This window comes from Pristiophorus japonicus, chromosome 12 (assembly GCF_044704955.1).
Source record: "Pristiophorus japonicus isolate sPriJap1 chromosome 12, sPriJap1.hap1, whole genome shotgun sequence".
Classification (NCBI taxonomy): Eukaryota; Metazoa; Chordata; class Chondrichthyes; family Pristiophoridae; genus Pristiophorus; species Pristiophorus japonicus.
This window is the reverse complement of record NC_091988.1, coordinates 183,019,203-183,163,381: the sequence shown is the minus strand read 5'-3', so window position 1 is coordinate 183,163,381 and position 144,179 is coordinate 183,019,203.

The following is a 144,179-nucleotide window of genomic DNA, read 5'->3' as shown; positions in this document are numbered from 1 at the left end:
CACAGGTTAAAAAAATCCACGCACAGGCGTCTTCCACTCCTTTGATCGGAGTTCAGGACTGGGATATCGGGTCCTTCATTGAAAATTCTGTGAACTCGTCCCTTTTGGCGTGGAAGCAAGTCATCCTCGTTCGAGGGACCGCCTATGATGATGATGATGATTACTTTCAAAGAAAAACCTCAGTGTTTCATCTATCGTCAGAGAAACTCAAAGATAGCAGAAAAACAGAATAGATAAAATGATGCACATCAGCAGACATATGAAATTCTGGACTATGTTTTCTTTGCCTTCACTCAATAGCATTCCATAGTGAGATGGGAAATGGACGCTGTTAGCTGCATCAATTGTTTGAATAGAAATGTGTCTGCTAGCAGAAAGGCATGAAGCTGTTAAAAGAAAAACATACTTAAAGAGAGCAAATAATGCAGAAGGAATCAGTGTTAGTCCTATGAATTACAGATTGAGACCTGAAGCAAGAGACAGTCCTGTCTCACTTCGCCATTATGGAGTGTTTGCAAGCACTGTAGCTTTTCAATCATGCCTTCAAAATATTGAAGGAAATTATTCATTTTGATGGAGCAACTAATCACTTGAACTTTTGTTATCGAAAAGTTAATTTTTATACATTTTTACCATTCCTTTCTTAAGAATTCACATTTTAATGTATTACTTCCTGGCTGAGAAGGTAGGTAATTTGACCCAGGCTCTGTAAACCCTTTGCTATAGCTGACTGAAAGGGACTCAACAGTGGCCCAGAGAACATGATCTCTGATAGTTTTTCTCCTCCCATTGTGTTGGGAATGCCTGACCTCTGCTTAGGGTCCATTGCAAGACGGCTGGGATTGGAAACTCTTCACATGGAGAATTACAGGGATAAATTCATCCTTGCACTTGGCGTCACACTTTAGTGGAGCTCCAACTGGCTCTATTTTTGTTTTCAAGTACTGTGAACTTCCAACCATTTCAGTGCAAGATGTGGGGCAGGGGGGCCGAGGGGAGGGAATTTCCCCTTTTAACAGGTAACTTGAGAATGCCCGTTAGTATTTGCAAACAAAATCAGATTCTCAGAATTACGCATTTCAAAGTCATCCATCCCCATAATTTCATTACTGAATCAATAATTATGGAGAAAAACGGAATTCTCCCAGTTTTTGATGAGGAATTTAATCTTGTCTTAGAAGGGTGTCTTCAGTCAAGGTTGAAAGGTCAGTCAAAAGCCAATGGGCGTGTAAGAATGTCCACAAGTACAATCAAATCATGATCGATTGAAGACCTTCCCAATCACTAGGATATAAATCTCCAATAGTAAGTTCACTTTACCTTTTTGAGCATTATTTTGGTGTTTTTCCCTCGTATAGTAAATTGATCTCTTTCCCAGCTTAGATTTTCCATTTTCATTATCCCTTCTGTCAAATGGATAAGAAATTCCTAATCTTCAAGCATCTCCATGGATATCATCAATCCTGCCAGGAGTTATTTTGGGATAACGCAGTTCCTAACCACTATTCCATTTCTTCTTCAAAACTCTAGCCAAGAAAGTCCCCTCCAAAGGAAGGTTGAAAGTAAAAGTGAATCAAGATTCAAATTCAAAACAAGAGCTCCCAGTTGTGCTGCCTCATTCTCCATTTACATAGCTTAAGCAAAACTGAGCATATTCATAATGATGGGGATAATCTTAAATGCAATGTCAAATATTTTTATCTTGCATTGTAGAACAAATAGGAAGTCCCATCCTTTTGAGGAAACATGACAGCATCTCAAGATGAAAGCTGCTAAGTATACTTGAGTAGGAACCATGTATATTTTCCAATAATAATTACTATTCCTCAGTCAGAGTAATTACACATGATAGGCCACTGTAACCAAGGAAAAATGGCGTATTGCGTCAGAAATATGGGAGTAGAACGTCCGCTTTGGGTACATTCGGCAATCTGAGTGCAAATTGCGCTCAGAATTGTGCAGGTTTTCCAAAGTGAAGCTATGGTTCAAGTTTCCGCTCAAACTCATTTGCAGAATCGCAAATGTAAAATCTTCCATGTACCAGAATAATTGGGCCGTGTTTTAGAATGTTGTTTATTTTTTTCCCCTTACATTAAAAAATATACCTCGATGTATTTAACAATAACTTACATTTATATAGCGTCTTTAACATAGTTAAATGTCCCAAGGTGCTTCACGGGAGCATTATCAAACAAAATTTGACACCAAGCCACATGAGACATTAGGGCAGATGACCAAATACTTGGTCAAAAAGGTAAGTTTTAAGGAGCGTTTTAAAGGGGGAAAGAGAGGTAGAGAGGCGGTGGTGTTTAGGAAGGGAATTCCAGAGCATAGGGCCTTGGCAGCTGAAGGCACGCCCGTTAATGGTGGAGCAATTAAAATTGGGGTGTGCAAGAGGCCAGAATTTGAGGAGCGCAGATATCTCGGAGGGTTGTAAGGCTGAAGGAGGTTACAGAGATAGGGAGCGACAAGACCATGGAGGGATTTGAAAACAAGGATGAGAAATTTAAAATTGAGGTGTTGCTTAACTGAGAGCCAATGGTAACCTGCTGTAGTTTCATTAATACACTTGAAAATGGGTTTATCACATAAAATAAGCATTTTTAATAAGCTGTGCCAAACCTAAAATTACTGAAAATAACTTTAAAAAAACTATACGGAACCATTTACTGGTTTCATTCGTGTTTCTCCAGTAATTTTTTTTAATATTTAAAAACTTTTAAAAGGTGCCTATTAATGCACTTATGCCTTAAAAAAAGCTTCATTTTAAGAGTTTCCTTGAACAGCCACAACTGGAGGAAATTTTCCATGTTCATTAATTCAATCTGGGGACATGACCAGTTTCGTGGGCGGGGCAGGCTTCCAGCGCATTGTTTTATAAACCAGTGTGAAATATCGCGAAAACACGATTTGCGCTGGACAAAACTTACATTTGAAATTCCTCGAACATTTGGCCTAATTGCCATTACAACCTAACGGAAACTCTAACCAATGATATTTAAGGAAATAGCTGATGTTTAGATTCAAGGACATTGAAATTAAATGGGTTTATTGTTCTGACGGTATATTGAGAGGTTTCACCGATATTTATAGTGGGTAACAACACACCAGTCATCTGTTTCTTTTTAACATCTGTCTAAGTATTGTAAATATACTGAAAGTCATCTAGTCATATCAGCAGCTGACAGAAAATATTCAATCATGGTAATAGAAGTCATACTAACCGGACTCAGAAGTACTTAGCTGAGCTATAAATTTCTGAAAAGTACTCCACTTTCCACTAGAAAAAAAAATCAGTGGGGAAAAACAAACTTGGCAGTTACACAATAAAATCAGTAGTATTTTACAGCCACATTTCCGCCAACAAAACTCATTGCCAAACCGTTGGGAAAATTTTAAGTATCACCTACAACCTACACAGCACGCATACTGTCTGCATTTCAACATTCTTTCACTGAAAACATTGGCTCTTGTTTTAACAGGAACTGACATTTGCAATTTTCTCTTAATTTTTAAACTACCTCATTTTTACAAAATACAAAGCAGAATGCTGAAAGTTGCAGCAGCAGAGCTTCTGGGAAACAGTGATCACAATGCCATCAAGTTTAGAGAAGTTATAGAAAAGGACAAGGAACACTCAAAGGTGAAGATACTCAACCGGAGGAGAGCTAGTTTCAGTGAGTTGAAAAGGGATCTGGCCCAGGTGGATTGGAAACAAAAATTGACAGGTGAATCAGCAAATGAGTGATGGAAGGCCATCAAGGAGGAGATAGTTTGGGCACAGAATAAACATATTCTCATCAGAAGGAGCGGAAATGTGTCAAAAGCAAGAGTTTTCTGGATGACTTAAAAAAAATGAGATTAAAATGAAACAGAAAAAGGAGGCTTATGTTAAATATTAAGATCATAATACAGTAGAAAATCGAGCAGAGTGCGTAAAGTGCAGAGGAGAAATGAAAAAGTAAATAAGAGGCGCAAAGAGTGTATGAGAAAAGTTTAGCGTGTAATAAAAGGGAACACTAACATCTTTTCTAAACATATAAAGAGTAAAATGATAGTCAAAGGAAGTCCGAAATGGCTGAAGCCTTATCCTGAGACTATGGCCCCTATTTTCCCCAATGAAGATTTCTGGTGTCCACTTACCTGTACGCACGATTTTCTCACCACAGTCAGCGGCAAAACAAAACCCGCTAGCCTACCCAAAACGAAAGCTATTTGTAGCACCGCGCTACTCGAGTCCATCTTGGGGGGCCAGAGCTAACAGTGTGCGCCAAAAATTCACTGGGTATGTGCTCAAATAAAAAAACTTTTAAAAAGAACCACTCATGCACAGAAAAAAAAAGAAAAAAAAACTCTGCGCATGCACAGTCAAATAAAATCAGCACTTGTAGGGTCTGTCTCATCCATCATAGGCAGTCCCTTGGAATCGAGGAAGACTTGCTTCCACTCTTAAAATGAGTCCTTAGGTGGCTGAACAGTCTAATATGAGAGCCACACTCCCTGTCACAGGTGGGACAGATAGTCGTTGAGGGTAAGGGAGGGTGGGACAGATTTGCCGCACGCTCCTTCCGCTGCCTACGCTTGAGTTCTGCATGCTCTCAGCGACGAGACTCAAGGTGCTCAGCGCCCTCCCGGATGCACTTCCTCCATTTAGGGCGGTCTTTGACCAGGGACTCCCAGGTGTCAGTGGGGATGTTGCACTTTATCAGGAAGGCTTTGAGGGTGTCCTTGTAACCTTGTGGATCACCAGTGAGAATCCATTGGTGGCAGTGGTGGATTTTCAGGTAGGAAATACAGCTTCAATCAAAAGATGGATGCAAGGGAAGGGTCAGAGACAGAGACGGAGAAGGGGAAGCTGTAAGGGCCAAAAAATGTTGTGCAGAAGAAATTGAGTCCCTGGTAGACATAATTGAGAGTAGATGGGAAGTTCTTAAAAACAAAGGGAGCTTCGGTAAAAAGAAGCTTAAAACCTCTGTACTCGCAAAAGTTTAGGAAAAGGTCGCAGCAGAGTTTAATGCAATGTCCATTAGCCCGAGAAGCGGTGCACAGCTCAAAAAGAAGTGGCAAGACCTTGGACAAGCAGTGACTGTAAATAATATTTTTATTTACATTTATTTACATTTTTATTTATATTTATAATTATGCACTGCAATTACATCTTTAAATGTGATTTGTGTGTTTGTGTTCAGAAGGATCCTCTCTTAAAAAGTTCAATTTTCATCTTTGCAGAAGATGGTGTCACAGATCAACCGAGAACGGTCACAAACTGGAGGAAGTCCGGCAAGTAGGCTGCAACTAACAGCCGTGGAGCGAGGATAGCTTATATGATTAAATCTTACAGGAGAAGACCAACCATCAGTGCGGAAGCTGGGCCCAGTTTCCCAAGAGAGGGTAAGCCCTGTAAATTGCACACAGTCTGGGTTGGCTAAATGTTACGTACTGCTTGTGCTGCCTGCGCTTCTCCTTCCTCAATACTGCTAACCAAGCATCCCTCTTATGTTTTGCAGATGTTGCGCATCAGGAGGAGACAGAAGGTGCCCTGAAGTAGAAGAAGAGCATGTTCAGGAAATCGTCATTGCAGATATTCTACATCAGGAGAATGAAGAGCAGCAGGAAGACTTCGACAATGAGATGGTTACACTGGATTTGGAGATGGTGAACCCCTTGAGGAGTCCAAGCCCTTTCCTGAGCAAATCAACCAACAGGACATTTCTAGGTGTGCCTTCTGAGGCTGCAGATCCCAGTCCCTGCAAGCCACACCTGCGAGACGTCAGAGGAGGGTGGAAGGGAGAGCTGAAGCAGAAACACAGGATGCAGAGAGCATAGGGTATCTCGTGGGGATGAGTGGGGAGAACATCCAACAATCGAGATTTCTCCTAAAAATCTTCGGTAGAATGAGGGTAGAATTAGTGGGACTGAGAGATGAAGTAGCAACACTGGCTGGAGGAATGGGTGAGGTGAGGGGAGAAATTGCGGGATTGTCATTAGAGGTGGCAAGACTTTCGGGACAGATGACAGAGGTAGTAGCAGCAAGAAGGGGACATACCCAGGCTGTCATTGCTGCCGGGAACGTTCGTTCCCCCAGACCAAAGTCAGGGGTTGATCCACAGGCTGAGGATGATTACGAAGAGAAACCCGGGCCTTCCACAATGGCACATGCTAGCTCTGTCCCTGTCGTAACCCAACAACAAGATATGCCATGTCAGAAAAAAAACAGAATAAACCTTGGTGTAGGGAGGGTGAGGAAGCAGAAGCCTGCAACAACGGGCAACGGGTAACGGCATCAACTGGGGCAGGAGTGGCGCACAGCGCTAAGGAGGAGGATAGATGGCTTGTCTGTTTGTTTGTTTGTTCATTTAAAAGTTTGGCATGAAATTTATTAAAGTTATTAAAATTAAAAGATAAGTTATGTTAAGCCAAGTACAAATGTGCTGTACAAATGTTTAATAAACATATCTATTTTGGACTTTTAACCTGACTCCTGCACATTATTTTTTTAATCCAGTACTATAAAATCTTTTCGGATTATGTCACGGACTCAACATGTCAAATGGCCTCATTCCTTGTAACCTATAAGTTTAAATGATACAGGGGCAGGTTCCAGTACTACCATGTTCATGGATTCTGACTTGTTCTGGGTCATTGATACATGCAACGCAGGACCATGGTACATGTATCAGTGACCCTGAACAAGTCTAGATCCATGAACACCTTGGTACGAGTATGTCCTCTTGTATAGCCAGGATTTTCAAATGCAACCCGATTTGAGGCAGTTAATGAATGGTAGGAGCCTGGTGGCAAGGTACTAAACATACTTACGAGGTTGAGCACACCTTATTCTAGTGGATAAAAACATTTTTACACTAACTAAATAACTATTAAAATATATTATTGTTTATTCAGGTCCACCTAAGCATAGCAACACTGTATTAAAACATTGAAAATTTAAGGGAGACTATTTAAAAACAAAATTCAATGTCCAGGCTTGAATATAATTCACTGATACTTTCCAATGTGCATGGAGTGTGTTGCACTGTCTTGCATGGAGGACCTTTGGCCTTGGATAGCAGCGGGTCGAGTCGGCTGCATTGAAACCTTTATCTGCGAAGGAAAAGACTGCCCTGGATGTCTGCTGAAGCAAGGCTAATCTTGGTGAGGTGATTTTGCCTGCCGTTTTGGGAGAAGAGGCTACTCTACATTTTTGGCAATGTTTCTTGGACTATCTTTTGCAATTCGGATCCAGTTGGAACTTCGAGGGAACAGGCGAGTGGGGAAGATTTGTTTTACATTTGCCTGCAGTTTCCTCAACCAAGGAAGAGCCTTAAAAGTAAGTTTATTTCAGCTAAATTACTTTTAAACTAGTTATTTGCTACAAAAAGGCATGGAGGATCTTCGACCAGGGATAGGAGCGGGCCAGCGGTGATTTCTTTAAGTGAAGGTAGGGTTTTTTCAAACTGTCTTCAATGTGTCTCTGCGCGGTTTTAAAAAGGATCAGTGGTGGGGAAAGTGACCTTTATGGCCAGAAACGGCGCGTAAACAGCTCTTTACTGTACACCAGCTCCAGAATATATGCCGCCAAAAATTCTGGCGCTGTTAGTCGGTGCCGGCGCCCAAACATCGGGGAAACTTTGAAATGCTCATCCACGCTAGAAAAATCGCTGGGCGCCAAAAAATCGGTACCCAATGCTGGGGAAAATAGGGGTCATTGACCCTTAGTTCTGGACTCTCCAGCCAGGGGAAACAGCCTCTCAGCATCTAACCCCCGTCAATCCCCCTCAGGATCTTATCTGTTTCATGAGATCACCTCTCATTCTTCTAAACTCCAGAGAATATAGCGATATTCCTTATTGAATGGCGGTGCAGGCTCGAAGGGCCGAATGGCCTACCCCTGCACCTATTTTCTATGTTTCTATTCTACTCAATCTCTCCTCATAGGACAGCCCTCTCATCCCAGGAATGAATGTGGTGAATCTTTGTTGCACCCCCTCTAAGGCAAATCTATCCTTAAGAAGGAGACCAAAACTGCATACAGTACTCCGAGGGCACGAAATTGGTCAACATACCGCCGCACACCGCCCACGGACCGCCGACATACCGCCCAAAATTGGGAAATTCATCAAAAAATACCTGCATACCACCCGGCGGGAAATTTATCAGTGACGGTATGCACTTATCAGTATGCATACCGTCCGCCCATGCACACCACCGACATACCACCCAAAATTGCAAAATTCATCACTTACCACCGACATGCCGTCGACCCTGAAGACCACCCTGGAAAAGATGGTTTTAAGTCGATCTTCAGTTGGCGGCATGCATCTTTAGCTATAAAATAAAAATTGTGTCTCTCACCCCCAGTCTCTTCCTTTCCCCATAGCAGCAATCTCCCCCACAGCAGCAATCTCCCCCCTCAAGCAGCGATCCCCCGCCCCAAGCAGTAATCTCCCCCGCAAGCAGCGATCCCCCTCCAAGCAGTGATTCCCCCCCCCTGCCACCAAGCAGCGATCCCCCTCCAAGCAGAGATTCCCCCCCCTGCCACCAAGCAGCGATCCCCCTCCAAGCAGCGATTCCCCCCCCTGCCACCAAACAGCGAGCCCCCTCCAAGCAGCGATTCCCCCCCCCCACAGCGATCCCCTTCCTGCACCGATCTGCCTCCCCCATTAAGTTCCCCGCTAGATATATATATATCTTGAAAAAAACATCTGAAGAAAAAAACTAAACCTCATTTAAAAGTACAAGTAAATAAAACCTCCAATCAAAATAAATAAGTGCTATTTTGCACAAAGGAATAGTGTACATACCTCCACAGCGATCTCAGGCCGGCAGTCTCTGTGGACGCTCGTTCGTGCCTCTCGGGTGGGTGGAGCTTTGCAGCAGCATGTGCATGCATACAACATGGGAGCCGAAGATTCCCGAGTGAAAAGGACTCACCACCCGTATACCGCCGGCTGCACGCCGATCGGTATACCGCGGAAAAAAAACTCACGAAAATCGCGCACACTCCACCCCAGCAGTACCTAGCGGTATGAAACGACATACCGCAGAGAAATGGGCGGACCGTCTGTTTCGACCAATTTCGGTCCCCGTGTGTGGTCTCATCAAAGCCTATATAATTGCAGCGACTTATTTACTCTTATACTCCAACATCCTTGCAATAATTTGGATTCCAAATTGCTAGCTGCACCTTCATGTTAACTTTCTGTGCTTCGTGTACAAGGACACCCAAGTCCCTCTGCATACCAACATTTATTAGCCTTGGTGTCCTGAAATTGGCACATAAGCAAAGTTGGTTTCCTCAATGCTCGTCTTCCTTTCTTTTTTCTGCATTGATACTGGTATAAAGCCAAGGGCTAAGGGGATACATATATACACTAGTTTTCTTGTGAAATTTAAGTTCTGCTGGGTTTACTCTGGCAGTTTTATGTTGTTATTGCTTTATTGGTATAACAGCTTGATACTTAAATAAATCTGCCCATGTAAACTGGTACTTGCAAGGGCCGCGTTTTCCTTTCGAAAGCCAACAGTCTTCAGATGGCTTTGAGGCGGACTGGGGCAGTACGGCTTACCGCTGCAATTCTGCCTCAAGAAATGATCGGCAAAATTTAACGTGCTGGAGATCATCAGTCCCAATGATGGCTCCCTTGTGCCCACTCTGACCCATTTAAATGAGGGCGGGTGGTCATTGCCAAACTAGCCCCCGAATTTCTCCCAATTAGTGCTCCAAACACAACTGCAGGAAACAGCAGCACTTTCAAAGTGTTGGTAGGAACAGCACAGCAGTTTCCAAGAAGTTGAGGAGTCAACTTTGTTGAAATTACTGCAGCTTTCTAAAACTTTCCCAAGGCCAATATTTTTTTGCTTTTTGTTCTGGAGCTTCACAAATCTCCGGCCATTTAAAGTGAGGAGCTGGATTTCCGGCGGTAAGTTTTCTTTCTGCATTATGAAGAGAGAAGCCTCACAGAAAACAATTGGGGCTCCATTTTGCCCAAAGCCATTTTTTGCCGTATTGCCAGAGTTCCGCCCGTTTTTCTAGGCCAAAACTACTCCAAAAATAAATGTGCCAAGTTTCCCCGCTCTATTTTTCAAAATTGTCGCTGTGCAACCTGACCTGCAGCCTCGGGGGGGGGGGAGGGGCGTGGAGCCTACAATCTGTGCTGAAAAAACAATGCTGATCCTTCTGCGCATGCGCAAAAAAAATGAAGTTTTTGACGTAATTCTTATGGGCGCGCATGTGCAGTACAGCTCCCGGACTGCAATCGGCCATTCTTAAACAGTCAGTTGTGTGTGAGAGAACTTTAATTCTCATTGGAAAAATCAGAGCTGCAATACTAGATGCAACGCGGTGCAAGGACCAAGAATTTCTTATAAGATGAAATGGAGGCACTGGTTACTATGATTGAAGACAGATGGCAGGATATGTAGGTACAGCAAGTCATCAGGAAGGCCAATAGAATTTTGGCCTTTATTGCAAAGGAGATAGAGCATAAAAGCAGGGACGTCTTGCTACAGTTATGCAGGGTATTGGTGAGCCCACACCTGGAATACTGCGTACAGTTTTGGGTTCCATATTTAAAAAAGGATATATTTGCTTTGGAGGCAGTTCGGAGAAGGTTCACTAGGTTGATTCTGGATATGAGGGGGTTGACTTATGAGGAAAGGTTGAGTAGGTTGGGCCTCTACTCATTTGAATTCAGAAGATTTAGAGGTGATATTGAAATGTATAAGATGATGAGGAGCTTGACAAGGTGCATGCAGAGAGGATGTTTCCACTGATGAGGGAGACTAGAACTAGGGGGCATAATCTTAGAATTAGGGGTCGCCCATTTAAAACTGAGATGGGGAGGAATTTCTTCTCTCAGTGGGTTGTAAATCTGTGGAATTCGCTGCCTCATAGAGGTGTGGAAGCTGGGTCATTGAATAAATTTAAGACAGAGATAGACAGTTTCTTAACTGATAAGGGAATAAGGGGTTATGGGGACCGGACAGGGGAATTGAACTTAGTCCATGATCGGATCAGCCATGATCATATTAAATGGTTCAGCAGGCTCAAGGGGTCGTATGGCCTACTCCTGCTCCTATTTCTTATGTTCTTATGTAAGAGTTGGACACCAGCAGAGGTCACATAAAAATTTCACCTTAAGAAATTAAGAAATGCCGGACCCAACTTGCAGAAGATTACAGTGCAATGGTGACCACCCCGAGGTCTGGAGGCCAGTGCAAAAAGAAGTAGCAGAACCTTGGTCAAGTAGTTAGTGTAAGTAATATTTTAATTTTTCAATGGAATTGCAATTGTAAATGTGACCATCTGTATATGTCCCACCCAACCGAAAGACACCCTCTCTAAAAAGTTTTATTTTCATCTTTGCAGAGGAAACGAGAACAAACTAGAAAGACCTCGAATAGGAGGGGGCCCAGCAAATCTGCACCCACTGACACCCTTTGAAGGGAGGGTCACTGCTTTGATGGGTCCTGCTTGGAGAAAAGCAACCACCACTGCACAAGCTGGGCCCACACTCGAGAGAGTGGGTAAGTCCTGCAAATTCCACAGTCTGGCTTTCCTAAATGTTAAGTACTGTGTGGGCTAGCCATGCTTCAGTTCATGGGAATGTCTCCATCAGCTACGCTTCGGTTGATGCAATGTGCTATCATTCATCATGGTCCTTCAAATCAGCCTGCTACCTGCGCTGTGTAAGCCTACTCATGCCACCCACCCTGCCCCCTTTTCTGTTGCTAACCATTTGCCTGTTCTGTTATATTTTGCGGAACTTGAGGCTGACCCTGATGATGCAGAAGAGGTTTAAGATGAGAATGAGCCTGAAGAGGAGAACATCTTCCAATCCCACCTTCCAGACCAAGAGCATAGGGGTGAAGGTGAGGAGGAGGGGGAGGGGATGGATGAAGCCCCCACTGTTGTACTCATTTTGGAGGAGGTGCAGGTGCTAGCCCCTTCCCTGAGTAGTGGTTTGAGTGTTGCTGGGACATTCCATGGTTCCCCACCGTCCGAGGCTGGGGATTCCAGTGGGGTGCAGCGAGGCACACCCAGGGTCCCAGCGTCCGAGGCTGCAGGTCCCAGTGGGATTTAGCAAGGCACACCCAGGGCCCCACCATCCCAGTCTGCTGCATGCTAAACACAGGATGAGGAGGGGAAGGAGAGCTCGACAGCGCTCTCCTGAGGTGCAGGTTCTAACAGGTGTAGTTCAGATGATGGCAATGAGTGCGGAGAGCATTGACCTTACATGATCACTCCTGGACACCATCAGTGGTGTGGGTAGTGAGGTATGGGGACTGTCGGGAGAAGTAGCAACACGCTCACAAGAAATGGGAACACTGTCCGGGCACATTAAGGAGGGAATGTCTCAGGTAGCTAATGTGCTGTCAGTGAACATGAGGGAGGGAATATCGCAGGTAGTTCAAACACTCTCAGTGAACATGAGGGAGAGAATGTTGCAGCTGGTTGACACACTGTTGCTCAACATGAGGGAGGGCATGTCACAGGTAGCTGAGACACAGTCGGCGAACATGAGGGAGGGAATGTTGGAGGTAGTTGAGACACTGTCAGAGCACATGAGAGGGAATTTTGGAGTTAGCTGCTGCAATAAGGGAACACACCCAGACTCCACGCCCATTGACAGATCAACTGCCACTCCCACTCCAATCTCCAGTCCAGCCTCTGAAAAGCCCCAAGCCGGGCCTTCCACATTACCGTCTGCCGCCCACCCCATCAAGAAGTGCGCATTACCTGAGATTTTCGAAAGAATAAGCTTGGTACCAACCCTAGAAATGCTGCACCACCGCCTGCGGGCAGGGGTGGAGTCATCAAGACCAAACGCAGCGGGCGGTCTTAGAATAAGGTGGAGGAGAGATGGGTTTTTGCTGCTGTTGTTGTTATTATTATTGTTGTTACTGTTGTAACTGTTCTCAAATTAAAAGTTTTTTTTAAGTTATATAAATTTACAAGTTTAAAAGTTAGTAAGTGATCTTAAAGTTTTTAAGTGATCTTAGAGTTTGTAAGTGATCTTAAGTGAAAACTTTAAAGTTTGATACAAAAATAGGTTTATTAAAGTTAAGTTAAGTACAAACAAATATTTGTTAAACTTTTGAATAAAATATATTTTAAATTAGAACTGAATAATTTACATTATTTGTTCCATTATTAACACAATTTTGGAACTCGAGAAGAACCATTTCCATTATTTGTTCCATTATTAACACAACTTTTGAAGTAAACAAGAATAATTTCCATCATTTGTTTCATTAACACAACACAACATTATGGAACAGGTCCAAACAGTAAAAATGGTCCATGTGGAATAGTTGTTGCTGAGCCTTCAGGCAGCAAAGCGTTCATGGATGAGCTGCTGGTGCAAGGCTCGAGCAATCGTTAAAGGGGCATGACGCCATCGTGCTCCAGGTTCAGGTAGTTGCATGGCTTCCTCGTCCTCGTCCTCGTCCTCCTCCTCGTCATCTGCATCTTCCTCATCATAATCATCAGCCAGTCTCACCGCAGGTGGGTCTTCCACTACCAGCTGCTGCTGCCTCATGATGGCTAAGTTATGCAGCATGCAGCACACAACAGTGAACTGACCAACAATCTCAGGAGAGTATAGCAAGTAGCCTTCAGAATGGTCCAGGCATCGGAAACACTGTTTCAAAATGCCAATGGTCCTTCCTATTATGCCGTGCGTCGCAATGTGCGACATGTTGTATTCCCGGTCAGCTTCCATCTGGGTTACGTGTAGGGGCATCATGAGCCAGTTGGTAAGGCCGTACCCTTTGTCTCCCAGTAGCCAGCTCTGCCCTTCTGGCTCCTGCTGAAACATGGCAGATAGAACACTCTCGCATAGGATGAGTGCATCAAGGGTGCTCCCAGGGTATCTTGCATCAACTGACATGATGCAACACATGTCATCACACACGAGCTGCACATTAACGGAGTGGAAGCCTTTTCTGTTCCTGTATATCTCCGAATCCTCCAAATGGTGCTCGCAAGGCGATGTGGGTACAATCGATGCAGGCCTGTACCTTTGGGAGCCAGCAATCCTGGAGCAGCCCACAGCCCTGTCACGCATTGGCTGGGCGTTCATGGGGAACTTTACGTAGTCATTCCTCCGGGTATATGGTGCAGCAGTTACCTGTTGAATGCAGACATGTGTTGCTTGTTGAGAAATGCCGCACACATCCCCAGTTGGAACGATCCAGGTGCATAGAATGAAAGTGCAGCTGTCACCTTCACTTCACCTGACAAAGCAGTCCTCCTGATGCTTCGAGGTTGCTGGTCTGCTTTTACCAACTCACAGATCTCACTTACAACTTTTTTGCGAAAACGCAGCCTTCTGACACAGTCTGCATCACTTAGGTGCAGGTACGAATGCCTGTCTCGATATACCCGACATGGGTAAGGCCTCCTGCGCATCACCCTAAGGGCTCTGTGGTTCCTCACTGATGACGTCAAATCAATTGTTTCCTCCGCAGCACGATCATGCAAAAGGTTTGCATAAAGTATGGCATTGTCAGTGTTATGTATGCATGCCAATGATGTACTGATGTACTGTAATACTAGACCTTCACCCTGTATATACCTTACCTGTACACCAGAGGGTGCTGCTGCTGGAGACCTAAGGGTCACCTATACATTGCAGGCAACCCAGTATAAAAGGGGGCTCACCTCTTGGTGTCCTCACTCTAGGAGCTGCAATAAAGAACTACAGTCTGTACAATTCAAATGCCATACCCCTGCCTCGTGGAGTTATTAACAGAGTGCCTACATACACAATAACTGGCGACAAGGTTACAAATTCCATGCACAACATATCTAATCTCAGCAACTTCCAACAATTCACCGATGGGGAAGATTGGGATGCCTTCGTGGAAAGGTTAGAACACTTCTTCATCGCGAACGACCTGGATGGGGACTCATCGGCCACGCTGGCGAACAAGCGCAGGGCCATCCTGCTCAGCAGTTGTGGGCCCACTATCCATGGCCTCATCAGGGACCTGCTAGCCCCAGTGAAGACCACAACCAAGAGCTATACAGAGCTCGTAACTTTAATACAAGAATAACTGAAACCCAAAGGGAGCATCCTCACAGCCAGGCACTGGTTTTACACTCACCGGCAGCCCGAAGGCCAAAAAATTGCCAAGTATGCTGCAGATCTAAGAAGGTTGGCTGCACCGTGTGATTTTGGCGACCACCTCACCGAAGCACTAAGGGACATATTCATTATTGGAATCGGCCACAAGGGTCGCCTCCATAAATTGCTCTGTGCGGACACTACGGTCACCCTGCAGAAGGCAATCAAAGTGAGCCAGGCCTTCATGATTTCAGTCTGCGACTCCAAACGAATGATGACCCACACCCAGGACTCTAAACTGACGAGCGCAGTGAACAGAATGGCGACTTTCAAAGGCAGAAATGCTGCCCCGAGTCCTGCAACTCTGAGTCCGCCACATGGGGCCAACTGGCTAGCCCCGTGCTGGCGCTGTGGAGGAAACCACAGGGCCCACCAGTGCTGATACAAAGAGTACACCTGCAAAGGCTGCAACGCGAAAGATCACCTTCAGCGAATGTGTAGAAAAAGTTTTACTCACCGTGTCGCTGAAGAGTTGGCCGATCACCTGGGCTCCGACACTGATGAAGACGAAGCTGCTCAACCCCTGGAAGAAGAGTACAGAATTTATACCTGCTCCACCGAGAGTTCCCCGTGGAAGATGGAAGTGGACATCAACGGGGTTCCAGTTTTGATGGAGATCGGCACAGGGGCGAGCCAGTCATTGATGAGCCAGATGACCTTCGAAAAACTTTGGAACAATCCCGCTGAACGACCAAAACTGTCTCCAATCCAGGCAAAGTTGCTCACCTATACAAAAGGCACCATTCCAGTCGTTTGCAGCATGGGCGTCCAGGTGTCCCAGGGCGGCGCGATGTACAAGCTCCCCTTGTGGATCATTGCTGCCGATAGTTCAACGCTGCTGGGAAGAAGTTGAATGAAGCAGGTCCAAATCGGTCGGAGCGATGATGGCCTTCGGGCCCCATTGATCGACATCCTACGCGGCCCCGAACTTGGATCCATCGCGGCACCTAGAAATCCTACCGTCCAGCTCGACTGCGTGGCGACGACTGCACAACACCGTGGCGAGATCATCCAACCCGAACGTCCAGACCTCACCTTCCGGGCCGTGGCAGGACTCCAAGGGAAGAAGATCAGTGAAAAAGGTGGATTCGCGATGTCCGTGGCCGAACCTGGGGAGAAAAGGATCACCACAGCCTATCTCGAGGAGAGCGAGAAGATGGCGGCTGCACCACGAGGCGGAAGAACCTAGAATCAAAATGGCCACGGCCAGACCAATGGGGGGCAGCGTTGGAAGAGCGACACGTGGCACCGAGCGGCGAACCGGATCGGAAGGCCCTCTTAAAGAAGACTGGAAACCCAAGGCAATTAAAGGGACAGTCTCTCTCGGCACAGCGATGCCAAGGACATTAAAGTTAAAAGTGCACTAAGTGAATGCAGGTATGCAAATGTAACGTTGAATTGTGATGCCGGATTAACTAATGGAAAAAATTTAATGAATGCTTGTAAAAGTGATGTAAGCAACAAGTTTGTACCATTAAATGATGATGCTAGAAATGCTAATATGGAGACAGCAATACACAAGAAAGTGTTGTAAGTGCTAAATGTGATAATGTGAAGAGAGATAACAGTGTAGAATCGACTATTTGTGATCGGAGCCAAAATGTCATACATGTAAAAAGTAGACTGTTAAAGGACACCGGGTTCTACAGGTACAATGTCAATGCCAGAGGAAACCCCCCGTGGGAGACCCCCAGGTCCAGCGGGCTACCTGACCACGTAGCCTGGGCTTTTGGGACAAGTGTGATGCCCCAGGAAGGGCTCACACATACCCAGTGGGAGCAGACCCACTGCAAGGACAGCAGTCAATGGACAGCACAGCCACCACCATTGGCAACCTGCCCCAGATCAGCCCGACACCCCCTGGCCACCAGGGCCAGCACCGAGAGCGAGAGGCCAGTACCCTCCAGCTTTCCCGGTGGACCCTGGGATGACCAGACTTCCACCGCCAATGGAGGACAAGGAGCCCACACAGTCCTGTGGCCCTGCCCACCACCACCACTTAGCCACTCTACAGGGTATGTACCTTACCCATTGCACTGTCTCCACTACTGAGGAATCCTCCAACAGTGACACCCACATGGTCTGTGTGTGAGGGGGGGGGGCGAATGGATGAGGGTAGCCTCAAGCACAGGGATCACACCTGGCACCCACACAACCCTCACCACGATCTCCCACAGCACACTATTGATCACCTCCCCATGTCATGGCAATAAGGACTTGGGAAAGGTTTAGGGGTGAGTGTTGTTATATATGCATGCCAATGATGTACTGATGTACTGTAACACTAGACCTGAATGTACCTTGACCCTGTATATACCTTACCTGTACACCAGAGGGTCCTGCTGCTGGAGACCTAAGGGTCACGTATACACTGCAGTAACCCAGTATAAAAGGGAGCTCACTTCTTGGTGTCCTCACTCTAGGAGCTGCAATAAAAGACTACAGTCTGTAAAGTTCAAGTGCCATACCCCTGCCTCGTGGAGTCACTAACAGAGTGCCTACATACACAATAGTGAGTATTGCCCCAATGCTTGAATTTTACCTTTGCAAGAAGCTCAAAACGGAAGGAGGCAGGACGAGGTCATTTGTGCTTTCTCCCCATTAGATCTGTATGGACCACACCCAGGTTTGAGCAGGTGCAGTGATCGGGAACCCCCCCCAGCATTCCCCCCACCCCCCCAAAACCCCCCCCGGGCTACATTTGATGTTTAGTGCAGTCTTGTGATGCCTTCTGATCACCTTCCACAGCCCCCCACCCACCCGGGCTTGATTTGATGGGCAGTGCAAGCTTCTAATGCCTTCCAATCGCCTTGCACAGTCCCCCACCTCACCACCCCCCACCCCGGCTTGTTTTACAGCCGAGCCCCAAGCCCCTGTGTCCGGGCGCGGGACCGATTCTGCCAGCTGATGCTCCGACCCTCAAGCCCTGTTTGCAGACGTTTGGTGGTGGCGTGCCAGTTGAAAAAATATGAAAACTTACAGAATTCCATCAAACTTCCATTTATTGCATTATAAGATAAAAAATGTAATCTTTATTATTCATATTTAAGTGTTCTTGACTCCCTCCAAAACTTCACTGGCTGAAAAACAACGGTGTCTTTCTGTGCTGATTTTTCAATGTGTGCTGCTTTTTCTTAACTCACCAGAAGGTTTTTCAGGAGTGGTCAGAGACGCCGACCTAGGAGAACTTTTTAAGGGGCAAACTTCCATAATTGACAAAAACTGGCGCAGACATCGGGTTACACCCCATGACGCAAAAAAAAAAACGAACCTAAAAAAGTCATAATTAACGAGTTATGCTGGCACACATTCTTTGGGGAAACTTCAATTTTTTAACTTATGGCAAAAAAAGCGGCGTGCGCCAAAAAAACGGCACAAATCACTGGGGAAAATTAAGCCCTTGGTTCCAACACATCAATGCCCATGCTGACCTAAAAGGTCCGGCTCGGATTTCTCTGCTCTCAGTGGGGGCGATTTTAACCCGTACTTCAAGGGTTAAGTTACGAGGAGAGACTACACAAATTAGGGTTGCGTTCCGTAGAATTTCGAAGGTTAAGGGGTGATCTGATTGAAATTTTCAGGATATTGGGCCCAAGTTTCCACATGATTCGCGCCTGATTTTTAGGAGCAACTGGTGGAGAACGGACTATTTTAGAAATCGCAATTCTCCACATTTTTTTTTCTGCAGTTCTAGTCAGGTAGAACAGTTCTAGTTTAGAACAGAATTTTTTCTTCAAAAGGGGGCGTGTCCGGCCACTGACGCCTGATTTGAAAGTTTCCACAGTGAAAATGTACTCCAAACTAAAGTAGAATGGAGCCAGTGAAGATTTTTGTAGAACTGAAAAAACCTGTTCTACACATTAAAAAATCAGGCGCAGGTTACAAATTAGGCGTCCAGAACGAGGTGGGGGGGAGGGGGGGGGGGGAAGGGAACTCATTAAATTTGACAATAAATCCTTATTTATACTTCTACAAATATTATACAAATAAATCCAACCTGAATAAACATTTATAAGCCAAGAAAAGATTAAATAAACCATCTTCCTACCTGTGTGAAAGTGCTTCAGCCAGGGAGAATTCTGCAGCCGTTCGTGCCGCTGAGCGGGAGGGGGAGAGAGAGAGAGAGAGAGAGGGAGGGAGAGAGAAAGAGGTGGGGGAGGGAGGGAGAGAGAGAGAGGGGAGGGAGGGAGAGAGAGGGGAGGGAGGGAGAGAGAGGGGGAGAGAGAGAGAGAGAGAGAGAGAGAGAGAGAGAGGGAGGGAGAGAGGGAGGGAGGGAGAGGGAGGGAGGGAGGGAGGAGAGAGAGAGAGGGGGAGGGAGGGAGAGAGAGAGTGAGGGGGGGAGAGAGGGGGGGAAGAGAGAGGGGGGGTGGGAAGAGAGAGGGGGAGTGGGGGGGTGGGAAGAGGTAGGGGGGGGAAGAGGGAGGGGGGGAAGAGGGTGTGGGAAGAGAGAGGGGGGGAAGAGAGAGTGGGGGGTCGGGTCGGGGAACAGGAGCGCGGGTCGGGGAGCAGGAGCGCGGGTCGGGTCGGGTCAGTCGGGGGGGGGGAGCGGGTGTCGGGTCTCAGGTCGGGTCGGGGCGGGGCGGGGGGGGGAGCGGGTGTCGGGTGTCGGGTCGGGGGAGCGGGTGTCGGGTCTCGGGTCGGGGCGGGGAGCGGGTGTCGGATCTCGGGTCGGGGCGGGGAGCGGGTGTCGGGTCTCGGGGCGGGGGGGATCGGGTGTCGGGTCTCAGGTCGGGTCGGGGCGGGGCGGGGGGGTGGAGCGGGTGTCGGGTCTCGGGTCGGGGCGGGGAGCGGGTGTCGGGTCTCGGGGCGGGGGGGATCGGGTGTCGGGTCTCAGGTCGGGTCGGGGCGGGGCGGGGGGGTGGAGCGGGTGTCGGGTGTCGGGTCGGGGGAGCGGGTGTCGGTTCTCGGGTCGGGGCGGGGAGCGGGTGTCGGGTCTCGGGTCGGGGCGGGGAGCGGGTGTCGGGTCTCGGCGCGGGGGGGGGAGCGGGTGTTGGGTCTCGGGTCGGGGCAGGGGGGGAGGAGCGGGTGTCGGGTCTCGGGTCGGGGGAGCGGGTGTCGGGTCTCGGGTCGGGGCGGGGAGCGGGTGTCGGGTGTCGGGTGTCGGGTCGGGGCGGGGAGAGCGGGTGTCAGGTCGGGTCTGGTCGGCGGGGGGGGGGGAGCGGGTGTCGGGTCTCGGGGCGGGGCGGGGGGAGGGAGCGGGTGTCGGGTCTCGGGGCGGGGCGGGGGCGGGGGAGCGGGTGTCGGGTCGGGTCTGGTCGGCGGGGGGGGCAGGAGCGAGTGTTGGGTCTGGTCGGGGGCGGGGAGCAGGAGCTGGCCGTGGGAGGAGCCTCATTCACGCAGCCCCAGTGAGGCCATTGGGCCAGGGCTAGGGGCTGCGTGCTTCGGGCCCCTCCCACACAGTTCGGCGCCTGGAGCTACTGCACTTGCGTGCCGACTGTAGCGCGCATGTGCAGAGGTCCCGGCACTGTTTTCAGCGCCGGGACCTGGCTCCGCCCCCCCCACAGCTCGTGCTGACTGCGCCGAGGGCCAGAGGACCTACAGGTAGGTGGAGAATACCGAGGATTTTTTTAGGCGCCGTTTTAGGCGCGAAAAACGGGCGCCCAGCTCGGAGGGGCGCCAGTTTTTTTTCTTGTGGAAACTTGGGCCCATTAAGTGGAACAGATAGGGTAGATGGAGAGAAACAATTTCTTCTGGTTGGGGATTCTAGGACTAGGGGGCATAGTTTAAAAATTAGAGCCCATATTTCAGCAGTGAAATTAGGAAACACTTCTACACACAGAGGTGATGAAAGTTTGGAACTCTCTTCCACATCGGCAATTGATACCTGATCTATTGTTAATTTTAAATGGGAGATTACTAACTTTTTGTTAATCAAAGATTTAGGGCCTGAAATTCCGGGCTTGACAGGTCCGTACGGAGTGTGTACGGACCCGGTGAGGCCCCGCAAAAGCCGGTTTTCGGCTCGCAATGTGCATGCACCGAAAACCGTTTTTTCCAATCTGTCAAGTTTTAGCTTGACAGATCTACCGCATCCCCACAGCCCGGGCATCTCGTGCCCAGCGAATGTCCTTAAAACTCTTACGCCTGGTAAAAATTTTAAAACATAAAAAACATGTAAAAATAAAATTTAAAACACATTTTTATGTTAAAAATCCTGTCCACTAAGGTAAGTTTATTTTAAATCCTAATTACAACACTTAAAAAAAAACATATATTATTTTTTTCTAAAACATTTCATTAACTTTAATTTTAATTAACGTTAAATATTTGAGGTGTTTTTTAAATGTTTGATGTTGTGTTTGGATGGGGTTTCTCATTGATAGTGACAGGAACTCAGAGTGATGGAACTCTTATTACTATGAATGAGAATACTTTACCTTGATTGGATGTCCAGGCCCACATGACTCCAGCTCCAGCTCCAGTCTCAGTTACGTACCTACAAGACGTGAGCGCATTCCGATGCGCACGAAGAAGAGGCCTAAAACCGGAATCGCTAATGGGCGCCCGAGCAAAAGGTAGGTGCACATCAATTTTCTTCTTTTCAGACATCCGCCCGTGGGAAGCCCAGAACCGGGATTTCAGGCCCGTTAAGCGATATGGGGCAAAGGCGGGTATAGAGAGATGGGTCGCAAATAGGCCATGACCTCATTGAATGGCAGAACAAGTTCATGGGACTGAATGGCCTACTCCTGTTCCTATGTTCTTACTCACTCAGCAGAAATGTGGTAGATGGGCAGTTTAAAATCGCCCTGGCTCCTTCCTGTCCGAAAGCTGCCATAATCGCAACATCTGCAATTTTAACCTGGTCTCCTGAGCAGGCAACAAGGACACGTGCCCAGAGCCAACAGGGTCCTTCTTTATATATGCATGTTGCGGCCAATGACATAATTGAGACCCGACTGTTATTTTAACTCAGACCTGAGTAGGGAATCCATCTGGAGTTAAAATTCCCACTGGTAGCTATTGAGGAGTTCTGCTAACTACTGGATAGAGGCCTACAGCCAGCTACACCAGTATCTGTAGCAGTGAAAGTAACTGCATCTTCGAATTGTGTTTGTCACTGGATCATTCCAGGTGGGCACTGGTGACGTTTGCCCCATTGGTCAAGCAGCAGCTCACTGCTGTATGAAGGTCACTGATGCTCTGCTCAGGTTTGCCTTAAAGTTTGTTATTCAGACAGAAACCTGTCTCAAGGGTTAGGACAATTTGTCCCACAGCAAAGCCTTCCCCACCTGGTTATACTTTCCACCACCATCCCCGGCCAAACTGCTGCAGTGGTGGTATGGCCCCTAACACCAAGACACAATTTTATCTCTTCCCTTACTTCATTGATAACATCTCCCCCTTCACACACCTCATCTTCTTCCACCCTCTTGCTCCTCCTTTGAACTCTTTATTCATGACCTACTGAAAGCCCCATTCTGTGTTTCCCCCCCCTCCTTTCAGCCCCAAGCCTCTGCACTGAGTGATTCCTCATCCATGGTGATTTCAAACTCAATCTCAGTTTGCCTCATCCCCTCTTCTCTAAATTCACTCCCCTCCTGTCCTCCTTCAACCTCTCTCTTCATATAAATTCTTCTACCCATATTCAAGGCCGCCCCCTCGACCGTGCTATCTCCCGTGGTCGATGTTACACCTGTACTTCCTCCTCCTCATGCTGCTTTTCCTCTTCCTGGACTTCTTGCTGGCCATGTGGTAATAATGGCTGCTCCTTCATTATGGCAAAGTTATCCAAAACGCAGCAGATGACCACAAATCTGGATAAATGGTCAGGGCTGTACTGCAAAGCTCCTCCTGAGCGATCCAGGCAGCAGAAGCGTTGCTTAAGCATGGCGACTGTCTGCTTGACGATGTGTCTGATGGCGACATGATTCTCATTATAGGCCAGCTCTGCAGTTGTGCCTGGTCATGACCCATGTCTGAAAGGGATAGCCCTTGTCGCCCTGTAGCCAGTCCATGACCTAATGTTGTGGTTGGAATAAAGATGGCACAGAGGTCTGGTGCAGGATGAATGAATCACTAATGAATTTTGAGCTATATTTCAAAGTTAACAGGAGTTCAAATTCCATCATGGCAGCTGTGATATTTAAATTCAATTCATTAAATAAATCTGGAATAAAAAAGCTAGTTTCAGTAATGGTGACCACGAATCTTGTCATAAAAACCCATTTGGTTCACTACTGTCCTTTATGGAAGGAAATCTGCCGTCCTTACCCGGTCTGGCCTATATGTGACTCCAGATCCACAGCAATGTGGTTGAGTATTAATTGTCCTCTGCGATTCAAGAAGGTGGCTCTCCACCACCTTCTCAAGGGAAAATAGGGATGGGCAATAAATGCCGGCCTTGCCAGCAACGCCCACATCCCATGAACGCATAAAAAAACCCCCGTGCTCTTCTGTTTCTGCTGAAGCAGCAGTCATCAATATAATAAATTCCTTCCATTCAGTTGCAAAGGCCAAGTAATAACCCTTGGTCTTAATGTATGTGTTTAACTCCAGAGTACGCAAAGCTTTACAGAATAGTGTCCATCTCAAAGCAGATTTAGAGCTGAATCCCTTTGCAATGTGGAATTCTGTCAGTATCCAGAGCTGATCATTATTTAGGATCATTAGTCACGAGCTATAATTGAGAGTTTCTGTACCTTTACACATTAAAACCAAGTGTTGTATGTGGGCAACAAATGAAATGGCTTGAATGACGTGTTCTCAGATGAATCGCTTTAAATGCTCGGTTTTAAATTCACGGTGAACTCAGTGGTCGGAAACCTGACTCTTTAAAAGTTGCAGGATCACTTTCACAAGATCATTTTGCAGACGTCTATTGAAGGGGCCAAGTCATCTTGAACAGGACTGCGTGGATAATTTGTTTGTTAAAGCACTTTAAGCTGTAGTGCCAGGAACACCTGGAAACTTAAAACATTAAGCACAAAACCTCTTTAAATTGAAGCCAAATTTCTCGATGATTCCAACCAGATAGTCTCCGTGAAGAAAAATTACAGGATTTGAAATGAATTACTGGAATCATTTCATCATTTCAGTGCTATCCCGTCTATGCAGAGACCACTGGTTGGTTGAGATCAAACTGAAAAAAAACACGCTTAAAATGGTGATGTATAATATCCCTGTGCTCTGTGGGATTATACATTAGTGCTCAATCTCCCAACACTGGTGAGTTCCTAATCTCAGGTACAAGATTATGGAGAGGGAGCAAAAATGGCCTGTTGTTTCCTCATAGGGAAGAGCATCAGAACAACAGTTGTCATTGTGCAGCCCCGAACAGGGAGCAAAGAGTGGCCATGACAGAAGCCTGGGACTAGACTGTCTGCCTACCCTCTCAACTGCAATTGGCACACGGCCTGTACAAACCAAAAGAATAGTGGGTGTTTATCTACAAATAATTATTTTTAAAAAGACCAATTTATAACGAATAACAGAGGATCTTGATGTGAAACTGTAGTTATTGTAAAAATGACACTGGACTCGTATATAGCTGCTGCTTATTTCAACGTCCCTGAAATGGCCGTTGCTTGCATATATGATGGACGCCATTGCAAGTTAAAATATCAAATCAAGTCTCTGAATGGCCTCCTTCGGTGCGGTAAGATTCTATGATTCTATGATTCAATGAAGAGCAATTACACAATCTCAAAAAAGTTATACTGTGAGAAATCTCTTGCCAGATATCCCTGTAAGTAAATATTGATTAGTTTTGGGGCTCAAACAGACATTAGGCCCCTGATTTACATTTGCAAAGGTCTGAAGCTTGTTTCTGCCATGGGCACTGCAGTATGATTTTTTTACCTTGCTCAATATGCCGGCCAGTGCACCTCTAGCCAGTAAAGCGCCATATAGGGGGCTCAGTAGGCCTGATAGCGCCCAAAGAACGGTCGCTGTGTGGCTGCATTGCATGGCCATGATCTTATACATTTGATTTAATGTGAATGCAATGTTATATAATCAGAACAAAATCATATATTCACAATTAACACAACAATATCGGCAGTGCAGATTTTTTACCCGAAATGGGATGATTGAATCACCAATTTTCCAGTTAGGAACAGTCACCATGTGAGCCTCCAGGCAGCAGATTGTGCACCTATTTAAACTCAGGAATCTCTTCAACATCAGTGGGGCAAATGCCCTACGACAGCAAGTGACCTTGTTAGGTTCGATGGAGGCCTGAAAACCTCTTTCAAATGCAACGCAAATAGAGACCATGGGAGAGAACATCCACAGGGATTCTCTCATTCGTCTGTCGAAACTTCAGTGGAGGAGCCGTGGAGAGCACAGATGCTTTCACCGTTCTTCTGCCAAAGTTATAGCAGACAAGCAGGAGAACCCTTGAGAAAATTCAGCCCTTGTGTCCACACTGGGCACCTAATCTCAATCCCAACATTGAACAAACAAAAACCTCAGAGATGGCATGTAGGCTATCAAAGGTTTGACTCAATTCTTCCATCATAACTGAATTGATAGGTTAAGTGAAGTGTTACATTTTTGAGTTCACCGTGGTTTGAAGTATAAATGTTACTCTTTTAGGGATCTGCTTTTAAAATATTTCTGTTCAAATGATCTCAGAACATACTTGAAGAATCCTCTCAATAAACAGGATGATCAAAATCATTGTGGAAATATTGAACATAATTCACTTTAAGGACTTTTGACATGTCAATGGGTAACACTTAGTTCTCAGTCAGCAAAGAGGAAATGGTATGTTCGGATTTACTCCAAGATTTATGGGGATTTCTTAAATCAGCCCCGACATAAGAATATAAATAAGGTGTCCCAGAAAGCTGGTGATGAGGCTTGCACTGGAGGACTCCGAAGTCTGGGCGGGTCTGAGGAGAACCGCGAAGATCCAAAGAGCTGCAAGGCAGTCAGTTTTTTCTCCCACGACCTTTGGGCCTTGGAGCCTTCTGGATGTTGCAAGGGAGTGGCAGCCAGCAGGCTCTGATGACATTGGCCAGAAGCACAGCTGTTTCCAGCCCCAGATCCCAGAGCAAGGCCCTGCCAGGGGGTGGGCCCGTGCCGAGGGAGCATGGTCTGGGCCAGCACATCATGTCTCCAGTACGCTGTGCCCTTTGCAAACCTGAGAAGACACTTAGTTCTTTATCTCAAATAAGATCCACCCTTATTATTGTGTCCCCCACTCCCCCACACACACTTTAAAAAAAATACTGAATGAATAGTTTGTACACAAGCAATTGTTCCTAAAATGGTCAGGTAAAAACTGTCACTACTTTCTGTCCATTTAAAGGTGAAAGAAAAACTAGATATCGTTCTAAAATACTACTGCTATGTTATAATTTTGTCAGGTGGTTCTGATCTCCACCTGCTGTTTACCATCATTTGAGGAGATGGAAATTCTGATGACCATACTACAAAGGAGCTTTTTTTTAATGGTAATATGATCTTACCTCCGGTTTCAAATGAAAAGAAGAAAATAATTCCAATTGTTTACCCATCCATACACCTCCTATTCCAAATAAAAGTCGATGGCTACATCGGGAGCCTGGAGCATTCTCAAATATAACTGGCAGGATTTCCTTCATCTCAACAAGCTCTGTTTGAGAGAGATCTATAATAACAAACACACTCTTGGTCTTGAAGGGTAAGCTTAATTATCATTAGAACAGGAGTCCAAAACTTAATAAGATGAATCCATCTGAAGAACTACTTTAGTGTTCCCCAAAAGTTCGTAGCGAGGTAGTAACTCAAAGCTATGTTCCTTCCAATATAATTATATGCAAGTGTTGGACGCTGCTTACGAATCACTGTTACACTTCTTTTTCTGCTTTACGCAGACTTCATTGTGATGTTAAATGCAAACAAAGGAGAAAGATTGCATGACATTTTCATTTTGTTAAAAAGACATAAAAATGAACGAATTTAAGATTTTAGTGAAAATTTTTATTTTATACTCAACTTAAGATTTTAGTGGAAAAGATTATTTTATATGAAAGCAGCAGTGTGCCTCTGGTCAAATCAGAGGTTCAGCTAGAAAAACGAACGCTGTACACCATTGCCTGCTGTTATCTCTCTTCCTCAAACTTGTTACTGTTTCAATAAGAAGAATTTATTCAGTAAACTTCATCGTATTGCAGGTGCAGCGTCCAAAATCCGGAGTTCTGGAATCCGGAATGTTCCAGAATCCGGGCCGATTGGTGGCAGGGTCGTCCGTAATCCGTAAAATGTTCCGGAATCCGGTCCCACCGACCCAGCCGACCTTGAGGTCCCGCCGCTGCATGATCTCGGGCCACGCCACATCGCCGCTGCCCTTACCTCGGGGCCTCCTCCCTGGCTTGCCCGACTAGCTCCTCTTCGGCGGGGCCCGCCTGAACACTTCCTCGGCGGCGGGACCTGCCCGACTAGCTCCTCTTCGGCGGGGCCCGCCTGAACACTTCCTCGGCGGCGGGACCTGCCGGAATAGCTCCTCCTCGGCGGGGCCCTGTCCGAACAGCTCCTTAGCGGCGGGGCCCCACCCAACAACCTCATCGACGGGGCCGGCAGCCCACACAGCTCCTCGGCGAGAACCCGCCCCTCACTTTCCGATGTTCCGAAAAACGTTCCAATGTCCGTAAAAACGCAGAATCCTGAACGGCTTCGGTCCCGGGGGGAGGGTTCCGATTCTGGACGCTGCACCTGTATTTTAAAGTAAGGCAAGGCTGGATTGAATAGATTGTCTCAGTGTGGACAATAACAAGAGATTCATTGTAGAAAATAAAATCATTTAAAAGTTCAATTATTTATTTATCAAAACCATTCATTTTGCCAGTGCAGGTCAGGAGTTGACAACATGAGAAACCAGAGCAGGTGACGAGCCATATACCTTGGGGAAGTGGGAAAGAAAAAGAGAAAGACTTGCCTTTATATAGCACCTTTCACAACCACTGCATGCCTCAAAGTGCTTTACTGCCAATGAAGTACTTTTGGAGTGTAGTCACTGTTGCAATGGAGGGAACGTGGCAGCCAATTTATGCAAAGCAAGCTCCCACAAACAGCAATGTGATAATGGCCAGATAATCTGTTTTTGTTATGTTGATTGAGGGATACCGGGGATAACTCCCCAGCTCTTCTTCAAAATAATTCCGTGGGATCTTTTAAGTCCACCGAAGAGGGCAGTTGGGCCCTTGGTTTCATGTCTCATCCAAAGGACAGCACGTCCAACACTCCCTCAGCATTGCACTGGAGTGTCAGCCTAGAAGTTTGTGCTCAAGTCCCTGGCGCGGGACTTGAACCCACAACCTTCTGACTCAGAGCTGAGGGTGCTACCCACTGAGCCACAGGTAACACTAAAGGCAATGAAAAGCAAACGATTAGGAAGTGGGATGGAAGAGGAGCCACACATCAGCACTCCGGCTTGGTTAACCTTAGCATCGCAGTCATGAAGTTACCATGAGGGGTAGCATATCCGGTACCCCATACACTGCCTTGGATTGAACTGAGTTTAAAAACAGATTCCGTTTCAAAATAATCTGAAGGCCATTAGGACAGTTTTCATTTCCAGTTTAAAACCTGTTGTGATCTATTGCTAGACATCGAAGACAGCATTGGGATCACATTAGTGAGCATGGTTTAAAGAGTTGCTTTTGCCGTTTCCTTGGCACCCTCTTATTTCTCATCTACATGCTGCCCCTTGGCGACATCATCTGAAAACACAGTCAGTTTCCACATGTACACTGACGACACCCAGCTCTACGTCACCATCATCATCATAGGCAGTACCTCTGAATCGAGGAGGACTTGCTTCCACTCTTAAAATGAGTTCTTTGGTGGCTGAACAGTCCAATACGAGAACTACAGATTCTGTCACAGGTGGGACAGGTAGTCGTTGAAGGAAGGGGTGTGTTTGTCGCACGCTCTTTCCGCTGCCTGCGCTTGATTTCTGCATGCTCTCGGCGATGAGACTCGAGGTCCTCAGCGCCCTCCCAGATGCACTTCCTCCACTTAGGGCAGTCTTTGGCCAGGGACTCCCAGGTGTCAGTGGGGATGTTGCACTCTCTCAGCGAGGCTTTGAGGGTGTCCTTGTAACGTTTCCTCTGCCCACCTTTGACTCGTTTGCCGTGAAGGAGTTCCGAGTAGAGCGCTTGCTTTGGGGATCTCGTGTCAGACATATGAACACTGTGGCCTGCCCAGCGGAGCTGATCGAATGTGGTCAGTGCTTCAATACTGAGGATGTTGGCCTGGCCGAGGACGCTGATGTTTGTGCGGCAGTCCTGCCAGGGGATTTGCAGGATCTTGCGGAGACATCATTGGTGGTATCTCTCCAGCGACTTGAGGTGTCTACTGTACATGGTCCATGTCTCTGAGCCATACAGGAGGGCAAGTATTACTATGGCCCTGTAGACCATGAGCTTGGTGGCAGTTTTGAGGGTCTGGTCTTTGAACACTCTCTTTCTCAGGCGGCCGAAGGCTGCACTGGTGCACTGGAGGCGGTGTTGAATCTCGTCGTCAATGCCTGCTCTTGTTGATAAGAGGCTCCCGAGGTATGGGAAATGGTCCACTTTATTCAGAGCTGCCACTACCTCTCTCGACACCTCCATGGTCTCTAAATTTTCAGATTGCTTGTCCGACATCCAGTTCTGGTTGACTAGAAATCTTCTCTAATTAAATATTGGGAAGACCAAAGCCATTGTTTTCAGTCCCCGCCATAAATTCAGTTTCCTAGCTACTGACTCCATCCCTCTCCTTAACATCTGTCTGAGGCTCTACCACACTGTTCGCTACCTTAGTGTCATACTTGACCCTGAAATTAGCTTCCGACCACATATCCACCTATTTCCACCCCCCTAATATCACCCGTCTCTGCCCTTGCCTCAGCTCATCCGCTGCTGAAACCCTCATCCATGCCTTTGTACGCTCTAGACTTGACTATTCCAACGCACTCCTGGCTGGCGTCGCACATTCTACCCCACATGAACTTGAGATCATCCAAAGCTTAGCAGCCCGTATTATGATCAACAGCTTTGCCTCACGTAAATCATTCTGCGTTATAGCACATCGCATGGAACTCTTGAGATTTTGGTGTCGCAATGTCATAAGCCACCATTTAAATATATTTAAATTATCTCAGTAGAGAATTGACGAGCGGATCACATGGAGGCCTAAACAGAAATCGCAAATTAGATTTCTGCCGTGAAGGAGTCTAAAACCTGAAAGAAATGACTCCTACCTCAGAATGCAACTCCCAAAATATAGGAATGTTGAATGAATGCCACAGAAACACCAAAATAAATCTTGAAATTTGGCTCCCAAGTTGATGAATAATCTATGGAAAGGAAACAGGAAAGGGGAGATGGTCACAGTTGAAGAGCTGGCCCTAGAACAGACCGGGTGCATTTAATGGCTTTGTTCTGTTCTGTGATTTTCATGATTTTATGATTCCAATATTGAGCCTGTAGCCATTTGCTTGCATGTTTCTTTGTAAAAAATTGCAGTTACAAATGCAATTTCCCGAGCAGCCTCTCTGAAGCAGATATAAAACACTAGGCCTTTGTTCAAAATTACAAAAGCAGTAAATCAGTTTAAGCTTTGTTATTGATTCCAGCTTATTTGACCACAGTACAGCTAACAGGAAGGGGTGATTAGCCAAAGACGCATTTAAGAACCAGAAATTGAGATATGCTGTTACATCCAGAACCAAAGTGTAATTGCCGAACAGGGATCATAGCAATGTAGTTAATTGTGTTTAAATGAACGGTGCAAAACTAATCACTCCTCTCTCTCGTTTCAATCACACACACTCACAATCATTATTGTTGACATTGTAATTCTGGGATAAATTGCCGTTCTTTTTCTATTCATCTCATGTCAGTGGGTCACATTACAGATGGAATAATTTTGTATCAAAGTAAATGCCCTCTTCATGCAATCTCAAACATTGCTTCTGGAAATGCAGAGATCACACTGCTTTCCCAAAACTTTTCTCGGAGACAGAAAACATGATCAGTGGGAGAATTGTTTTGTTATCAATTCAAGGCGCTGAGCTCACAATTTGACTGCATGATTTCATGAACTCTGCATAAATAAAGTGCCAATTCAATGTCTGAACTGAAGAGTGTAGCAATTTAAATTATTTGCCAATTGTGATAGTTCATTCCTAGTAAATATAGTACAAGCTGTTTCCCAAGAAATGTTATCCTTGGATCCTGCTTTCTGCAAGAAAACAGATTTAAAAATATGCAATCACTAAGCACTTGTTAACATTGTCTAACTAATTGTTCAATCAGGAATTTAAACCAAAACAAAAAGCAGTTCAAAACATGTAACCGGTTAAAACATGTTGGTCTCAAAGGGACTTTTGGCAGTGGACGAATAACATACTGTGGGCTGTTAGAAATAACCGCTTTACAGCTATCTCTAGTCACTTTAAATAATCAGGTTCGCATGCAAACCAATATGGTGGGTACATTCGGGCCAAAATTGATGGCCTTACCGCCGACTGCCGCCGATATCCGCCGACATTCCTCTTTGGGTTCCGCCCTGTGCCAGTTTGCACTTGGGCTGGAACAGGCGGGAGGAGAGAATCGCCGGGAACCGCCCGCGGACATCAGCGAACGGCCAAGTGGTGCAAGTGACCTCCCGCCCGCTGAGATGCCAGATTGGTGCAGGCGGGAGTTGGCGCCAGAACGGGGAAGGACCGTTGCATGGAGGCAGGTCAATCCTCGATGGTGTGTATGAAGAGCTGAAAAAAAAAGTTAGTGAAAATTAAAAAAAATATTTCTTACAGCGACTTACCTGCATGTAAGGTGTTCCGAGTTTTTTTTGCATTGATTTTTCTTTTCAGCTCTTCGACCCTCCGTTGGCTCAACTCCATCCTTGACGGCACTTGGGCGGCAAGAGCCTTTGCCGCCGAGATTGAGAGCTCCCACCCGCTGCTGCCCAAATTGATGGCGTAAGTCCCTCTTTTGCTGTCGGGCGACCTTTCAAGGACCTTTTTGCCGACATTCCAACCCAAAGTACCGTCAGGTACCTCAGCGGCCATCGGCGGTCCTTTGGGTGGTACTTGGGCAGCCCTTGGCCTTCACCAATTTCAGCGCCATTGTGTTTAATCAGAGTTTAATATAACACATTAGTGATACAGCAAAAACATATGACTGTGCGAGGGTCTGCCTATGATGATGATGATGATGATGATGATGATGACAACCATGACAAGTAGTTGATACCGATCCAATCGGACAGATGGTTGATACATGTGAGCAGTTCTCTTCCTCCTTTCATCTAGGTCCTCCTTCTCTCTCTCTCTCTCTCTCTCTCTCTCTCTCTCTCTCTTTCTCTCTCTCTTTCGTCTGTGAGCTCCTTCTCTTTCTCTTTCTTCCATTTGTGAGCACAAGCTTTCAGGAGGTCACTTTTATACTATTTTTAGGGGTGGGCCTGAACCGGGATATTGACAAGACCTTTTGACCTATAGAAGTTCCCTAAAACCTTAATACCCAATGACATATCGTGTTCTTTGTCTCGATTCTTGTGTCAAAGCCCAACCTAAAGATGTCTTATGATTTTGCCCACATGTCTTAAGAACATAAGAACATAAGAAATAGGAGCAAGGGTAGGTCATAAGGCCCCTCGAGCCTGCTCCACCATTCAATAAGATCATGGCTGATCTGATCATGGACTCAGCTCCACTTCCCTGCCCGCTCCCCATAATCCCTTATCCCCTTATCGTTTAAGAAACTGTCTATTCTGTCTTAAATTTATTTAATGTCCCAGCTTCCACAGCTCTCTGAGGCAGCAAATTCCACAGATTCACAACCCACTGAGAGAAGAAATTTCTCCTCATCTCAGTTCTAAATGTGTGGCCCCTTATTCTAAGGTCCTGCCCTAAAGTTCTAGTCTTCCCCCACCAGTGGAAACATCCTCTCTGCATCCACCTTGTCAAGCCCCCTCATTATCTTATACGTTTCTATAAGATCACCTCTTATTATTCTGAATTCCAAGGAGTAGAGGCTCAACCTACTCAACCTTTCCTCAAAGGTCAACCCCCTCATCCCCGGGATCAACCTAGTGAACTTCTCTGAACTGCATCCACAGCATGTATATCCTTTTGTAAATATGGAAACCAAAACTGCACACAGTATTCCAGGTGTGGCCTCACCAATACCTGCACAGCTGTAACAAGACTTCCACGCTTTTATACTCCATCCTCTTTGCAATATACTTTCCTGAAGATGCTTTCCTTTGGAATTTGTGTCTTATCTCTTTTGATCATATCCTTCTTTGATTTCATGAGGGCCAATCCAGAAACCTATTCGCTTCAGAGTGTTACTTCCTTTATGACATAGCAAATGTTTACATTAACTTCCTTAAACTTCCTTCCATTATCTTCGCAAGCAGTTCTGTTAAGCTAACCTCAAATCCTACCTTAGCAATATACATAAAATACATAAAGAAGGTTCAAATCTTAACTTAAAAACCACTTTGCAACAGGGAGATTGTATAGCATACGTAGTACCATACCCTCCATAGGAAACCAAAACATTAGCACTTCTAAGCATCCAGCTGGTCCGAGGAGACTTTCAGTTTGCAATTTGAACATAACCATTTAAACACAACAGTCACAGTTTTAATCACATAACCATATACATTTTTAGGCATCTTTAGTTTCTAACAGGGCTGACTGTAGAAATCATACCATTGGACAATATTTTACACTTGGATCGGGATTTCGCATTTAATGGGCTGAAAATTGTGGTTGAAGGCTTCCTTTGGACGAATGCCCCTGACTCAAAAAAAATCTACGAAAATACCTGTTGGTCTCGGAGGAACGTTGGATTCTGGTCGGAGGCATTCATTCGCTGCGTAGCACACGGGAACATGTCTTCCAGTTACTTACACATATTCTGGAATCACGTGGCCTGGACCACCAATCACTAACTAGTATCCTCATTGATAATAATGGGAACTCTGTTTGTACAGGCTCCCATCACTATCAATGAGAATAACCACCTAAAACAAGAAACACAGCACAAGAAATCAAATAAACACCTCACATATTTAAAATGAATTGAAATTGAATGTAATTAAATATTTTAAAAATAAATTATTTTTTTGAAATGTTTTTTGATGGCCAGGAAATTGCCGTACAAAGTGCGCGTGCACCCGATGAGGTTTCGCAAAAGCCGATTCTCGGCGCGCAGAGCGCATGCGCCGAGAACCAGCTTTTCCAACGTGTCACGATTTCTCCGTACAGATTCTACGCATCAGCGGGTGAAGGACATTCGCGGGACAGAAATTGAGCTATATGCCCAATTCTTGCCCAGCGACTGTCCTTCAAACTTTTACACCTGGTAAAAGCAAGTGCATAGCTTACTTTTACCAGTGTAACACTTTTAAAACATATAAAAATTAAATTTAAATACTCATTTTTATAATGGCCTGGAAATCCCGGCCTCCCCGGGTCCGTACGGAGTTTGTACGGACCCGGGAAGGCATCCCAAAAGCCGGTTTTCAGTGTGCAATGCGCATGTGCTGAAAACCGGCTTTTCCAATCTGTCAAACTCCAGCTTTACAGATCCTCCGCATCTCCACGGCTAGGACTTTCGCATGGGCAAGATTGCGGTACTTACCCATATCTTGCCCAGCAGATGTCCTGAAAACTCATGCGCCTGATAATAGCAGGTGCATAGCCTACTTTTACAGGTACAAGAGTTTTAAAACATACATAAACATAATAAAATAAAATTTTAAAAAACACATTTTATTGTTACAAACCCTACCCACTACGATAAGTTTATTTTAAACCATAATTTTAAAAAACGTTTTTTTTTAAATCGGGAAAATATTTTTTTTTATGACATTAATAACTTTAATTTAAATTTATCTTAAATATGTAGTGTATTTTTTCTATTTTTTATTACTGTTTCGGGTGTTTGGGGGCTGTTTCTCAATCATAATAATGGGAACTCCTACTTACAGATTTCCATTATTACAAATGAGAAAATTCTGTACTTTGATTGGCTGCCCAGAGCCATGTGACTGCAGCTCCAACTTACGACGTCCTGACGTGCACGCGTTCCGACACGCAGTGAGTGAAGGCCTCAGAAACGGGATCTCTCGTGGGCACAGCAGGAACAGGTAAGTGCGCATCTTTTTTCCCTTTTTCAGTCGTTCGCCTGCGGGAAGACCTCGACCGGGATTTCTAGATCATTAAAAACCCTGTCTATTAAGGTAAGTTTATTTTTAACCCAATTAAAACATATGAAAAAAAAATCTCCAAAATATTTTTTTCTCTAAAACATTTAATTACATTTAATTTCAATTCATTTTAAATATGTGAGGTGTTTTTGTTTGTTATGCTGTGTTTCGGTGTTTTTTTTCTCATTGATAGTAATGGGAGCCCGTAAAACAGAGCTCCCATTTTTATCAATGAGAATACTGCATAGTGATTGGTGGTCCAGGCCCACGTGACTCCAGCATGTACATACGTACGTGAAAGACATCTCCCCATGCACTGCACAGCGAATCTAGGCCTCCTACGTTCCTCCAGGACCGCCAGGAGACTTTTATAGATTTTTTTCGTATTGGAGGTGTTCGGACGAAAGAAGCCTCCGACCACTTCTGGGCCAATGTGTTTTAATAGGGTTAAAATAAACTTACCTCAATGTCTAAAGAAATTTTGACAGATTGGAAAAGCTGGTCCTTGGCACATCGCGTACAGAAAACTAGCTTTTGTGAGGCTTCGCCGAGTGCGTGCGCATTTCGTACGCACCCGGCAAGGCCGCAATTTTTGGCCCAATGTTTCATGCAATGAGAGTGAATGGAAGGTAGCTTGATCGATACAATCGGAACAAATTATCTACTTTATTGGACTTGAGGGTTGAACTTTGGTACTGATAGCCTTGTCTTCCTAATACTTCTGCTTTTTCTTTGTTCCAATGTGGGGAAATGGTGTGGGGGGGCGGGGGGGCAGGGGTGGGGGGGGGAGCGTTAAGGGGAGGAAATGTATCTCCTGGTTGGGGTCAGTTCTATGTTGCAAGTGAAGAAATATGTCAGTCATATTAGTTAATGATCCCAAAATATTTTAAGCTTATTCTTGGTTATTATAACGGAATTATTTTTCACACTTTTCTCCACTCCTTTCTCTTTCTCTCCCAAAGGCGTTCATTTCTTGCTGAAGGATAATGTCATGGACAGCAAGCACTTTTTCATCACGTCATCCAAATGGCCACCTTCATTTGTGAGCCTCGGTAATGATGGCAGCAAGTGCACTGGATCTCATGGGACATCATAACTGAGCTAAACTCAGTTGTCACGCAACGTTCATGCATGCGCACTTCATAGAAACATAGGGCCCAAGTTTCCACAACAAAAAAAACGGGCGCCCCTCCGAGCTGGGCGCCCGTTTTTCGCGCCTAAAACGGCGCCTAAAAAAATCCTCGGTATTCTCCCCCTACTTACAGGTCCTGTGGCACTCGGCGCAGTCAGCACGAGCTGTGGGGGGGCGGAGCCAGGTCCCGGCGCTGAAAACAATGCCGGGACCTCTGCACATGCGCGCTACAGTCGGCACGCAAGTGCAGTAGCTCCAGGCGCCGAACTGTGTGGGAGGGGCCCGAAGCACGCAGCCCCTAGCCCTGGCCCAATGGCCTCACTGGGGCTGCGTGAATGAGGCTCCTCACAGGGCCAGCTCCTGCTCCCCGCCCGACCAGACCCGACACCCGCTCCCCCCACCCCCCCCCCGCCGACCAGACCCGACACCCGCTCCCCCCACCCCCCCCCCGCCGACCAGACCTGACACCCGCTCCCCCTCTCCTCCGCCCCGACCCGAGACCCAAGACCCGCTCCACCCCCCCCCCGCCCCGACCCGAGACCCGACCCCGACCCCGCTTCCCCCCCCCCCCGACTGACCCGACCCGCGCTCCTGTTCCCCGACCCAACACCCCCACCCCTCTCTCTCCCTCCCCCTCTCTCCCTCTCCCTCCCCCTCCTTCCCTCTCCCTCCCCCTCCCTCCCTCTCCCTCCCCCTCCCTCCCTCTCCCTCCCTCCCTCTCCCTCTCTCTCCCTCCCTCCCTCTCCCCCTCTCCCTCTCCCTCCCCTCCCCCTCTCCCTCTCTCCCCTCTCCCCCTCTCCCACCCTCCCCCCTCCCTCTCTCCCCTCTCCCCCTCTCCCTCCCTCCCCCCCTCTCTCTCTCCCTCCCTCCCCTCTCTCTCTCTCCCTCCCTCCCTCCCTCTCTATCTCCCTCCCTCTCTCTCTCTCTCTCTCTCTCCCCCTCCCGCTCAGCGGCACGAACGGCTGCAGAATTCTCCCTGGCTGAAGCACTTTCACACAGGTAGGAAGATGGTTTATTTAATCTTTTCTTGGCTTATAAATGTTTATTCAGGTTGGATTTATTTGTATAATATTTGTAGAAGTATAAATAAGGATTTATTGTCGAATTTAATGAGTTCCCTTCCCCCTTCCCCCCCCCCACCACCTCGTTCTGGACGCCTAATTTGTAACCTGCGCCTGATTTTTTAATGTGTAGAACAGGTTTTTTCAGTTCTACAAAAATCTTCACTGGCTCCATTCTACTTTAGTTTGGAGTACATTTTCACTGTGGAAACTTTCAAATCAGGCGTCAGTGGCCGGACACGCCCCCTTTTGAAGAAAAAATTCTGTTCTAAACTAGAACTGTTCTACCTGACTAGAATTGCAGAAAAAAAATGTGGAGAATTGCGATTTCTAAAATAGTCCGTTCTCCACCAGTTGCTCCTAAAAATCAGGCGCGAATCATGTGGAAACTTGGGCACATAGAAACATAGAAAATAGGTGCAGGAGTAGGCCATTCAGCCCTTCCAGCCTGCACCGCCATTCAATGAGTTCATGGCTGAACATGCAACTTCAGTACCCCATTCCTGCTTTTTCGCCATACCCCTTGATCCCCTTAGTAGTAAGGACTTCATCTAACTCCCTTTTGAATATATTTAGTGAATTGGCCTCAACTACTTTCTGTGGTAGAGAATTCCACAGGTTCACCACTCTCTGGGTGAAGAGGTTTCTCCTCATCTCGGTCCTAAATGGCTTACCCCTTATCCTTAGACTGTAATCCCTGGTTCTGGACTTCCCCAACATTGGGAACATTCTTCCTGCATCTAACCTGTCTAAACCCGTCAGAATTTTAAACGTTTCTATGAGGTCCCCTCTCATTCTTCTGAACTCCAGTGAATACAAGCCCAGTTGATCCAATCTTTCTTGATAGGTCAGTCCCAGCATCCCGGGAATCAGTTTGGTGAATCTTCGCTGCACTCCCTCAATAGCAAGAATGTCCTTCCTCAAGTTAGGAGACCAAAACTGTACACAAAACTCCAGATGTGGCCTCACCAAGGCCCTGTACAACTGTAGCAACACCTCCCTGCCCCTGTACTCAAATCCCCTCGCTATGAAGGCCAACATGCCATTTGCTTTCTTAACCGCCTGCTGTACCTGCATGCCAACCTTCAATGATTGATGTACCATGATACCCAGGTCTCATTGCACCTCCCCTTTTCCTAATCTGTCACCATTCAGATAATAGTCTGTCTCTCTGTTTTTACCACCAAAGTGGATAACCTCACATTTATCCACGTTATACTTCATCTGCCATGCATTTGCCCACTCACCTAACCTATCCAAGTCATTCTGCAGCCTCATAGCATCCTCCTCGCAGCTCACACTGCCACGCAACTTAGTGTCATCCGCAAATTTGGAGATACTACATTTAATCCCCTCGTCTAAATCATTAATGTACAATGTAAACAGCTGGGGCCCCAGCACAGAACCTTGCGGTACCCCACTAGTCACTGCCTGCCATTCTGAAAAGTACCCATTTACTCCTACTCTTTGCTTCCTGTCTGACAACCAGTTCTCAATCCACGTCAGCACACTACCCCCAATCCCATGTGCTTTAACTTTGCACATATATCTCTTGTGTGGGACCTTGTCGAAAGCCTTCTGAAAGTCCAAATATACCACATCAACTGGTTCTCCCTTGTCCACATTACTGGAAACATCCTCAAAAAATTCCAGAAGATTTGTCAAGCATGATTTCCCTTTCACAAATCCATGCTGACTTGGACCTATCATGTCACCTTTTTCCAAATGCGCTGCTATGACATCCTTAATAATTGATTCCATCATTTTACCCACTACTGAGGTCAGGCTGACCAGTCTATAATTCCCTGTTTTCTCTCTCCCTCCTTTTTTAAAAAGTGGGGTTACATTGGCTACCCTCCACTCGATAGGAACTGATCCAGAGTCAATGGAATGTTGGAAAATGACTGTCAATGCATCCGCTATTTCCAAGGCCACCTCCTTAAGTACTCTGGGATGCAGTCCATCAGGCCCTGGGGATTTATCGGCCTTCAATCCCATCAATTTCCCCAACACCATTTCCTGACTAATAAGGATTTCCCTCAGTTCCTCCTCCTTACTAGACCCTCTGACCCTTTTTATATCCGGAAGGTTGTTTGTGAATACCGAACCAAAGTACTTGTTCAATTGGTCTGCCATTTCTTTGTTCCCCGTTATGACTTCCCCTGATTCTGACTGCAGGGGACCTACGTTTGTCTTTACTAAACTTTTTCTCTTTACATATCTATCGAAACTTTTGCAATCCGCCTTCATGTTCCCTGCAAGCTTCTTCTCGTACTCCATTTTCCCTGCCCTAATCAAATCCTTTGTCCTCCTCTGCTGAGTTCTAAATTTCTCCCAGGCCCCGGGTTCGCTGCTATTTCTGGCCAATTTGTATACCACTTCCTTGGCTTTAATACTATCCCTGATTCCCCTTGATAGCCACGGTTGAGCCACCTTCCCTTTTTTATTTTTACGCCAGACAGGAATGTACAATTGTTGTAGTTCATCCATGTGGTCTCTAAATGTCTGCCATTGCCCATCCACAGTCAACCCCTTAAGTATCATTCGCCAATCTATCCTACCCAATTCACGCCTCATACCTTCAAAGTTACTCTTCTTTAAGTTCTGGACCATGGTCTCTGAATTAACTGTTTCATTCTCCATCCTAATGCAGAATTCCACCATATTATGGTCACTCTTCCCCAAGGGGCCTCGCACAATGAGATTGCTAATTAATCCTCTCTCATTACACAACACCCAGTCTAAGATGGCCTCCCCCCTAGTTGGTTCCTCGACATATTGGTCTAGAAAACCATCCCTTATGCACTCCAGGAAATCCTCCTCCATCGTATTGCTTCCAGTTTGGCTAGCCCAATCTAAGTGCATATTAAAGTCACCCATTATAACTGCTGCACCTTTACTGCATGCACCTCTAATTTCCTGTTTGATGCCCTCCCCAACATGACTACTACTGTTTGGAGGTCTGTACACAACTCCCACTAACGTTTTTTGCCCTTTGGTGTTCTGCAGCTCTACCCATATAGATTCCACATCATCCAAGCTAATGTCTTTCCTAACTATTACATTAATCTCCTCTTTAACCAGCAATGCTACCTCACCTCCTTTTCCTTTTATTCTATCCTTCCTGAATGTTGAATACCCCTGGATGTTGAGTTCCCAGCCCTGATCATCCTGGAGCCACGTCTCCATAATCCCAATCACATCATATTTGTTAACATCTATTTGCACAGTTAATTCATCCACCTTATTGCGGATACTCCTTGCATTAAGACACAAAGCCTTCAGGCTTGTTTTTTTAACACCCTTTGTCCTTTTAGAATTTTGCCGTACAGTGGCCCTTTTTGTTCTTTGTCTTGGGTTTCTCTGCCCTCCACTTTTCCTCATCTCCTTTCTGTCTTTTGCTTTTGCCTCCTTTTTGTCTCCCTCTGTCTCCCTGCATTGGTTCCCATCCCCCTGCCATATTAGTTTAACTCCTCCCCAACAGCACTAGCAAACACTCCCCCTAGGATATTGGTTCCGGTCCTGCCCAGGTGCAGACCGTCTGGTTTGTACTGGTCCCACCTCCCCCAGAACCGGTTCCAATGCCCCAGGAATTTGAATCTCTCCCTGCTGCACCACTGCTCAAGCCACGTATTCATCTGCGCTATCCTGCGATTCTTACTCTGACTAGCACGTGGCACTGGTAGCAATCCCGAGATTACTACTTTTGAGGTCCTACTTTTTAATTTAGCTCCTAGCTCCTTAAATTCGTTTCGTAGGACCTCATCCCTTTTTTTACCTATATCGTTGGTACCAATGTGCACCATGACAACTGGCTGTTCTCCCTCCCTTTTTAGAATGTCCTGCACCTGCTCCGAGACATCCTTGACCCTTGCACCAGGGAGGCAACATACCATCCTGGAGTCTCGGTTGCGGCCTCAGAAACGCCTATCTATTCCCCTCACCATTGAATCCCCTATCACTATCGCTCTCCCACTCTTTTTGCTGCCCTTCTGTGCAACAGAGCCAGCCACGGTGCCATGAACTTGGCTGCTGCTGCCCTCCCCTGATGAGTTATCCCCCTCAACAGTACTCAAAGCGGTACATCTGTTTTGCAGGGGGATGACCACAGGAGACCCCTGCACTACCTTCCTTGCACTACTCTTCCTGCTGGTCTTCCATTCCCTATCTGGCTGTGGACCCTTCTCCTGCGGTAAGACCAACTCGATACATGTGCTACTCACGTCATTCTCAGCATCGTGGATGCTCCAGAGTGAATCCACCCTCAGCTCCAATTCCACAACGCGGACCTTCAGGAGCTGGAGGCGGATACACCTCCCGCACAATTAGTCGTCAGGGACACCGGAAGTGTCCCTGATTTCCCACATGGTACAGGAGGAGCATAACACCCGACTGAGCTCTCCTGCCATGACTTAACCCTTAGATACACTTAAATTGGCAACAACAATGTTAAAAGTTACTGACTAATATAAAAAAAGAAAAAGAAAAACTACTCACCAATCACCAGCCAATCACTTACCCCCTAGGCTGTGACGTCACCAACAGGGTTCACTGAATAGCAATCAGGAGAAGGAACTGTGGCCAATTTGTTCACTTTCGACCAGGTGTCCTGCAGCACTTATAGTGCCTATACATCTGGCCTTACTTAGGTCATCAAAAATATCACATATTAGGGATCGAACCCGAGGCATTCCAGGTCGGTACATGGAAACACAAGAACAGGAATAGGCCATTCAGCCCCTTGAACTGGTTCTGCCATTTCATGAGATCAGGAATACCTCAGGGATTCACAGGATAAACTCATCAGCTCATTGAATTACCTAACAAAACTTTAATCCCATTTTTTCAAAATGTGTAGTTTATGCCTTTGTCTTCAGAAATTTTACTCAGCTTTATCAATCCTGTTTTAAATTTTTCACAATCATCATTTGATTTCAAACATTGTAAATATTTCTAATATACAAAATTGTATCCTTTTACTGTAATTCGTCAATAAAAGTGGTAAAATAATTGCTGTTGCAGAATACATTTTCATCACAATGTGGACTCCCAAGATATAAATATTCAATAGTTAAAAAATGTTGAAGCAGGTTCTTATATAAAATGGATGAATACATAGTGATTACTTCGCAATTAAATCAGGGGTAAAAATTATGGATAAATCATACCAGGTGGAAATACTTTAATCTCTAGATAAATTGAAAGTTTGAAGTGGGATTTCAACAAATAAACAGAGGTAACCTGGTTTTCCTCACCCGATGACATGCTGAGGTAAAATGAGGTAATATTTAAGAGTTACTTTTTATAGGCTAGTGATTCAGAACCAAGTAGCTCCTTAGATTGTAGCTGTTCTTTTTCATACTTCCCTTTCTACTCACTAAAAGGCAGCTTAAAAGCACCAGGATTGTGTTCTCCACTGTCGTGTTGGCTTGATACAGCAAGTCCGCTGATTCTTCCACAAGAGCTGCATTGTTATTTTCAGTGTCAGGAATCTGGTTCTGGCAATACAACTGTTTGTAGCTTCATTGCTTAAGAAACCTTTGGCTATTTTGAATAGCGAAGGGTGTTTCAAGCTTATTTGTGCTGGAGAAGGGGAGAAATAAATAACAAGTGTTTTGAAGCAAGAAAAACACAAAACCAGATGCTCAACTAATCTTGCCATTTTATACACTGGCCTTTTAAACTGGAAAAAATGGCTTGCATTTATATAGTGTTGTATTTGAAAACACTTCACATACACAGAATTACTTTGAAGTGGACTAACTGTTACAAAGGTAAACACAGCAGTCATTTTATACACAGCAATTAACCCACTAACAACAATGAGATGACCAGAGCTGACTTTGGTGATGTTGGTTGAGAGTAACATGTTCGCCAGGCCACCAGGAAAGCCATCTGCTATTCTTCGAATAATGCCATGGGATCTTTAACATCCTCCTGAATCAGAACAGGATGAAAAGACCACTGCTTAATTTATCCAAAGGTCAGTGGTTCCTCAATATTGCACCAGAATGCCAACCTAGATGATGTGTTCAAGTTCTAAAGAGAGACTTGAATCCACAACCTACTGATGCGGCAGCAAGATTGCCAACAACTGAGCCAAGCTGAGCCGAAATGCAAGACCGTAACCTCACCCTCTGGTTTTCATGCCAGAAAATTAGCTTTTTAACCAAGAAAGTAATACAATTATGTTGTACAATAAATTTACATCGCGTTCTCAAGCATGTTTTCACAGCTGCAATCCTAAAGTTTGTATTTTAAAAGCGCAATATCATGTTATTAGGAGTTTAGGTTTAACACAGATTAGAAAACCCTAAACTATGATAGCATAACCATCTGCAACACTTTCTATTGTGTTCCGAACACAGATGAGGCTGCACACAGGGAGGTTAAAGTGACAGTGACCTCAGTCTTCATGAAGACACTCTAGAGTGAGGAACAAGCCTAAGGGGCCGGCTTATATACAGTGCTCCCAAGGGATGCTGGAATCCTTTGGGACTTCAGGGGATGCGCTCCCTAATGGCGGAACATGTGAGTGCATGCTTGACAGATACACAACATCACTCCCCCGCAAAGTCAAAGTGAAAACTATTTACAGGATGAGGCGGTCGGGAGCCTTTCTTTCCCTGGTGGCCCGCCTCGGTACAAATGTCTGTTCTGGTGTGTTGGCTGTGCCCTCGCTGGGCTGGCGTGTTGTTGGCCCTGCAGGGCTGCTGGGTGAGCCTGGCCTTGCTGGGCTGTTGGGCATGATGGGTTTGATTTCCTGGTCCGGGGTGGTGTCGTTGATCCTTTGGGTGTGTGTTGTGGGCTCGAAAAAGGTGGTGTCTGCTGTGGGTTGTTCAGGGCAGTCTGTGAACCACAGCCTCGTTTGGTCCAGGGACTTTCTGCAAATTTGTCCATTGTCTAGTTTGACTACAAACACCCTACTCCCTTCTTTAGCTATCACCATGCCCGCGATCCACTTGGGACCATGTCCATAGTTTAGCACGTACACAGGATCATTCAGATCAATTTCCCGTGACACAGTGGCGCGACCATCGTTTACGTTTTGTTGCTGCCGGCTACTCTTTACCTGATCATGCAGGTTGGGGTGAACCAGATTGGTTTTAAGTGTCCTTTTCATGAGTAGCTCAGCCGGGGACACCCCTGTGAGCGAGTGGGGTCTCGTGCGGTAGCTGAGCAGGACTCGGGACAGGCGGGTTTGGAGTGAGGCTTCTGTGACTTGTTTAAGGCTCTCTTTGATTGTTTGTACTGCCGGCTCTGACTACCCATTGAAGGCTGGTTTAAATGGGGCCGAGGTGACATGTTTGATCCCATTGCGGGTCATGAATTCTTTAAATTCGGGCACTGGTGAAACATGACCCGTTGTCACTGACCAGTATGTCAGGCAGGCCATGGGTGGCAAACATGGCCCTCAGACTTTCAATGGTGGCGGTGGCGGTGCTTCCCGACATTATTTCACATTCAATCCATTTTGTAAAAGCATCCACCACCACCAGGAACATTTTACCGAGAAATGGGCCCGCATAGTCAACATGGATCCTTGACCATGGTCTGGAGGGCCAGGACCACAAACTTAGTGATGCCTCTCTGGGCGCGTAGCTCAACTGAGCACACATGCTGCATTGCCGTACACAGGACTCTAAGTCAGAGTCGATATCGGGCCACCACACGAGGGATCTGGCTATCATTTTCATCATTACTATACCCGGGTGAGTGCTGTGGAGATCCGAGATGAATGCCTCCCTGCCCTTTTTTGGTAGCACGACACAGTTACCCCACAACAGGCAGTCTGCCTGAATGGACAGCTCATCCTTTCGCCACTGGAACGGCTTGATTAGCTCTTGTATTTCAACGGGGATGCTGGCCCAGCTCTCATGTAGTACACAATTTTTTATAGGGACAGCAGAGGATCTTGGCTGGTCCAAGTCCTAATCTAGTGGGCCGTGACAGGTGATTTATCATTTTCAAATGCTTCCATGACCATCAACAAGTCTGCGGGCTGCGCTAGCATCAACAAGTTTGCAGGCTGCACCATTTCCACCCCCGTGGTGGGCAATGGTAGCCGACTGAGAGCATCCGCACAGTTCTCGCTGCCTGGCTTGTGGCGGATGGTATAGTTATACGCTGATAGCGCGAGTGCCCACCTTTGTATGCGGGCTGAGGCATTAGTATTTATCCCCTTGTTTTCAGCGAACAGGGATATGAGGGGCTTGTGATCGGTTTCCAGCTCAAATTTGAGGCCAAACAGGTACTGATGCATTTTCTTTACACCGAACACACACGCTAATGCCTCTTTCTCAATCATGCTGTAGGCCCTCTCGGCCTTAGACAAGCTCCTGAAGCATAGGCGACAGGTTGCACCTTCCCCGCAATGTTAGCTTGTTGTAATACACACCCGATTCCGTAAGACGACGCATCACATGCTAGCACAAATCTTTTACACGGGTTATACAATACAAGCAGCTTGTCGGAGCATAAAATGTTTCAGGCTTTCTCAAAAGCAATTACTTGTTTTTTTCCCCATATCCAGTTCTCACATTTACGCAATAACACATGTAGGGGCTCTAAAAGGGTGCTTAACCCCAGTAGGAAGTTACCAAAATAGTTGAGGAGTCCCAGGAATGACCGCAGCTCCGTGACGTTCTGTGGCCTGGGTGCGTTCCTGATAGCCTCTGTCTTGGCGTCTGTGGGCCGAATGCCGTCCGCCGCGATCTTTCTCCCCACAATCTCCACTTCTGTTGCAACGAAGACGCATTTCGACCTCTTCAGCCGCAGCCCTACGCGATCCAGTCGCTGGAGGACCTCCTCCAGGTTTTGTAGGTGCTCGACGGTGTCCCGACCAGTGACCAATATGTCGTCCTGAAAAACCACCGTGCGTGGTACCGACTTGAGTAGGCTCTTCATGTTTCTCTGGAAGATCGCTGCAACCGACCGAATTCCAAATGGGCATCTGTTGTAGATGAACAGTCCCTTGTGCGTGTTGATGCAGGTGAGTCCCTTCGAAGACTCCTACAGCTCCTGCGTCATGTCGGCCGAAGTCAGGTCCAGCTTGGTGAATGTCTTGCCTCCTGCCAGCGTCACAAATAGGTCGTCTGCCTTAGGTAGCGGGTATTGGTCCTGTAGCGAGAAACGATTAATAGCTACTTTATAATCGCCGCAAATCCTGACTGTGCCATCACTTTTGAGTACTGGAACAATTGGGCTGGCCCACTCGCTGAATTCCACTGGGGATGTGATGCTCTCGCATTGCAGCCTGATTACATCTGTCGGTTATGTGTTGTATCAGTCTCTGTGACAGTACCTAGCAATGATATCACGCAATGATCTCATGCTATGTCGTCCTGTCACTTTTTACAGAAGAAGCTATTGACGATGAGATCTGTGCAGAGGCGAACGGGTGGGGGGGCCACCAGTCCCCAGCGACATCATTAACATGGAGGAGTGGGTGCTCACACTCGTGGGGAAGCACACCCGGACAGCCACGGAAGCATCTGCAGACCCTGAAGTGATGCCACATGAGCAAAGCTTACACCATTGCGTGATGTAAAGTCAATAGATGCCACACCCACTCATATCTGAATAATCATATATGATAGATGATTTCTAAAATTGTCCTAGAAATAATGCTGGCCTAATGAGAATCAGTGCAATGCAAATGTGTTGATGGCCATGAAATATGATGTCTGTGATGATTTAGATAGCGGTGGTGCTTTTGTCGTGCATATGCTGCATGTAGCGCTGGACTCACCTTGTGACCCTAGCCCCCCTTCTCCTCTAATAACCTCTGTTAAGTATCAAAAAACTCCACGAGGCTAAGTATGGTGAGCTAGTTCAGGCATGATCTTACTCCAGTTTATTTATTCTCAAAGTGAGGATTCAACATGGCTGCCAACATTATATACACGGCTTGCACGTGTCTGCCAGTGATCATTAGGACTCCGACAGTCGCGCCCTCTGGTGGCAGGTAAAACCCAGTTAGCAGACATAACAACCTCATTTGTGGTTTGCAGCTCAGCCAGCAGCGCAGCCCTAGGCAAGACTAACAGAGGCCAGAAGGTGGGGGCGCGGGGCCCGACTTTCTGGACGATCCTACATCTGGTTCTGAGGAGCTCCAATTGTCACCCGTCGATCTGCTGGGTCTGTTCTCCACGGATTAGAGCGCTGACTTCGAGGAACCTGCATCACCACGCTCCAGAAGCCATTCCACCCCAAGGCCATCTAGTGGTCCTCCAGTCATTCCCGCCTCCACTCTGGAGATACCAGCCCCAAGCCACAGGGCACCCCATTTCTCCCCAGGACAGTGCTGACACCGCGGAAGCCTCGTGGATGGGGCAGGTCTGGTCCACGAGCGCCACATAAGAGTGGAGAGATGGTACAGTTGTCCAGGAGGACTGTAGACTTTGATGACCAGCTCATCGAGGCATGGGGGGCATATCCCGACAGCTGGCCACCATGACTGAGTACATTCCGCGAATGGCAGAGGCCCTGGATGCGATAGCCAGGAGCACTGCTGGCACAGGCCTCCCAGTGGTCCCAGAGCGGTGGTGTGGATCCTCAGGGAGCAGGATCCACACCACCACTGCGAATGACAGATGAGAGCAAGGGCCAAGATTCTGCTTCTGTATCAGAGAATGTTGCCTCCCGGCACCCTCCGCTCCCGTACCCGTGCAACCACCGCCTCTGCCTTCATCCCCCCCAATGAGGCACCGCCCGAGGAGCGACTCGGCCAGGCGCCGTGGAGCGAGGAGGGGAAGGGGTAGAGGTTGGTAGAAGAAGGGGCGGGGGGAAGGAACCTGAGATACATGTCCGCAGGTGATGGCTGTGTTATATCTCCATCTGGGTGTATGCAATTTATTGTAAAGTATGGGAGGAGGGGATCACCCTCCTGCTTTGCATTTGAATTCTGTGTTGCTGGACATGTTGAACATTTGATTGATGTCAATGGTAGAAAAAGTGGGGTGTGGGCAGGGATTGGGTGTTCTTGCCTGTGATACTTATGATTTCAGACTAATGTTGGTATAAAATGTTTTTTATTGAACATAACCTTGTTGCGCATTGTCTCATAGCTGGACCGTTACACACTGGTGATTCCTTAACATGAAAGGGTTAAATAAAACTTAACTTCAATCAACGTAAACTATAACTGGCACCAAGGTGATGGGCACCATTGATGTTTGAGCTGCACACACACAGCAGTGTGTCAGCGTTGTCACTCACAGCAACGTTCTTTCAGGCAAATCGTTCAGATATCAGCTCCTCACATAAGAGTCTTGCAGTTATGTAGCCACCATGGCCCTTTCCTGCAGTCTGGAGGGGGTCATGGGCATGGTTGCATAGCCAGCCTGATTGTTTGGCCCTAGGTCAGCGTCCAGCCCCTAGTCATCCTCTTCCTCTCTCTCCTGAGGTGGAGCATCAGTCCCTTCTGGCAATTCTTGGCCCCTCCTGATAGCCAGATTGTACAGCGTGGAGCACATGACCACAAATTTACCTACTTGCTCAGGGTTGTATTGTAGCTCCCCTCCTGAGTGGTTCAGACATCTGAAGTGTTGCTTAAGCACAGTTATTGTTTTGTGGACCACATTGTGTGTGTCTCTGTGGCTCTGGTTGTATCGCTTCTCGGCCTCAGTGTGGGTGTCACACAGGGTTGTCATCAGCCAGGTGGCTAGGCCATATCTGTTATCACCAGCATTGTCCTTGTGGCTGACTCTTAAAGATGTCAGAGACAGCGCTCTCATGCAGGATGTGAGCCTTATCAAAGGTGCCCGGACATTTGGCATTCACTGCCATGATGATCTGGTTGTGGTCGACAACTAGTTGGACCTTCAGTGAGTGAAATCCTTTTCTGTGATGAAAATGCTCCGGATCCTGAGAAGGTGGCTGCATGGCGATGTGAGTGCACTGTATAGCTCTCTGCAGCCTGGGGAACTTAGAAATGTGGTAGAATGCTCCAGCCCTGTCAGTTTGAGCCTCCGTGGTCATGGGGAAGCTGATAAAGTCCATCCTTCTCGAGTACAGGGCCTCCGTGACTTGTCTAATGCAGCGATGGGTTGCATGGTGAGACAGAGGGCAAATCTCGACCTCGGAGGCCCGAAAGGAGCCGGATGCGTAGAAAGACAGTGCCGCGGTGACCTTGACCTCAACCAACACTGATGTCCTGATGGCAGGCTGCATATGTGGTCTGATGAGCTCACATATTTCATTGATCATCACCTTGTGGAAGCGCAGTCTCAAAAGGCAGGTGTGCTCGGACACGTCGAGGTAAGACCTCTTTTCCCTGTATGTGCGGGGTGTTTATGGTCTGGCCCTCCTCATTCTTGCACGTCTTAAATTAGGGACATAATGATATGCATCACACATTGAGCTGTCTGCACTCTGCAGCATCTGCTTATTAATCAATGCAGGCTGAGAAATGACTGGCCCCATTGCAATGAAAGTATAATAGCGAATGATCAGAAGCAATAATTTCCTCACTAAAATACATCTAGAGTAAACCCCCAATAGTCCAGAGTCTGAAATATGTCTGTTGAGATGGTCATTTCACCTGAGAAGAACTCCAAAGTCAATGCAAACTCCCCCGAAGTTGAAGCAGCCTTTTGAATGAAGCGACCTGCGATTTAAAAAATGGCTTTAGTTCCACTTTTTCTGGGCGCTTTTTTGGGCGAGCAATATTGTGGGCAACATGTGTGCGAGGTGGTGAAAGTGACAGTGGGCGACCTCCTGGGCGTTAGTTTCGCCAAATGTGGTCTTTACGACAAAAAAAAGTGAGCGGGCGGTATTATTGAATCTCGGCATTAATTCCTTGTGGAATGTAACGCTGGGTGATATTATGGGCGTTGATTTCGCACATTCTGATGATTCCGCCCAAAAAAAGTGGGCGGGCGGTATTATTTTTTCCCGGCATGGGGAAAGTAACGCTCGGCGATAAGTTTCCGAAAAATGCCCGTCAGTTTCCATTTTGTGGCTAAATGGGCGATATATAGACGTTGTACGCAATTTCAGCAGTAAAATGGATGTTAAGTGGGCGTTAAGCATGCAAAAAATGTGGAAGGTCTAGCCCTAAGAGACTGTCATATATGTACTTTTGGGATCACTAACCATTAGATGGCGTCACTGTTGGAGCCCATTGGGCTGCACGCACGTGCATGCAGCCCGAGAATAAAAGGCCAGCCATTTTGTATATTAGTCACTTTGAGCCTTAATAAAGCAGAGCCAAGGTCATACCTCTTGGTGTTAAACAACTCAGTCTAACAGTTATTGCATACACAACATTTGGCGACAAGGCAACGAGAACCTTTGCATGCAAAAATGAGCCCAATTGGACTGTTTTAGCGATTTGTGGAAGGAGAAGATTGGGCAGACTTTGTGAGCCATTTGAGCCAGTCCTTCGTGGCCAACAAAATGGAGTAGGTTGGCGTCGCAGATCAGCGCCGGGCGGTGTTCCTCACGGTTTGCAGTCCAAAAATTTATGGTCTGATAAAGAATCTACTCCTGCCTGTGAGTCCAACAGAGAAGACGTATGAAGAATTGTGTACACCGGTACAGGACCACCTGAAGCCAGATGAAGGCATCATCATCTCGAGATACAGATTTTACACACATGTTCATTCAGAGGGCCAGAATGCGACGGAATTCGTTGCTGACCTGAGATGTCAAGCAGGACCGTGTAAGTTCGGGACTGTGTTGGCAGACATGCTGCGGGACTTCTTTGTAATCGGCATTAACCATGAGGTGATCCTGCGTAAACTACTGGCGGTGGAGACGTTGAACTTGAACAAGGCCATCACAATCGCTCAGTCATGCATGACGATGGATAGAAGTCTAAAGCAGATATCAGTGAAAAGTTGAAACTCAGCAAGTACTGTAAATATGATTGATTCAGCATTCAGCAGAGAGGCACATGGCAGGGCCTACCTGACTGTGTACGTGAAACCTGTGGCTGCCCAAAATCTGCCAGCGGGAATGCATCCGATTTCTCTGTGTTGGCGTTGTGGGGAAAATCACGAGCACCAGCAGTGCCGATTTAAGCAAAGGATGTCTGAGAGTGGGACATCTCCAGCGCAAGTGTCCACAGATGAGCAAGCGTGCTGTGACACATCACGTGGAGGATGATGGTCAGACCAGCGCAGGTCCAGATACGGATTCCAAGATACCAGAGGAGGAAGTGTATGGACTGTACTTGTTCCTAACTAAGAGCATACTGATAATGATCAACGTGAAATTTAATGGGGTGCTTGTATCTAATGAACTGGACACGGGGGCGAGTCAATCGATAATGAGTCAGAGGGCATTCGATAAGCTGTGGGATATTAAGGCTGTGAGGCTCAGGCTGAGTCCAGTCAATGCCAAGTTGCACACGCACATCAAAGAACACTCATAACGGCGATTGGCAGTGCCACAATTAAAGTGTCGTATGATGGTGCGGTTCACGAGTTACCAGGCAATGGCCCAACGCTGTTCAGCAGGAACTAGCTTGAAGAAATCAGATGCGATTGGAACGACATCAAGGCGTTGTCATCGGAGAAAGATACATGTGCCCAAGTACTGAGCAAGTTCCCCTCGCTGTTAGAACCAGGCATCGGCAACTTCACGGAGCCAAGGTGCAGATCCACATGGACTCGGATGCAAGGCCCATTCATCATAAAGTTCGGGCAGTTCCTTATATGATGAGGGAGAAGGTTGAAATCGAACTGGACAGACTCCAGCTTGAAGGGATCATATCACCGGTCGAATATAATGAATGGGCCAGCCCCATTATTCCTGTGCTGAAAAGTGATGGCACAGTCTGAATCTGTGGAGACTACAAGGCTACGATCAATAGGATTTCGAAACAGGATTAGTACACGTTACCGAAGGCTGATGACTTGTTTGCAATGCTAGCTGGGGGGAAGTCGTTCACTAAATTGGATTTTGACGTCGGCTTACATGACACAGGAGCTGGTCAAGACGTCGAAGAGACTCACGTGCATTAACACGCATAAAGGATTATTTATTTATCACAGGTGCCCTTTTGGAATTCGCTCGGCAACAGCAATATTTCAGAGGAACATGGAGAGTCTACTGAAGTCCGTTCCCAGAACTGTCGTGTTCCAAGATGACATCCTGATCACAGGTCATGACTCCGAGGAACATCTGAACAACCTGGAAGAGGTTCTACATCGTCTGGACAAAGTGGGACTCAGACTGAAACGCTCGAAGTGCGTCTTCATGGCACCAGAGGTCAAATTCCTGGGGAGGAAAATTGCTGCTGACGGCATCAGGCCCAAGGACGCGAAAACCAAGGCCATCAAGAATGCACCCAAGCCGCAGAATGTGACGGAGCTGCATGCATTCCTGGGTCTACTCAAAATTGAGCACCTTAGTAGAACCACTGCACATGCTGCTAAGAAAAGGCGACAACTGAGTGTGCGGTGCATCTCAAGATAGAGCTTTTCAGAAAGCCACTAATCTGCTTTGCTCTAACAAGCTGCTGGTACATTATGACCCATGTAAACATTAGTATTGGCCTGTGATGCTTCGTCATATGGAATTGGTTGCGTACTCCAACAAGCTAATGAGTCGGGTAAACTTCAACCAGTCGGATATGCTTCAAAAAGTTTGTCTAAAGCAGAAAGAGCCTACAGCATGGTAGAGAAAGGAGCACTTGCCTGTGTGTATGGGGTTAAAAAGATGCATCAGTACCTGTTTAGTCTTCAGTTTGAACTGGAGACAGATCACAAGCCGCTCATTTTACTGTTCTCTGAAAACAAAAGTATGAATACCAATGCTTCATCCCGCATCCAGAGGTGGGCGCTGACGTTATCCGCTTATGATTATGTCATTCGCCATAGACCTGGCACCGAGAATTGTGCATATGCTTTGAGCTGTCTGCCATTGCCCACACCAGAGGTGGAAACGCCACAAGCGGCAGACCTATTGTTAGTTATGGATGCTTTTGAGAGTGAAGGAACCCCTGTCACGGCTCAACAAGTTAAGACCTGGACCAGCCAGGACCCAATTTTATCGGTGGTGAGGAATTGCATCCTCAAAGGTGATTGGTCTGCCATACCCAAGCAAATATGCGAGGAGACCAAACTTTACATTCGTCGCAAAGACGAACTGTCTATTCAGTCAGATTGTATACTGTGTTGTAATCGTGTTGTTATGCCCAAGAAAGGGAGAGAGAAATTTGTACATGAGCTACATAGCACACATCCCAGCATTGTAATGATGAAAGCCATCGCCAGGTCTCATGTATGGTGGCCGGGAATTGACTCTGAGCTGGAATCATGCGTGCATCAGTGCAACATTTGCATGCAGCGGAATCGCCGCTGAGTCTGTGGTCGTGGCCGTCCAAACCATGGTCCGGGATCCACATAGACTGGCAGGTCCCTTCCTGGGGAAGATGTTTTTAGTTGTGGTGGATGCATATTCGAAGTGGATAGAGTGTATAATCATGTCATCCAGCACATCCACAGCTACTATTGAGAATTTCAGTGTCATGTTCGCGACACATGGTCTGCCTGACATTGTTGTTAGCGACAACGGATCGTGCTTCACCAGTTAGGAGTTTCAAGAGTTCATGAAACTCAATGGTATCAAACATGTAAGGTCAGCACTGTTCAAACCGGCATCCAATGGGCAAGCAGAACGTGCTGTCCAAATCATAAAGAGAATATGAAGCGAATAACCCAAGGGTCACTGCAGAACCACCTGTCATGCATACTGCTTAGTTACAGGACAAGACCACACACGCTTACCAGGGTCTCGCCTGCTGAACTAATGATGAAGAGAGGTCTTAAGACCAAGCTGTCTCTTGTACATCCTGACTTGAATAATCATGTTGAATATAGAAGACAAAGTCAGCAAAGGTATCACGATCACGCAGCTGTGTCAGGCGATATTTCTGTAAGTGATCCTGTATATGTTCTGAATTATGGTCAGGGTCCCAAGTGGATCACGGGTACTGTCATGGCCAAGGAGGGAAACAGAGTATTTATTGTCAAGCTCAAAAATGGGCAAACATGCAGGAAACATATGGATCAGACAAAGCTGCGGCACACAGACGAACCGAAACAATCGGAGGAAAAGACAATCGACGACCAACCAGTCATCAGAGGACTCAGTGGTCATCAAGGAATCAGGACTTTCAATCATTGACATGTTCAATGAAAATGGACTTTCAATCCCTGACATGGCCATTGCCACTCCCACCAGGTCAGCCACCCAGCCACCAGTCACAACAGACTCTGAACACTCACCCAAGGCTGGAGTTGAACTGAGACGGTCAACCTGGGAGCGTAAAACACCGGACCGCCTCAATTTGCAAAAGACTGTGTTAATATCTCAGAGGTGGGGTATTGTCATGTATGTACTTTTGGGATCACTAGTCACTAGATGGAGTCACTGTTGGAGGCCATTGGGCTGCAGTCTAACAGTTATTGCATATACAACAGAGACAAAAGGGATGATGGGCAAAAATGAGATGTTAAGGAACAAGTTAAAGAAACAAAAGATGAGGCTAGATAGAGTGTGAATGGCGGAATCATCACCAGCTGCCATGGGAAAGAGAAAAAAAAGGGGGTTTGAAAAAAAAAGTAAAAATATGGGCAGAGGTTATGTTCTGAAATTGTTGAACTCGATGTTGAGTCCAAAAGGCTTTAAAGTGCCTAAACGAAAGATGAGGTGCTGTTCCTCGAGCTTGCGTTGAGCTTCATTGGAACAGTGTAGGAGGCCGAGGATGGAGAGATCAGAGCGGGAGTACAGCAGAGAATTAAAGTGACAGGTGACTGGAAGCTCGGGGTCATGCTAAGGATCCTTAGCTATTCCAAATAACAGAAAGGTTCCTACAGTAAAGAAAATATAAAGAGAGCCTGCATCGTTGGCAAGAAGTATTATACGTACTTAAGCATCTGGTGTATTTTTCTTGCTGGGAAGCACGTTATAACATTCTCTTTTTTTTTCCAGAAAAAGGAAGCTCTGAAGACCCTTAGTTAATCAAAATAATCAAAATAGCTCTTTCAGCAGAGAAGCTACACAGAAATATGTGGAATGCTGCAAATATTGTATATATGTGTAGGACTAGAAATCTAGGTCACTGTTTGGGGTTAGAAACCAGGAGATGGTACAGTTTTGGCTTCACGCCCAACACTTTTAACCCATGTTAACAAAAGTAAGACACTTTCCCTAAGTAAACTAGTCTCCTATGAAGCAAAATCTACACTCTTATGTCTCCTGAGTGGGATAGTCCATCATGGAACTAACAGTTACCCCTGAACTATGATAAGTTGCACCGGAGATCGATTAGAGTATCCATGAGATTCTCCTGTCCCTTCTGAAAGACAATAAATGTGACACTGTCAGTCCATCACACTCTGGCTAAAATTAATAGTTTAATTTATTTTGAATTACACAGAAGAAGAATGACAGAGCAAGATATTGAAAATCAGTAAGATGGAATCAGCTCTTTAGAGGTTTATACATTCTCCTTACTATGTATTTCTTATGCAGTCCAATAATCTTCAAGGCTTCTTGGTGGAACAGGCTTTCACAGAGTTCCTAAAGCAGTGGTTGTATATTGGTGTCCTAGTGGACCCTGAGCTGAGATTCCGGCCCTATATCCTTGTCATTATTAAGACCACCTACTTCCACATCCATAACAGTGCCTGGCTCCGCCCCTTCTTATCACTAGGGGGGTAGTGCTGGACAGGCTAATGGGACTCAAGGTAGACAAGTCCCCTGGTCCTGATGAAATGCATCCCAGGGTATTAAAAGAGATGCCGGAAGTTATAGCAGATGCATTAGTTATAATCTACCAAAATTCTCTGGACTCTGGGGAGGTACCAGCGGATTGGAAAGCAGCTAATGTAACTCCTCTGTTTACAAAACGGGGCAGACAAAAGGCAGGTAACTATAGGCCGGTTAGTTTAACATCTGTAGTGGGGAAAATGCTTGAAACTATCATTAAGGAAGAAATAGCGGGACATCTAGATAGGAATAGTGCAATCAAGCAGACGCAACATGGATTCATGAAGGGGAAATCATGTTTAACTAATTTACTGGAATTCTTTGAGGATATAACGAGCATGGTGGATAGAGGTGTACCGATGGATGTGGTGTATTTAGATTTCTAAAAGGCATTCGATAAGGTACCACACAAAAGGTTACTGCAGAAGATAAAGGTTCGCGGAGTCAGAAGAAATGTATTAGCATGGATAGAGAATTGGCTGGCTAACAGAAAGCAGAGAGTCGGGATAAATGGATCCTTTTCGGGTTGGAAATCAGTGGTTAGTGTGTGCCACAGGGATCGGTGCTGGGACAACAACTGCTTACAATATACATAGATGACCTGGAAGAGGGGACAGAGTGTAGTGTAACAAAATTTGCAGATGACACAAAGATTAGTGGGAAAGCGGGTTGTGTAGAGGACACAGAGAGGCTGCAAAGAGATTTAGATAGGTTAAGCGAATGGGCTAAGGTTTGGCAGATGGAATACAATGTCGGAAAGTGTGAGGTCATCCACCTTGGGAAAAAAAAACAGTAAAAGGGAATATTATTTGAATGGGGAGAAATTACAACATGCTGCGGTGCAGCGGGACCTGGGGGTCCTTGTGCATGAATCCCAAAAAGTTAGTTTGCAGGTGCAGCAGGTAACCAGGAAGGTGAATGGAATGTTGGCCTTCATTGCGAGAGAGATGGAGTACAAAAGCAGGGAGCAACTGTACAAGGTATTGGTGAGGCCGCACCTGGAGTACTGCGTGCAGTTTTGGTCACCTTACTTAAGGAAGGATATACTAGCTTTGGAGGGGGTACAGAGACGATTCACTAGGCTGATTCCGGAGATGAGGGGGTTACCTTATGATGATAGATTGAGTAGACTGGTTCTTTACTCATTGGAGTTCAGAAGGATGAGGGGTGATCTTATAAAAACATTTAAAATAATGAAAGGGATAGACAAGATAGAGGCAGAGAGGTTGTTTCCACTGGTCAGGGAGACTAGAACTAGGGGGCATAGCCTCAAAATATGGGGGAGCCAATTTAAAACCGAGTTGAGAAGGAATTTCTTCTCCCAGAGGGTTGTGAATCTCTGGAATTCTCTGCCCAAGGAAGCAGTTGAGGCTAGCTCATTGAATGTATTCAAGTCACGGATAGATAGATTTTTAACCAAGAAGGGAATTAAGGGTTACGGGGAGCGGGTGGGTAAGTGGAGCTGAGTCCACGGCCAGATCAGCCATGATCTTGTTGAATGGCAGAGCAGGCTCGAGGGGCTAGATGGCCTACTCCTGTTCCTAATTCTTATGTTCTTATGTTCTTATGTTCCTCAGCACATTAGCTGCTGAATCCCTCATTCATGCCTTTGTTACCTCTATTACAACTATTCCAATGTTCTCATGGGCAGCCTCCCTCCTTGCATCCTCCGTAAAATTCAGCTCATCCAAAACTTTGCTGCTCGTATCCTAACTCGCACCAAGTCCCATTCACCCATCACCCCTGTACTTGCTGACCTACATTGGCTCGCAGTCTGGCAACGCCTCGATTTTAAAATTCTCATGCTTATTTTCAAATCCCTCCATGTGTCGCCCCTCCCTGCCTCTGTAACCTACTCCAGCCCTACGACCCTCTGAAATCTGCGCTCCTCCATATCTGGCCTCTTGCTTATCCCCGATTTTAATTGCTCCATCAATCGCGGCCGTGCTGCCCAGGCCCCAAGCTCTGGAATTCCGTCCCTAAACCTTACGTCTCTCTACTCTCTCTTCTCTTTTAAGATGCTGCATAAAATCTGCCCCTTTATCCAAGCTTTTGGTCACCTGTCGTAATATCACCTTGTGTGGCTCTGCGTCAAATTCTGTTTGATAACGCTCCTGCTAAGCAGCTTGGGCTGTTTTATTACATTGAAGGCCCTATATAAATGCAAGTTGTTGTTGTTGTTATTATGAGTAGAGTGAAATACCTATCCTACTGCACAGAGCCCAGTTGTCAATTAAATTGAAGAGAAACTGAACTAAAGTTTTAAAGTTATGTCTGTGTCTTTGTATCAAAAGTAGCCTTTCATGTCCCAGGCTTAATGTCAAAACATTAACGATCCTCCTCTCAAGCATACCCCAGTCAGTAATTAGAGATAATGGAAGTCATTTTCTCTTCACTGCCTGGGTAGTAACCTGGCAGGGTGGATCATCTGTCCATTGTAGATGCCACCTGATTTTCATTCCATTGGAGAAGTCAACTATAGAGGTGACCAAAGCACGGAAAAGGGTTGCGCTGGCACTGGGGGTGAGGTGGGCAATGTTGCATTGGTGTTAATAAGTAATCTTGGTGGTGGGCAGGATATAGGAATTAAAAGTGATCTCCAGCTCAAACAGGATGCAAGGCGTTGCATGCCTTGATTCAGTCCGAATGAGTGGCCAAAGAGGAGGATATAATCAGTGGTAAGGGAGCAGAATTTACGGTGGTAATCAAAAAATGATGACTTCTGTCATCCTGAAGTTCAGTTGGATGAAATTTTCAGTGATCCATGAGTTAACGTCAGTCAGGTTTGTGCAGGAAGTCAACAATGCAATTAAGGTCCGCTACCCACAGGGGCCAGGTGCCTCCAGAAAGAAGGATGTGGGACCAGATCACCGAGGCCATCACTGCCAGCAGTGTCACCCCCATGACCTGGCTCCAGTGCCAAAAGAAGCTTCTTGACCTCAGAAGCCGTCTGCTACCAACTGCGCCAATAGCCTCACACTCTGCTCATTGCATGACCACTGCCCCACCCCAATCACTCAGCGACCAACAATCTGTACCAAACACAAGGCACACCTCCCATTCCTAGCTTCACCTCATCCTCTTGGAGGAGACGGTGGTGGCCATTCTTAGCAGGGGCATGGCTGAGCCCTTGACCAGCGGCAGAGCTGATAGGATACAAGATGCTGGTATCCTCAGATGTTATCCTCCTTCTCACATCCACTTCCCCCTCATCTCACAATATCTTCTAATTTACAAGGTGCACAAGGTATAAGCATGCACCTCTTGCTTTCCCGGCTTCGCCTCGCCACAACTCTACACTTGTGCCTTCCTTATTTCACACATCCAAGAAATCCAGCCTGCCCCGCCAGTGGTTGACCAAGAAGAGGGAGAGGAAACAACGTCACTCGATTTGACACTCCCAGCTTCTCGAGGTTGTCCTGCAAGGCCATTTGGAGTGTCCCCCACTGAAAGTCAGCAACCTTCCACTAGCCATGCTCTTGCCACTGCGTGACATCAATAGAATAGGCAAAGGCAGACACAAGGCAGTCACTAGGGGAATGCATAAGGGTGATTAGTTGATTTCTTGATGTCATATTGGATGGAGAGATGTGTAAAGTTGCATTGGAAAATTTGTTTTGTGGAGGCTTTTATTTCAACATTGTGGCCAAGAGAATGCTGAGATGGTCAGCAACAGAGGGAAGGGAAGGTGTAAGACAAATGTTGAAAGGGGAATTGGGGGTGGGGTCACTAGTACCGCAGGCGGATAATTCCATCCCGGATACCCCGGCCAGAAAGGGGCTGCCTGGGTTGCAACCTTCCTTCCGCTTCCTCCTCTTCCATCTGCAAGTGAATGCTGTTCTGAAAAAAAGCAGAAAATGCTGGCAATACACAGCATCTCGACCTGAGACATTAACTTTGTTTCTCATTCCACGGATGCTCCCTGATCTGCTGAGCATTTCCAGACTTTTCTCTCTTCTCAGAGGCCTCCCTTTAACATCCGAAGCCTTGCAAGCATCCAGCAGCACTCCCTGCACACTTAAAAAATTTTAGGTGCCAAAATTGCCCCTCTCCTTAAGGCCTGATACCACCACAAATCAGCAGCTGTGCTGCGGAGTGGAATGGCCGCCGACTTTTCGTAGAATGGCCGCTGATTGCCATTCCAAGGTTTCCTGGCAGTGCCCCAATCCCCCCCCACCAACGCTCCACTGCTGCCGATCCATGACAAGTGTATCACCACCATGCACGCCACCGATGTACCCTCCCCCACCCCCCCCCCCCCCGACAGCGACATTCCCCTCTGAAAATCTTCGTCCCGCCCGGCGGTGCTAAAACCTGGTTTTACCCAGTGGGCCAGTGAGGCTGTGGCCTTCTGCAACAGCGGTGTGGCTTCCCTTAAAGGGGAGGATGCACTGCCACTGCCGCCATGTTTTTGTTTTGCCCCCAGGCTCAGCTAGGCCGCTAACAGGCAACCTGGCACCCTTCTTGGATGCCAGGCCACTGACCTGCTGAAACCCTCCCTGGTGGCCCAGTGGAACGAAGTTTTAAAATTGTGAAAGCTCTCCCCTTTAAGTGAAGGGGAGAGCCGTGGTGATGCGGCGCCGTGATGACATCATCGCGGTGGCCACTCCACGCCACCCCCAACTTCCGCCTCTAGTGGTGTCACCGCCCTGTATCCGCCCCTCTAGTGTAGTCACTACCCCCATTAAGAGCGACTTCCGGATCCGATTTTTAAAAAACTCAGCAAAGAGCGGAACTTCACTCAAGAGGCAACCTCAACCACAGTTGCGGTAAAAACCATTGAAACGGGGTGCGTGCGCCCTGTTTCAGGCCAGGGGGACACTTTGGCCACTTAATATCTATTGCATCAAGCCAGTACTTCAATAAAATACAAAGGATTGAATTTTTGATCTTCTGTCGCCCATGTTAGCATCCCGGAGGGGGGCCAATAAGCCCCTCCGGGCAGTTGGCCAGATTCCAGCCCCCCGCGGGGACTCTCGGTGCCGGTTTTGATGGGGCGTGCAGCATTACCGCCTGGAAGAGGCAAGCTAGTGTGCAACGCCCCTGAAGGCGACACCGGCCCAATTTTTGGCTGCCGCCCGATCCGTAATACTCCATAAAGCTCCCTGCTGGGAACGCCGGTGTAAGCTGGCGGTCCGAGCTGTAGTGGCTGCAGTGAGGTGAGTAATGTCCACCTCAGGTAAATGTGATTGATGGTTATTTTATTTTTTTTTGCGATTTATGCTGTGGTGGATGAGTTATTTATTGGGAATGTTTGTGGTGGGGTTTTTGTTCGTTTTTTTTTTGCTCCCAGGCCTCTCTTAGCCGAGGCCAACTGTTTAGCTCGGGATTTTCGCTTGCTCAGCTGGCCAGCACCCTAAGCAAGGTCTGTAATGCCTCCCATAGCGCTCCGCCCCATGCTCAGGGCCCAGCTGCTGAATTTTGCTGACTGAGGCGCAAACTGTTCCCGGACGCAAACTTTACCGCCCCGCCAACATTACCACACCAAAATGAACAGAACCGAAAATACAGCCCAAAAGCTTAAATCCAAACTTACCTGAAAGATGTAGGTGTTCCTTTAAGAAGCGCTGACAGCATCTCTGCAGGGCTGCTTCATACACACTTTCCTGAGCGTGCTTAGGACCCGGCATTAAAAGAGTGAGGAGGTCGAAGTTTGCAGGCATGGCGCCATGTCGGCATTGCATGTCGATTCACGTCACGTTCTGCTCATTTACATTTCAGGGCCGTCAATGGAAGCGCTATGGCCCTTACCAAAATGGGGGCCGCTGTGTCTGCCGCAGGAGGCGGCCGCCATTTATTTGCAGCAAACCAGCAGTAACGGCCGGCACACAGATATCGAATTTCTAGGCCATTATTAGTTGCAATGAACATAAGAGCATAAGAATTAGGAACAGGAGTAGGCCATCTAGCCACTCGAGCCTGCTCCGCCATTCAACAAGATCATGGCTGATCTGGCCATGGACTCAGCTCCACTTACCCGCCTGCTCCCCGTAACCCTTAATTCCCTTATTGATTAAAAATCTATCTATCTGTGATTTGAATAAATTCAATGAGCTAGCCTCAACTGCTTCCTTGGGCAGAGAATTCCAGAGATTCACAACCCTCTGGGAGAAGAAATGCCTTCTCAACTTGGTTTTAAATTGGCTCCCCCATATTTTGAGGCTGTGCCCCCTAGTTCTAGTCTCCCCGACCAGTGGAAACAACCCCTCTGTCCCTAAAACTAAATAAGCATTTCAGATAGAAGAATTAATAGTTACAATGAAATAAGTAAACATAACTGGATCTTTACAGCTCACCACATGCAGTGATCACTTGTGCAGTCCTCAGTGTTGTGTGGCCGATAGCCAGCAGAGGGACCCAATGTATACTTAAGATAACCGAATTGTGGTAGACCAATAGCATATGCACACATGTGTAAGTTCTGCAGAAAGCATCAAGCCACGCTTACAAATTACAAAATATACTTGTTTTAGCAAATTTCTTACATTCGATTGGAAGTTAGGCCACACTATTTCTAATTAACTAGTGCCCTTAACCTCAGCTAATACACAAGATAAATTGCAACCATGGTGCTGGGGCTTTCTCTGTGTATCATCCACTGTTTCCTTTGTGTTTCATTATGAATGTCTTTAACGCAGCAGTTTATGATCTGGAATGCACTGCCTGAAAGGGTGGTGCAAGCAGATCCAACAGTAACTTTCGAAAGGGAATTGGATATATACTTGAAAAGGAAACATTTATAGGGCTGTGGAGAAAGAGCAGGGCGTGGAGCTAATTGGGGAGCTCTTTCAAAAAGTCAGCACAGACAGAATAGGCCGAATGGCTCCTCTGTGCTTTAAAGTTCCATGATTCTGCATTTTCCTCAATGTTTTATGAATCATTAGACCACATGCAGAATTTTTATCATTTCCCACATTTCAAAAGTACTTTATTGGCGCTTTGAGACGCCCGGTGATGTGAAAGGCGCGATATAAATGTAAGTATTTCTTGCTTGTCTTTCTTTCATAAGCTCCATAAGCACAAATGCAGTTCTAAAATGATGGTCAGCAATGCATGTGTGCAAATCTGCTGCTACCCTTACCTCAGTATGCAGTGCAGTATAAATATATAACCAAATTCAAACGGACATACTACTGCATTGGTTCCCTCACATTGTGCTCAGTTGGTTGTTTGCATGTGTCAGGGTATGTAACCTTGCCTCTAGTTTATCAAAGTCAGTTTTTAAAGTAAATGTAGAATGATAGATGGACTGCATTAGGTATGACTGATTCTAAATCATTGTTGATTTTACCATCGTTATGGATTGTGATTTGAAGAACATCATAACACACAAGAATTGGTTGCCAGTTGGTTTTCCTAAAGAATGTATCCCTTGATGAGGATATAAGGAACCCAAACAGTATATGTATATTAGTATAATTTAAAACAATGTTCCATTCATTGCTGAAATGCATAAGCTACATTATTCCGACAATTAAGAAAATGCTTCCTTCATGAAGTATTCAATGAATCGCTTATTTAACATACAAATTCAATAGAACGTGTAACAAAGATGCACTGTATTTTTTAAGCAACAGAAATAATGTGGACAAAAAGATACCATGGTGTATGCTGCATTACAGATAAACTATAGCAGCTATACTATTCGGCAAAATAATTGACATTGTTTTTCGCACTGCCTTCATTCACAAAGCTGGTGCAGTATTTCACTGCTTATTCAGTGCATTTCCTATTTGTGGTTGCCAACTGTCTATCAAAAATTTAATCAGAGCTTTTAATGACTGGCGCTGAAGTCTCAGCCTGTGTTTGAGAACTTCACATCAGCTGAAGCTATCTATTTGTGTCAACACGGTACCGCAGCTAATCAGATCACCAATGATTTCCTGCTTTATGGTGCCTCGTGTGAAAGTCCTGAACAGTTAAAAGTAAAGCCTTCCAATCTTTTAGGAATCTTCCTGAACAACAAAAATTATGCTAACTACTATAGACTTCCTTTGTAAACTTCACTGGGTTGTTCAGTTTTCCTATTTTACATCTGTGTGCAAAAAGTATGCACAAGTAAGTCTAGATAAACAGCATTGGTAGCCGAACCAAATGTAAAGCTGAATTACTGCCAAATTCTGCATTTTAACCCTCCCAAGGGGAGCTAGCACCTGACCTAGGAAGGGTCGCAGGCTGGAATCAGAGCAGATGTTCACTTCTTGCACAACGCCGTTACATTTTGCACAACCCACTAATTGTACAGTGAGCCCAGGTTCTGTACAGAAGAAAGATTACATTGCAGCAAGGTCTATGTCCCAAAATCATACTGCAAATTTTTCATGTAAGCTACTTACTTTCCCTGATGTCGGAAAAACACCATAGCCTCAATATTAACCCCTGCCCGCCCCCCCCCCCCCCCACCCATGGTGGATGGCAAGGGGTCGAGAGCGGAGTTAAAGACTTAAATACGGGGAACGCAGCCTCAACATGCCGCGTGCGCATCCGTTACGTTTTTTATGGTGGCGGAAATCGGGCCGTCCGATTCATGAATATCATAGAATCATAGAAATTTACAGCATGGAAGGAGGCCGTTTCAGCCCATCGTGTCCGCACCGGCCGACCAAAAGCTATCCAGCCTAATCCCACTTTCCAGCTATTAGTCCGTAGCCCTGTAGCTTACGACATTTTGAGTGAACATCCAAGTATCTTTTCAATGTGGTGAGGGTTTCTGCCTGTACCACCCTTTCAGGCAGTGAGTTCCAGACCCCCACCACCCTCTGGGTGAAGAAATTTCCCCTCATATCTCCTCTAAACCTCACCCCAATTACCTTAAACCTCACCCTTGTTGTTGACCTCTCTGCCAAGGGAAACAGGTCTTTCCTATCGACTCTATCCAGGCCCCTCATTATTTTATACACCTCAATCAGGTCTCCCCTTAGCCTCCTCTGTTTCAAAGAAAACAGACCCAGCATCTCCAATCTTTCCTCATAGCCAAAATTCTCCAGTCCGGGCAACATTCTTGTAAATATCCTCTGCACCCTTTCCAGTGCAATCACACCTTTCCTGTAATGTGGTGACCAATACTGCACACAGTACTCCAGCTGCGGCCTAACCAGTGTTTTATACAGTTCAAGCATAACCTCCTTGTTCTTGTATTTCATGCCTCGACTAATAAAGGTAAGTATTCCATATGCCTTCTTAACCACCTTATCTACCTGGCCTGCTACCTTCAGGGATCTGCGGACCTGCACTCCAAGGTCCCTTTGTTCCTCTATACCCACCATTTAATGTGTATTCCTATGCCTTGTTAGACCTCCCCAAATGCACTACCTCACACTTATCCAGATTGACTTCTATTTGTCACTGTTCTGCCCACCTGACCAGTACATTGATATCTTCCTGCAGTCCACAGCTTTCTTCTTCATTATTAATCACACAGCTTATTTTAGTGTCATCTGCAAACTTCTTAATCATACCCCCAACATTTAAGTCCAAGTCATTGATATATACCACAAAAAGCAAGGAACCCAGCACTGAGCCCTGCGGAACCCCACTGGATACAGCCTTCCAATCACAAAAACACGCATCAACCATTACCCTTTGCTTCCTGTCTCCGAGCCAATTTTGGATCCGACTTGCCACTTTGCCCTGGATCCCATGGGCTTTAACTTTCGTGACCAGTCTGCCATGAGGGAGTTTATCAAAAGCTTTGCTAAAATCCATATACACTACATCATATGTACTGCCCTCATCGATCCACCTGGTTACCTCCTTGAAAAATTCAATCAAGTTAGTCAGACACGACCTTCCCTTAACAAATCCATGCTGATTGTCCTTGATTAATCAATGTCTTTCCAAATGAAGATTTATCTTGTCACTCAGGATTTTTTCCAATAAGCTTCCCACCACCAAGGTTAGGCTGACTGGCCTGTAATTACTCAGTCTATCCCTTTCTCTCTTTTTAAACAAAGGTACAACACTAACAGATCTCCAGTCCTCTAGCACCACACCTGTAACCAGATAGGATTGGAAAATGATGATCAAAGCCTCTGCTATTTCCTCTTTTGCTTCTCTTAACAGCCTGGGATATATTTCTGGGGATTTATCCACTTTCAAAGTTGCTAAGCCCTTTAATACTTTATCTCATCTAATATTTCACACTCCTCCTCCCTCATTGCAATGTCTGCATCGCCCCTCTCTTTTGTGGAAACAGATACAAAGTATTCATTAAGAATCATAGTCACGTCTTCTGCCTCCACACACAGATTTCCTTTATGGTCTCTAATAGGCTCCACTCTTTCTCTAGTTATCCTCTTGCTCTTAATATATTTAAATCGGGCTCCGACAGTGCAATTGAGAGCCCAATTTAAAAATCACTGCTGCTGTGCAAGTTTCTCGGGGATCGGGAAACTCAGCAGTGAAAGGGAGCAGGAGCTGCTAGCTCCACAAGGTAAGTGTCTTTTGCAACACTCCTAGCAGACCAGGAGGAGCAGGTGGCCCTGAAGAAAGCATTTGGCCTCCCCGCCATCACCCTCACCGATCGCGACCACTGTCTTCCCCCCTGCTGTGTTTGCCAAACTTCCCCCCCCCCACCCCACACCCCCACACCCCCACCCCCAGCCCTGATGGCCTCTCTCTTTCCCCCACCTTGCCACATTTGCTGAACTTCTCCGTTCCCACCTCCCACAGCCCGATCACTAAGGACCATACCATCTTGCCGTTGGTTTTCCCTCTTGGCCGCTGGCTGCCGGGCAAGAAACGGAGCAAAATAATTATAACAAGGTCCTGCCGTTAAGTTTGCGTCACCAGCCTTGCTTCAGTCATTTTCAACCTCCCGTGCTGCCAGTAGGTTCCAGGTAACAAGCATTTTAGGTGTTTTGATTCAGTGAATGTGTACGTGGAAAAATACACAGAAAATTCGTAGTACAGAATAAACATGGCCTAGAAATTCGTTTTTTGATGAGAGCGGTATTTTTTCGCCAAAAATACCACAATGACTCCACTACCATTTAGAGGCCTAAAATTCGAGATAAAATACGCCCAGCGGTAAAAATCAGCGTTGCACGAGAATTCGTGGCGCAAACCGTGAATTTTCTCTGAGGCCGATAACGCTGCGAGTTGGGCCTAGGGAGGAGGGAAACACCCAAAAAAATTGCAAAAAACAAAAAATAAAAAAATCACAAAACAGTCACAAGACACTTAACGATCAAATCGCTGCAAAAATAATTTAAAAATAAAAACTTGAATTTATCTTTTTTGCTGGTCTTCATACCTACCGCTGTTCCAAGGGCTGCACCGCAGGTTTTTCCCAGGTGTTTTTTTTCCGTCCAATCTATGGGTGTGCTCAGAGTCAAATTTTTGTCGAAAGCGCTATTTTGAGTCTTGCACGCCGGCGTTCCGAAAAAACGGGCGCAAGGTTAGGGAATTTCCAGCCTATTGATATCTTTAAAACAGAGGGATCAATTTTCCTCATCGGAAAACCCCATTTGTGTTTATTTCTGCCCAGGAGCAATCACAGATTTACATGCAACTACATGAATGATGGCAGCCAGATTAATCATCAGTCAGCGAAGCCTGACTGACCACACCTGTTTGAAGTCCCTGTCACTAGCCCTTGATATGGATGTTGGAAAGTGCCTTCATAGAGTCTGTATCAACAGAGCTGTGCAAGCTGCCATAAGGACCTCTTGCTAACATCCAGCCGAGGGATGACACAGCAAGTGACAGAACCAGTTAGCTGCTTTCTCAGGCCTGCACACGGGACTTCCATTACCTTCATTTTTGGCTGATGTGATGTCTTTTGAGCCTTCTGAAGGCTTACAGAATTGTTGTCCTCTCATTAGAATCATAGAATAGTACAGCACAGAAGGAGGCCATTCGGCCCGCGTGAGTCTTTCGAAGAGCAATCCAGTTAGTCCCACTCCCCAGCTCTTTCCCAATATCACTGCAATGTTTTTTTGACACGTCCCTTCATATTTCACTTACACACAAATTGTCTCTCGTTCCAGGAGTTCCTCCCTACCCTTTCCCACATGGCTCTGTGATTAAAGATGCAAATGAGGTTACCCAGGAATTTTGAGTAATGTTACCATCTGCAGAGAGATTCAGCACCAGAAGTGAAAGATCAGTGCCTCAAAGTATTTTGATATTCTCTCAGCGTTTTGTCTCTTGGCTTGCCGTTTGGGCCTTTTTTCTATTTATTTGCTGGCTCTCTACCTTGTTTGCATTTTTCCTAGACTGTGTTAACACTTCTTCCTCCAAAAATCCATGCGTTTTGCTGTTGGAGTTATAACAGAATGTGATCTTCAGTCACTACCAACTATCATTGCGGCTGGTGAATTCTGTTGTGTGTCTCCATGTCACATATTATTTGTTGAGAAACTGAAAAGAAGGAGGCCCATAGTCCAGGAGGCTATCGAGGTTGACCAGAAGAAAAGGGAGAAGAAAATGTAAATAATGATTGAGGGCAGAAGCATACTACAGCTAATACAAAAGCAAAATACTGCAGGAAATCTGAAATAGAAACAGAAAATGTGGGAAATACTCAGCAAGTCAGGCAGCATTTGTGGAGAGAGAAACAGAGTTAGCATTTCAGGTCAACAACCTTTCATCAGAACTTGAAATATACAACCCGTTTGCCGATATCTCGAAGGGAAATGTGACACTTCAGGTGCAGTAATTTCATCAGAACTGGAAACCGTGAGAACAGCAAATCCTTTTATAGAATGAACAAAATCAAGAGGGGGGGGGGGAGGAAGGATGAGTTATATAAATATGGTGCCTCATTAAGCTTTAGAGTTAAGCCGCATTACAGGATTTAACATATAATTTAGGCTGGCACTTCAGTACAGTACTGAGGGAATGCTGCACTGTCAGAGATGTTTTCTTATAGATGTTAAATCAAGGTCCTGTCTGCCCATTTCAGTGGATGTACAAGATCCTATGGAACAATACAAAGAGCAAAGAATTCTCCCAGTATCCTAGCCAACATTCTTCCCTCAACCAACACCTCCATAACTGGATGAACCAGTAATCAATCTAATTTGCTATATATGGGGTCTTGCTGTGTGCAAATCAGTTACTATGTTTGCCGACGCAGCAACAGTGATTGTGTGTAAGTAACAGTGAGTAAGTAACTCATTAGCTGTGAAGGACTTTGGAACATTCTGAAGACCAGATAAAGCGCCGAATACGTGCAAGGTCTTCCTTTCTTTTCCTCAGGATAAGAAAGGGATTGCATTTATAAAAAGAACTTTACTGGAAAACTATTGCATTGCATTTTACTGACATAAAACATCCCAGCATATATTAGAGCATTATATACTTACCTGCTGCGATCAATTTTTACATTAAAGTAAAATAATCCATCATCTTCCACACAAAGGACATCATTAATATGTTCATGAATTATAGGAAACATATTAATGCCCTTAGGCAAAGTTAACATGTATTTATTTCTCAATGACTGCTGTCTGACAACTGCCAGGCAACACTTGGAGTCACATGAATATCTTAAATCCACAGAAAGTGACCTGAATGCTAAAAACAATCTTAAGCTTGTGAAGTTTAAAAAGACACTAAAATGGAGGGCACTAGAGACATTAATCATTAATCATTTCAGAATTAGATCAGTTCTGCAGTTGAGCAGAAACATGGGGAAAGAATTACTACTGCCAAAGTATTGCACATTGAATTAAAAAATGTATTCTAAAAGTACAGTAAATGGAACAAAACTAGCACACAGAGACTTAGGAAGGGACCTGGAAGCAATAATCGACTTGGCACTTTTAGTGTCTAGACAATGTAGTGAAGCAGGCGTGCCCACATTTGCTTTTACCTTTGAGAGCTCCTTCGGGCATACAATGGAACCTCCAGGGCCACCAATAAAGTTTAAATCAATGTCCCTGTTAATGCGCATATATCGTAAACTGCAGATACTGATGGATTTTGGTGTTCTGGCTTTGGATTTATCCACCAATGAGCCTTTTCCAAACCTCCAGGGGCACAAAAGTCAAATAGGACAAATCAACAAGTGAGAAATACAACACAAATAAAGCTGGGCTGCCTGGGCTTGCCAGGACTTGTGGGTCGCACATGTCCAATGGGGTGCCGTTTGGACATCCCTATGGTAAAGCAATTAAAAAAAAAATCTGGTAAAGCAATTAAAAAAAAACAAATAGAATGTTGGAATGCACAGCCAGAACACGAGTGCATAGGTCTGCAAGGTTATCACAGAATCATACAGCACACAATGAGGCCATTCGGTACATTGTGCTTGTGCCAGCTCTTTGAAAGAGCTATCCAATTAGTCCCACTCTCCTGTTCTTACTGCACAGCGCTCCAAATTACAACTTTTCAAGTATTTATTTTATTCCCTTTCGAAAGTTACAATTGAATCTGCTTCTGCCATCCCTTCAGGCAGTCCAGTCCCCAAAATAGCAAGTCACTGTGCATCAACATTTCTCCTCACCTCCCCTTCTAGTTCTTTTGCCAATTATCTTAAATCTGTGTCCTCTGGTTACCGGCCCTGGTTATGTTGGGGCTTTATTCGACAGAAAACAATCAGAGGGTTTTTAATATTTGATGCATTAGAATTATAACAGTTTGCAGCACAAAAGGCGGTCATTCAACCCATCATGTTTATGCTGGCTCTTTAATACAACAATCCAAGGCCAATCTCACTGCCTGCTCCCTTAAAAGGCGCAATGGTCTGTGCATCAATTATACCCTATAGCAATGCATTCCATGCTTTTAATAACTCTGTGTAAAGAACTCCTCTCTCCTCACTCTCTCAGTGATAATTTTAAATGGATGATTGCAGGAAGATATCAAGGTGGGCAGATGGGCAGAAAAATGAAAAATGGAATTCAATCCGGGGAAGTGTGAGGTAATGCATTTGGGGAGGGCTAACAAGGTAAGGGAATACATAATAAATGATAGGATACTGATGAACAGAGAGACCTTGGAGTGCATGTTCATAGATCCCTGAAGGTTGCAGGACTGGTAGATAAGGTGGTTAAGAAGGCTCATGGGATATTTTCCTTTTTTGGCTGAGGCATAGAATATAAAAGCAGGGAGATTATGCTTGAATTGTCTAACTCTAGTTAGGCCACAGCTAGAGTACTGCTTAGAGTACTGCTTACATTCAGTGAGATCATGGCTGATCTGCGACCTAATTCCATATACCCTCCTTTGGCCCATATTTCTTAATACCATTGATTAACAAAAAACTATCAATCTCAGATTTAAAATGAACAATTGATCTAGCATCAGTTGCCATTTGGGGAAGAGAGTTCCAAATTTCTAACACCCTTTGGGGCCAAGTTTCGGCCTGAGTTGCTCCTGTTTTTTTGGAGCAATTGGTTTAGAATGGAGTATCTTAGAAATTGCAATTCTCGGCATTTAGTTTGCTCCAGTTCTAGTCAGTTAGAACAGTTTCAATTTGGAACAGATTTTTTTTTCAAAAGGGGCCTGTCCGGCCACTTACGCCCGTTTTGAAAGTTTAGGCAGTGAAAACATACTCCAAACTAACTTAGAATGGAGTAAGTTCGGGGAGCGTCGAGAGAGGCGGGAGTCGGCGAGAGGCAGCAGCCTATAAAGGCTCAGCAGTCGGGCAGTCCGGGGAGCGTCGAGAGTGGCGGGGCTTATACAGCTCCAGCTGGGAGAGAAAGCAAAAAAGAAGTAGAAAGAAATCAAAAGGTGACGTCACAGCCAAGGGGGTAAGTGATTGGCTGGTGATTGGTGAGTAGCTTTTCTTTTTCTTTTTTATATCAGTCAGTAACTTTTAACATTGTTGTTGACAATTTAAGTGTATCTAAGGGTTAAGTCATGGCAGGAGAGCTCGGTCACGTGATATGCTCCTCCTGTACCATGTGGGAACTCAGGGACACTTCCGGTGTCCCTGACGACTACATCTGCGGGAAGTGTATCCACCTCCAGCTCCTGACGGACCGCGTTTCAGAGTTGGAGCGGAGGATGGATTCACTCTGGAGTATCCACGATGCTGAGAACGACGTGAGTAGCATGTGTAGCGAGTTGGTGAAGGGTCCACAGCCAGATAAGGAATGGAAGACCAGCAGGAAGAGCAGTGCAAGGAAGGTAGTGCAGGGGTCCCCTGCGGTCATCCCCCTGCAAAACAGATACACCGTTTTGAGTACTGTTGAGGGGGATGACTCATCAGGGGAGGGCAGCAGCAGCCAAGTTCATGGCATGGTGGCTGGCTCTGTTGCACAGGAGGGGAGGAAAAAGAGTGGGAGAGGGATAGTGATAGGGGATTCAATTGTGAGGGGAATAGATAGGCGTTTCTGCGGGCGCAACCGAGACTTCATGATGGTATGTTGCCTTCCTGGTGCAAGGGTCAAGGATGTCTCGGAGCGGGTGCAGGACATTTTAAAAAGGGAGGGAGAACAGCCAGTTGTCGTGGTGCACATTGGTACCAACGACATAGGTAAAAAAAGGGATGAGGTCCTACAAAATTAATTTAAGGAGCTAGGATCTATATTAAAAAGTAGGGTCTCAAAAGTAGTAATCTCGGGATTGCTACCAGTGCCACGTGCTAGTCAGAGTAGGAATCGCAGGATAGCGCAGATGAATACATGGCTTGAGCAACAGGGAGGGATTCAAATTCCTGGGGCATTGGAACCGGTTCTGGGGGAGGTGGGACCAGTACAAACCGGACGGTCTGCACCTGGGCAGGACCGGAACCAATGTCCTAGGGGGAGTGTTTGCTAGTGCTGTTGGGGAGGATTTAAACTGATATGGCAGGGGGATGGGAACCAATGCAGGGAGACAGAGGGAAACAAAAAGGAGGCAAAAGCAAAAGACAGAAAGGAGATGAGGAAAGGTGGAGGGCAGAGAAACCCAAGGCAAAGAACAAAAAGGGCCACTGTACAGCAAAATTCTAAAAGGACAAAGGGTGTTAAAAAAACAAACTTGAAGGCTTTGTGTCTCAATGCAAGGAGTATCCATAATAAGGTGGATGAATTAACTGTGCAAATAGATGTTAACAAATATGATGTGATTGGGATTACGGAGACGTGGCTCCAGGATGATCAGGGCTGGGAACTCAACATCCAGGGGTATTCAACATTCAGGAAGGATAGAATAAAAGGAAAAGGAGGTGGGGTAGCATTGCTGGTTAAGGAGGAGATTAATGCAATAGTTAGGAAGGACATTAGCTTGCATGATGTGGAATCTATATGGGTAGAGCTACAGAACACCAAAGGGCAAAAAACGTTAATGGGAGTTGTGTACAGACCTCCAAACAGTAGCTGTGATGTTGGGGAGGGCATCAAACAGGAAATTAGGGGTGCATGCAATAAAGGTGCAGCAGTTATAATGGGTGACTTTAATATGCACATAGATTGGGCTAGCCAAACTGGAAGCAATACGGTAGAGGAGGATTTCCTGGAGTGCATAAGGGATGGTTTTCTAGACAAATATGTCGAGGAACCAACTAGGGGGGAGGCCATCTTAGACTGGGTGTTGTGTAATGAGAGAGGATTAATTAGCAATCTCGTTGTGCGAGGCCCCTTGGGGAAGAGTGACCATAATATGGTGGAATTCTGCATTAGGATGGAGAATGAAACAGTTAATTCAGAGACCATGGTCCAGAACTTAAATAAGGGTAACTTTGAAGGTATGAGGCGTGAATTGGCTAGGACAGATTGGTGAATGATACTTAAGGGGTTGACTGTGGATGGGCAATGGCAGACATTTAGAGACCGCATAGATGAAATACAACAATTGTACATTCCTGTCCAGTGTAAAAATAAAAAAGGGAAGGTGGCTCAACCGTGGCAATCAAGGGAAATCAGGGATAGTATTAAAGCCAAGGAAGTGGCATACAAATTGGCCAAAAATAGCAGCGAACCCGGGGACTGGGAGAAATTTAGAACTCAGCAGAGGAGGACAAAGGGTTTGATTAGGGCAGGGAAAATGGAGTACAAGAAGAAGCTTGCAGGGAACATTAAGACAGATTGCAAAAGTTTCGATAGATATGTAAAGAGAAAAAGGTTAGTAAAGACAAACGTAGGTCCCCTGCAGTCAGAATCAGGGGAAGTCATAACGGGGAACAAAGAAATGGCAGACCAATTGAACAAGTACTTTGGTTCGGTATTCACTAAGGAGGACACAAACAACCTTCTGGATATAAAAGGGTTCAAAGGGTCTAGTAAGTAGGAGGAACTGAGGGAAATCCTTATTAGTCGGGAAATTGTGTTGGGGAAATTGATGGGATTGAAAGCCGATAAATCCCCAGGGCCTGATGGACTGCATCCCAGAGTACTTAAGGAGGTGGCCTTGGAAATAGCGGATGCATTGACAGTCATTTTCCAACATTCCATTGACTCTGGATCAGTTCCTATCGAGTGGAGGGTAGCCAATGTAACACCACTGTTTAAAAAAGGAGGGAGAGAGAAAACAGGGAATTATAGACTGGTCAGCCTGACCTCAGTAGTGGGTAAAATGATGGAATCAATTATTAAGGATGTCATAGCAGCGCATTTGGAAAGAGGTGACAAGTCAGCATGGATTTGTGAAAGGGAAATCATGCTTGACAAATCTTCTGGAATTTTTTGAGGATGTTTCCAGTAGAGTGGACAAGGGAGAACCAGTTGATGTGGTATATTTGGACTTTCAGAAGGCTTTCGACAAGGTCCCACACAAGAGATTAATGTGCAAAGTTAAAGCACATGGGATTGGGGGTAGTGTGCTGACATGGATTGAGAACTGGTTGTCAGACAGGAAGCAAAGAGTAGGAGTAAATGGGGACTTTTCAGAATGGCAGGCAGTGACTAGTGGGGTACCGCAAGGTTCTGTGCTGGGGCCCCAGCTGTTTACATTGTACATTAATGATTTAGACGAGGGGATTAAATGTAGTATCTCCAAATTTGCGGATGACACCAAGTTGGGTGGCAGTGTGAGCTGCGAGGAGGATGCAATGAGGCTGCAGAGTGACTTGGATAGGTTAGGTGAGTGGGTAAATGCATGGCAGATGAAGTATAATGTGGATAAATGTGAGGTTATCCACTTTGGTGGTAAAAACAGAGAGACAGACTATTATCTGAATGGTGACAGATTAGGAAAAGGAGAGGTGCAACGAGACCTGGGTGTCATGGTACATCAGTCATTGAAGGTTGGCATGCAGGTACAGCAGGCAGTTAAGAAAGCAAATGGCATGTTGGCCTTCATAGTGAGGGGATTTGAGTACAGGGGCAGGGAGGTGTTGCTACAGTTGTACAGGGCCTTGGTGAGGCCACACCTGGAGTATTGTGTACAGTTTTGGTCTCCTAACTTGAGGAAGGACATTCTTGCTATTGAGGGAGTGCAGCGAAGGTTCCCCAGACTGATTCCTGGGATGGCGGGACTGACCTATCAAGAAAGACTGGATCAACTGGGCTTGTATTCACTGGAGTTCAGAAGAATGAGAGGGGACCTCATAGAAACGTTTAAAATTCTGACGGGTTTAGACAGGTTGGATGCAGGAAGAATGTTCCCAATATTGGGAAAGTCCAGAACCAGGGGTCACAGTCTAAGGATAAGGGGTAAGCCATTTAGGACCGAGATGAGGAGAAACTTCTTCACCCAGAGAGTGGTGAACCAGTGGAATTCTCTACCACAGAAAGTAGTTGAGGCCAATTCACTAAATATATTCAAAAGGGAATTAGATGATGCCCTTACTACTAGGGGGATCAAGGAGTATGGCGAGAAAGCAGGAAGGGGGTACTGAAATTGTATGTTCAGCCATGAACTCATTGAATGGCGGTGCAGGCTAGAAGGGCTGAATGGCCTACTCCTGCATCTATTTTCTATGTTTCTCTGTTTCTAAGTGTAGATTTTTGTACGCTCAGAAAAACCTTGTCTACACTTTAGAAAATCAGGCGTAGGTTACAAATCAGGTGTAGGGAATGGGGGGGTGGTTTAAAGGGAAGTTTACAAACATTAAACACTTCAGTTTTACAAATAAAGAGCCATCATCAATAATAAATGATAAATACATCAATAAATCAACCAATAAATCAATCAAAAAAAATTAATAAAAAATGAAATAAATTCAAAAATAAATAAATAAAACATTTTCTACTCACCGACTGCAGCACCGGGAGCCCTCCAACAGCGTGCTGGTTGCCCCCACCCCCCAGTGTGTCTCTGTCAGTGTCTATCTCTCTGTCTGTCTGAGTGTGTGTCTCTCACTCTCTGTCTGTCGGTGTCGGGGAGGGGGATGAGGGGGGTGGAGGTGGGGTGGAGGAGGGGGGGGAGAGAGGAAGAGAGGGAGGGAGGAGGAGGGAGAGGGAGGGCGAGAGGGAGGGGGAGAGGGAGAGAGGGGGAGAGGGAGAGAGGTAGGGGGAGAGGAGGAGAGGAGGAGAGTGAGGGAGGGAGGGGGAGAGAGAGGGAGGGGGAGAGGGAGGGAGGTGAGAATGGGGGGGAGAGAGGGGAGAAGGGGGGGAGGGAGGGAGGGGAGAAGGGGGGTTAGAGAGAGAGGGAGGGAGGGGGAGAGGGAGGGATGGGGAGAAGGGAGGGAGGGAAAGAGGGGAGAAGGGGGGAGGGACGGAGGGGAGAAGGGGGGTAGGGAGGGTCGGGGGGGAGTCGGAGTGGGATCTGGGGGGGGGGGTTTGAGAGAGCCTGCTGAAGGGAGGAAGCAGGAGCTGGATGTGGGAGGTGCAGCCTGATCCACACCGCCCCAGTGAGGCCACTCGGCCAGGGCTAGGGGCTGCGTGCTTCGGGCCCCTCCCACACAGTTTTGGGTGCCTGTAGCTACTGCACATGCGCGCCAACTGTAGTGCGCATGTGCAGAGGTCCCGGCACTGTTTTCAGCGCAGGGACCTGGCTCCGCCCCCCACAGCTCATGCTGCGCCGCGCCCAGCTCCAGAGGACCTGCAGGGAGTCAGAGAATCTGTAAGTATTTTTTAGGTGCACTTTCTGGCGCAAAAAACAGGCGTCCAGGTCGGGGCTGCGCCGTTCTAGGCGCGGCCCGAAACTTGGGCCCTTTGTATGTAGAAGTGTTTCTTAATTTCACTCCTGCAAGGTCTGGCTCTAATTTTTAGACTAAGCCCCCTCGTCCTAGACTCCCTAACCAGCGGAAATAGTTTCTCTCTATCTATTCTATCTGTTCCCTTTAATATTTTGAAAAGTTTGATCAAATCATTCCTTAACTTTCTAAATTTGAGGAAATACTACCCTCATTTGTGTAATCTCTCCTCATAATTTAAGCTTTGGAGTCCAGGTATAATTCTGGTAAACCTACACTGCACTCTCTCCAAGGCCAATATATCCTTTCTAAGGTGTGATGCCCAGAACTGCTCATGGTACTCCAGATGTGGTCTAACCAGGGCTTTGTAAAGCTGCAGCATAACCTCTACCTCCTTGTATTCTAGTCCTCTAGATATAAAGACCAGCGTTCTATTAGCCACGTTGATTATTTTCTGGACCTGTTCATGACATTTTAATGATCTATGTACCTGGACCCCCAAGTCTCTTTGGACCGCCACTGTTTTTAGCTTTTCACCAGTTAGAAAATACCCTGCTCTATCCTTTTTTGATCCAAAGTGGATGACCTCACATTTGCCTAAGTTGAAATCCATTTGCCACAGTTCATTTCATCTATTAATATCTCTTTTTAATTTTATGCTTTCACTTGCACTGCCTACAATGTCGCCTCTCTTTGTGTCATCAGCAAATTTGGATATGTGGCTTTCTATGTCACCATCTAAGTCATTAATAAATACTGTGAATAGTTGTGGCCCTAACAAATATCCCTGCGGGACACCACTAGGCACATCCTGCCAATCAGAGTACCTACCCATTATCCCTAAGCTCTGTCTCCTGCTGCTCAGCCAATTTCCGAACCAAGTCAATAAATTGTTTTCAATTCCATGGGCTTCAACCTTAGCTAACAGTCTCTTATGTGGGTATTTATCAAATGCCTTCTGGAAGTCCATATAAATAACATCCATAGACATTCCCCTGTCCACTACTTTGGTCACCTCTTCAAAAAATTCAATCAGGTTCGTCAGGCATGACCTTATTTTCACAAATCCATGCTGGCTCTCTGTGATCAGCTGAGAATTTTCAAGGTGTTCACTCAGTCCATCCTTAATTACAGACTTCAGTAATTTCCCGACAACAGATGCTGGGCTAACTGGTCTATAATTCCCTGGTTTCCTTCTCTCGCCATTCTTAACTAGCGGAGTGACATGCGCAATGTTCCAACCTAAAGAAATGGTTCCTGAATCAATCAAACTTTGGAAGATTCTTGATGGGGCATCTGCAATGTGCTCACCTACTTCCTTTAAAATCCTGGGATGGAAACCATCTGGTCCTGGAGATTTATCACTATTTAGTGCCATTATTTTCTTCATTACTGCTATTTGATTTTTGTTAATTTTATTGAGTCCCTGTCCCTGACTCAATATTAGTTTCTTGGGATTTCCAGCGGGCTATCCTCTTCTTTGACTGTAAATAAGGACAAAAAGTAATTATTCAACAAGCCCGCCATTTCCTTATTATCATTGACAATATCACCAATATCAGTTTTGAAGGGGCCAACATTGCTCCTGACCATGCTCTTTTTCCCAATATAATTGTAAAAATTCTTTATGTTGATTTTGATATCCCTTGCAAGTTTCTTTTCATATTCTAGATCCTACTATCAGTCTTGTCATCCTTTGCTGTTCTTGGATCATTCCCATTCACTAGGTTCTGAGAGATTTTTTCCATTTTTGTATGCTTTTTCTTTTCATTTTATGCTGTCTCTTACCTCTTTTGGCAAGTAGAGCTCTTGCCCCTCAGGGGTATAAACTGGTTCTGTATCACATTAAATTCTTTTTTGAACACCTCCCACTGATCCTCTGTCATTTTACCCATTAACAGGTTTGCCCAGTTTACTGTGGACAGTCTGTGTTTCATTCCATTGAAGTCGTCCTTACCTAAATTTGTAGCTTAGTGTTTCATGTTTCTCCCTTTCAAACACCATGTTGAACTTGATCATGTTATGATCACTATTTGATAAATGTTCACACACCATTAGGCTGTTAACTAAATCTGGCCCATTACTCATTACTAAATCTAATATGGCATGCCCACTTGTTGGGGCCAAGTTTCGGCCTGAGTTGCTCCTGTTTTTTTGGAGCAACTGGTTTAGAATGGAGTATCTTAGAAATTTGAATTCTCAGCATTTAGTTTGCTCCAGTTCTAGTCAGTTAGAACAGTTTCACTTTGGAACAGAATTTTTTTTTCAAAAGGGGGCGTGTTCGGCCACTTACGCCTGTTTTCAAAGTTTAGGCAGTGAAAACTTACTCCAAACTAACTTAGAATGGAGTAAGTGAAGATTTTTGTACATTCGAAAAAACCTTGTCTACACTTTAGAAAATCAGGTGTACGTTACAAATCAGGCGTAGGGAATGTGGGGGGGTGGTGGTTTAAAGGGAAGTTTACAAACATTAAACACTTCAGTTTTACAAATAAAGAGCCATCATCAATAATAAATGATAAATACATCAATAAATCAACCAATAAATCAATCCAAAAAAATTAATTAAAAAAAAATAATTAAAAATCAATAAATAAAACATTTTCTACTTACCGACTGCAGCACCGGGAGTCCTCCAACAGCATGCTGGGACGGTCCCCCCAGTGTGTCTCTGTCAGTGTCTCTATCTGTCTGTCTGTGTGTGTGTCTCTCACTCTCTGTCTGTCAGTGTCTGTGTTTCTTACAGCGAGGGGAGGGGGAGAAGGGGGTGGGAGGGGGAGGGGGAGAAGGGGGGTGGGGGGGAAGGGGAAAAGGGGGTGGGTGGGGGAGGGGGAGAAGGGGGGTGGGGGAGGGGGAGAAGGGGGTGAGGAGAGAGGGAGGAAGGAGGAGGGAGGTAGAGGGGGGTGGGAGGGAGGTAGAGGGGGGTGGGGGGTGGGGTAGAGGAGGATGGGGGAGGAGGGGGATGGGGTGGGGTGGGGGAGGAGGTGGGGGGATGGGGAGGAGGAGGGAGGAGGAGGGGTGAGGGGGAGGAGGAGGGGTGGGGGCTGGGAGGAGGAGAGGAGGGGCGAGGAGAAGGGGGAGAGGGGGAGAAGGGAGAGAGGATGTAGGGAGTGAAGGAGAGAGGAGGGAGGGAGGGAAGGGGAGGGAAGGAGAGAGGAGGGAGGGAGAGAGGAGGGAGGGAAGGAGGGAGGGAAGGAGAGAGGAGGGAGGGAAGGAGAGAGGAGGGAGGGAAGGAGAGAGGGGGGGAAAGGGAGAGAAGGAGGCTGAACGGCCGGGCCCAAGACCTCGGGCTGGATTTACAGGTAGGTGGCGTGGGGGATCGCGGAGGTCCGGGGGGTGGTGGGAGAAGAGGCGCGGAGGTCCGGGAGGGGGGGGGGAAGAGAGAGAGTCGCGGAGGTCCGGGGGGGGAGAGCGAGTCGCGGAGGTCCGGGGGGCGGGGGGGGGGGAGAGAGTCGCGGAGGTCCGGTGGGGGGGGGGGGGGGGGGGAGTGGAGGTCGGGTCCGGTCGAGTGGGATGAGCCTTATTCACGCAACCCCAGTGAGGCCATTCGGCCAGGGCTAGGGGCTGCGTGCTTCAGGCCCCTCCCACAGTTTTGGGCGCCTGGAGCTGCTGCACATGCGCGCCGACTGTAGCGCGCATGTGCAGAGGTCCCGGCACTGTTTTCAGCACAGGGACCTGGCTCCGTCCCCAACAGCTCGTGCTGCACCGCGCCCAGCTCCAGAGGACCTGCAGGGAGCCGGAGAATCGTTAATTTTTTTTTAGGCGCACTTTGTGGCGTGAAAAATGGGCATCCAGGTCCGGGCTGCACCGTTTTAGGTGCGGCTCGAAACTTGGGCCCTTAGGTTCTATTTTTGAAGAAAACTATCCTGTCACACTCAAGAAATTCACTACCTTTCTGACAGGTGTTAGTCTGTTTATCCCAATCAATATGGAAGTTAAAACCACTCTGCCTTTACTACACGCTTGTCTAATCTCTGCATTTATACAATCTAGCACTTCACAGCTGCTACAAGGGGGTCTATACACAACTTCCACAACAGTCTTAAATTCTTTCCTATTGCTTAGTTTTACCTATAATGTCTCCACTGCCTACTTACCTCTCATTATACCCTCTCATCATTGACGTGATTTCATCTTTAATCATTAAGGCTACTCCTCCCCTCTCACATTTTCCCAATCTTTCCTGTAGACCTTTTAAACTGATATGTTTAGTTCCCAGTCCTGACAATCTTGCAGCCATGTCTCAGTAGTGGCTACTATGTCAAACCTGCCACGCTGAATTTTTGCCTGCAGTTCAGCCATCAAGGCGGTGAGAAGGCCTGGAGACAAGTTGTTCTGCTGGAGCCTGAACTGAGCTTATAGTGGGAATCACATCATACAGCAGATGAGAATCTGCTGTATTATCAACTTTTGTAATGTGTTTATTATAAAAGTATGCAGATTTTCTTTGCAAATACATGATTGGTCAGTTAGTATTTCTTTTAACTGCAGGATTATCTTTATTCTTGTATCAACACATAATCCCATCAACTAAAAAGACATATGAACAGTTACAGCCAAGAAAATTTGATAAGATCATACAGAAGGAACGAATGAACTTGTGATATCACAAAATATATGAATGTATTGTGTCCTTTTTTCTCTCATTGGCAATGGGCAAACCTTAATACAAATAATTATGACATTAACTAACTGTATTTAGAATGTACCCCATTAATTGCATTCTCAATAAGGGCCCACAATTTGTTGCAATGGCAATATTGGGGCAAACATCATAAATTGGACCATTGTGCTCACCGATCCTCCAGTAGCAAATTCACGTCACAGTTGGCTGGAAAAATAATCAGAATATGTCACCGTGAGCAGAGTGGCAGATTCGGAGCCACACAGCGAAAGTACTGGGGCCCAACACAGAACAGGGACATATTTAGGAGCAATGGCTCAGATCAATGATAGACAGGTAAAGACCCTTTGCTCCATCCAGCCTGTCCCACACAATTGTAATACCTTGTGTTACAATATATACACTCCACCCCACCCAAAACCATGTGATCTCCTGTGATGGGTTGCACGATGGGACAGAATGTCCAGGCAGAGTTTAATTTGATTAATGACTTTGCACTGAAACAGTATAAATATATAAATCATCATTAAGAAGGGACCCGCATGCATAGGGTTGTCTCACGAACTGCGTGTGATCCCTAGACAGATTTCATTACCGGTTAGTGCATGTGCTCAATACATATTAACATAAAAATAATATCGGTCGGGGAAAAATGCGAACAAGCTTGGCTGTCAAAACACATTTTATGACTTAATTGAGGTTTAAGATTTCAATGAAGTTCCTAAAACAAGTCAGTAAAAATGTTACACTCAGGCAACCTGCTGAGTGATTGAATATTTTGTTGATTCTGGGTCCAGCAGTACCATTCTGTAACAGTGTAGCTGGCTGAGACGATCACAGTAGTGTTAGTGCAGCAAATTCAATCGTGTCAGTCATTTTAATGGGGGATGGAGCCAAGATAATTAGCTGTTCAACTTTCTCGGAGAGTGTCTCTGTGGAACAGCGCAAACATCCCAGCAAATCATGGCGTAAGTCACTCACACCATCGTTTCCTGGCATTTCTGCATGGTAATAACGGTGTATGCCGTAGATTTATAGGGCGCAAATTTCCAACAAATTCAGGCATGATCTGAGACTGCTTAATGAGTCACAAATAGGAATAAAATGTTCCTGTTTCTCTCCACAGATGCTGCCTGACCTGCTGAGATTTCCAGCATTTTCTGTTTTTATTACTGCCATCTCTTACTTGGGTTAGCACAAAGTTCACCCAAAATAGGCAATTAAAACAATCTGGTCTACCTACTGTTTTGGCTTGAGAGTTCTATTGTTTCCAATGTTTCCATGCTTTTATTGTTTCTGCACTCTGGGGTTGCACATTATGCTTATTATTTGAGTGCCATTGGGGCTGACAAGCTTGCCAGACCAAGTGTAAAGGAACACATTTATGACTTGTTTTCTAACACATTTTTAATGTTTTTAATACTGCTGCAATCCTTAGATTGGGATGCATTATTCAGAAAGAGCCTTCTTAATGAATGTTCCGTAAAGGTCTATATCTATAAATCATTGGGTGTATAATTGTGTACTTTATGTTTGATAACTCAAAAGAAAAAAAAATAGATGATCAGAGAAATGTAAAATATCGTGGAGAAGTAGATATTTGGATACAGATCATTAAATTGATGCTTTTTGAGTGTTTTTATTTTTATTAACATCAGGAGATGTTAATGCTCAGAAATCAAAGACTCTTTGGCAATTTATGGTTGCAGGAATAAAGTGATTGCAAACATTTGAATAATGTTTTCAATATATAATTGTATTTTTTTTCCTAAAATCACATCTGACAGCACCCAAAACCAGTAAACCTTGGGAAATGAGTTGCTCAAAACCTGCCAAGAGTATAGGGTATCATGAAGTATTGAAGTCAGGAGAATATTTTAGAAAAATAGTGGATTTACCATGGCATTGCTTACATTAAGTTTATAGACACACGGGGTTGATTTTTGAGAGACCCAGTTCATTGCACAGGCAGAGTGAATCAGCCACCCGCCCAATGAACTTTGCTGTAGGCTCAAACCATTTTCGTGGCTAGGCCTCATTAAAAATGGTTGCCAGCTCTGGCTCAGTGGTAGCACTCTTGCCTCCGAGTCAGAAGGTTGTGGGTTCAAGTCTCACTCCAGAAACTTGAGGACATAATCTAGGCCAACACTCCAGTGCAGTACTGAGGGGTGCCATCCTTCAGATGAGACGTTAAACCGAAGCCCCGTCAACCCACTCAGTGACCCGTAATTTGAGGTCGGCAGCAAAGTAAAGGCGCTTGCTGCTAGCCCCAAAGAAAGTTGCCTATCTCGAGATCTCTGTGACAAAAAGTTTGCCTTTTCCGATGTTCAATTGATGGCAGCGCAGTGAATAGGGGATTCCTCTGGCGAAGCTACAGTGACGTCAACAAGCAGCCAATCACATTGAAAAATTCTCAGAGACAGGAAACGAGGAAATGAGAAGCTGCTTTTATCCAAACTTTAAAAAAATGTTGCAGGGAGAAAAATAATGATTGGGACTCTCACGTGAGAATAAGGTAGAAGTTGAAATTTCATGAACAAACTTAAAAAAAATGTTTAAGTTCTTTAACAATTGTAATTACAATTATAAAAGGGCAAATTTCTCCCCACAAAGATCACGATTGGGCAACTTTCATCGGGGCCAGCAGCGAATGCCTTTACTTTGCCGCTGATCGTAAATTACGGGCCATTGAGTTCCACTGGGCAATGTTGCAGTAAGATTACATTGGGGTCCTATTTTCAGAAAAAAATGAGGTTGCCCTCTGTTTTGGGCAGGAGCGCTGGATGCCTTTCTCCCGGCCAGCTCCAAAATCGCGGTAAGCCGGACATTAATGGGAATGGGGTGGTAAGTGGTGCACTGAGATTTCAGTACCGAGTTGAAAATCAGCAGCACTGTTTTGTCAGATAATTACGTAACGCACAATGTATTATTCTCTTGGAAAGGTGAAGCTGCGTCTCTTTAAAATCGCAAAGGTTAATTATTGTAGGTATACAACCTGAGGTCGCTTGAGGAAGAGAGTGTTCGAGGATCAGGCCCTCAAATCTGGCACCAAGCTTATGGTCTACAGGGCTGTAGTGATATTTGCCCTCCTATAAGGTTCAGAGATGTGGACCATATACAGCAGACACCTCAAATCGCTGGAGAAATACCACCAACGATGTCTCTGCAAGATCCTGCAAATCCCCTGGGAGGATAGACGCACCAACCTCATTGTTCTCGATCAGGCCAACATCCCCAGCATCGAAGCACTGACAACACTCAACCAGCTCTGTTGGGTGGGCCACATTAACTGCATGCCTGACACAAGACTCCCAAAGCAAATGCTCTACTCGGAACTCCTACACGGCAGGCGAGCCCCAGGTGGGCAGAGGAAATGTTTCAAGGACACCCTCAAAGTCTCCTTGATAAAATGCAACATCTTCACCGACACCTGGGAATCCCTGGCCAAAGACCATCCTAAGTGGAAGAAGAGCATCCGGGAGGGTGCTGAGCGCCTCGAGTCTCATCGCCGAGAGCATGTAGAAATCAAGCGCAGGCAGCGGAAGGAACGTGCGGCAAACCAGACGCCCCACCCACCCTTTCCCTTAACCACTGTCTGTCCCACCTGTAACAAAGACTGTAATTCCCATATTGGACTGTTCAGTCACCTGAGAACTCACTTTTAGAGTGGAAGCAATTCTTCCTCGATTTCGAAGGACTGCTTATGATGATGATGATGACAACCTGAGGTTATTCAGAAATAAAAACAGAAATTGCTGACAACACTCAGCAGGTCAGGCAGCATCTGTGGAGAGAGAAACAGAGTTAACGTTTCAGCTCGATGACCTGATGAAAGGTCCAGCATTTCCAGCATTATCTACTTTTATTTCAGATTTCCACCATCCCCTGTATTTTGCTTTTGTATTAGAGGTCATTCAGAGAGTAACTTCTGTTTGATGAGGTAAATTCACAGAATAGAAAGTGCTTATATAATTCCTGTCCCAAGTTAAAATAAATAGCTGTTATACTTTTAAGATTTCGAAATATGATGGGGGTGACGGTGGATAGGCAATGGCAAACATTTAAAGATTACATGGATGAACTTCAACAATTGTACATCACTGTCTGGAGTAAAAATAAAACGAGGAAGGTGGCTCAACCGTGGCTAACAAGGGAAATTAAGCATAGTGTTAAAGCCAAGGAAGAGGCATATAAATTGGCCCAAAAAAGCAGCAAACCTGAGGACTGGGATAATTTTGTAATACAGCAGAGGAGGGCAAAGGGTTTGATTAGGAGGGGGAAATAGAGTATAAGAGGAAGCTTGCTGGCAACATAAAAACTGACTGCAAAAGCTTCTATAGATATGTGAAGAGAAAAAGATTAGTGAAAACAAACGTAGTTCCCTTGCAGTCAGATTCAGGTGAACTTATAACGGGGAACAAAGAAATGGCAGACGAGTGAAACAAATACTTTGGTTCTGTCTTTACGAAGGAAGATACGAATAACCTTCCGGAAATACTAGGGGACCGAGGGTCTAGTGGGAAGGAGGAACTGAAGGAAATCTTTATTAGGCAGGATATTGTGTTAGGGAAATTGATGGGATTGAAGGCCGATAAATCCCCGGGGCCTGATAGTCTGCAGCCCAGAGTATTTAAGGAAGTGGCCCTAGAAATAGTGGATGCATTGGTGATCTTTTTCCAACAGTCTATTGACTCTGGATCGGTTCCTATGGACTGGAGGGTAGCTAATGTAACACCACTTTTTAAGAAAGGAGGGAGAGAGAAAACGGGAAATTATAGACCGGTTAGCCTGACATCAGTAGTGGGGAAAATGTTGGAATCAATTATTAAAGATAAAATAGCACATTTGGAAAGCAATGATGGGATTGGTCCAAGTCAGCATGGATTTATGAAAGGGAAATCCTGCTTGACAAATCTTCTAGAATTTTTTGAGGATGTAACGAGTAGAGTGGACAAGGGAGAACCAGTGGATGTGGTCTATTTGGACTTTCAAAAGGCTTTTGACAAGGTCCCACACAAGAGATTGGTATGCAAAATTAAAGCACATGGTATTGGGGGTAATGTACTGACGTGGATAGAGAACTGGTTGGCAGACAGGAAGCAGAGAATCGGGATAAACGGGTCCTTTTCAGAACGGCGCAGGGCTCAGTGCTGAGACCCCAGCAATTTACAATATACATTACTGATTTGGATGAGGGAATTGAGTGTAATACCGCCAAGTTTGCAGATGACACTAAACTGGGTGGCGGTGTGAGCTGTGAGGAGGACGCTAAAAGGATGCAGGATGATTTGGACAGGTTAGGTGAGTGGGCAAACGCATGGCAGATGCAGTATAATGTAGATAAATGGGAGGTTATCCACTTTGGTGGCAAAAACACGAACGCAGAATATTATCTGAATGACGGCAGATTAGGAAAAGGGGAGGTGCAACGAGACTTGGGTGTCATGGTATTTCAATCATTGAAAGTTGGCATGATGGTACAGCAGGCGGTGAAGAAGGCAAATGGTATGTTGGCCTTCAAAAAGGAGTTAGATGAAGTCCTTACTACTAGGGGAATCAAGGGGTATGGTGAGAAAGCAGGAATGGGGTACTGAAGTTGCATGTTCAGCCATGAACTCATTGAATGGCGGTGCAGGCTAGAAGGGCCGAATGGCCTACTCCTGCACCTATTTTCTATGTTTCTATGTTTCATAGCTAGGTGATTTGAGTACAGGAGCAGGGAGGTCTTACTGCAGTTGTACAGGGCCTTGGTGAGGCCTCACCTGGCATATTGTGTTCAGTTTTGCTCTCCTAATCTGAGGGAGGAGGTTCTTGCTATTGAGGGAGTGCAGCGAAGGTTCACTAGACTGATTCCCGGGATGGCTGGACTGACATATGAGGAAAGACTGGATCGACCGGGCCTGTATTCACTGGAGTTCAGAAGGATGAGAGTTGTTAACCTTCTTCACTCAGAGAGTTGTTAACCTGTGGAATTCCCTACCGCAGAGAGTTGTTGATGCCAGTTTATTGGATATATTCAAGAGGAAGTTAAATATGGCCCTTACGGCTAAAGGGTTTTGGAGAGAAAGCAGGAAAGGGGTACTGATTTGAATGATCAGCCATGATCTTATTGAATGGTGGTGCAGGCTCGAAGGACCGAATGGCCTACTCCTGCACCTATTTTCTATGTTTCTATGAATTTCCACTTTTAACGAAAATCAGGCGGGCTGTAAAGCGGGCAGCCGATCTATTACTGCCTGTTTCCCATCCGGCGGTTAAAGTGATCATAGAAAAATTATGACCCAGAAGGAGGCCATTCGGCCCACCGTGTCTGTGCTGGTCGAAAAAGAGCTACCCACCTTCCAGCACTAGGTCGTAGCCCTGTAGATTACGGCTCTTTAAGTGCACATCCAAGAACTTTTTAAATGTGATGAGGATTTCTACCTCTACTACCCTTCCAGGCAGTGAGTCTCCATGGACATTTTTTCAGATAGATAAGTAGATAGGATATTAACAGTGCAAGCGGTGCATTGAGTATTAGCTTCATATGTGTAATCTCACTTTTACTTCCACCACTTTAAAATATCCATGGTAGAAGACTGTCAAAGTTAAAGTGACAGCATTGCACCCAGCAGGAAAGCCACAAAGCAACTGTAACTTCTCAAAACCACTCCGCGCACTTTAAGGTGCCAAAAATATGTAAACTGTTTTATAGTCTATATTTGCGTACATGTGCAGCAGTCTCTGCACGTCATGATGATTGGTCAGCACCACTTTGTGAGGGCTGAACTTTAAAAAGGATGAAGAGAGTTGGGGCAGAATTGTAATGGGAGTGCTAAATATTAAAAAAATAGATCACAGCAGTTTATATTTTTATGGCAAAGTTTCGTATGTGCAGGGGTTTCCTGGTTGGTTTGCTTCTCTCTCCTGCAAGATGATATTTACCTTTCCTGCTCCAATTTGTAGCTTGGAAAATACTCCAAAAGTAAAATCTGGCTTTTGGAAAAATTCATTTTGGAAATAAGAACATGTGCGTACTTGCCAACCCTTTAAAATTTTTAATAAAGTCTCCAGTAATTTATACGCTGATCCAATGTTTCAGCATTGGAGAGAGAACTTCCAGAGTTTTAATATATTCTCAACTGCAGTACGGAAAGGTTTGGTTCGTTTTTTTATGTGCCAGTCTTCTGCTAACAGAGTTGCAAATGATAAATCGACAGCAACATGAATGAAAAAAATGACACTAGGCATTGAACTGAAGGATTATGAATCATATTTCGGTTTTGGTCCACTGATAAAAAGAATAACTGCTTTCATGATTTTCTGTTTTTATGAAGTTAAATCTTCAGGAAAAAAATAATAAAAATATTATGAAATGATTCAGAAGAATTGGAGTCTGGTTCAACGGGAACATATGTTATACAGAATCAGCATGGCACTCAATTAGGTTGAAAAGCTATGATGCAATGCAGCACTAACCCTGTTAGGGTACTAGGTGCTAAATCTCTTAACTTTTAAAAATTTGTCCCTTTAGTTTTATGATTATGACATATGTGACAAGGTACAGGTATATAACTCAAAGGTTACCATTTTAATTTTTGTAATGGGAAAACAGATTACAATGCCGAGTACCTAGTAATGTTTTTAATTATACCATACATGTATGTTTTTCAATGTGGGTTCATTCTAGATTTTCTTCAAGCACAATTCTCCTCATGCCAGAAGTCTCCAGCTAAACCATACACAAGAGCATAAGAAGCTTCAGAGTGTGAAAAGCCCAAAAGCCATCACGCCTGCCCAATCCCAAAATCCATGGTGAATTATTCTATTAATCATTTTACTTTCACATAACCTGTTGATTCCCTATTTTAAGAAATGCTAATTTCCTTCCCCACCACCACTGAAAAAAATTCAAGCAGCATTGCTAAATATTTCTACAATTCTCAATTCAACATCTCAACAGATATCGATCCAGCTCCTTCGAAAAAATGCTAAATCAACTACCTTCTCTGGTAGTGTGTTCCACATTTCCACTCTAACCTTAATCAAGGAAAGTGACTTTTGTACCTTTGTCCTCTCATCCTATGCCCATCTATTGAAATAGCCTGCTAACTTATATATTATCAATAGTGTTGTGTATCTGTAAATCATGCACTCCCATGTTCCACCACCAGGGAGCGCATCCCCTGAAGTCGCAAGGGATCCCAGCATCCCTTGGGAGCACTGTATATAAGCCGGCCCCTAAGGCCTGTTCCTCATCCTGGAGTGTCTTAATAAAGACTGAGGTCACTGTTACTTTAACCTCCCCGTGTGCAGTCTCATCTGTGTTAGGAACACAATAACTGACAACGAGTATATGAATCCAACGCAAAGATGCAGCAAACTGTGGGCATCCTGGAGAAGCTCTCGGAGGGTGAGGACTGGGAAGTCTATGTCGAACAGCTGGACGAGTACTTTGTAGCCAACGAGCTGGATGGAGAAGGAAGCGCTGCAAAAAGGAGAGCGGTCCTCCTCACGGTCGGCGGGGCACCGACCTACAGCCTCATGAAGAATCTTCTGGCTCCGGTGAAACCCACAGATAAGTCCTATGAGGAGCTGTATACACTGGTTCAGGAGCATCTTAACCCGAGGGAGAGCGTGCTGATGGCGAGGTATCGGTTCTACACGTGCCAGTGATCTGAAGGTCAAGAAGTGGCGAGCTACGTCGTCGAGCTAAGGCGACTTGCAGGACAATGTGAGTTTAATGGTTACCTGGAGCAAATGGTCACAGACTTTTTTGTACTGGGCATTGGCCACGAGACCATCCTATGAAAACTTTTAACTGTAGAGACACCGACCCTCAGTAAGGCCATTGAGATAGCACAAGCGTTTATGTCCACCAGTGATAACACCAAACAAATCTCTCAGCACACAAGTGCTAGCAATGTTCATAAATTAACTGGAATGGTGTTTGCGAACAGAAATGTACAGGGCAGAAACCACGAGTCTGCAACTGCCAGCAGGCCTCAGGTGACCCAGATGACTCAGAATCCGCAACAAAGAATGCAAGGCAATTCACATCTTGTTGGCGTTGTGGAGGCTTCCATTCAGCCTATTCATGCCACTTCAAGAACTGTGTTTGCAAGAACTGTGGAACAATGGGGCACCTCCAACGAGCTTGCAGACGAGCTGCAAGCTCTGCAAAACCTGCTAACTGCCACGTGGCAGAGGAAGATCAGTCCATGGTGGAGCAAAGCAATTTCGAGCCTCAGAGAGAGGAGGCAGATGCTGAAGTACACGGGTGCATACATTTTCGACAAAATGTCCACCTATAATACTAAACATAAAATTGAATGGCTTACTCGTAGCCATGGAACTGGGCACTGGCACTAGGCAATCCATCATGAGTAAAAGGATGTTTGAGAGACTGTGGTGCAACAAGGCACTCAGACCAGCCCTGAGCCCCATCCACAGGAAACTGAGAACATACACCAAAGAGCTGATCACTGTCCTGGGCAGCGCCATGGTCAAGGTCACCTACGAGGGCGCGGTGCATGAACTGCCATTCTGGATTGTCCCGGGCGATAGCCTCACACTGCTTGGAAGGAGCTGGCTGGGCAAAATCCACTGGAACTGGGATGACATCCGAGCGCTATCACATGTCAATGAGGCCTCATGTACCCAGGTTCTTAACAAATTTCCTTCCCTTTTTGAGCCAGGCATTGGAAACTTTTCCAGGGCGAAGGTGCGGATCCACTTGGTCCCAGAGGCAAGACCCATTCACCACAAGGCGCGAGCGGTACCTCACATGATGAGGGAGAGAGTGGAAATCGAGCTGGACAGGCTGCAATGCGAGGGCATCATCTCCCCAGTGGAATTCAGTGAGTGGGCCAGCCCAATTGTTCCAGTACTCAAAAGTGATGGTACAGTCAGGATTTGCGGCGATTATAAAGTAACTATTAATCGTTTCTCGCTACAGGACCAATACCCGCTACCTAAGGCAGATGATCTATTTGCGATGCTGGCAGGAGGCAAGACGTTCACCAAGCTCGACCTGACTTTGGCCTACATGACGCAGGAGCTGGAGGAGTCTTCAAAGGGCCGCACCTGCATCAACACGCACAAGGGACTGTTCATCTACAACAGATGCCCATTTGAAATTCGGTCGGCTGCAGCGATCTTCCAGAGAAACATGGAGAGCCTACTGAAGTCGGTACCATGCATGGTGGTTTTTGAGGACGACATATTGGTCACGGGTCGGGACACCGTCGAGCACCTACAAAACCTGGAGGAGGTCCTCCAGCGACTAGATCGCGTAGGGCTGCGGCTGAAGAGGTCAAAATGCGTCTTCATGGCAATAGAAGTGGATTTTTTGGGGAGAAAGATCGCGGCGGATGGCATTCGGCCCACAGACGCCAAGACAGAGGCTATCAGGAACGCGCCCAGGATGCAGAACGTCACGGAACTGCGGTCGTTCCTGGGACTCCTCAAATATTTTGGTAACTTCCTACCGGGGTTAAGCACCCTCTTAGAGCCACTACATGTGTTATTGCATAAAGGTGAGAACTGGATATGGGGAAAAAAACAAGTAATTGCTTTTGAGAAAGCCAGAAACATTTTGTGCTCCAACAAGCTGCTTGTATTGTACAACCCGTGTAAAAGACTTGTGCTAGCATGTGATGCGTTGTCATACGGAGTCGGGTGTGTATTACAACTAGCTAATATTGCGGGGAAGTTGCAACCTGTCGCCTATGCCTCCAGGAGCTTGTCTAAGGTCGAGAGGGCCTACAGCATGATTGAGAAAGAGGCATTAGCGTGTGTGTTCGGGGTAAAGAAAATGCATCAGTACCTGTTTGGCCTCAAATTTGAGCTGGAAACCGATATGCCCCTCATATCCCTGTTCGCTGAAAACAAGGGGATAAATACTAATGCCTCAGCCTGCATACAAAGATGGGCACTCGCGCTATCAGCGTATAACTATACCATCCGCCACAGGCCAGGCACCGAGAACTGTGCGGATGCTCTCAGTCAGCTACCATTGCCCACCACGGGGGTGGAAATGGTGCAGCCTGCAAACTTGTTGATGGTGGCACAGCCCGCAGACTTGTTGATGGTCAAGGAAGCGTTTGAAAATGATAAATCACCTGTCACGGCCCGCCAGATTAGGAGTTGGACCAGCCAAGATCCTCTGCTGTCCCTAGTAAAAAACTGTGTACTGCATGGGAGCTGGGCCAGCATCCCCGTTGAAATGCAAGAGCTAATCAAGCCGTTCCAGTGGCAAAAGGACGAGTTGTCCACTCAGGCAGACTGCCTGTTGTGGGGTAACCGCATAGTGCTACCCAAAAAGGGCAGGGAGACGTTCATCTCGGATCTCCACAGCACACACCCGGGTATAGTAATGATGAAAGCGATCGCCAGATCCCACGTGTGGTGGCCCGGTATCGACTCTGACTTAGAGTCCTGTGTATGGCAATGCAGCGTGTGTGCTCAGTTGAGGCACCACTAAGTTTGTGGTCCTGGCCTTCCAGACCATGGTCGAGGATCCATGTCGACTATGCAGGCCCATTTCTCGGTAAAATGTTCCTGGTGGTGGTGGATGCTTTTTCAAAATGGATTGAATGTGAAATAATGTCGGGAAGCACCAACACCTCCACCATTGAAAGCCTGAGGGCCATGTTTGCCACCCACGGCCTGCCTGACATACTGGTCAGTTACAACAGGCCATGTTTCACCAGTGCCGAATTTAAAGAATTCATGACCCGCAATGGGATCAAACATGTCACCTCGGCCCCGTTTAAACCAGCCTCCAATGGGCAGGCAGAGCGGGCAGTACAAACAATCAAACAGAGCCTCAAACGAGTCACAGAAGGCTCACTCCAAACCCGCCTGTCCTGACTACTGCTCAGCTACCACACGAGACACTACTCGCTCACAGGGGTGCCCCCGGCTGAGCTACTCATGAAAAGGACACTTAAAACCAGACTCTCGCTGGTTCACCCCAACCTGCATGATCAGGTAGAGAGCAGGCGGCAGCAACAAAATGTAAACGATGGTCGTGCCACTGTGTCACGGGAAATTGATCTGAATGACCCTGTGTATGTGCTAAACTATGGACATGGTCCCAAGTGGATCGCAGGCACAGTGATAGCTAAAGAAGGGAATAGGGTGTTTGTAGTCAAACTAGACAATGGACAAATTTGCAGAAAGCACCTGGACCAAACGAGGCTGTGGTTCACAGACTGCCCTGAACAACCCACAGCAGACACCACCTTTTTCGAGCCCACAGCACACCCAAAGGATCAATGACACCACCCCGGACCAGGAAATCGAACCCATCACGCCCAACAGCCCAGCAAGGCCAGGCTCACCCAGCAACCCTGAAGGGCCAACAACATGCCAGCCCAGCGAGGGCACAGCCACCACACCAGAACAGACATTTGTACCGAGGTGGTCCACCAGGGAAAGAAAGGCTCTCGACCGCCTCACCTTGTAAATAGTTTTCACTTTGACTTTGGCGGGGGAGTGATATTGTGTATCTGTAAAGCATCCACTCCCATGTTCCGCCACCAGGGAGCTCATCTCCTGAAGTCCCAAGGGATCCCAGCATCCCTTGGGAGCACTGTATATAAGCCAGCCGCTAAGGCCTGTTCCTCACTCTGGAGTGTCTTAATAAAGACTGAGATCACTGTTACTTTAACCTCCCTGTGTGCAGTCTCATTTGTGTTCGGAACACAATAAATAGCTTTCATTATTTTGAAGACATCTATTGTGTCTTCCATCGGTCTTTTCTACAGTGAAAGAAAGTTTAGTTACTTGAGCCTCTCTTCATAATTTAGTCGCTTAAGACATGGAATCATCCTGATCACTCTTATCTGAATCTTTTTTGAGATGGGGTTCCCAATACTGCATGTTATTCTCCAGAATTGGTTGCACCATTGATTTGCACAATGTTGGCATGTTCGTACAACTTGTTCTGACTTGTTGTCCAAATCCCTTCAGAGACACCCCAGTATCTGACAAGTCTTAATAATTGCCTTAGAGGATGATCAATTATTCCTCCCAAATTCCTTTCTTTTTTGGCTGCTACCAATGGAGAGTTTTATGTTATACACATGTTTATTGTTATCTGTTCCTATATACATTGCCCTATATTTATAAATGATAATATCCATCAACCAAAACTCTGCGTAATTGATCCAAGTCTCCCATAAGATAATCAATCCCCATTCTACTCGTTACTTGCAACTCTGTCATCAGCAAATGTAATATTTCTAGTACAGACATTCCATTTCGTATCAATGAAAAATATTATAAATAACAGAGGTGCCAGAACAGATTGCTGCGGGAGGCCAGTGGTTACTTGTCTCAAGCAGAACATTTTCCATTTCTTACTAACCTCTGTTTTCAAGCCAATTCTCAATCCATCTGGACAATTCATTAACTATTCCATGAGCTTTAAGCTTCCTTACTTACTTTCCATAAATATCTGTCAATAACTTTTGAAAAGCGAAGTAAACAAGATCTACTGGGTTACTCTCATCTATTAGCCTAGTTACCCAATCAAAGACTTTCAGTCGGATTGTCAGGAATGATATATTGCTTCCATAACCATGCGACTACTCCCTATGCTATCTGCACTCCTTAAATGTTTGCTTATAGCATCTTGCGGAGTGCACTCGCAGATTTTATGCTATTTTTAATACTAGAACTATATTTGCCATCCTCCAATACTTTTATTGTAACATACAGCAGAGAGAAATGTGTTCCATTTCTATAAAGAATCAGTCCACCCCATTAAACATTGCATCGGGAAACACTTGAGAATGTCTTATTGCATAGAGAGTTTGGGTTCATCAAAAGAGGACATCACTACAGGTACGACTGGATTTAGCGCTACCACAGTGGCAATGTAATCATTACGAAACTGGCTGAACACCAGTGAAGGTGCAGTTACTGGAAACAAAGTGGTAGAATTGGTCCTCAATGTGCCCATTTCCTGGCCAGAAAATTGAGGAAATGACCAATTTCACAGGGCTATCACTTTAGCTGCTCTTTTGGCTGCGGACAATTCTCAGGCAATGTTCCCTCTAAGCTGCACGCGTGCAGTAATCTACATGGTCGCTCACGAGCAGAAATTTAAAGGGACCGCTCATTGAAATTAACACAACAAAGACAAGTTAGAGAGAACATTTTTCCCAGGCATCCCAGGCAGCCACCTTAAGGAGGCATTGTGCTCCTTGCATTTCTAATGAGCGGCCTGTTTGAGGACCCGTCAGCAAGGTTTGACAGTGCTGAGTAGAGCAGGTGCCAGGTCTGTGCTGCTCAGGTTTTGGTGCGATTACTGCAGCCTAATAAGCAGCTGCCACGACAAACTAAGTTTTTTTTTTAAACTTACCTTCTCTGGAGTCATGAGGAGCAGCAGTTCTTCTCCTGGCTCCAAGGTGCTCTGGCCCACAATTGCCCTCATCCCATTTTTCTTCCCCCCCCCCCCCCCACCACCCCTTCCAGTGCTTACCTTAGAGGAATTGCTGATGAGGCAAGCGGCCCAAGTTTGATCAGGCTGCAGGGGCGAGCTGGAGGCATGACAGCTGGAGGCATGACAGAAGCCAGCAGCTTGCCCCAATGATCATAATGAGGCCCGAGTCCCAATGTTGGCCAAGCCTTGGGCCTCCTGCTGGAAGTCAGTGAATTGCCCGAAAATAGGCCAATACAAATTTTTACCCCAAAGTCACCAATAAATAACTCTTTCTATGTCTTTCAATTGTACCTCCTTTTGCAATAGAAAATGAAGGTCCAAACGCCTACAGCTAATGTAAAGCAAATTTTGTTCTTCCGCTTCTCAGCGCTCAAGTATTTGATGCGAACTAATAACACTCCAACTGAGCAAATGTTTAAAAATATCCTCATGAAGCTTAATAAAACTTAGTGGTTTCCAGAACTTGTGTGGTATAAATATAATATGCAACAGGGAGCAGTGGTTTTCTGGCATTTATATCACGTGTGCAGGGTTTGTGCTCATGGTTTACAAGTTTAGGCATCACAGCCGAGGCTAATTTGAAACAATTCTTTGTGTCTTCTCCCCTTTACATGAGTCAATGCCTCCGAGAACGCAAACTGCCTGGCTCAGTCTTGGTATCTCTCTTTAATTGTCTTTCATCTTTCCATCCTGATTGCAGCGGAAAATACCCGCTCCAAACTATGGTTCATTTTAAAGACAGTTCCCATGTTTTTCCTCTCAGTTCTTCCATTATTTCTCTGTGTTTGAACCCCAGCATCTCTCCTCACTCTGCCCCACTGTTCCCAGCGTCTTCCTCTACTGAATGCTGGCAGGCCTCTTGATGTTTTCTTTTCAACTGCCTGATTTCTGCTGTTTTGTTCCCTTCTTGGAACTTGTGATCAGCAGGAGAGGGAGAGAGAGGTTAATCAGCAGCAACAGGAAAGGGAGGAGGAAGACATGTCAAGCAGCAGACAGGGAAAAAAAGTGAAGATCGGGGTTGGCAGGAGAAAGTTAGCCCCACCCAAAAATCTTTAAATATATATCATGTTTATTAAAGAAGCAGTAGCAGGCCATGTGGATAAGCAAAATTCGGTCAGGCAGAGTCAGCATGGATTTATGAAGGGGAAGTCATGTTTGACAAATTTGCTGGAGTTCTTTGAGGATGTAACCAACAGGGTGGATAAAAGGGAACCAGTGGATGTGGTGTATTTGGACTTCCAGAAGGCATTTGATAAGGTGCCACATAAAAGGTTACTGCACAAGATAAAAGTTCAAGGGGTTGAGGGTAATATATTAGCATGGAAAGAGGATTGGCTAACTAACAGAGAACAGAGAGTCAGGATAAATGGTTCATTCTCTGGTTGGCAACCAGTAACTAGTGGGGTACCGCAGGGATCAGCGCTGGGATCCCAACTATTTATAATCTATATAAACGACTTGGAAGAAGGGACTGAGTGTAACGTAGCCAAGTTTACTGATGATACAAAGATGGGAGGAAAAGCAATGTGTGAGGAGGACACAAAAAATCTGCAAAAGGACATAGACAGGCTAGGTGAGTGGGCAAAAATTTGGCAGATGGAGTATAATGTTGGAAGGTGTGAGGTCATGCACTTTGGCAGAAAAAAATCAAAGAACAAGTTATTATTTAAATGGAAAAAGATTGCAAAGTGCCGCAGTACAACGGGACCTGGGGGTACTTGTGTATGAAACACAAAAGGATAGTATGCAGCAACAGCAAGTGATCAGGAAGGGCAATGGTATCTTGGCCTTTATTGCAAAGGGGATGGAGTATAAAAGCAGGGAAGTCTTGCTACAGCTATACAAAGTATTGGTGAGGTCACACCTGGAATTCTGCGTGCAGTTTTGGTTTCCATATTGACGAAAGGATATACTTGCTTTGGAGGCAGTTTAGAGAAGGTTCACTGGGTTGATTCCGGGGATGAGGGGGTTAACTTATGAGGAAAGGTTAAGTAGGTTGGAATTCAGAAGAATGAGAGGTGATCTTATCGAAACATATAAGATTATGAGAGGGCTTGATAAAGTGGATGCAGAGAGGATGTTTTCACTGATGGGGAAGACTAGAACTAGAGGGCATGATCTTAGAATAAGGGGCCGCCCATTTAAAATAGAGATGAGGAGAAATTTCTTCTCTCAGAGGGTTGTAAATCTGTGGAATTCGCTGCCTCAGAGAGCTGTGGAAGCTGGGACATTGAATACATTTAAGACAGAAATAGACATGTCTTAAGTGATAAGGGGATAAGGGGTTATGGGGAGTGGGCAGGGAAGTGGAGCTGAGTCCATGATCAGATCAGCCATGATCTTATTGAATGGCGGAGCAGGCTCGAGGGGCCGTATGGACTACTCCTGTTCCTATTTCTTATGTTCTTATGAAACATATCTGAGCATCCTTTAATGCAAACACTCTATAGTAGTTTCCCTTCATTATAAGGCTCTTAGTGACAGCACTGTCTAGGTTAATACTACAGAATCTTGCTTCCGAACTTATGGGAAAAAATTCCCTTGTTGTGCGCTAATAGAATGTAAAGCTGTTTTCGCTCGGGGGGGAGGGGCTATGGGGAGCGCTACTGGCTCCCACAGAATTGCGCAGGAGTTAGCGGAGGCGCTGACACGGTAGCACCGCGCCCCACTAGTAGCGCCCCGGGCCGCCGTACACGGCGATGATGGAGAAGCCGCACAGCGCTGCCGATCCCGCCCGATTATCATCCCAGTTACCGTCCCAACAGGAAGTGGAGCGTGCAACATTGCGCTCCACTTTCTGTGAGGGGCAGTAACCCCCAATTTCGCGGCTGGGGTGGGACATCCGCACCGGGCGCAGGAAGTTCCTCCCCGACTGGGTAAGCACCCCCAAACGGGGCACTGGGGAATTTTGCCCCCTGCATTCCTTAATGGAGCTTTTTACATTTTAAGTCATCTCTTTCATACCATGAGACAATAGTTGCATGCTGATGTCCTTTGTATCTAGCATTGCTATAGTGCTAATGGCAGAAAATGTAACACATGATGACATTCTGTCATTACTGCGCAATTTGAATATGTCCATCTCTATTTGAGTGAACATATTCATTGGCTGGCATCATTTCTTCTAGAAAATCCTGAAAGTGGCAGCGATCAACAGAGACCAGAATGGCTCCATGACCAACTTTCCACCTCTGCCTGCACACGATCAATCTGAAATCAGGCTGAATATGCGTGAAAAATCCAAGCTTAGTCTCAATGTAGCAATAAAAGTATTTAAAAATATAATTACTGCAGATAGACCCAATGCTCTCCTGCCTTTAAGGAATCTTTCTGGTGTAGGAAGAATACCACATGAATGCACAAGGCCCTTGAACACAGGCCATACCCCAAGCCTGAACCCATCCCTGAGGAAAAATAACTTGTATATAAAGAAAGAAAAAAGAAAGTGTTTACTTAAATAAACACAGGCTTTTTATTAAAGAAAATAATTGCGTTTATATAGCACCTTTCACGACCTCAGGAAGCACTTTACAGCCAATGACGTACTTGTTGAAGTGTAGGCAATGTTGTAATGTAGGAAACGCAGCAGCCAATTTGTGCACAGCAACATCCCACAAACAGTAATGTGATAATGATCAGATCATTTGTTTGTGTGATATTGGTTGAGGGATAAATTGCATCAGGAATAATTCCCCTACTCTTTTTCGAAATAGTGCCAATGAATCTTTTACGTCAACCTGAGAGGGGCCTCGGTTTACTGTCTCGTCCCAGAGACAGCATCTCTGATCAGTGCAAGGAGTGCTGCACTGAGTGTCAGCCGACATTTTGCACTCACTTCTCTGGAGTGGGACTTGAGCCCACAACCTTCTGACACAGCTGCCGACTGAGCTACGCCCTCAATTTAAACTGTTACTGTTATTTTTTAAGTACAGACTATAGAAATACACAATTAAAAAAATTAGTAGCTTACTACTATTATGAAAGTATATTGGATCATTGAGCAAATATTTGTTTATTGAGGGCACTTGAGTATTCTCAGTGTATTAAATAGAGTCTTACTGTGCAACTCAATCACCAATTACAATAATGAGATCTTGCTGAGTTTCAGTGAAGTAACACTGTCAATCTAATTAGGTTTCTCTATAACTCTATGTGAAAGTCTGGGAATGAATTGAATAGGTTAATTAAGAGGTTTTTCAGGTTTAATTTATCAGTGGCTTAGAAATACCACAAAATGGAACTAATAAAACAGGGTCTTTGTTTTTAAGGGCACTTGGTCTTAATCGGAACAGTGGAATTGGAACTCAGCATTAATTCATTCATGAGATAGTCACAATAGCAAGTAGGTCTCACCATTAAGATGTCAGTAAAGGGACTTTTTGCATTGTGCGTTATTTTTCTAGTATCGCAACTTCTAAATTCTGTGTATCCAAGCAACCAGCATCTGAAACAAATCATGTGCTCCCTCACAAAACCCTGCATCCAGAGTGCAACCAAGAATGCACCTTGGACAACCAGGCATAAAAGGGATCAATCTGTCACAAAAGTAACTTTTAAATCTTTTAAGTAGTGCTTTTTTTGCCGTTTTGGTTTGCTCAGCTGGTACGGTTTAAATGCTGGCCAATATGTGCTAATTGTTCAATCTAAATTGCAAACTTGTTTTGTTCTAGTTTTTCTTTGATATTTTTTCAAATTGTCCATCTCTGTTGGAGCAGTAACTGTTGCCAATTGTACACTGAACTGTTTTCTACTTCCTCTCTTTTAGTCACAGACTAACTAAGTCATGGAAGTACAGTAAAATATAAGCTTGGAGTGCAGAAACAACAAATGATGTACCCTGTACTTGATTGCCAACTAATTTAATCCCACAGCTCCTCACCAAATTAACTGGCTCCTCTTTAATAAGAATCTTGACATCGGTAACACTTCAAAGAATTAATTTAATGACTAACGACTTGGCAGTCTACTAAACTTTAGTGCAGTAGCAATTAACTTTCCAGCATTTTTGGATGCTCTGACGAAGGTAAACTACATTACTGTAGTGGTCAAATGTCAACCTTCCTACCGTTCTGCACAGTCAAACATGTAGTCAATCATGTGTCCATTCAAGCAAGTCATTCAAGGCAGTCTTTCACCCATCAGTTACCAATATACATTCTTTCACCCACCAATCACTCATCGGTTTAGTGATGTGTATGCCCCTGTTATACTAAAGGGCAGAATGCAGTACCAGCTTCTGATGTGGAATTTACACACGTGGATTTAGAAAGAATGGGCCAGTTGTACTGGCCTCATATGTTAGCACATCTGCAAGACTGTACCACACATGCATGATGCTCACACAACGGTTAATTATAAATATATTTTGAAAGGTGGCATTGATCTTTGGAGTGAAACAAATTCGACAAAGGGTCCTTCCAAGTGCGAAAATGTTTAATGTCCCACACGATGTTATGAAAGCAATATAGCAAAGCCAGCCAGCAGGTATGCAGCTGGTGATAAATCCTCATCTTACAGTTTAATTATCTCTTGGAGAGGGTCTGGTTTAGAAGGTACAATTTCCAATTGATGAAGTTCACATAAAACTGCTTAACTTGTTCACCTTGGCACTGAATTTGTGGTCGGAGGCTTCCCCCGGCGGATGTCTCCGACCAGTAAAAAAATCTACAAGACTACCTGGTGATCCCGGAGGTTCAGATACTTGCAGTCCTGGGCCTCTCTGGGTATCCCGCAGGTAGAGGCCGACATATCCCAGGGGTGCATGCGGTTCACAAGCGTCCCTGGGATCATGTGGGCCGGCCCAACCAATGAAAGAAGAGGATCCTCATTCATACTTATGAGGATTACGTTTGTACACTTCAAATAAAAACATTTAAATCCCATGTTTAAAATTAATCAAAATGCCATTTAAATATATATTTAATTGAAAAATAAATTTACATATTTTACAGGGGCTAAAAAATAAACTTAGCTTATTTCACGGGTTTTTAAATATATAAATTATTGAAAAAACTTTATTTTTCTGTTCTTTAAAAGTCTTATGCTGGTAAAAGCAAGCCTTACGCCTGCTTTTACCAGGCGTAAGAATTTCATGGACATTCGCTGGGCAAACAGCCCAATTCTCCGCCCGTGGAGGCCCTTTTTTCAGGGATGTGTGCGATCTGTCAAGAAGATTCTTCACAGATCGCAAATTCTGGGTTTTACTGCATGCACTTCGCATGCCTGAACCCGAAACATGAGTAGCCCTCGTGCGCAGTTATCATGGGTGATTTTTTTCTACATAAAGATTGGGCTAACCAAACTGGTAGCAATACGATGGAGGACGATTTCCTGGAGTGTATTAGGGATGGTTTTCAAGACCAATATGTCGAGGAACCAACTAGAGGGCTGGTCATCCTAGACTGGGTGATGTGTAATGAGAAAGGACTAATTAGCAATCTTGTTGTGCAAGGCCCCTTGGGGAAGAGTGACCATAATATGGTAGAATTCTTTATTAAGATGGAGAGTGAAACAGTTAATTCAGAGACTAGGGTCCTGAACTTAGGGTATGAGACGTGAATTGGCTAGAATAGACTGGCGAATGATACTTAAAGGGTTGATGGTGGATAGGCAATGGCAAACATTTAAAGATCACATGGATGAACTTCAACAATTGTACATCCCAGTCTGGAGTAAAAATAAAACGGGGAAGATGGCTCAACCATGGCTAACAAGGGAAATTAGGGATAGTGTTAAATCCAAGGAAGAGGCATATTAATTGGCCAGAAAAAGCAGCAAACCTGAGGACTGGGAGAAATTTAGAATTCAGCAGAGGAGGACAAAGGGTTTAATTAGGAGGGGGAAAATAGAGTATGAGAGGAAGCTTGCTGGGAACATAAAAACTGACTGCAAAAGCTTCTATAGATATGTGAAGAGAAAAAGATTAGTGAAGACAAACATAGGACCCTTGCAGTCAGAATCAGATGAATTTATAATGGGGAACAAAGAAATGGCAGACCAATTGAACAAATACTTTGTTTCTGTCTTCACGAAGGAAGACACAAATAACCTTCCGGAAATACTCGGGGACCGAGGGTTTAATGAGAAGGAGGAACTGAAGGAAATCCTTATTAGTCAGGAAATTGTGTTAGGGAAATTGATGGGATTGAAGGCCGATAAACCCTCAGGGCCTGATTGTCTGCATCCCAGAGTACTTAAGGAAGTGGCCCTATAAATAGTGGTTGTATTGTTGATCATTTTCCAGCAGACTATCGACTCTGGATCAATTCCTATGGACTGGAGGGTAGCTAATGTAACACCACTCTTTAAGAAAGGAGGGATAGAGAAAACTGGGAATTATAGACCGGTTAGCCTGACATCGGCGATGGGGAAAATGTTGGAATCAATTATTAAAGATGAAATAGCAGCGCATTTGGAAAGCAGTGACAGGATCAGTCCAAGTCAGCATGGATTTATGAAAGGGAAATCATGCTTGACAAATCTTCTAGAATTTTTTGAGGATGTAACTAGTAGAGTGGACAAGGGAGAACCAGTGGATGTGGTGTATTTGGACTTTCAAAAGGCTTTTGACAAGGTCCCACTCAAGAGATTGGTGTGCAAAATTAAATCACATGGTATTGGGGGTAATGTATTGAATTGGATAGAGAACTGGTTGGCAGACAGGAAGCAGAGGGTCGGGATAAATGGGTCCTTTTCAGAATGGCAGGCAGTGACTAGTGGGGGTGCCGCAGGGCTCAGTGCTGGGACCCCAGCTATATACAATATACATCTTTGATTTAGATGAAGGAATTGAGTGTACTATCTCCAAGTTTGCAGATGACACTAAGCTGGGTGGCGGTGTGAGCTGTGAGGAGGATGCTAAGAGGCTGCAGGGTGACTTGGACAGGTTAGTTGATTGGGCAAATGCATGGCAGATGCAGTATAATGTGGATAAATGTTAGGTTATCCACTTTGGGGGCAAAAACACAAGGGCAGAATATTATCTGAATGGCAGCAGATTAAGAAAAGGGGAGGTGCAACGAGACCTGGGTGTCATGGTTCATCAGGCATTGAAAGTTGGCATGCAGGAACAGCAGGCGATGAAGAAGGCAAATGGTATGTTGGCCTTCATAGCTAGGGGATTTGAGTATAGGAGCAGGAAGGTCTTACTGCAGTTGTACGGGGTCTTGGTGAGGCCTCACCCTGGAATATTGTGTTCCGTTTTGGTCTCCTAATCTGAGGAAGGACATTCTTGCTATTGAGGGAGTGCAGCAGAGGTTCACCAGACTGATTCCCGGGATGGCAGGACTGACATATGAGGAGAGACTGGATCGACTGAGCCTGTATTCACTGGAGTTTAGAAGGATGAGGGGGGATCTCATAGAAACATATAAAATTCTGACGGGACTGGACAGGTTAGATGCAGGAAGAATGTTCCCGATGTTGAGGAATTCCAGAACCAGGGGACACAGTCTAAGGATAAGGGGAAGCCATTTAGGACTGAGATGAGGAGAAACTTCTTCACTCAGAGAGTTGATAACCTGTGGAATTCTCTACTGCAGAGATTTGTTGATGCCAGTTCGTTGGGTATATTCAAGAGGGAGTTAGATATGACCCTTGCAGCTAAGGGGATCAAGGGGTATGGAGAGAAAGCAGGAAAGGGGTACTGAGGTGAAGATCAGCCATGATCTTATTGAATGGTAGTGCAGGCTCGAAGGGCCGAATGGCCTACTCCTGCATCTATTTGCTATGTTTCTATGTTTCTATGCAACCGCAAATTCAACCCAATTATATTCCTGTGTACACAATTTTCTTGCAGGAGTGAATCTATTTAAATACCTTATTTCTTCCATTTATGTATCATCCTTGCTAAATTGAACATATTTAACCTCTTACAGTAACTAAACAAGGTAATCTCAAATACAATGAACACATAACATTCAATGGGTGCCACTGATTAGGGACAGCACTTCTTATTGTTAATAAAATATGGTTATTTTAAATCCAAAATGAATTGCCTTGTCTAATCTCTTGGCTCCTCCAGCATATTTGATATTACTTGAAAAATTGAGAAATATGGCTTAAAACAAACAGAAAAGATTAATATAACTAATTGTGCACCATAATCTTACTTAATACAATTGCATGCAATGGGTACAGGTTGTATTACTTAATGTGGCATGAAGTCTCATTCTGAACTTCCTAGTGGCAAAACCTGGACATTGTCACTCTGTTAACCTAGGACAAGGGTTGTGGAATTATCTTGTACCATGTAAAACAACCTCAGTTAAATAGGCGCTTACAGCCTTCTGGATTCAACATCGAGTTCAACAATTTCAGCTAACATCTGCCCATTTTATGGGGGGGTTTCTCTTTGTCTCCAATGGCAGCTGGTCATTATACCGCCATTCACACCCTATCTTGACTAAACTATTTCTAACTTCTGCCATTACCATTTCAATTTGGCCCATCATCCCTTTTGTCTCTCTACTCTCTCTTGCCTTCCACCCTATCACGGACCTTCCCTTTTGTTCTTTCTTCCTCTCCCTCTTTATGTGCACCTTAAGAATGTTCTTTTCGAACATTCGCCAGTTCTGGTGAATCAATGCTGTATCCTCCCTATGATTTCAACATTCCTTCTATAATGAAGACCCCAAAATGCACATTGTATTCTGATTATGGCCGAATCATTGCCTTGTACAAATTTAGCATTGCTTCTTTATCCTTTCTCTATTGCCCCATTTATAAAAACCAAAAATGCTATTGACCTTCTTTGTGGCTTTATCTATCTGCAATCACACTTTCAGGGAATTATGGGCTGGATTTTCCGGAGAGACGTGAAAGGTGGCGGTGAGGTCTCCAACGCCTCGCCGTCATCCTCGGGTTGGGTTTTGCGGCGGTGCTGAGCAGGAACGCCCGGAAGAGCTGCGCCCGGTGTGCAACGCCCCAGGTCGCGAAATTGGTGTGAGTTTTGAGTCTTGCCTGATCAGTCCGACCGAAAGCATGCCCGCAATGACCGCCTGGGAAATCAGAGCGGTCGAACGATCCCAGCAGCGGAAAGGAAGATAATAGAAACATAGGGCTAGACTTTCCACTTCACATCGCCCATATATCGCCCAAAATGGCCTTTCAGTGCCCAGTTTGACAAAAAAGTGGAAATTCAGGCTGGATCATCGCCGAACAATTATCCCCCTGACTTTCAGCTCACATTGCCGAGCGCTGAGGTGATCGCCCAGCCCAACTTTTGGCACATCGCCAGGCTGGTAGCTCGCCGAGAACATCGCTGGAGAATAGTTGCTTTATCCTGGCCTTCCTCATAGAACTCGGCGCTACAGACGCCATTTTGAACATCGGAGGAAGGGAGAAAGCTGCTAAAACAAGGGGCTATTAACATCCTTTTACTGATAGATCCACTCACATTTACATTTATATTTATATTTAAATGTACAACAGTTGCATTAAAGTTTTAACTTAACTTTACTTACGTTATTAAAAGATAATGCACAACAATTGTAAGATACAACAACATTTTATTATTAACAATTTCAATTTTAAACACACCCTCTCCACCCACCCAGCCCCCACCCAACTTCCACGGTGGCCGCAGGTTCATCCTCCTCTGTGGCTTCCTCCATTTCTTTCTCCTCCTCCTCCTCCTCTGGTTCGATCGTATCCTCCTCCTCTTCCTCCTCCTGTGCGGCCTCCACTTGCGCCTCTGGTTGACCTTCAAAGCACAATTGAGCCTATTGAGCTTATTAGAACAGAAGGGTACACATTACCGACAAGACTTTACATATTAATGTATCATATGGATTTAACTGCCCCAGAAAACCTGCCATGGCTACATCAGTCACAGATGGACACAGGGGTTTATGGGGAGCGCACAGAGAAGGCAACAGTTGGCCAGATTACCTTCCCCTGTTCTTATTGCTTATGTTCTTATGTTGTCAACCTGAGAGTAGCACAAAGGCTGCATTCATGACATGACATGACATGACATGACATCATCCGTACATTGCATTTTAATTAAATGATTTTACATTACTTTAAAACTGTTTCACGCATTACTCACATGATGCATGGGAGGGTCCTGCAACACCACGGGTGGTGGCCGAGTGACTGGCGGTCCTCACCAGTGCTGCTACACGCTCCTCCTGCTCACTTAAAGTCTGCATGTAAGCAGGGCCCCCTCCGGTGCACCTCTGCTCTGCCCTGTTGTTAGATATCTTCGTCTGCAAATGTGAAAAGAGCATGGCATAAATGATGAGGTAGTTTCATGGAAAGACAACAGCTTCAAACGTTACATGCAAATGAGATCCACAATTGATGCATGTTATAACAAAGATCAGCGTGTTTTGGATCTACATATGTATATATGCGTATGGATGTAAGAATTTACAAAATTGAATTCAATCCAGGAGACTTACTATTACAGTTTTAATTAAAATCTTCATCAATACAATATAAAATCTGTATTTACTCTAGCTGACGCCACTAGGCTGGTCCAGCGCTTCCGGCACTGGTCGGGCCCCCTCGCCTCCTGGGACGCCAAGGAGACGATGTCCACAATCTCGGACCATAGCTTCCTGTATGCCCAGGGTGGAAGTTTGCCCTTAGCACCCCGTGTAAGTTCTGCCCACGTGGAGTGGACCTCCTTGACGAGGGCCTCATTGGTCTCGTCCGAAAATGGCTTTGCCCTTTTCTGACTCCCATCCACGCTCTCGGATGATGACGACGACGACGATGATGACATCTCTACAATTTATCCAAATCTCCAACGCTCCAAAGGCAGAAAACACTTTATCCAACTCTCCAATAGCAAAAAACTCCACAAATCTCCTCCCTCCAAGTCCAACAACTCTCTCCTTTATCCCTTCTCTCTCTCTCTCCCCAACGGCCTTCTACGCATGTGTGGTTGACCCCTGACCTCCAGAAATGCGTGAAATGTTGTCCACTGTAAAAAAAAATTAAATTCACAGGCGTAGAAGGCCGTTGCTAGGAAGCTTTTGCCTTCCACATCGCTGGCCATTCCTTGGACGAGCGTCACATCACTGACCTTTTGCATTGCCCATTTGACATTGCTGACCTATCGCCGAGTGAAAAATTGGCATCTAAAAAATGGGCGACGAGCCAGCGATCGGTAAGGCTGGGACATCGAACATCGCTGGAACATCGCCCATTTTTTGGGTGATAGACAGCAAAGTGAAAAGTCTTACCCATAGAATTCTACAGCTCATAATGAGGCCATTTCAGCCCATCGTGTCTGCGCCGGCCGACAAAGAGCCACACGACCCTCAGTCAACAGCCCTGAAGGTTACATATAAACCTATGAACAATGAACAATGGCGGAAAGGTTAAGGGCACCCAGCCCAACCAGTCCGCCCCACACAACTGCGACACCTCTTGCACCACCACATTCTACACTCCAGCCCACCCGGAGCCATGCGATCTCCTGGGAGAGGCAAAAAAAAAATTAAAACACAGGTCAATTGGGGAAAAAATCTGGGAAAATTCCTCCTCAACCCATCCAGGCGATCGAAACTAGTCCAGATCACCCTGGCAGTATTTGATTCCCTGCCGTACTTACTATCATATCTGTGCCAACCAACAAGAGATTATCCAGTGTAATCCCACTTACCAGCTCTAGGTCTGTCACCCTGCAGGTTATGGCACTACAAGTGCCCATCCAAGCACCTTTTAAATGTAATGGACTCCTAAAGTAAGTGCGATTGTTTTTTCTTTTAAATTTTTGTATGATTTATGTTGCAGTGGCGTGGGCAATGTTTTGGGAATGTTTTTGTGTTTTTTTCAGGTTTTCCCCCCGCCCCGCCTCCATGCCTCTCTCGGAGCACACCATGGCTGACTGTTTAGCTCGGGAGTTTCCCATCCTAGCGCCAAGAGAGGTGCTCAACGCCTCCCTTAGCGCTGCCTGGCACAGGGCCCAGATGCCCAAACTTAACAACTAAGGTGCAATCTATTCCCGGCCGCTAACTTTCCCGCCCCGCCGCCATTATGGCCCTGAAAACATAAAAGCATAAAATCTAGTATTTAAACCCTTAGGTCTCATTCTTTGGTATTTTTCCATTGAATGTATAATTCCATTCCTTCTTATTTTTTCCCAAAGATAGTACCCCAAATATCTCCATATTACATTACAACTGCCAGCTGTCTGCCATTCTGTTAACCTGCCTTGAGGTCTTCTGCAGATGTCCCAGCTGTTTGCAAACTCCCTTTGTGACATCATGACATTTCTATATTGTGTTTCTACCCCCAAGTCCAAATATTTATATATACTGGGGCCAAAATTGCCCGCCGCCGAAAACGAGTCGCATCCACCGTCTTCGATGTGTTCCGGCAGCCCCAATGCATGGGGCGGCCAAACCGGAGAAATTCAACACTTCGTACTTCTTTTTGGAGTGGAGCGGAAGCAGCCGTCACTAGCGGGACAAAAGTGGGGACGGGATGGAGTGACTGACGCTGCAAGGCATCAGCACCACGCTAATGACATCATCGTGCTGGTGCGTCACAACATTCTTCCCCATCAGTTAAAGGGGAGGGCCGCTACAAACTCTGCAGCCACTTTAGTGGCAAAGACTGGGCCACCAGGGAGGGTTTTGGCTGGGCCAATGGCCTGGAACCCAAGAGAGGATGCCAGGCTGCCTGTTGGCGGCCTGGCCGAACCCATGATCATAATTGTCGGCCCGACCTGGCAGTTGGCCAGAAATAAAAATAACATGGCGGCGCCGGCAGTGCCACCTCCCCTTTAAGGGCGGCCGCGCCGCCAAGCCACAGAGTGTACCGGCAGCAAAAGCTGTCAGTGACACCGACCAATGGCTGGGCTGCTCCCGCGGGGCAATTCCGGGAAAGGGGCAATTTTGGGAAGTGGTTGCCGCCGGTCGATGTTGGTGCATGCACGCCACGGCGGGAAAACTGAGGAAGGGCAATTTCAAAAATGGTGGTCCCTTCATGGAGACTTGGTGGCTATTCCGCACCGACCCGTGGCCACTGCTTTCAGGCGCCAGAGGCCTTATAGAAAGGGCCAATTTCGGCCCCACTGAGTACAAAAGTTGACACAGCAATGACCACTGGGTGCACCGCTTCAAACCCTTCTCCAGTCTGAGAAACACCCGTTAACTTTAGCCTTTTGTTTCCTGGCATCAACCAACTTTTTGTGCATACTATTACATTCATTTCATCTTATACCATGTATGTTTCAGTGTTGCAGTGTGATCTGAGTGCATGGGCTTAAAAGAAAGAACTTGCATTTATATAGTACCTCTCATGATTTCAAGACATCCTAAAGTGCTTTACAGTCAATGAAGTAATCTTTGAAGTATAATCACTGTTGTAATGTAGGAAACATGGCAGCCAAATTGCTCACAGCAATCTCCCACAAACAGCAATATGATAACGACCAGATTAGTGGTGTTGGTTGAGGGATAGATTTTGGCCAGGACACCTGGGTTAACTCGCTTGCTCTTCTTCGAAATAGTGCCGTGGCATCTTTTACATCCAACTGGAAGGGCAGACGGAGCCTTGATTTAATGCCTCATCCGAAAGACCACACCTCCGTCAGTGCAGCACTCCCTCAGCACTGCACTGGTGCGTCATCCTAGATCTTGTGCTCAAGTCTCTGGAGTGGGACAAAGGACATCAATGTAATATATGTTAAAGGATCACCCTCCTTGACAAAAGTATTTAGCAAGCCTTTCTTTCTTTATTAACAAATATATCGGTCAACTATTGTCGGATCTGTGGTGGCTGTTTCATTGACTTGTTATGTATTGATGCTGTGTCAAGCCTTGCTGGTTGTGAATGCCAATTGGCTACTTCAAGGATTAGCTCATCTGTCTTTTGATGGCTTTTCCTCCATCAAAGTGTCCCACTACACTTCCTGCAGACAATCATCTTCCCAAAGCCATCGGAACTTGCTGGACTTAGTCAGGTTACTTCAGCACTGCCCAGCACTCGGTATTGACCAGTCACTGGGAGCACCATATACTACCATTACAGTAGCAGCACTCGGTATTGACAGTCACTGGGAACACCATGTACTACCATTACAGTAGCAGCACTGGGCATTGACAGTCACTGGGAGCACCATGTACTACCATTACAGTAGAAGCACTGGGCATTGACAGTCACTGGGAGCACCATATACTACCATTACAGTAGAAGCACTGGGCATTGACAGTCACTGGGAGCACCATATACTAACATTACAATAGCAGCACTGGGCATTGACAATCACTGGGAGCACCATATACTAACATTACAATAGCAGCACTGGGCATTGACAGTCACTGGGAGCAACAAATACTAACATTACAGTAGTGGCACTGGGTATTGACAGTCACTGGGAGCACCATATACTACCATTACAGTAGCAGCACTGGGCATTGACCAGTCACTGGGAGCAGCATGTACTACCATTACAGTAGCAGGTTTAAACACCTGTACTGAGACTAATACACAACATAACAATATAAATCAAGTTGAAACATCATTGTGTCATTTGTGCGTCAGAATAATGTGGTGAGAATAGCAGCTGGAGTGAAGCAGCAAGAATATTTCTGTACTTATTAAAAACATAAGTTGGCTCACTGAGCTCATCCTAACCTTTCGGCTTGTTCTCAAACAATAAAAGGGCGTTACTTTTTTTGTGCTTATCGAGCCGAGGGATGTCATTGCTGGGGAATGAGACATTTTTCATTTCAGTCGATACAGTTATCTTGAAGCACTCCCAGATCAGCCACAGCACAAACAGTTGCAGAGCAAAGTTCTGTCCACTCTACCCCAATAATGTACCTTAGAAGGACTTGAACCACAAATCGAGGCTGACACTCCAATGCAGTTCTGAGGGAGCGCTGCAATGTTCATGCTGCCGTCTTTCGGTTAAACCGAGGACCCGTCTGCCCTCTCAGGTGGACGTAAACAAATCACATGAAACTATTTCGAAGAAGAGCAGTGCAGTTATCCCTTGTGTTCGGGCCAATATTTATCCCTCAATCAACATAACAAAAACAGATTATCTGGTCATTATCACATTGCTGTTTGTGGGAGCTTGCTTGTACACAAATTGGCTGCTGCGTTTCCTACATTACAACAGTGACTACACTCCAAAAGTACTTAATTGGCCGTAAAGCGCTTTGAGACTTCTGGTGGTCGTGAAAGGCGCTACATAAATCCAAGGGCTCAATTTTCCCCAGTGATTGTGCCGTTTTTTTGGCGCAAGTTAAAAAATCTAAGTTTCCCCAATAAACGTGCGTCAGCGTAACTCAGTTAGTTACGATTTTTTAAGGGTCCTTTTTTTTGTGCCATGGGGGGGCGTAGCCAGTTTTTCTCAATTATGTAAGCTTGTCCAAAAAAAAAAAATTCTCTGAGGTCGACATACTCCCGTAAAACCTTCTGGTGAGTTAAGAAAAACCAGCACGCATTGAAAAATCGGCGCAGAAAGACTGCGTTGTTTTTCAGCGGAGTTTTGCAGGGAGCGAAGAAACTTAAATATGCATAATAAAGATTAACTTTTTTTAGCTTAAAATGCAGTAAATGAAAGTTTGATGGAATTCTGTAATTTTTCATTTGCTTTAAACTGACACGCCACTACCTAACATTTGCAAACAGGGCTCAAGGGTCAGAGCGTCGGCCGGCAGATTCTGATATTCGCCCGGACACAGAGACTCGGGGCTCAGCTTCAAAAGAAGCCTGAAGGGTAGTGGGGCAGCTGTGGAAGACATACAGAACGCATTAGAATCCTGCACTACCCATCAAATCAAGCCCAGGTGAGTGGGGGGGCTGTGGAAGGCATGCGGAAGGCATCAGAAGCCTGCATCAAATGTTGCCCGGGGGAGTTCCCAATCACTGCTTCTGCTCAGACCTGGATGTGGTCCGTACAGATCTTGTGGGGAGAGAGAACAAAGAACCTTGCCCTGCCTGCCATTTTGAGCTTCTTGCAAAGGTAACATTTAATCATGGGGGCAATAGTGACAATGCCATACCTTGTGCAAGCCTTCTGCACGGTGCTACGGAGGAGACAACTGATTCAACGTCATTGCATGAGGAACCTCAGAACATGTAAGCTGCTGGGCAGGAGGCCTTACCCACGTTGGGTATATCGAGACAGGCGTTCATACCTGCAGACCATGTCAGAAGGCTACGTTTTCACAAAGAAGTTGTAACCAAGATCTGAGAGTCAGTAAAAGCAGACCTGCAACCAAGAAGTGTCAGGAGGACTACTTTGTCAGTTGAAGTGAAGGTTACAGCTGCACTTTCATTCTATGCATCTGGATCCTTCCAAGCTACAACTGGGGATGTGTGCACCATTTCTCAACACATGTCTGCATTCTGCAGGTGACTGCTGCACTATATGCCCAGAGGAATGACTACATAAAGTTCCCCATGACTGCCCAGGCAATGTGTAACAGGGCTGTGGGCTTTTCCAGGATTGCTGGCTTCCCAAAGGTACAGGGCTGCATTGATTGTACCCACATCGCCTTGCGAGCACCTTTGGAGGATTCTGAGATATACAGGAACAGATAAGGCTTCCAACTCCATTAATGTGCAGCTTGTGTGTGACGACATGCATCGCATCATGTCAGTTGATGCAAGATACCCTGGGAGCACCCATGATGCATTCATCCTAGGCGAGAGTGCCATATCTGCCATGTTTCAGCAGCAACCAGAAGGGCAGAGCTGGCTACTGGGAGACAAAGGGTACGGTTTCGCCACCTGGCTCATGATGCCCCTATGCGGAACCCGGACAGAAGCTGACTGGGAATACAACATGTTGCACATTGCGCGTGCAGCATAATAGAGAGGACCATTAACATCTTGAAACAGCATTTCTGATGCCTGGACCATTCCGAAGGCTACATGCAATACTTCCCTGAGATTGTCGGTCAGTTCACTGTTGTGTGCTGCATGCTGCATAACTTAGCCATCATGAGGCAGCAGCACCTGGTAGTAGAAGACCCACCTCCGGTGAGAGTGGCTGATGATAATGATGAGGAAGATGCAGATGACGAGGAGGAGGAGAACGAGGACGAGGAAACCATGCAACTACCTGAACCTGGAGCACAACGGGCGGGCCATCATGCCCCTTTAACAATTGCTTGAGCCTTGCTCCAGCAACTCATCCATGAACACGTTGCTGCCTGAAGGGTCAGCGGCAACTATTCCACATGGACCATGTTTACTGTTTGGACCTGTTCCATAATTTAGTGTTGTGTTAATGGAACAAATGATGGAAATTATTCTTGTTTATTTCAAAAAGTTGTGTTAATAATCGAACAAATAATGTAAATGATTCAGTTATAATTTAAAATATATTTTATTAAAAAGTTTAACAAACATTTGTACTTAACTTAAATAAAAATATTCTTCTATCAAACGTTAAAGTTTTCAGTTAAGATCACTTACAAACTCTAAGATCACTTAAAAATTTTAAGATCACTTACTAACTTTTAAACTTGTAAATTTACATAACCTGCAAAAAACTTTTAACTTGGAACAGTTCAAACAGTAACAATAATAATAACAACAACAGCAGCAAAGAAAGGCTGCCCCCATCTCCCCTCCACACAATTCTAAGACCGCCCGCTGCGTTTAGTCTTGGTGACTCCACCCCTGTCCGAGGCGGTGGCACAGCGTTTCTTGGGTGATACCAAGCTTATTCTTTCGAACATCTTGGGTAATGCGCACTTCTTGATGGGGTGGGCCGGGGGGGGCGGGGGGTGCAGACGGTAATGTGGAAGGCCCGGTTTGGGCCTCTTCAGAGGCTGGACTGGGGATTGGAGTGGGAGTGGCAGGTGATTCTGTCAATGGGCGCGGGATCTGGGCATGTTCCCTTATTGCAGCAGCTAACTACAACATTTCCCTCCCTCATGTGCCCTGACAGTGTCTCAACTACCTCCAACATTCCCTCCCTCATGTTCACCGCCAATGTCTTACCTATCTGTGACATGCCCTCCCTCATGTTGAGCAAAAGTGTGTCAATGACCTGCAACATTCTCTCCCTCATGTTCACTGACTGTGTTTGAACTACCTGCAAAATTCCCTACTTCATGATCACTGACAGCGCATCAGCTACCTACAACATTCCCTCCCTCATGTTCACTGACAACGCATCAGCTACCTGCGACATTCCCTCCCTAATGTGCACCGACATTGTTTCTGCTGACTGAGATATTCCCTCCCTTATGTTCCCGGACAGCCTTCCCATTTCTTGTGAGAGTGTTGTTACTTCTCCCGACAGTCCCGATACCTCATCACCCACTCCACTGATGGTGTCCAGGAGTGATCGGGTAAGGTCAATGCTCTCTGCACTCATTGCCATCATCTGAACCATATCTGTTAGGTCCTGCACCTCAGGAAAGTACTGTTGAGCTCTCCTTCCCCTCCTCGCCCTGGGTGTGGCTCGCAGCATCGAAGTGGGACCCACAGACTGGGACGGTGGGGCCCTGGGTGTGCCTTGCTGCACCCCACTGGGACCCACAGCCTCAGATGGTGGTCTGGAAGGTGGGATTGGAAGATGTTCTCCTCTTCGGGCTCATCCTCATCTGAATCTTCTTCTGTATTGTCAGAGTTGGCCTCAAGTTCTGCAAACTATAACAGAACAGACAAATGGTTAGAGCAGAGGAGGGGCCAGGGTGAGTGGCATGAGTAGGCTCACACTGCACAGGCAGCAGGCTGATTTGAAGGACCACGATGAATGATGGCACATTGCATCAACCGAAGGACCATGAACCAAAACATCGTTAGCCCGCGCAGTACTTAACATTTAGGAAAGCCAGACTGTGGAATTTGTAGGACTTACCCTCTCCCTAGAGTGTGGGCCCAGCTTGTGCAGTGGTGGTTGCTTTTCTCCAGGTAGGCTCCATCAAAGCAGCGACCCTGTCTTCCAAGGGTGTCAGTGAGTGCAGATTTGCTGGGCCTCATCCTGTTCGAGTTCTTTCTCATTATTTGTGTGCCACTTTCCTCTGCAAAGATGAAAATATAATTTTTTAAAGAGGGTGTCTTGCTGCTGGGTGGGACATATACAGCTGGTCACATTTACAATTGCAATTCCATTGAAAAATTAAAATATTACTTACACTAACTACTTGACCAAGGTCCAGCCACTTCTTTTTGCACTGGCCTCCAGACCTCAGGGTGATCACCATTGCACAGTAATCTTCTGCAAGTTGGTTCCAGCGTTTCTTTATTTCTTTGGGTGGAACTTTAAAGTGACCTCTGTTGGTGTCCAACTCATGCCATCTGGCCTCAATCTCAGTAACTAGTGCCTCCACTTCATCCTATAAGAAATTCTTGTCCTTGCGCCGCATTGCATCTTGTATTACAGTTCTGATTTTTCCAGTGATAATTAAAGTTCTCACACACAACTGGCTCTTTAAAAATGGCTGATTGCAGACCAGGAGCTGTACTGCGCATGCGCACCCATAGGAATCACGTCAAAAACGTCCCTTTTTTTGCGCATGCGCAGAAGGGATGGCATTGTTTTTTTGGTGCAGACATTAGGCTCCCTCCTCCCCCCCTGAGGCTACAGGACAGGCTGCACATTTACTTTTGGAGCAGTTGTGGCCTAGAAAAATGGACGTAACTCTGGCAATACACCAAAAAATGGCTTTGGGGAAAATTGAGGCACAATTCTTTTCTTTTTTTCTTTAGCCCAAACCACACACGAGCACCTGCTGCACCAGTGTGGCATTTTCTCATTTCTCACACCAATCAACCCAAGGACCATTAGCAATTATTGTAAATGAGGAAACATTCTGTGCTGTGGGCTGATGCTCACTAAAAACTGGACAGAGACTTCCTAAACTTAATTCAGATTGGATCCTTACAACTGACAGAGGAGACTTTCATTAAATCAGTCTGGGCTGAGTTAGAACAGAGGTTCCAGAGGTAAAAGGCCCCTTTAAACATTTTTTTTAAGCAAAATAGATGCCTGCTACATAATTTCAGAGAAAAAGATTATTTTACACTATAGATTTTAATCTAGTTTGAGGAATAGAGACATTGCAAACTTAATTACCTTCAAATTTTTGTCCTTCATTTTCTCCCTTATCTTGATCAGCACATGCACAAGAAGATAAATAAATGTGCCATCAAAATATACAATCAAACATGTTCCCATTGTTTCTGTAAGTATTTCAGCCATTTGATGGAAATTTTCAGAATTTTAACCATGCACGTTGAGAATCTTATAATAAAGTGTAGACTGGCTGAGATTTACTTGAGGTCTTAGGCCCAGTAACAAACCCCTGATAAATTTGGAAAGCTTGATATTAGAACTGGCCTTCTCAGCTTGCCAAACATATGTTGTGTCTTGCACAACCTTATGGTGCAATATCTGTCACATATGGTACTTCTAATAAACTTTTACATATAACAAATAAATGCCTAAAATGAATCTTTTCACTGTTGTTTGTAAAACTTGACGAGACAGGGTGGAATATTGCTTTTGATGTAACAGAGCACCATTCCATCATCCCGTCAGTTATACTAAATGGAATGTTAAATAGCCTCCACATATGGATACATTAAGCAGCTCAGTCACTCATCTGAACTACACGGCATGTATCTGCACAATCTGTCCATTTTCACATTTATAAACAAGCCTGTAGCCCATCATTTTAAGACTTAGTAATTTATAGTCACCTCATTGCTCTCACACATACAGACTATTAACAATGAATTGCTCTCTATATGGAAACTAGAATTTGGTAACATTTTAGCACACAAAAATAAATAAAAATCACACATAGAGCTCCCACAGCTTCTAAAACACTCTTTCTTCTACATGTACGTCCCCAGGTTATTTTTGTTAAATTATGGTCATTGCAACATAATGTGAAAATCAAGCAAATGTGTGGAACAGCTAAATGAGTTTCAGCAGTGGTTAGCCAGTACACAACAGTGTGAGCTAGCCATTTGGATTTACATTTCAAACATGTCTCTGTGGTTCACAGCTGTCCCTCCAACCCAGCTGGGGAACAAAAAATAAACTTCTCACAGTGTAAATGTCAAACTTCTAACAGCACGGAGAGAAGTTGCCAAACAAAGTACTTCCGTTTAACGTGAAATTTAGTTTGTGTGCAAAAATTTGAAGGGGAGAATAAAAAAGGAAAAGGCCACAGTAGAATTTCATAAATAAAGTCACTTCATGTATCGTGTACAACATTCGTAGAGTTCTTTTTTGCTCCCAATAAATGCTGCAGAATCATTTGAAAATCAAGATGGAAAGAGCCAGATGGAAAAAATAAGCAATGTGGGCAATCTTTACAACTTCTATAAAAGTGTGTACCTATTTGTAACAGTATAGGTCACAGTAATTTAGATCAGTGAGTATTTTGCTATTTGTCTCCAGTGTAGCCATTGCTGTTAAGTGCACCACAATTTTGACGTATGTAATGTACAGATTGTCACTTTACTGCAATTCTCTTTGAACATGGTAGCAAACTGTGCAGCTGGGTACGAGAATCTGTTTGCAATTTCAGTTGTAACATATTGTTGCAAGCCACATGTGGTAGTGGTAAATGCTTTCAAGTGAGCATTGCTTGGGGCATAAAATATTGTTTACAGTGGAGTTTACAGTCTAATCCTTATGTGCGTGTTCCCATAGCGCATTAGAGAAGAATGGAATGTGATAACTTTGCATTGCTGGCCAATACTTTTACCCTGCTTTTGTTGCAGGGTGTGTATGCCCATGACTCAAGGCAGGCCAGAAGGAGATGGTCAGACTACCAGCTGCTGTAAAGCTGAAGTGGGTTGAGGCGATGCTGGTGGTACGCAGGACACAAGCCAAGACTCTTGGTACAGCAACAGCTGCAGTTATAGAATGGCCAGCAACCTGGGTGCACAGACCAACGGACACTATTACATTAGTTTCCTGACAGCATAAAACCTATTTTAAGTTATTGGTAGTTATATTGGGGAGGCACGCTAGTGACAAACTAAATACAGACATTTTCAAGTTTTCCTACTTAAAGAAGCATCAATGCTTCATTATCTTTTTCAAAATAAAGTCGGTGACAGCATTAAGATTTACAAAGTGATTAATGGCAATCAAGATTTCCAAAGTAGTGTTAAAGACTAATTCATTTTTTTCTAAAAATAACTTTGGTCTTCAGACACTTCATCAATCAAAGCAAGGAGGCGCCTAAAACAGTTTACAAAGTTAAGAATAAAACAGTCATTACTTGCTTAAAGTACAATTTCTTGAACTAGTCAGTTAACTGCATAAGCTGTTCATTATTTTCAATTAGAGTGAATGCAGCACAAAATGGACAAATATATTATGCTTTAGATGACTGACTACAAATCAAAGACAAATAAATGGGAAGTTAATGTAGACTAATGGAATGATTTGTATATTCTAAAATGTTTAAAAGGTTTATTATACAACACAAGAGATGGTAGATTACTCACTTACATCTCTGAATGAAGTGCAATCCTCATATGCAAATAGGATAATACCATCTGCATTGAGGGAGTCAGTGTCATGTAAGGACAGAATCCCTTGAAGAACTTCATTTACAATTTGTAAACCCTCCCCACTCAGCTGTACACAGATAAGGGGACATTTTATGAATTCACATTCCTGACTTGGAGCTTTGCCCATCGGAAGCGCATATCAACAATTCAGGTGCAGAGGTTAGAACTTTCCAGCTATTAATTTTAATGGACAAAAAATCCTACTGGCCTGACAGATCTGTAAAATATGTGGTCCCACCAAGTGAAGCTCCCTATCAGGCGTGCAAATTTGTCAAATTTATGTTATCGTCTCATTCTGAACACATCCTCAGCATCTTTAGTCAAAGGTGACAAAAGTTTATTACAGTTGCAATAAAAATACTCAATTTTTAAATTTCTAATAAAATTGCATCCACATCAAGTTGATAATGCAGATCTAGGCTGAGGAGGAAACTTTGTACAATCTTTGCATACTTCATTGAGAGAATGAGAAACAATATATTTACAGTGAGCAACCTACCATTCTCCTCCAATCATCAATCTCCACATCCAAATCGGCATATATGATAGTACTGGAAGTGGCTCTCTCAGTACATGGCCTAGTCTAGACCAGTGATGTCCCAGCTAATTCAACATGAAACACACAAAAATCTCCTTGTTTTATCTTCTCTTTAATTACCTAAGAACAAGACTGAGCTTTCCTCGCAATCCAGAAAATAAGAAGCAAAGGTGCAAATTCAAAATTGGAACACAATTGATCTGTATCTCTAACTCAAAATAATATGGTGAAATTCTCTATATGTGTGGAAGTTATCTCCTGCAAAGTATTCCATGCCCAATACTATTAGCAATACTGGAAAAATCACTTGATAAAATGGTTCCTCTGAACGGATCCACAACAGAAGCGAAATCACTGTTCTGTTCCAAGGTGGAGTGAAATAATTCAGGGAACTTTCTCTTGTATACTTCCTGTTCACCTTGCATAGCTATCTTTACCTCAGGAAAAAATCCCCTCTCGTCTGAGAGAGGTATTGCCTTGATATCATGGCCCACCTTAAAAGGCATATTAAGCTTGCTGGACCAGGCCCCCGGGTATCATGCTCGGAATGGCATTCAAGCTTTCCTGGTATTCTTTACAGATGTAAAAGATGGTAAGGAAATGTTTCCCCAAATAATTTATTTATCTAAATTTGCACCCAACAATTTCTGGCTCTATTATCCAAAACACTCATAGCATCCAAAATGTTACTTTCTGAAATAAATCTATCTCAATTGCATATTTAATTAATCGATGCTTTTACCGTCTCCCTCGGGAGCCTGTATTGATAGATTGGCCACATGCTCACTGAAATATTGATTCCACAGATTAGTTTGCAATTTACTCCCCTTCTAATAAGAACATAAGAACATAACAACATAAGAATTAGGAACAGGAGTAGGCCATCTAGCCCCTCGAGCCTGCCCCGCCACTCAACAAGATCATGGCTGATCTGGCTGTGGACTCAGCTCCACTTACCCGCCCGCTCCCCATAACCCTTAATTCCCTTATTGGTTAAAAATCTATCGATCTGTGATTTGAATACATTCAATGAGCTAGCCTCAACTGCTTCCTTGGGCAGAGAATTCCACAGATTCACAACCCTCTTGGAGAAGAATTTCCTTCTCAACTCGGTTTTAAATTGGCTCCCCCGTATTGTGAGGCTATGCCCCCTAATTCTAGTCTCCCCGACCAGTGGAAACAACCTCTCTGCCTCTATCTTGTCTATCCCTTTCATTATTTTAAATGTTTCTATAAGACCACCCCTCATCCTTCTGAACTCCAACGAGTAAAGACCCAGTCTACTTAATCTATCATCATAAGGTAACCCCCTCATCTCCGGAATCAGCCCAGTGAATCGTCTCTGTACCCCCTCCAAAGCTAGTATATCCTTCCTTAAGTAAGGTGACCAAAACTGCACGCAGTACTCCAGGTGCGGCCTCACCAATACCCTATACAGTTGCAGCAGGACCTCCCTGCTTATGTACTCCATCCCTCTCGCAATGAAGGCCAACATTCCATTCGTCTTCCTGATTAACTGCTGCACCTGCAAACTAACTTTTTGGGATTCATGCACAAGGACCCCCAGGTCCCTCTGCACCGCAGCATGTTGTAATTTCTCCCCATTCAAATAATATTACCTTTTACTGTTTTTTTTTCCAAGGTGGATGACCTTACACTTTCCGACATTGTATTCCATCTGCCAAACCTTAGCCCATTCGCTTAACCTATCAAAGTCTCTTTGCAGCCTCTCTGTGTCCTCTACACAACCTTACTTTCCCACTAATCTTTGTGTCATCTGCAAATTTTGTTACACTACACTCCGTCCCCTCTTCCAGGTCATCTATGTATATTGTAAAGAGTTGTGGTCCCAGCACCGATCCCTATGGCACACCACTAACCACCGATTTAGAACCCGAAAAGGACCCATTTATCCCGACTCTCTGCTTTCTGTTAGCTAGCCAATTCTCGATCCATGCTAATACATTTCCTCTGACTCCGTGTACCTTTATCTTCTGCAGTAGCCTTTTGTGTGGCACCTTATCGAATGCCTTTTGGAAATCTAAATACACCACATCCATCGGTATACCTCTATCCACCATGCTCGTTATATCCTCAAAGAATTCCAGTAAATTAGTTAAACATGATTTCCCCTTCATGAATCCATGTTGCGTCTGCTTGATTGCACTATTCCTATCTAGATGTCCCGCTATTTCTTCCTTAATGATAGCTTCAAGCATTTTCCCCACTATAGATGTTAAACTAACCGGCCTATAGTTACCTGCCTTTTGTCTGCCCCCTTTTTTAAACAGAGGCGTTACATTAGCTGCTTTCCAATCCGCTGGTACCTCCCCAGAGTCCAGAGAATTTTGGTAGATTATAACTAATGCATCTGCTATAACTTCCGCCAACTCTTTTAATACCCTGGGATGCATTTCATCAGGACCAGGGGACTTGTCTACCTTGAGTCCCATTAGCCTGTCCAGCACTATCCCTCGAGTGATAGTAATTATCTCAAGGTCCTCCCTTCCCACATTCCCGTGACCAGCAATTTTTGGCATGGTTTTTGTGTCTTCCACTGTGAAGACCGAAGCAAAATAATTGTTTGAGGTCTCAGCCATTTCCACATTTCCCATTATTAAATCCCCCTTCTCATATTCTAAGGGACCAACATTTACTTTAGTCACTCTTTTCCGTTTTATATATCGGCAAAAGCTTTTACTATCTGTTTTTATATTTTGCGCAAGTTTACTTTTGTAATCTATCTTCCCTTTCTTTATTTCTTTCTTCGTCATTCTTTGCTGTCGTTTAAAATTTTCCCAATCTTCTCGTGTCCCACTAACCTTGGCCACCTTATACGCATTGGTTTTTAATTTGATACTCTCCTTTATTTCCTTGGTTATCCACGGCTGGTTATCCCTTCTCTTACCGCCCTTCTTTTTCACTGGAATATATTTTTGTTGAGCACTATGAAAGAGCTCCTTAAAAGTCTTCCACTGTTCCTCAATTGTGCCACCATTTAGTCTGTGTTTCCAGTCTACTTTAGCCAACTCTGCCCTCATCCCACTGTAGTCCCCTTTGTTTAAGCATAGTACACTCGTTTGAGACACTACTTCCTCACCCTCAATCTGTATTACAAATTCAACCATACTGTGATCACTCATTCTGAGAGGATCTTTTACTAGGAGATCGTTTATTATTCCTGTCTCATTACACAGGACCAGATCTAAGATAGCTTGCTCCCTTGTAGGTTCTGTAACATACTGTTCAAAGAAACAATCCCGTATGCATTCTATGAATTCCTCCTCAAGGTTACCCCATGCGATTTGATTTGACCAATCGATATGTAGGTTAAAATCCCGCCATTACTGCCATTCCTTTTTCACATGCCTCTATTATTCCCTTGATTATTGTCCGCCCCACCGTGAAGTTATTATTTGGGGGCCTATAAACTACGCCCACCAGTGACTTTTTCCCCTTACTATCTCTAATCTCCACCCACAATGATTCAACATTTTGTTCATTAGAGCCAATATCATCTCTCACAACTGCCCTGATATCATCCTTTATTAACAGAGCTACCCCACCTCCTTTCCCTTCTTGTCTATCTTTCCAAATAGTCAGATACCCCTGTATGTTTAATTCCCAGTCTTGGCCACTCTGCAACCACATTTCTGTAATGGCCACCAAATCATACCCATTCGTAATGATTTGTGCCGTCAACTCATTTACTTTATTTCGAATGCTGCGTGCGTTTAGGTAGAGTGTTTTAATACTAGTTTTTAAACCATGATTTTTAGTTTTGACCCCTCCTGCAGTCCCTTTATATTCATACATATTGTCCCTTCCTATCACCTTGTGGTTTACACTTACCCCAGTGCTACTCTGCTCTGTTGCCTCCTGTCTTTCGCATTCTTTCTTGGGGTCCTGTTCATCTGAGCCCTCACCCACTCTAACTAGCTCAGAGCCCTCTCCTGGGTTCCGAATACTCCTCGCATTGAGGCACCGAGCTTTCATATTTGCCTTTCTATTACACTTTGACCCTTTAGAATTTTGCTGTATAGTGTGGCCCTCTTTGTTTTTTGCCTTGGGTTTCTCTGCCCTCCACTTTTACTCATCTCCTTTCTGCCTTTTGCTTCTGTCTCCATTTTGTTTACCTATATCTCCCTGCATTGGCTCCCATCCCCCTGCCATATTAGTTTAACTCCTCCCCAACAGCACTAGCAAACACTCCCCCTTGGACATTGGTTCCAGTCCTGCCCAGGTGCAGACCGTCCGGTTTGTACTGGTCCCACCTCCCCCAGAATCGGTTCCAATGCCCCAGAATTTGAATCCCTCCCTGCTGCACCACTGCTCAAGCCACGTATTCATTTAGCTATCCTGCGATTCCTACTCTGACTAGCACGTGGCACTGGTAGCAATCCCAAGATTACTACTTTTGAGGTCCTACATTTTAATTTAGCTCCTAGCTTCTTAAATTCGTCGCGTAGGACCTCATCCCCTTTTTTACCTATATCGTTGGTACCAATGTGCACCACGACAACTGGCTGTTCACCCTCCCTTTTCAGAATGTCCTGCACCCGCTCCGAGACATCCTTGACCATTGCACCAGGGAGGCAACATACCATCCTGGAGTCTCGGTTGCGGCCGCAGAAACGCCTATCTATTCCCCTTACAATTGAATCCCCTATCACTATCGCTCTCCCACTCTTTTTCCTGCCCTCCTGTGCAGCAGAGCCAGCCACGGTGCCATGAACTTGGCTGCTGCTGCCCTCCCCTGATGAGTCATCCCCCTCAACAGTACTCAAAGCGGTGTATCTGTTTTGCAGGGGGATGACCGCAGGGGACCCCTGCACTACCTTCCTTGCACTGCTCTTCCTGCTGGTCTTCCATTCCCTATCTGGCTGTGGACCTTTCACCTGCGGTAAAACCAACTCGCTACACGTGCTACTCACGGCATTCTCAGCATCGTGGATGCTCCAGAGTGAATCCACCCTCAGCTCCAATTCCGTCAGGAGCTGGAGGTGGATACACTTCCCGCACACGTAGTCGTCAGGGACACCGGAAGTGTCCCTGAGTTCCCACATGGTACAGGAGGAGCATATCACGTGACCGAGCTCTCCTGCCATGACTTAACCCTTAGATACACTTAAATTGGCAACAACAATGTTAACAGGTTACTTACTAATATAGAAAAGAAATGCAGGCTGTGTCCTCTGGTTCTACTGTTCTGGACAAGGTGAAATAGCTTGTCATGGTCGACATTATCTCGTCCCTTTAGAGTGCTAGAAACAACAATCATGTACCGTAATTTGCAACCCCTATAGGTGCGTACGATTTGCGCATGCACCCGTATGGTCCGCGCATATTCTGGGTTCAGGCATGAGCTGCGCATGCGCTAAAACCTGGAACTTGCGATCTGTCAAAAATGTTCTTGACAGATCCACTGTATCCCTGGGAAACAGGTATCCTCGGGCAAAGTTGGGCTGCTTTTACCAGTTAAGTGTTTCAAAAAACAGAAGAATAACATTTTATCAATAATTCATACATTTAACAACCTGTGAAATAAGGCAAATTTATTTTTAGCCCCTTTAAAACGTAAATTTATTTTTCAAAAAATTTAATTTTTGTTTTTAATATTTAATTAAATGCCATTTTAATTCATTTTAAATATGTGATTTTTAAAAATGTATTTGAAGTGCAGAGATATTTTTGGGGTATTCCCATTCATACTTATGGGGATTCCGTACTTATAGAATCCTTATAAGCATGATTGGGGGTCCCTTTCTATCATTCATTGGGATGGCCCACGTGATCCCTGGGCACTTGCGAACCTCCTGCACCCGAGAGATACATTGGTCTCTTCCCCCGTGTACCAGAGAGGCCCAGGGCTGCAAGTCTCTGTACCTCCAGGTATGTGGGCATTTTATTTGCAGACTGGAGCATTTTCCCGCAGGAAGCCTCCGACTGCAAATTCAGGCCCCATATCACCTCTCAACCTATTTTCCAGTGAGAACATGCCTAATTTACATCATTATAACATAGAGAAGGGCAGTATCATCAGCAAAGGTGAAATCTGAAGAGGATTACCAGTAGGATAATTTCTTATTACTTCAGCAGTGTTGTTTTTAAAACAATTATTTAATCATTCAATTGGCTATTGTAACTAATGCTTTTAATGCTTTTTTGTATACATTAGTTCTCTGAAATATACACGAATAGTACATATATAAATTATAAATGTGTAGTCAGCATTAATTTGCAAAGTACACAGTGCATTTTACAATATCTTATATTAACAATATTCAGATGTTTACATTCAGTTACCAATTACACTGAGGAAGATTCAAATATTTATATGAAGACAAACACTGATCCGGTTCAAAAAAAATGTTTACTTACAAACATTGTCCGATGCCAAATGTGTTAAATCAAGTGTTGTCATGTTGTGAGAAACCCGGCTCAAAGATGTTGGCATATTTCCCACCATCAATAAACACCATTGCCTGCCCCTTCTGCCGTGCAATTTAGGCAAGATAGACTCCCTCTTGCGCTCACTGGAGCATCTAACTTTCTCATTAGAAGGTAGAATTTTCACTTAACGGTTATAAAGGATGAAAAAGCAATCACAGCTCCTTATTGTTGATATAGGTTCGACCTCCCAAATCCGGAATTCCAAAATCCGGAATGTTCCAAAATCCAGACATTGCGGTGATCCATGGAGGGGTCGTCCAGAATCCGGAACATGTTCCGAAATCAGGACATTTAAAAAAAAAACGGCAATAGCGGTATTTCTTCGCCAAAAATAACGCTAATCACTCCACTACTTTTTAAAGGCCCAGCGGTAAAAATCAGTGGAAACCGCGGTCCTTGCCAACTTTAGTCCGAGGCCGATTTCCGCTGCAAGTTGGGCTGAGGGAGTGGGGAAAACACAAAAATAAATTTGCAAAAAACAAACAATAAAAAAATCACTAAACATTCACAAGAAACTTAACTATTGAATCGCTGAAAAAGAATTAAAAAATAAAAAGTCTAACTTACCTTTTTTGCAGGGCTTCTTACCTACCCCGCTGTCCCAATGGCTGCAACACGGGTTTTTCCTGGGCGTTTTTTTTTCTAACTAACTATGGGTCACCGCTGAGCCAAATAGGTTTCTTTTACAACAGTAAATAATTCCCTCTCTCCCCCCACCCCCGCCGCCCCAAACGCACAGACACACACACACACAAAAAAAATAGCAAAAAATAAAAATTCACAAAACATTCACAAAACCCTTCCCTACTAAATCACTGAAAAAGAATTAAAAAATAAAAACTTTAATAACTTTTTTGCAGGTCTTCATACCTTCCGCTGTTTTTGGGGCTGCAACACAGGATTTTCTCGGGTGTTTTTTTCGGCCAGTATACGGGTGCGCCAAAAGTCAAAATTCGGGATGTCGGAAATACCGCTGTGTCCTGGGGCTGGCTGCCTCTGGAGGAGTGGCGCATCTCGGACAGCAACTTCCGGATTTTCACGTTTAACTGTGCATCTGCGGTCACCTGAAGTTGCTGTCCAATTTGCGCGTAAATAGCGGTGAGCGCCTCACTGTTATTTTTAAAGTACTGAATAAATGTGCCAGCCTAGATTACATACTGAAGTCTTTGGAGAGGGGTTTGAATCCACTACTTTCTGACACAGAGGCGAGAGTGGTATCGCTGATCCAAGTCTGACATCTGGGCTGAAGTGGAAACCAAGGTGGAAATGGAAACACTTGAGGGCAATCCTAAGGAGATGGACAATGGATAAGAGCCAATGGAAAGGATGGTGTGGTAAACAGCAACAAATGCTGCAGTGAGGTTGAGGAGGATAAGAAGGGTTAATGCATCATGGTCACCATCATTTATGACTTTGGCCACGACAGTCTTGGTGCTCTGAGACGGGCAGAAACAAAATTAAACTGACTGGAACAAGGAGTTTGGGGAGAATCGGCACAGATGGGAGGCTACAAGTACAACCCCAGCTTTGCAGCCTCTCCACATAACTAAAGTCCCTCATCCCTGGTGTCATTCTAGTAAATCTCTGCACCCTCTCCAAAGCCTTGACAACCTTCCTAAAGTCTGGTGCCCAGATGGAACACAATGCTCCAGCTGAGGCCCAAACAATATTTTATAACTTCCTTCCTTTTGTACTCTATGCCTCTATTAATAAAGCCAACGATTCCACTTTTTTTTAACGGCCTTCTCAACTGTAAATTTGTGTGGTCGTATATTTGCAGCTCTTTCTGTTCAAGTGTCCCCTCTAAAATTGTACCATTTAGTTCAAATTGCCTCTCCTCATTCTTCCGACCAAAATGAATCACTTCACACTTCTCTGTGTTAAATTTCATCTGCCACGTGTCTGTCCATTTCGCCAGTCTGCCTGTGTCCTCCTGAGGTCTATTACTGTCCTCCTCATTGTTTACTACATTTTCGAGTTTTGTCTCATCTGCAAACTTTGAAATTATGCCCTATAAACCCAAGTTCAGATCATTAATATTTATTAAAAAGAGCAGTGGTCCTAATACCGACCGCTGGGAACACCAATGTATATTTCCCTCCAGTCTGAACAACAGCCATTCAACATGACTCTGCTTTCTGTACCTAAGGAAATTTTGTGTCCATGTGCCATTTTCCCCTTAATCCCATGGTCTTTAATTATGCTTGCTATTATGAGGTACTTTGTGCAACGCCTTTTGAAAGTCCACATGCACTACATCAACCATAGTACCCTCATCAACCCTCTCCATTACATCATTAAATAAATCAATCAAGTTACTCAAACATGATTTGCCACTAACAAATCCATGCTGACTTTTATCCATGTTTGATATTCAGAATATTATCTGAATGGTGACAGATTTGGAAAAGGGGAGGTGCAATGGGACCTGGGTGTCATAGTACATCAGTCATTGAAGTTTGGCATGTAGGTACAGAAGGCGGTGAAGAAGGTAAATGGCATGTTGGCCTTCACAGCTAGTGGATTGAGTATAGGAGCAGAGACTTGATGAGGCCACACCTGGAATATTGTGCTCAGTTTTGGTCTCCTAATCTGAGGAAGGACGTTCTTGCTATTGAGAGAGTACAGCGAAGGTTCATCAGATTGATTCCCGGAATATCAGGACTGACGTATGAGGAAAGATTGGATCAACTGGGCTTGTATCCACTAGAGTTTAGAAGAATGAGAGGGGATTTCATAGAAACATATAAAATTCTGACAGGATTGGACAGGTTAGAGGCAGGAAGAATGTTCCCATTGCTGGGGAATTCCAACATTTGTACATCCCTGTCTGGAACAAAAATAAACAGGGGAAGGTAGCTCAACCGTGGCTAACACGGATAATTAGGGATAGTATTAAATCCAAGGAAGAGGCATATAAATTGGCCAGTAAAAGCAGCAAACCTGAGGACTGGGAGAAATTTAAAATTCAGCAGGGGAGGACAAAGGGTCGAATTAGGAGGGGGAAAATAGAGTATGAGAGGAAGCTTGCAGGGAACATAAAAACTGACTGCAAAAGCTTCTATAGATATAGATAGATAGATATAGAGAAAAAGATTAGTGAAGACCAAAGTAGGTCCCTTGCAGTCAGAATCAGGTGAATTTATAAGGGAGAACAAAGAAATGGCAGACCAATTGAACATATCCTTTGGATCTGTCTTCACGAAAGAAGACACAAATAACCTTTCAGAAATACTAGGAGTTCGAGGGTCTAGCGAAAATGAGGAACTGAAGGAAATCCTTATTAGTCAGGAAATTGTGTTAGGGAAATTGATGGGATTGAAGGCCGATAAATCCCCGGGGCCTGATAAGCTGTATCCCAGAGTACTTAAGGAAGTGGCCCTAGAAATAGTGGATGTATTGATGATCATTTTCCAACATTCTATTGACTCTGGATCAGTTCCTATGGACTGGACGGTAGCTAATGTAACACCACATTTTAAGAAAAGGAGGGAAGAGAGAAAACAGGGAATTATAGACCGGTTAGCCTGACATCGGTGATGGGGAAAATGTTGGAATCAATTATTAAAGATGAAATAACAGCGCATTTGGAACGCAGTGACAGGATCGGTCCAAGTCAGCATGGATTTATGAAAGGGATATCATGCTTGACAAATCTTCTAGAATTTTCTGAGGATGTAACTACTAGAGTGGACAAAGGAGAACCAGTGGATGTGGTGTATTTGGACTTTCAAAAGGCTTTTGACAAGGTCCTACACAAGAGATTAGTGTGCAAAATTAAAGCACATGGTATTGGGAGTAATGTATTGACGTGGATAAGAGAACTGGTTGGCAGACAGGAAACAGAGAGTTGGAATAAACAGGTCCTTTTCAGAATGGCAGGCAGTGACCAGTGGGGTGCCACAGAGTTCAGTGCTGGGACCCCAGCTCTTTACAATATACATCAATGATTTAGATGAAGGAATTGAATGTAATATCTCCAAGTTTGCAGATGACACTAAGCTGGGTGGCAGTGTGAGCTGTGAGAAAAATGTTAGGAGGCTGCAGAGTAACTTGGACAGGTTAGGTGAGTGGGCAAATGCATGGCAGATGCAGTATAATGTGGATAAATGTGACGTTATCCACTTTGGTGGTGAAAACAGGAAGACAGAATATTATCTGAATGTTGACAAATTAGGAAAAGGGGAGGTGCAACAAGACTGGGTGTCATGGTACATCAGTCATTGAAGTTTGGCATGCAGGTACAGCAGGCAGTGAAGAAGGCAAATGGCATGTTGGCCTTCATAGCTAGAGGATTTGAGTATAGGAGCAGGGAGGTCTTACTTCAGTTGTAAAGAGCCTTGGTGAGGCCACACCTGGAATATTGTGTTCAGTTTTGATCTCGTAATCTGAGGAAGGACGTTCTTGCTATTGAGGGAGTACAGCGAAGGTTCACCAGACTGATTCCCGGATGGCACGACTGACATATGAGGATCAACTGGGCTTGTATCCACTGGAGTTTAGAAGAATGAGAGGGGATCTCATAGAAATATATAAAATTCTGATGGGATTGGACAGGTTAGAGGCAGGAAGAATGTTCCCGTTGCTGGGGAGTTCCAGAACTAGGGGTCACAGTCTGAGAATAAGTGGTAAGCCATTTAGGATCGAGATGAGGAGAAACTTCTTCACTCAGAAAGTGGTGAACCTGTGGAATTCTCTGCCGCAGAAAGTTGCTGAGGACAGTTCATTAGATATATTCAAAAGGGAGTTAGATATGGCTCTTACGGTCAAAAGGATCAAGGGGTATGGAGAGAAAGCAGGAAACGGGTACTGAGGTTGAATGATCAGCCATGATCTTATTCAATGGTGGTGCAGGCTCAAAGGTCTAAATGGCCTGCTCCTGGACCTAATTTCTATGTTTCTATGTTTCTATGCTTCTATTAATTAGCCCATACCTTTCCAAGTGCCAATTAATTTTGTTCCGGATTATTTTATCTCCAAAAGAACTTAAGATGATAGTTAATAAAATGAACAGAATATCAACAGATGAGTAAATATATTATTAGTCCAAGCTGACAGTTATAATTAGATGACTTTTCTACCCTGGTTCTAGTATAGCACCATTTAGACCAATCCAGTTTGATTCAGGATAATCCAGAGTTGAACACAATCCATTAAATTTCATCATGAGGACTGCCTCAATTCAGTTTCATGTTCTGGGATTCTGGGATTATCCCTCGCAGATCTGTATGTTGAGTTTATCTTCTTGCCAATCAATAGCAGCAGATTTACACTAGCTATTTTTAAAAGCCAAGATAAAAATCCTGATTCATTGGCACAAACAGCTTTAAGGGAGAAGAGAGATTTCCTCTCAATTGCTGTTGGAATAACTCTTCATCATTTGCACTTGGCTGTTTGCTACAATTCAGCTTCCAATTCACAATGGGTATACTATTCACAGCTCTTGCATAAACATTCTGTCTATTCTGTCTAACAGACTGCCCCATCTAGTGAATGCTGCATTTATAGGTCACACAGTGACTCCTGCCAACAAACCGGACGCTGCTGCTAATCACCAGAAGAACATAAGAACATAAGAAATAGGAGCAGGAGTAGGCCATACGGCCCCTCGAGCCTGCTCCGCCATTTAATATGATCATGGCTGATCCGATCATGGATTCAGGTCCACTTCCCTGCCCGCTCCCCATAACCCCTTATTCTCTTATCGGTTAAGAAACTGTCAATCCCTGTCTTAAATTTATTCAATGTCCCAGCTTCCACAGCTGTCTGAGGCAGCGAATTCCACAGATTTATAACCCTCTGAGAGAAGAAATTCCTCCTCATTTAAGTTTTAAATGGGCGGCCACTTATTCTAAGATTATGCCCCCTAGTTCTAGTCTCCCCTGTCAATGGAAACATCCTCTCTGCATCCACTTTGTCAAGTCCCCTCTGTTGAGTCCTTAACTTTTAAACATAATCACACGAGGAACGTACTGCAGACACAGTCACTCTGTGACCTTCACCTTTATTCCCTGGACCAAGGAGTGCTGGCCCTGCGAGGGACCTCCCCTTATATACCTGAATCTCCAGGTAAGAAGTGTCTCCCACAAGTACACCCTCCATGGTCAAGGTGTGCATTTCTAGTAAGTATGTACAGTATGTAGTGGTTACATGAGGGTTACAATTGTATAAGGTTTACAGTAGTATGCTGGTTACATACATTACATCACCTCCCTCCTCACGTCTTTTTGACTCAAAGGTTAAGACTATCAGGTGGTCGACGCTCTCTCGTGGAGTGCCGCAGTTGAGGCTCTGGTGGCTGAGCCTTGGCATGCGTTTCTGTCACCTGAGCTGATTCCGGCCTGGCCGCAGGGACTGTGCATGCTGGTGATTGCCCTTGTTGCTCGTCCACTGGCAGTGGTGTGACTGACATCTCATCCTCTTCTTCATGTTCATCGGTGTCTATGGTGAACCTTTTCTTTACTTGGTCCAAGTGTTTGCGGCATATCTGCCCATTATTGAGTCTGACCACTATGACCCTGTTTCCCTCTTTACCAATTACGGTGCCCTCCAGCCACTTGGGTCCCAATGCATGGTTAAGTACAAATACCGGATCATCCATTTCTATACACCTCTCCCTTGAGTTACGATCGTAGCACTCGGTTTGGGACTGGCGCTTGCCCGCAACAATGTCTGCCAGGATTGGGTGGATGAGGGACAGCCGTGTTTTGAGCGTACGTTTCATGAGGAGTTCCGCTGGTGGAACTCCCGTGAGCAAGTGCGGCCGGGACCTATAGGCCAGTAGGAGGCGTGATAGGCAGTACTGCAGAGAGGGTTCTTGGATGCGGAACATGCCTTGCTTTATGACTTGGACCGCACGTTCCGCCTGGCCATTGGAAGCCGGCTTGAACGGCGCCGTCCGGACATGTTTGATGCCATTATCCGACATAAACTCCTGGAATTCATAGCTGGCGAAACACGGGCCATTGTCGCTGACCAGAATGTCCGGTAAGCCTTGGGTCGCGAAAACTGTGCGCAAGCTCTCCACGGTGCTGGATGTCGTGCACGAGTTTAATATGATGCACTCGATCCATTTCGAGTACGCATCGACAATTATCAAGAGCATTTTTCCCATGAATGGGCCTGCATTGTCCAAGTGAATGCGTGACCAAGACTTGGTAGGCCAGGGCCACGGGCTGAGCGGGGCCTCCCTGGGGGCGTTGTCCAGCTGGGCACACGTCGTGCACCTGCGAACCCAGTGTTCCAGGTCTGAGTCAATCCCCGGCCACCATACATGTGACCGGGCAATGGCCTTCATTAACACGATGCCAGGGTGCTCACTGTGGAATTCCCTGATGAATGCTTCCCTCCCCTTCTGGGGCATGACCACTCAGCTGCCCCATAGCAGGCAGTCGGCTTGGATGGAAAGCTCATCCATCCGTCTCTGAAACGGTCTGACCTCCTCGGGGCACGCGCCGTGCGCGGGCGCCCAATCCCCCGTCAGGACACATTTCTTTATCATGGATAGGAGGGGATCCCTGTTGGTCCAGAGTTTGATCTGGCGGGCTGTGATGGGGGAGCCTGTGGTGTCAAAAGCCTCAACGGCCATGACCATCTCAGCGCTTTGCTCCGCTGCCCCCTCGGTGGTGGCCAGGGGAAGCCTGCTGAACGCGTCAGCGCAGTTTTCGGTGCCTGGCCAGTGCCGTATGGTGTCGTCATACGCAGCCAGCGTGAGAGCCTATCGCTGTATGCGAGCTGACGCATTTGCATTGACCGCCTTGCTGTCGGACAACAGAGAAGTTAACGGCTTGTGGTCCGTTTCTAACTCGAACGGTCTGCCGAAAAGGTATTGGTGCATTTTTTTCACACCATAAACACAAGCGAGTGCTTCCTTTTCGACCATGCCGTATCCACGCTCTGCCTGGGAGAGCGACCTGGAGGCATAAGCCACCGGTTGGAGTTGTCCGTCTCCACTACCCTGCTGCAACACACACCCAACCCCATATGATGATGCATCGCATGTTAAAACTCGTTTTTTACAGGGGTCATACAACGTTAAACAGTTTGTTAGAACAAAGCAGGTTCCGCACCCTGTTGAAAGCCTGTTCTTGACAGTCCGCCCCAAAACCATTCGCAACCCTTACGCAGGAGCACGTGTAACGGCTCCAACAATGTGCTTAAGTTCGGCACGAAGTTCCCGAAATAGTTCAAAAGTCCCAGGAACGATCGCAACTCCAATGTGTTGCCAGGCCGGGGCGCACCACGGATCACCTCCGTTTTGGATTCGGTAGGCCGGATCCCGTCTGCGGCAACCCTCTTGCCCAAAAACTCGACCTTTGGGGCCAAAAACACACACTTGGTCTTCTTCAGCCACAGGCCTACCCGGTCCAGTCGGCGTAGCACCTCCTCCAGGTTGTGGAGGTGTTCCTCGGTGCCTTGACTCGTTATTAGGATGTCGTCCTGGAATACGATTGTGCCGGGAATGGATTTCAGCAAGCTTTCCATGTTTCTCGGAAAGAAACCCTCTGCAAAACAGATACACTGTTTTGAGTACTGTTGAGGGGGATGACTCATCAGGGGAGGGCAGCAGCAGCCAAGTTTATGGCACCGTGGCTGGCTCTGCTGCACAGGAGGGCAGGAAAAAGAGTGGGAGAGCAATAGTGATAGGGGATTCGATTGTAAGGGGAATAGATAGGCATTCTGCGGCCGCAACCGAGACTCCAGGATGGTATGTTGCCTCCCTGGTGCAAGGGTCAAGGATGTCTCGGAGCGGGTGCAGGACATTCTGAAAAGGGAGGGAGAACAGCCAGTTGTCGTGGTGCACATTGGTACCAAAGATATAGGTAAAAAAAGGGATGAGGTACTAAGAGACGAATTTAAGGAGCTAGGAGCTAAATTAAAACGTAGGACCTCAAAAGTAGTAATCTCGGGATTGCTACCAGTGCCACGTGCTAGTCAGAGTAGGAATCGCAGGATAGCTCAGATGAATACGTGGCTTGAGCAGTGGTGTAGTGGAAGGGATTCAAATTCCTGGGGCATTGGAACCGGTTCTGGGAGAGGTGGGACCAGTACAAACTGGACGGTCTGCACCTGGGCAGGACCGGAACCAATGTCCGAGGGGGAATGTTTGCTAGTGCTGTTGGGGAGGAGTTAAATTAATATGGCAGGGGGATGGGAACCAATGCAGGGAGACAGAGGGAAATGTAGGGGAGGACAAAAACCCCCTCATTTTACCCAGAAGGAAAAGGGCTGTGGGATCAGTCTGTGCTGTCAATTGAAACCGATACGGTTTGACCTTGGCAGAGCAGTGATTGGACGGGGGAGGACACTGGAGGGCCAATGGTGGGACAGAGTCAGCCCGAAGCATGTGGCTTTCAAGCCAATGGGAGAGCACTTGCTCGAAAACTGTGGGACTGACCCATCGCCATTATCGGGCTATTGTCTTCCCCATGTTTACACTATGGTAGGAAATTATGCAGACCTTTTGAAAACTAGGGAACCCAAAACAAACCAAGGGCCTACACAATGGCTACAGGAGGCCAACCCAATTAACACCGACTCAAACCTTGAGTAGGTTAGAAAACCTGAATTGGAGGAAAATTATGCAGACTTTCAGAAACCAGGGAACCCAAAACAACCCAGGGGCCGACACAATGGCTGCAGGAGGCCAACGCAATCAACACCCATTCAAACCTTGAGTAGGTTAACATCAGTGGAAAAAAACCCGCAATAATCTAAAACTGCTGCATTTTTCAAAATCACAAAGCACACCAATAGGAAGAATCGATTTCAGCAGGGGAGGCGGACTGGATAATCTGGCTATAAAAAGGGATTTCTGACGTAGTGTGTGTGGTTCCCTGCTCTCGTGATCCAACAATCAGCAAGCCTCTCGACACTGAAGAAAAACCAGTGTCCGAAGACACCGAAGATAGAAGAAACAAACCACCAGACTGCAGAAAGGCACAGTAGTGAGTATAACCTCTGGTCCCCAGAACTCCCAACTCAGTTAGGCCAGGAAAGGTGGGAGGTTGGGCATTGTACTGCTAAACTTGTGTAAAGATTTTCGTTGTGTCCGTTGAGTGGGATTTAGGGGGATTGTTTTGTTGGTGTATTACTGTTTGTTGAGATACACCTTGTCAAATAAATTGGAAGCTGAAGTTCCTCTTGGAATCACCTTGTCTAAGTTCTATTGTATTACATCTCCTGATCGTGAGTCTTATGTCAGAACAGTGTAAGAGAAGCTAGGAGCGCCTTGAAAACGCTCAACTGTGTGTCACAGGCTAGGGAAGAAGGGGTTAGGAGTGTTTGACACTCACAGGTGCGTCACAGGCTAGGCATAAGCTGTGGAGACGCACAAATCTCAAAACCCCCCTTCATAAGCTGTGGACACAGTCTCTCCAGGGGTGCTCTTGCAGCACTCAGGATACCTCACAGGCCAGGCATAAGCTGTGACAGCAGAAGCCCAGAGAGAGACACCCAAGGCACAACAACACTCCCTGAAAACCCCTTACGGAAACAAAAAGGAGACAAAAGCAAAAGACAGAAAGGAGATGAGTAAAAGTGGAGGGCAGAGAAACCCAAGGCAAAAAACAAAAAGGGCCACTGAATATAAAAGGGCTGCAGGAAGGGTCAAAACTAAAAATCATGGTTTAAAAACTAGGATTAAAACACTCTACCTAAACGCACGCAGCATTCGAAATAAAGTAAATGTGTTGACGGCACAAATCATTACAAATGGGTATGATTTGGTGGCCATTACAGAAACATGGTTGCAGGGTGGCCAAGACTGGGAATTAAACATACAGGGGTATCTGACGATTCGGAAAGATAAGCAGGGAAAGGAGGTGGGGTAGCTCTGTTAATAAAGGATGATATCAGGGCAGTTGTGAGAGATGATATTGGCTCTAATGAACAAAATGTTGAATCACTGTGGGTGGAGATTAGAGTTAGTAAGGGGAAAAAATCACTGGTGGGCGTAGTTTATAGGCCCCCAAATAAAAACTTCACGGTGGGGCGGGGATTAATCAAGGGAATAATGGAGGCATGTGAAAAAGGAACGGCAGTAGTCATGGGGGATTTTAACCTACATATCGATTGGTCAAATCAAATCGCACGGGGTAGCCTGGAGGAGGAATTCATAGAATGCATACGGGATTGTTTCTTTGAACAGTATGTTACAGAACCTACAAGGGAGCAAGCTATCTTAGATCTGGTCCTGTGTAATGAGACAGTAATAATAATCGATCTCCTGGTAAAAGATCCTCTTGGAATGAGTGATCACAGTATGGTTGAATTTGTAATACAGATTGAGGGTGAGGATGTTGTGTCAGAAATGAGCGTACTATGCTTAAACAAAGGGGACTACAGTGGGATGAGGGCAGAGTTGGCTAAAGTAGACTGGAAACACAGACTAAATGGTGACACAATTGAGGAACAGTGGAGGACTTTTAAGGAGCTCTTTCATAGTGCTCAACAAAAATATATTCCAGTGAAAAAGAAGGGCGGTAAGAGAAGGGATAACCAGCCGTGGATAACCAAGGAAATAAAGGAGAGTATCAAATTAAAAACCAATGCGTATAAGGTGGCCAAGGTTGGTGGGACACTAGAAGATTGGGAAAATTTTAAACGACAGCAAAGAATGACGAAGAAAGAAATAAAGAAAGGAAAGATAGATTACAAAAGTAAACTTGCGCAAAATATAAAAACAGATAGTAAAAGCTTTTGCCGATATATAAAACGGAAAAGAGTGACTAAAGTAAATGTTGGTCCCTTAGAATATGAGAAGGGGGATTTAATAATGGGAAATGTGGAAATGGCTGAGACCTTAAACAATTATTTTGCTTCGGTCTTCACAGTGGAAGACACAAAAACCATGCCAAAAATTGCTGGTCACGGGAATGTGGGAAGGGAGAACCTTGAGATAATTACTATCACTAGAGGGGTAGTGCTGGACAGGCTAATGGGACTCAAGGTAGACAAGTCCCCTGGTCCTGATGAAATGCATCCCAGGGTATTAAAAGAGATGGCGGAAGTTATAGCAGATGCATTCGTTATAATCTACCAAAATTCCCTGGACTCTGGGGAGGTACCAGAAGATTGGAAAGCAGCTAATATAACGCCTCTGTTTAAAAAAAGGGGGCAGACAAAAGGCAGGTAACTATAGGCCGGTTAGTTTAACATCTGTAGTGGGTAAAATGCTTGAAACTATTATTAAGGAAGAAATAGCGGGACATCTAGATAGGAATAGTGCAATCAAGCAGATGCAGCATGGATTCATGAAGGGGAAATCATGTTTGACTAATTTACTGGAATTCTTTGAGGATATAACGAGCATGGTGGACAGAGGTGTGCCGATGGATGTGGTGTATTTAGATTTCCAAAAGGCATTCGATAATATGCCACACAAAAGGTTACTGCAGAAGATAGAGGTACGCAGAGTCAGAGGAAATGTATTAGCATGGATAGAGAATTGGCTGGCGAACAGAAAGCAGAGAGTTGGGATAAATGGGTCCTTTTCGGGTTGGAAATCGGTGGGTTAGTGGTGTGCCACAGGGATCGGTGCTGGGGCCACAACTGTTTACAATATACATAGATGACCTGGAAGAGGGGACAGAGTGTAGTGTAACAAAATTTACAGATGACACAAAGATTAGTGTGAAAGCGGGTTGTGTAGAGGACACAGCGAGGCTGCAAAGAGATTTGGATAGGTTAAGCGAATGGGCTAAGGTTTGGCAGATGGAATACAATGTCGGAAAGTGTGAGGTCATCCACCTTGGGAAAAAAAACAGTAAAAGGGAATATTATTTGAATGGGGAGAAATTACAACATGCTTGAGGTGCAGAGGTACCTGGGGGTCCTTGTGCATGAATCCCAAAAAGTTAGTTTGCAGGTGCAGCAGGTAATCAGGAAGGCAAATGGAATGTTGGCCTTCATTGTGAGAGGGATGGAGTACAAAAGCAGGGAGGTCCTGCTGCAACTGTACAGGGTATTGGTAAGGCCGCACCTGGAGTACTGCGTGCAGTTTTGGTCACCTTACTTAAGGAAGGTTATACTGGCTTTGGAGGGGGTACAGAGATGATTCACTCGGCTGATTACGGAGATGAGGGGGTTACCTTATGATGATAGATTGAGTAGACTGGGTCTTTACTCGTTGGAGTTCAGAAGGATGAGGGGTGATCTTATAGAAACATTTAAAATAATGAAAGGGATAGACAAGGTAGAGACAGAGAGGTTGTTTCCACTGGTAGGGGAGACTAGAACTAAGGGGCACAGCCTCAAAATTCGGGGGAGCCAATTTAAAACCGAGTTGAGAAGGAATTTCTTCTCCCAGAGGGTTGTGAATCTGTGGAATTCTCAGCTTAAGGAAGCAGTTGAGGCTAGCTCATTGAATGTATTCAAGTCACAGATAGATAGATTTTTAACCAATAAGGGAATTAAGGGTTATGGGGAGCGGGCGGATAAGTGGAGCTGAGTCCACGGCCAGATCAGCCATGATCTTGTTGAATGGCGGAGCCGGCTCGAGGGGCTAGATGGCCTACTCCTGTCCTGTTCCTAATTCTTATGTTCTTATGATCTTATGGCGGCCGCCGAACGGATGCCAAAAGGACACCTGTTGCAGATGAATAAACCCATGTGCATCGTGATGGTGGTCAGAAGCTTGGATTCTTCAGCCAGTTCCTGAGTCATGTAGGCTGAAGTGAGGTCCAATTTAGTGAACAGCTTGCCACCTGCCAACGTGGCAAAAAGGTCCTCCGCCCTCGGGAGCGGGTATTGGTCCTGCAGGGACACCCGGTTGATGGTGGCTTTGAAGTCACCGCAGATCCTAACCGAGCCATCCGCTTTAAGGACAGGAACAATGGGACTTGCCCAGTCACTGAATTCAACGGGCGAAATTATGCCCTCTCTGAGCAGCCTGTCCAGTTCACTTTCAATTTTCTCATTCATCACGTACGGCACCACTCTAGCTTTGTGGTGCACTGGTCTGGCGTCCGGAGTGATGCGTATAACTACTTTTGTGCCCTTGAACGTTCTGACACCGGGTTGAAACAGTGACCCGAATTTTTGTAGTACCTGTGAGCATGAGCTTCGCTCCACAGATGATATGGCGTGCACATTCTCCCATTTCCAGTTCATCTCAGCTAGCCAGCTCCTTCCTAAAAGCGCTGGGCCATTTCCCGGAACAATCCAGAGTGACAGCCGGTTCTGTGACCCATTGTGTGTTACCACCACAGTGCAGTGCCTAGCACTGGAGTGATCTCTTGGGAGTACATCCATAGCTGCGTATTAATTCGTTCCAGTTTGGGCCTGCTAGCTCTGTGTGGCCATAGTTTCTCAAATTGTTGTGCACTCATGAGGGACTGGCTAGCTCCCATGTCCAGCTCCATATGCACTGGGATGCCATTCAATAAAACTTTCATCATCATGGGTGGCGTTTTGGTGTATGAGCTGTGGACGTCAGCCACATGAACCCGATGAACTTTAGCATCCATGGCTTTACCCCAGGCATTGTCCTGCACTGCAAGCCCCTCGCCTGATTCCTCTGTTTCATAGATTAGCCTTGCTACCGGCTGTTTGCAAACCCTAGCCAAATGTCCTCTGCCGTTACAATTCCTACAGACCAACTGCTAAAATTTTCAGCTTTTCGCATAATGTCTGCCCCCGCATCTCCAACATTGGCTGAGATCGTTGTTCACAAAAGGACTGTTAGCAGGCATTCCTCTCTGATTGTTCCATTGGGTGTTTCTAAACACTCTGATGGTGGGTGTTAATGGTCCCCTTGATGGTGTGAATTGCCGCTCCTCTCTCCATTGTCCCTGTCGGGGCCCATCTTAGAGTCTGTTTCAGCTTGGGCAATTTCAAAATGCCTTTGCCTGACTGCAAGATCTTGAGCCGCATTTATCACGTTAAGTCCTTGGTCCGTTGCCACATTGCATCCACTCGCATAAATTAGCTTGGTCTCTTCTTCCCCTGCTATGAAAGTTTGAGCTATCAATGCTACCCCTTCTAGAGTTAAATCCTTGGTCTTTATGAGCTTCCTGAAGATCCCGGCATGGCTAATGCCCTCAATGAAAAAATCCCTTAACATCTCCTCTCTGCAGGTGTCTGAGGACTTACAGAGACTGGCCAAGCGCCGCAAGTCTGCCACGAAGTCCGAGATGTTTTGCCCTTCCCGACGTCGGTGTGTGTAGAACCGGTGCCGGACCATGTATATGTTGCTCGGCGGTTTTAAGTGTTCGCTGACCAGCTGGCTGAGCTCTTCAAAAGACTTGTCAGCCGGTTTGTGGGGTGTGAGCAGGTCCTTCATCAGCGCATACGTTTTTGTCCCGCAGCTTGTTAGTAGATGCGCCCTCCGCTTGTCAGCCGCATCCTCTCCCAGCCAGTCCTTCGTGACAAAGGTTTGCTGGAGTCTCTCCACAAAATCGTCCCAGTCTTCACCCACACAGTAACGTTCCTCTGAGCTACCGGTGGCCATCCTCTGGGTTCTGTGATTCCCGTTTCCTGTCGCCAGGTGTTGAGTCCTTAACTCTTAAACATAATCACATGAGGAATGTACTGCAGACACAGTCACTCTGTGACCTTCACCTTTATTCCCTGGACCAAGGAGTGCTGGCCCTGCGAGGGACCTCCCCTTATATACCTGAATCTCCAGGTAAGGAGTGTCTCCCACAAAGTACACCCCCTGTGGTCAAGGTGTGCATTTCTAGTAAGTATGTACAGTATGTAGTGGTTACATGAGGGTTACAATTGTATAAGGGTTAGAGTAGTATGCTGGTTACATACATGACACCCTCATAATCTTATATGTTTCGATAAGATCACCTCTAATTCTTCTGAATTCCAATGAGTAGAGGCCCAACCTACTCAATCTTTCCTCATAAGTCAACCCCCTCATCTTGGGAATCAACCTAGTGAACCTTCTCTGAAATGCCTTCAATCCAATATATCCTTTTTTAAATATGCAAAACTGCACACAGTATTCTAGTTGTGACCTCACCAATACCCTGTATAACTGTAGCAAGACTTCCTTGCTTTTATACTCCATTCCCTTTGCAATAAAGGCCAAGGTTCCATTGGCCTTCCTGATCACTTGCTGTACCTGCATACTAACCTTTTGTGTTTCATGCTCAAGTACCCCCAGATTCCGCTGTACCACAGCACTTTGCAATTTTTCTCCCTTTAAATAATAGCTTGCTCTTTGATTTTTTTCTGCCAAAGTGCATAACCTCACACTTTCCATTATACTCCATCTGCCAAAGTTTTGCCCACTCACTTAACCTGTCTATGTCCTTTTGCAGATTTTTTGCGTCCTCCTCACACATTGCTTTTCCTCCCACCTTTGTATCGTCAGCAATCTTGGTTACGTTACACTCGATCCCTTCTTCTAATTCATTAATATAGATTGTAAATAGTTGTGGTCCCAGCACTGATCCCTGCAGCAACCCACTAGTTACTGATTGCCAATCAGAGAATGAACCATTTTTCCCCACTCTCTGTTTTCTGTTAGTTAGCCAATCCTCTATCCATGCTAATATAGTACCCTCAACCCCGTGAACTTTTATCTTGTGCAGTAACCTTTTATATGGCACCTTGTCAAATGCCTTCTGAAAGTCCAAATACACCACATCCACTGGTTCCCCTTTATCCACCCTGTTCATTCCATCCTCAAAGAATTCCAGCAAATTTGTCAAACAAGACTTCCCTTTCATAAATCCATGCTGACTCTGCCTGACCGAATTATGTTTTTCCAAATGTCCTGCTACTGCTTCTTTAATAATGGATTCCAACATTTTCCCAACCACAGATGTTAGGCTAACTAGTCCATAATTTCTTGCTTTTTGTCTGCCTCCTTTTTTTTAAATAGGAGTGTTACATTTGCAGTTTTCCAATCTGCTGGGATTTCCCCAGAATCTAGGGAATTTTGGTAAATTACAACCAGAAGCTGTGCAGAAGTGTTTTTTTTGCGTATAAATCTGTGGTGGTTTGAGTATTAATGTATAATGATATCACATTGTGGCATAAATCTGTGGAGCTCTGGGTTGGTTTAATGATAATGTATAATAATATCACAAGTTGGTTAAAACATTTTGTGGTGGGAGGGTTGTGAAGATTTATTTGTTTGGAGCGCGGACTCCGTGTGAAGGGAAAGGAGAAGAAAATTAATAATAATACACGTTTAAAGAGTTTTGCTGACACAGAATTTGACGCAGCTCTGTTCAGCAATAATGATCTCTTTTCCTCGCCCACCCTGCCTTTCTCTCTGGAAGAGTTTTCTTTGTGATGGCGACAATATTTTCTTTTCAGTTAGCGACCAAGAAAACACAGAAACTGCGCATACTTCAACTTCGCCTATAGGTCAGACTTAACAGACATTTGCCATTTTTATTCAGTCAATCCTGGCTACCTTGGCAATCTGAAGACAAATCTCATTAGTTTACTTTAAGTGTGGTTCCACATAGATTCTGAGGTATTCTGGCTGAAGAAACTAATTATTATGTTTGTCTACCATCCAACTCCCTGACAGAATTTTGATGCGACTGCTCAAC